A 136,663-nucleotide genomic window follows, 5' to 3' on the forward strand; every position below is an offset into this window, starting at 1 on the left:
AAACTTTCCTCCAAGACAACTTAACAACAGATGATCATATAACGACTTATGCTCGATATAAATATTACCACCCCCAAACAAGTCGGAAGGTGGGATTAATGATAAAACAAGAAGTACTTTCGAAAATAACCAGTTATATTAAAAAAATAAAATTTAAATGCAAACAACGTAAAAATAAACACATTACTATTTAAATTTAACTCTTGAATTAAAATCCAACTAATAAAATGAAATTAGGAAATAACAAATAAACTCCAACCGGGGTGAACACCTAGTTCTCGTGATGATGATGATGGCCCCGGGATGGAGATTGGCTTGAACCATCGTCCTTTGGCGACGACGCTGCATGCTGTCGGACTCGGCTGAAACAGAGTCCTCCATGGGTGGCATGCGTCAGAGCATCTCTATTCGAACAAGCTACTGGCTTCCATCTCGATCGAAGAATCGCATCTTGGGTTTGTTGATTACGGTGGATAGTCTCCATGTTAGACAAGATATCGTCGAGAACCCTTCGAGCATTTCAAATCTCCTCCGGGTTCCTTTGCTTCTTTTGAACTACAATCTGCCTATCTCGGATATTTCCACAAATACCATAAACGCACCGCAAGGCAGTTTGCAACACTTGCATGCGTTCTAAATTAGAATTACAATTATCTAATGCATCGTCATCCAGCCATGTCATATCCTCCCTTTCATCCTCCGACTCATCCATTTTTTCTTCAGACAACGGCCAAGTCTCTTGGATGCAATCCGTATAGATACTTGCATTAGAATGCAATTTGATCTTAATAAGAGTAGATCTTGCGATAGCTCTAAAGGAGAGCATGATCTTAGTGATCAATACGGGAAGAGGCGCCAAGCTCTTCCCCACTCCTCGAATCACATTAAACATTAAATCAATGATGCAGAAATTATACTTCTTTGTTTGCAAAATCCGGAGAGTCGCGGACATTGCGCAGGCCAATATCAATCGACTTTGTCTTTCCCGGGACGTTCCTACCAATCCACCGAGCTACTGCCAGTTGATTGGTTCTCGGAATGGATCATGGACGAATGAGATGTCGGATTGTATTCACCCTCCAGACAAGATCCTTCATCAAAGCGGGAACTCCAATTATCGATTCCCGAATTGTCGCTACGAGTTGCTTTCAAGCGTAATTCCTAACAGTTCGGCCAACAACTGTCTCGTTACTTCCCTCCTTGTTCCTCCTAACTTTATGAAAATCCTATCCCCTTCCAATTCTCGCTTTTTATAAAACTGTTCTACCAAATCATAGTGATAGAACTCCTCAGTCGAGTACCACAGTCCGTTCCAATGCCTCTTAATCATCTCCGCATCATAAAATGGCGCGAAACTGTCGTAAGCAAACGCGTGTTCCGGCAAAATTCTACGTCGTAGCGCCATTGAATTTTTGTTAGACAACTAATGGTTTTGTAGACTGTGGGGGAGGCGAGTTTGAAGAAAACAACTAAAAACAACGTTGGTGGCGGTGATGGCGGTGGTGGAGACTTTAATTGGTGGCTGTTTTTCGGAGTTGGGTTGGTTTGGATTATGGTTTAGAAGATTTTTTTAGTGGATTTGATTTTCTTCTCTATCTCTATTTTTATTTTGGTGTTCAAGGTTTGCCTTAAAATTGGTAACGGCGGGATTCAAAATGGAAACACTGTCGCGCGTCTTGGTTTGGGAAGGAAGGAGGAGACCTACGGTCGTGCGTCCGGTTTGGGCCAAAGCCCAATGTGAATTCCGAAATTTCCCAATTTTTCGCGCAACTTCAAATTCAATTTGCCGCTTCGTTACTGGCCCGATTTTGGCGAATGAGTTATGGAAATGATCAGTAGAGAATTTCCAATTCAATGATCCATAAAATATACAATTCCAACCATGGGTGACGTATAAGAGGGTGGAAGAATGCCTCGAAGTGCGTGTGTGACGTAAGTTATGCGAACGAAAAAAATCTAAGTTTAGATTATGTCAACCCAATTGAACTACAAGTAATGGGCCTAAGCAACACAAATGGAAAGTTTGAGCAATCCAGATGGAAAGATCGACTGCCCACCCCCAAACAAATTTTTAACAAAAAATTTGTTTAAAACGTGGGTCGTTTAAAGTCAGATTTCCAAGACTTGTTGGATTGCTATTTCTATGATTTTAGAATTTTTATTTTATTTATTTTTTATTAGTTTATTATAAGAAACACGAAAAACAATAAATACATAATTCACCCCATAGAGGAACATGACTCAAAAACCGAGAAAACATGCAAAGGTGGAAAACGTGAATTATGTTAACCGTGGACTTAGGATCCGGTACTTACAGCCACACACTCCATAGGGAGGGGCCGGTTACCTGAATGGTGCACTTACCACTATATGGGAGTGAAAGGAAGTACACCAAATGACAAGGTCGATCCTCATAGACGTGGGTCTGTAAAAGGACTTCTTCTACATCGGGGGACATAAGTTAAGTGAAAATGTTTTAACCGTTGACCATTAACTTGAAAGGTACTGTTGTCATTTGGATTACCAAGGTGATTGCCCCGTAAGGGGTGACTTCAGTAACCAGAAAAAGGCGGACCAATGGGTTTTTAGTTTGCCTGGGAAAACATGTAGACGGGAGTTGTAAAGCAAAACCTTTTGACCGACCACAAACTCTTTGCACAAGATATGCTTATCATGAACACGTTTCTTGTTAGCTTTATAATCCTTCGCGAGATTGTACGAATCGCTACGGATTTCTTCAAGCTCATTCAATTGCAACTTGCGTTTGACACCTGCCTCATCAATATTGAAGTTAAGGCTTTTTATAGCCCACAGAGCACGGTGCTCTAATTCAACGGGCAAATGACATGGTTTCCCAAATACAAGTCTAAAGGGAGACATACCTATAGGAGTTTTGAAAGCAGTTCTATCGCCCATAAGGCATCCGATAGACGCTTTGACCCGATCTTTCCTATCGGGGTTTAAAGTTGTTTCTAAAATCTTTTTGATTTCCTATTAGAAACTTCTACTTGTCCGCTGTTTGTGGATGATAAGGAGTTGCTACTTTGTGTGTAACTCCATACTTTTTCACTAGGGATGCAACAACTCTGTTGCAAAAATGTGTTCCACCATCACTAATAATGGCTTTAGGAATTCCAAACCGACAGAAAATATATTCTTTGATAAAAAATACAACGGTCTTATGGTCATTGCTACGGCAAGCTAGGGCCTCTATCCATTTAGACACGTAGTCCATGACAACTAGAATATAAATGAAACCATGGGAAATCGGGAAAGGACCTATGAAATCAATGCCCCAAACGTCAAAAATTTCTACTATCAAGATTGGATTTAATGGCATCATATTACGCTTCGTGATTCACCTAAGTTGTTGGCAACGAATACACGTCTTGCAATGCACTTGGGCATCCTTAAAAAGGGTAGGCCAATAAAATCCACATTGAAGAACTTTAGCAGCTGTTTTCATCCCACTAAAATGGCCACCACACTCTCTGTCATGGCAGAACGATAGAACTTCATTGTATTCCCACTGGGGAATACAACGACGAATAATCTGATCCGCACAATACTTAAAAAGATAGGGCTCATCCCAGTAGTATAACTTAACTCTGGCCAAGAACTTCTTACGTTCATTTCTTGACCAATTATAAGGCATAACATCAGCTGCTAAATAATTTACAATGTCAGCATACCATGGTGTTTGAAAAAAATGGCATCTGATGCTCATCGGGGAAAAGAGTCCCAGATGGACTCGAATCATCGATCGTCGTTTGTGAGTCTAGATAGGTGGTCGGCAACTATGTTTTCGACCCCTCTTTTGTCCTTTATTTCTAATGTGAACTCTTGCAGGAGAAGGATCCATCGGATTAATCTCTGCTTAGCATCCTTCTTCGCAAGAAGGTACTTAAGGGCTGCATGGTCTGTGTAAACTAAGGTTTTAGAACCAACCAAATAAGGACGAAACTTATCTAAAGCATAAATGACGGCTAAGAATTCTTTTTCGATAGTTGAATAATTCCGTTGAGCATCGTTTAATGTTTTACTAGCATAATAAATAACAGTGGACTTATTATCTAGTTTTTGTCCCAAGACTGCACCAACTGCATAGTCACTAGCATCACACATGAGTTCGAAGGTTTAGACCAATCGGAGGTTGTATAATTGGTGCAGAGGTTAGGGCGGCTTTTAAAGTTTCAAAAGCCCGCTTACGCTTAAAATTAAAATCAAAGATTGCATCTTTCAAAAGCGAGATTAGTTAAAGGCCTAGCTATTTTCGAGAAGTCTTTAATAAATCGCCTATAAAAACCTGCATGGCCTAGAAAGGCTCTAATATCACGGACAGTCCGTGGTTTAGGTAGAGTCGCTATCTTATCTAGTTTGGCCTTATCTACTTCGATGCCATCACTAGATACAATGTGACCTAGTACTATGCCCATTTTCACCATGAAATGACACTTTTCCCAATTTAAAACGAGGCTCTTTTCTTCACACCATGTCAAAACCTTAGACAGGTTAGACAAACAGTCTGTGAAGGAGTCTCCATAGATAGAAAAATCATCCATGAAAACTTCCATAAAGCGCTCTACCATGTCACTAAATATATGAAGCATACACCATTTGGAAGGTTCGGAGCATTACAAAGGCCAAAAGGCATTCGTTTATAGGCATACGTTCCAAAGGGACATATGAAGGTAGTCTTTTCTTGGTCATCAATATCAATAATAATCTAAAAATAGCCTGAGTAGCCATCCAGAAAATAATAAAAAGCGTGACCAGCTAGGCGTTCGAGCATTTGATCTATAAAAGGTAAGGAAAAGTGATCCTTTCGTGTCATAGCATTTAAACGTCTGTAATCAATACAGATCCTCCATTTCATAGGGCCTTGTGTGACAACATAGTCACCCTTCCCATTTCGTACCATAGTAACTCCCGATTTCTTAGGAACTACATGAATGGGGCTTACCCATTCGCTATCAGAGATGGGGTATATGATACCCGCATCGAGTAATCATAAGACTTCTTCCCTAACCACCTCTTTCATGGCTGGGTTCAAGCGACGCTGAGGTTCGCGAGAAGTCTTCGCGTTATCCTCCAAATGGATACGATGAGTACAAATATTAGGGTCAATTCCCTTAATGTCGGCTAGGGACCAACCAATCGCAGACCGATGTTCTTTAATCACTCGGATTAAACTTGTCTCTTCATTCTTAGATAACAGAGAAGATATAATTACCGGATGACTACCATCCGGATCGAGTTGAATATATTTTAACTCTGGGGGAAGGGGTTTAAGCACTGGGGTGGAAGGAAAATCAATAGATGTTTCGTCGGGGTCCTCATTTTGCATAATGAATACTTGCTTAGGTAGCACGTCTTCATACTCAATATGTGGAGCAACCGAAGTGTCTACAATTGGGGTGGACTCAAGGATGGTGTTGACTTCCTCTAAGTAGGAGTCATTTACAAAATCTGACTTTCCGAATTTGTACATATTGTTTTCAGGAAACGTGTTGTTAAAATAATCTTGAGCTAAGCTCTCGATCATGCTAACTTCCCCATCTATAGATGAATCTGGTAATTGTTTATTCATTTTAAAAACATTTACCTCAACTGTAAGATGGCCAAAAGATAAGGACATCTTACCATCGCGGCAATTTATAAGTGCGTTGGCAGTTGCTAAGAAGGGGCGTCCTAAGATGATCGGTATAGAGTCATTAGCGACTTCTGTATCGAGGATAACAAAATCAACAAGATAGTAGAAATCCTGAACCTTAACAAGCACGTTTTCCACTACACCCTTAGGATACTTAATTGACCTGTCCGCTAATTACAACGTTATTTTTGTAGGTTGCATTTCCTGTAGACCTATTTGTTTATACAAGTAATACGGGAGTAAGTTAACACTCGCCCCCAGGTCTAATAAAGCGGTCGTCGTGTAGGAATCTCCTAATGTGCATTTTATAGTAGGACGACCAGGGTCCTTGTACTTAATGATTCCATTATTTTCGATAAAGTTGGGAACCTGCTCGGTTAAAAGGCGCCTTTAGGTATGTTGGTCTTACGCCTAGTAGTGCACAACTCTTTAAGAAACTTAGCGTGGTTAGGGAGCTTTTTAATAGCTTCGAGAAAAGGAAGGTTTATCGTTAGATTCTTGAAAACGTTCCTAATCTCCTCAAAGTTTGTATCCCTAGTTAGCATGGCTAACTTCTGAGGGAATGGTGGTTTTGCTCTATATTTAGCGTATGGCTCGACTTGATGTGTTACCTTGGCTTTCTACTTCTTAGGTTGTGGTTTAACCGGTACCTCTACCGTGGTAGGCTCTTCAGTTTCTATTTCGCATCTAGTTCGATATCCGTGTAATGGAGTATCGATTGGGTAACTATAGGCATAGTTACTTTGTTATCAACCACTATTCCGAATCCAGAGTGGTGATGGCATTCAGTCACCTACTATTGTCGTTTCCGCACTAGTATTACCGCTTACCTCAAAGGTTGTGTTTGTTGTTTTAGGGTTTGGTATAGCTTGTCCGGAAACACGCCTTTTGTTGGGCTTTCTCTTGGGCTAACTGTTGTATGCCCCGATTTATGGATTGTAAGATCTGTTGGTTTGATTGAGTCATTGATTGGAAAAGTTGTTGGGTAACCCGTATAAAGGCATCGTCGGTCCCGGTTGTGTAGGTGTAGTAGTCACAGGTGGTGCGAATCGAACTATCTCACGCTGATTATTTATGGGTGGGTTTTGATAGTTACTATTATTAACCTGAACGATACCTCTATTGGTATTATAACTATTATAATTACTCTGACCTTGTGCTACACCTTGTCGTGGTTGCGCTTTGGTTGTTATAATTATTATAATTTCCTTGACCTTGTCCCTGTCCTTGCCTAGGTGGAGCTTGATTATAGTTGTTTGCTTGCCTAACATTTTGGTTATTAAACCCTGGAGGTGTAACTTGTTGATTGTTTCGCCAACTAAAGTTGGGATGTTGTCTCCATGGGGCATTAGGAATAGGATAGTTATTAATGGAGCAAACATTATCTTGCTCTAATTGTTGTTGTTCATAGGCTTAGAGGACAATAGAGTCGGGTGCTCGGACTCAAACAGAAATTACATGGGTTGGAGTTGACATTCATGATGGGAATAGGCTTGTGTTGAATAGAAATAGCCTCTACCTTTTTAGTTAGAGATTCGATTAAATTTTTAAGTTCTAGATCGGGTTTCATCTCAAACATACCGGCGGCCTTAACTGTTGAAGAAGAACTAGCGAGAGCGGGGATATCATCACTCCCCAATTGTTATTGCGTTTAGTTTGTTCTTCTAAAAAATTGTAAGCCTCGAGGCTCCTTTACTTAGGAAACTACCCCCATCATTATGTCAAGGACTTCTTTATGGTGATGTTGAAGTCCTTTGAAAAAGGCAATCTAACTAATGTGTCTTTTGCTAGATTATGGTGTGGACACTCTATAAGCGGATCGGTGAAATGATTCCAAGCCTCGAAAAACGATTCATGAGGATTTTGTCGGAAAAATGAATCTTGGAAAGCATCTCATCCGTCTTTTAGGGTGGGTAAAAATGTTCCATAAATAGCTGAACAAGTTTAGCCCACGAGTCCATTGAGAATTCGGGCGCTTTGGGCGTTAACCAAGACGCCCTTATCGACTAAGGTGAAGGGAAATACCCTCGGTTTAATTTGTTCCGCACCAACCGTAGGATGATGGAATGTTGTAAGAACTTGTTCAATCCTACGCGATGTGTTGGTAAGGTTTTTCATGGCCTAAACCATGGAAAACGGGTAACAAATTAAATATGTTTGGGGATTCAAAAATCCCCAATCGGGTCCGCTAGAACGATGCAAGATTTAGGGCTATCGCTCAAAGCTTTGTAGAAGTCGGAGAGAGGAGTCTCTCTTTCTTCAGCCATTATGTCAGGTATGGTTGGTGGGATAGTAGTTAGAGGTGTAGTGATTGGTATACTCGATATGTTTGTTTGTTGACGGTTAATTACGTTCGGTGTTTTTCTCCGACCAGACCTTAATCTCATGCAAGTCTAAGTCTAAACACGAAAACAATCCAAACAATCTTGATATATTACTATGAGCCTCTAACTGGAGATGCGAGGTATGGAAGAAAGGAATACCTGATAGCGTCCTTGCTTCGCTTATGAATAGCGTCTTGTTTACGCGTGTTCAATGTAAATAACAAGTTAGAACACTGAAAAACTTAAAAAAAATCGAAGTTCGAAACAAACCTGTAGAAATCTGGAAAATTTTGATGAGGGCGCAGTGCGCCGCATAGAAGCGTGGTCGCTCCTTTGTTCATCGACTTCGCGGACTTAGCGGTGTGGTGGCGGTCGCTTCGTGGTCCAAAGAAAATAGGGCGGTCAGTCACCGTGTTCACGCTGTGTTCCAGACTATAGAGCGCAGTTAAGCTCTCCTTTACAGCGCCGGGTCGCTACCAATGTAAATTTGTCGGAACTTTTTCAACGCTGAAACGGATAACCACAGTATGAATCAAACAAGGGTGGGTAGGTTTAATGGGACTTAAAAATGACTAATTCTACTATGAAAACAATGCTAAAGTGCAACTAAGATGGCAGCGGCGCCATTTGATAAATGATTAATTTGAATAATCTACCTACGAAATGAACGTTGAAACTCAAAACGTAAGTAAACTAAACTTATCTTATGATGCTTATCAACTTATCAAAGATTTCTCTACTCTCAATTCTATGAGATATAGTGGAGTAGGAAGTTCGTTCCACTCCTAGTGCTCTAGCATGGAATTGTTTTCTAATCTAATTAATCGGTCTTTAAGTCAATGAGAGCTTTACGAAGGTGTGTTATACTACGATACCTATATGAAATTTATTATGTTGAATCTAACTACGAATGCTATGGCAATATGATTGTTTTGAATCTAGATAAAAGATTAGAGGGGAATTGAATCCACCTCGAATCCAACTTAATAGCCTAGCATAGATTCTTGTATCTCGATTCTTACATTCTTATGGCAAGAAATTCGAGTTCTAATCCCTAGTGTTTATGGCATTTTTACCGAGTACTAACTAGCATGTGAGGTCGTCCACCCATTCTCATGGCGAATCACGACCTTCTAGATTGGAATAGACTCTACAATGCTTCTACACTATACCACTAAGTTTTCATCAAGGCTTCATCAACCCCTCTAATGGAGGTTTTAGCCTTGAATCATTCTGCAATCATTCCCATATGAATCTAAACTAAACATATTATCAAGATTCGAAATTTACTAATCTAATTAAACAATGATTAAATTCTAATTAACAACTAATAAATGGTAACCAACAATAATTAAAACTAGATCTAATAGATTGAAATAACACAATTCGAAATTGATAAAATAACTATTTTATTTATCTAATCAATCAAGAACAATGATTCAAAGACTTAATCTAAAACAAGAATTTAAAATGGAACTAAACTTAATTTTATTAATTAAACTAGATCTAGAATTATCTATATTGTTTTAGGTCTAATTAGCTACCATTACTTATCTACCATTAACAAAGAGCTAAGCTTTGGTTTTTATATCTCTAGATCCAAAAATCGTGCATGGGCTTGGAGCCATATTTTGGGCCAGAGAATCAGGCCCAAAACCCCATTCTTTCAGTCTAAAAAGGCATCTTCAGTTGCAGTTGGCTTCAACAGACTTTTTGTCCATTTTTGCTCCTCTGATTGGGTCAAGGCTTAGACCATTGGAAAGCTCTTTCCGAGCTGGTCGTTTTGACATAAGGTAGGCCCAATTCCGAGGTCTGAGTCCAAAGATACGGCTTTCGGAAGTTCTGCTGACTTGTGTGCTGTTTCAGCCCGCGTCGACTTTTCAGCTTTTGACCGGACTTTAGAAAGGCTTTGTCTTCTTGAATCTTGGCCTTAAATCACGGAACTCCTTAGTAACCGACCTTAGCTCCTTTATCTCGCTAAAGTGGCATATTTCTGCACATAATGGACTTTGAAACCTGAAATGCATAAAAACACGTAATCAATGTTAACTCTTAATTATTACTCACATAATTGGTCTAAAAGTATGACTGTTATAGGGTTAAAACTACAGTTTTGGGCTCTTATCAAGAGGGAAACACACTTTTGCAACTTAGATTGCCAAGAAACTGCTCCCCCTGCAAAAGTAAATAGATAACCGGATGTGAACTTCATCGAGTTAACATCACCTGCCACGTCTGCATCAGTGTAGCCTCCAAGTAAGGGCTTACTTCCACCAAAACACAAACATGATTTGGAAGTGCTCTTGAGATAACTCAATATCCACTTAACACCTTCCCAATGCTCCTTACCCGGATTTGACAGAAATCGGCTTACAACACCAACGGCGAAAGCAATATCCGGTCATGTACACACCATTGCATACATCAAGCTGCCCACTGCGGATGCATAAGGAATCTTTTCCATCTGACTCTGCTCATGCTCACCTTTTGGACACATCTCTTTTGTCATGTGGAACTGGCCACCAAGCGGACAACTAACTGGCTTCGCTTGATCCATGTTGAATCTGTTCAACACCTTCTCAATTTTCTCAATGTAGCTTTCTTGAGAAAGCCACAACTTCCCACTCTTTCTGTCACGAGTGATACGCATCCCAAGTATCTGCTTTGCTTGACCCAAATCCTTCATCTCAAAGGACTTACTCAGGTCTTTCTTCAGCTTGGATATTTTGTTGATGTTTGGGCTAACTATCAACAAATTATCCACATACAACAAGAGCACTATGAAATCCCCGTTTGGAAATTTCTGAACAAATACACAATGATCAGAAGCAGACTTCTTGTATCCTTGCTTAGCCATAAAGGAATAAAATTTTATGTACCACTGTCTCGGTGCTTACTTTAACCCATACAAGCTCTTTATCAGCTTGCATACTAGGTGCTCCTTGCCTTTGACCTCAAACCCCTCTGTCTGGTCCATGTAGACATCTTTTTCAAGGTCTCATTGAAGAAAAGCTGTCTTGACATCTAGTTGCTCAACCTCTAGGTTCATACTTGCGGTCATACCCAATACCACCCGGATAGAAGTCATCTTCACTACAGGAGAGAAAATATTATCAAAGTCAATACCTTTCCTTTGACCAAATCCCTTCACTATAAGGCGAGCTTTATACCTTGGGTATGGATTGTTCTCCTCATGCTTGACCTTGTAGATCTACTTATTCTTCAGGATTTTTCTTCCTTCTGATTTCTCAACTAACTCATAAGTGTGATTCTTAGGTAAAGAATCCATCTCATCATGCATGGCCTTCAACCACTTCTTTTTGTTTGTACCTTTAAGTGCCTCTTGATAGTACATAGGTTCTTCACCATCAGATAGTAAAACATATGTATGTGGTGGATACTTGGTTGAAGCTAGTCTCTCTCTGTCTGACCTCCTTGCCCCATCTGCTAGTGCCTCAGGAGGATACACTTCTGCTTGCTCTGGTGGTGGTTCATACACTTCATCTGCATCTTCTATATCAATAGGTTCTATCTCATCATGAGCAATAGGATTCTCATCATGAGCTTCAAGCCCATGGTTCTATACATTCTTAATGCCTTCTGCACGTTCCACAGTAGGAACTTCTAGTTCTGAATTAACAAGATAATTAGTGAAAACCTGTAGCTTCTCACCCTCCTCAAAGTCTACTATGGTTTGGTCTTCCAAGAACACAACATCTCAACTTCGGATTACCTTCTTGTTAATAGAATCATAGAGTTTGTAGCTAAACTTCTCATCCCCATAACCCAGAAAAATGCACTACTTGGCTTTGTCATCAAATTTGGATCTCTCATCCTTCGGAATATGCACAAATGTCATGCACCCAAATACCTTCAAGTATCTATAATCAACATCTCTGCCTGACCATACTCTCTCTAGATAATTACTATTCAGAGGTTTTGACGGCGATAGATTGATCACATGTATGGCTGTACACATTGCTTCTACCCAGTAGCTTCTAGGTAACTTAGAGTGAGACAGAATGCATCTCATCCTCTCTACAATGGTACAATTCATTCTCTCGGCTATTCCATTTTGTTGCGGTGTCTTGGAAACGGTGTGCTCATGACGAATCCCATGACTCTGGCAATACTCTTCAAACGGCCCAATGTACTCACCCCCATTATCTGAGCGAATACACTTCAAAAGCTTCCCTGTCTCTCTTTCCACCATGCTATGGAATTTCTCAAATACGCCAAGTACTTCATCCTTGGTCTTCAGACTATATGCCCATACCTTTCTTGACGCATCATCAATGAAGGTCACGAAGTACAAAGCTCCCCCGTGGGACTTTACTTTTATAGGACCACATAAATCTGTGTGCACTAGTTCAAGGACATTGTCCTTTCTGTGAGATGAAAATCTTTGGAAAGACACCCTGTGTTGCTTTCCTACCAAACAGTGAGTACATCTATTTAAATGTGTACCTTTGATATCTGGCAAGGCCTTTTGCTTGGCAAGAACTTCCATGCCTTTTTCGCCCATATGACACAGTCTCTTGTACCATAGTTTGGAGAAAGCTTCTTCTTCTGCAACATTTACTTCTGCTTTACACAAACTAGCCTGTGTTTTGTAAGGAGTACAAGTTTTCTTCCCACTGGCTGCTACAATGGAACCTCTGCTCAGTTTCCATACCCCGTTACCAAACGAGTTTACAAAGCCATCATCATTTAACTTCCCAGCGGAAATTAGGTTTAGTCGAATGTCAGGGACATGTCTTACATCCTTAAGTGTCAAGGTGTATCCGACATTAGTTTATATGTGAACATCCCAAATCCCTGCAATTTTCGAGACTCCACTGTTACCCATCTTCATTTCACCATATTCTCCACAGCTGTAGGTAATGAAGAATCCCCTGTGCGGTGTGACGTGATAGGATGTTCCGGTATCTATCACCCACTCTGTATCCTGGCATGAGGTACTAAGACAACACTCACAACAATCTAACACAATTCCCACTAGACCATCATCGACTAGTGCGCTAGTATCTCTACCTAAGTTTTCGTTTCTCTTTTCCATGTCTTCATGTACATAGTTATTCTTCTCATCTCTCTTCAGTGTTCTGCACTCATATCTGAAGTGGCCCTTGGTGGCACAATAGTAGCACTGTCTCTCTGCCTTAGGAGTTTTAGCTTCACCCCTAGATTTGATTATGTCATCACCTCTAGAATGAGATGGTCTTCTGCTTCTACCTCTCCCCCGTTTCTCTATGACAAGGATCTCTGGGTGAGAGGAACTACTTCTTGAACTCCTTCTAGTCTCCTCATTCAACAAAGACATGGTAGCCATCTCCATGGAAACGATTCCATCCTTGGCTAATCCGTGTAAAGAGACTACTAACGTCTCCCAACTTTCGGGTAGAGAGCCTAATAGAAACAAAGCCTTAACTTCGTCTCCCATATCAATCTTCATCAAATGCATCTGATTGATGGTATTCTGTACTTTGTTAAGATGCTCGAACATTGATTAACCTTCTTGGTACTTCGTGTTGGCAAACTTCTTAATGAGCAGCACTTTGTTTCCGCCCTACTTCCTCTCATAGAGGTCTTCGAGTTTCTTCCACAAGCCAAAAGCTGTAGTCTCTTGGAATACATGGTGAAAGACACTATCGTTAATCCACTGTCGAATATACCCAATTACTTTTTTGTCAAGCTTTCTCCACTCAGCCGCAGCAACCGATTCTGGTCTTTCTCCTCCATTCTCAATGGGTTGTGCCAAGTCCTTGCAATAGAGCAAGTCTTCCATCTTGGCTTTCCAAATGGTGTAGTTCTTTCTATTCAGACTCGTCATGTGAGTATTCATGGAATTGTCCATCTCTACAAGTTATTTAAACTCAAATCTTCTCTAAGGAGTTTTGTCAAACACCTTTCGACCAAGATTTGGATAACACCCTAGGTTAATCTAACCAAGGCTCTGATACCACTTGTTGGGGTTTAAACTGATATCAATCAATTCCCCACTACACAGATAACTTGTATTTGAACCAACAACAATCTCCAGACAATTCTAAATATTCACTACAACCAAACTAACATGCCCAACTCTCTAAACAACTATTAATAATATATAATAATATAAAAAAGTAAAATACATACCATAATACAAAGATATACCGTGGTTCGGCCAATGGTGCCTACTTCCACAAGAACTAATCCTTTTATAAAGTGGGTAAGAAGATTACAATAACTCCTTTCAGTCTCTCACCTTACTAGATCACTCCTCTCTCTTTACAGGCTTATGTCTCTGTAAAGATTATCTCTCAATCTTGATAGCGCGTTTTTCAAGATTGGGTTTTCTCTTTGTGTTATGTGTATTTTTGTGTCTCTTCTGAGTGTTAGGTTTTGCCAAAAACCCCAACCTATATTGCAAACTCGCGGTTCCACAAAAATAGAATTCTTCCGAATTTAGGCATAGGCGCGGGCGCGCCTTGGGCAAGGACAATGTCGAGAGCGCGCACCCTAAAAACACTAGAAGTCATCCAAGGCATGGGCACGTGCACACCTTGAGCAATCCTAATAGGAGCGCGTGTGCGCTCATGCTTCTCCATGCAAGCTGAACTTCTTTTCCTCCTCATGTGAGGGATAACTCCAATAGTCCACTCAAAGAAAGAGAGTATAAATAAGCAGTCAGAAACGCAAGCTTGGGGTATCCTTTTCACCTTTTGATTGATGTAGCAACAACACCAGGCCAACAATTACGACATAACATATACGCGCAATTAACTGTTCGTTCGTTTAAGTTTTAACTTTAGATGATCAGCTTCATTTCCTATATACATGTTATGTGAATTGTTTTTCATGGTTTCACCACTTTCTAGGGATAACTGTGTTGCATTTTAAGATCAATCTCTTTGGCAATGCTTTATGATTTTCGTGGAAATAATCAAAGGAAATAGCACTATATGTAATTGGGTAGGAACTTGCAGTGGCAATATATATTTTCATATTTTGTTTGCAAAATAAATACCAAAAGTATATGTATTAGTCGATGCAAATGTGTCCCAATTCATGAGTCTATTGTAGATCAAGAAAATAGTCCAGAGGACCAATTTGGGAAAAAAGTATCTGTAGAGGACACTATTTTTTGTGAGTAACTCATAAGGACAAATTTTGGGGAAAAATAACTCACGAACCGACTATTTCAAAATTAGGAACCCTCAAGGATAAAATAAGTTGGCTCGACCCTTTTACTTTTTTTAAATACCAGTTATACCTTTCCGTGAAAATAACCCTCAAGGACAAATGAACCGGATTTTAAATAAATATTTTCCAATTTTACCCTTTCTATCATTTTACTATGAACAATGAGTGTTCATACATTCTGCTGGTGTATGAACAATAATTGTTCATATCCAAATAGGTGAATGTACCTTATACAATATATTGATGTATGAACATTGAATGTTCATACCCAAAGGACTATGAACATCGAATGTTCATACCCAATCAATGTTCATACCTAAAGGACTATGAACATTGAATGTTCATACCCAATCAATGTTCATATCCAAAGGACTATGAACATCGAATGTTCATACCCAATCAATGTTCATACCTAAGAATTATGAACATCGAATGTTCATACGCTTCATACCCAATCAATGTTCATACCCAAAGGACTATGAATATTGAATGTTCATACCCAATCAATGTTCATACCCAAAGGACTATGAACATCGAATGTTCATACCCAATCAATGTTCATACCCAAAGGACTATGAACATTGGACTATGAACATTGAATGTTCATACCAAGGACTATGAGCATTCAATGTTCATACCTACCAATTGAAAAAAATTTAAAAGTAGTCATGAACAATGATTGTTCATGTATGATGTATAAATATTGTTGATGTATGAACAGTGATTTTTCATACTCCCAAATAGGTATGAACAATCCATGTTTATAACTGGATCAATGTTCATACCTATTGGATCATTGTTCATAGCTCCAATAGGTATGAACACTCATTGTTCATAGCTAATGTTTGTAATTGGGGGTATGAACAATGAGTGTTCATACCTGCTTAAAGGTATGAACAATGATTGTTCATACTAAATATACCGGGTCATTTCGTCTGGGTCGGGCCGTTAATTATTTTGCGTCAGGGGTATACTTAGCATTTCATCTACCCGATCCGTTTTTTATTTTGCGTCAAGGGTATACTTTACCTTTCATCTATCCGGTTCTTGTGAGTTGCGAAAAAAAATAGGTGTCCTTGAGAGTTACTTTTTTGGCAGTTTTGTCCTTGATAGTCACTCCCTCATTGTAGATTCTAACAAGGATGAATTAGAAATTCAATAGAAATAGAAAAACCTCGTTGGGTAATGGGCTTACGATTTAAAGATAGTACAAACAAATAGCATAAACAAGCCTTGTTAGTAATTCGCCGAATTATTCGTGAATCGAATTTTTGAAGGGCAAAACGTATAATACTTCTGAATGTTTGAAAGATTCGCAATAATTTGTGATTTTTTGCCTTGAAACGAATAATACGAATTTAAAAAAAAAAATGAATGAAAATTCGGTTGCGTTTTTGTTATTTTTTATATACTTTATGTTCTCACTCTTACTTTAAGTTCTTTACTCTTACATTTTTAGTGATAAATTAATCCAAAAACTTTGCTTTTATACTTTTTGGACAATATTTAAATTGTCATGTCATGGTGTGTGTGTGTGTATTTTGAAATTTGAACGGTAATTTCAATCCAAGAACAAATAAATTAAGGTACCTATGTGGACCATTCAATTGGTTTCAATGTTTATGTAGCTAAATTGTTTAGATATGTTTGTTATGTTGTAAATAATGACAACTATTATTAATATTTACTAACATAATATCACGAATTTTTGCAACCAAACGTTTAAAATGCGTATTAATTAAACACCGCATAATTGACGTATTGCGAATTTTTGACCGAATATTTATCCGTACAATTTTTTTGAATCATCGAATAATTCGCGAATTATTTTCGTACCGAATTTTTGCCGTATCCCGAATTGCTAACAAGATAAACAAGCTCTGTGAAATTGTTCCAAATAGTTCCATAGTTTGATCAATTCGCAAACAATGCACATGTTTTAATGGACAAACAAATTAAAAAGGGTTACCCCTTTACCTCGCATTAGGAAAATTCTCCGAGTGTTCATAGTTTTCCTACTTATTCCCGAACTTATAGACTGCTAACAGGTTTTTTATTATAAAACCAAGAAGCAAGGCTATTTGTAATACTCACAAAGGTGTTTAAAATTCACGAGCCATTGAACAAGAACATGCATGCTCGGTGACGGTTGGTTCGGTCGATAAGACTCACTGTTCACAAACTCGCGCACAAGAAGGTTGTGTTAGTGCACAAAACTCCCACCAAAGTCAGGTAACTTCTTCAGTACGTCAATTACAAATTTATTAATTAATTTTTTGGTTTTTGATTTATTACAAATTTTAATTTTATTTGAGTTTAGACTTTAGAATGTGTTTGAACTTTGGATTGTGGTAATTTTAGGAAAGTTTTTATACGTAGGGTTTAGGGGTGGGAAAAGTTTCCACTAAAGCAACTAATTAACCAATAGAATTTTGTCCTATAAATTAATGTGGGAATTTTTTCCACAAATCCAACACACCCTTAATATAGATCAATTACACTGCTTAGATTTGTGACAATAGTCTGATCATGATTCATGTTTTTACTTATCTTAATGTTTTTATTGTCGTTTATCTATCTGCTTTGACAGTAATTTGATAATAATAACGGATTAATTTCATGATCTAGAATAAGGATATGTTGGATTTAATAATGGAAGAGATTGTTGGAGTGGAGAGACAGATGAGGCTAACAAATTATGAAGAAAGACAAAGAAAATGTGCTACTCTTCCTACAGAGATTATTGGGTGGAATTTGCCCGATGACATTACCAACAACATACTAGCCAGACTACATCAGGTATCTAATGCGATGTAGATGTGTTTCCAGAAGTTGGCAGGTTTTAATATCCGATCCTATTTTCATCGATATGCATCTCAAGAACCAGCGCTTACTTCAACTTAACAATGTTGAAGACACTGATGTTGTTGTCTTTGATCCGTATGCTTTTTCAATAACAAATTATTATTATAGTATGGTACTAGAGCATGTTGGTTGCAGCAATGAGTCAGTAAAACCGTTCCCATTACCTCCCTTTCATTTTTCGAGAGACGATAAATTGGTGGATTCTTGTAATGGCTTGCTCTGTATTTGGGATTTGGGTGATAAAAATATTCATATTTGGAATCCTATCACTGGAGAGGTTTTGGATATTTCATCTCTAATTTAATGGCGACTGTATGGGTCGTATACATGACCTAGGAGGTTAGTGGTGACAATGGGACCGGATGCAGTATAGTATGGGGAAACAGGTTGTATAGGATCAGATCCGCCGTATCCCAACCGCCTCGAACTGCCAAGTGACGCGGGAGGAGAGAGAGAGCGGAATCATAACTGCAAGATAACTGCCGCGATACGTGGAGAGAGATGGGAGGATGGATGAAAGAGGATCGAGGGACAGGAGTAGAGAGGGACAGAGAAGAGAGGGATAAAAAGGAGCAGAGAGAGAGAGATAGAGAAAGAAAAGAAGAAAAAAAGAAAAGAGAAAGAGAGAGAGAGTGAGTTATGGTAAGTTGAGAGTTTTGGTTCATACATTTTGGCGCCGTCTGTGGGGAACGCATAGGAGAAAAATGACAACTATAGCAAAAAGAGTAGGAAGACCTAAGAAGGGAGCAGTCAGAGAAACCATTGAGGAAGTAGAGAGTGCTGAGATGGAAGGGGTAGGAGAGGAAGAAGTATCAGATGTGGCGGCAGACGCCACCAGACTTCTGCAGGAAGAGATAGTTAGGTTAAGAGATGAGAATGATGAGTTGAGAAAGGAGAAGGAGATTACACGGGGTGGAACGGAACAGGGGGATCCCAGGGGCAGTGAAGCGGAAGGGGAGAATGTAGAGTGCCCGCTACCGGACGTCGAACCAACAGTAGGCATTACTTTAGGGGTAGTTCAGGCTATGATCGAGAAAGATAGGGAAGTGAATCGCCAGAAAGCGTAAAAGAGCAAACCGAAAGCCGCACGTATGAGGTAGCGAGCCTCAATAAAAATCCGTTGGCAGATTCAATATGGAATTCCGAAGTACCTAAGAGGTTTTCCCAGCCGAGGTTTGAACGGTATGATGGGAAAGGAGACCCCACTGATCATTTGCACCATTTTCGGCACACTATAACAGAAAGGCTCAATTGCAACGCCATCTGGTGTCGCTATAAGTACGAAAAAGCGCTGCCAATGATCAATGGCAACGCCAATGTGGGCGTCACAAAGGCGCTGCAAAAAATTGGGTCACAAAAGCTAAATGAAGACGCAACAATTGGCGTCGCAAAAGCTTGAAGGTTATTGCAACGCTTTGTCCCATTGCTATTACTTTATTAGCATTGCTAAAGTATTTTGCCAAACTAAAATGATTTTTAAAATATTTAAACTATTTGCAGCGATTGGCGTTGCAAAATGTTCTTTTAGTCGCACCGCTAGCGTTGCAAAAAGGGTTACTTTTAGTTGCACCCTCCGCATCACAAAAGAAGCAAAGCATTAGCTACGTGTTTTGTCACAAAAGGTTTAAACCATTAGTCTGCGCCAATGCTTGCCAAAAGTGTGTTTTTAGCTACCCCTAGGTCTTTGTCGCAAAAAGGTTTAAACCATTAGTCGCGCCAAAAGGCGCTGCCAAAAGTGTGTTTTTAGCTACCCTGCTAGTGGTTTTAGTCGCACCAAATGTATGTGTTGGTAATTGTTTAAACACATTTGCAACACCCTAATTCTTTTACAACGAGCTCGGCGTTGCAAATGGGTTTACTCATATATATAATAGGTATTACGATTATTTTTTGAATCATTTCAATTTATATAAACCTGCCCAATACAATTTATGATTAAACTAAAAACACCGATCAAATGTATTCATTCACAATAAATTATAGCAAAATATATTTCATTAATTAAGATCATCCAAAATCATTATTTGAGCATCCATACAATTAGTCTCTTCGAATATACCGAATTACAAAATCTTCAAAGCCATCAACTAAATAATATTAGTTCTTCAAAAAAATAAGATTTTGGCCAAATTCCCATAATTTGCCGATTCGAACAACATCCACCCAAGTTTTCTTTATCAATATACCGCCAACCAATCTGCCAATCTGATACAAACAACAAATTGGAAAAGAAAAGAGACATTAGTAAGTATAATTATCCAAATTAAAATAAAATTGAAGCAAAAATGCAAGTAATCAATGCATGGGAAATATTTTTATGTGGTCAAACTAGGGTCCCATCGGATATAGGACATGCCTGTGAGACATACATTATCAGTTGTACTTTGTTGTTGCTTCCTTCCAAAGCAGCTGCAAGTACTACTTTTGGATATATATACGCAGAGAAACAAAAAAAAAAACATCACATAATGGAGCTACTATACCCACTTTGCAATATCTCTTGGCGTAAAACCCAAGTTGAATATAATATGGTCCACAAAACAATGCATTACATTTAATTAAAGAGCAATGCTTGATACCCTGGTAAATTACGGTAAGTGATGATGACAAAATGCAAAGGCTGATCAAAGCCGGTGGGCGCCTCAGGTTCCGCATTTCGCCATGTATCAAGCATTCGTGCGCTGGGTTTGTTTGTAATCTTGAACTTAAAAATCACAATAACTTAGACATATTCTCAAAAAAGAGCAAGGCATAGTAGGTAAATCCATAAGATTTTTTCCCAGAGTGGATAAAAGTGCATTTTCCTAGATCATTCTTCCTTAAATTGTACCGTAAGACCCAAAGATACATAGTATTCAACCATTAGACACTTGAGATATTACTTTCAAAGAACAAAGTAGCTTACTACTATTAATTTACCATATTTTGTTGGATTGGACATCGATACATCAAAGGAATAATTTCCACCAAGAAAGATGAGTTGTTTAGCATGTCGGCTTTAACTGAAATTCAACTTCCCCGAATCACTTATAAAGAACTCTCAAAGGATACTAGAGGGTTTTATGAAGGGAAACTTATCGGGTCAGGTAGCTTTGGGAAAGTCTACCAAGGGGTCTTAAGGGATGGGACAACAGTGGCCATCAAAGTTTTGCAGTTACAAACTTACTAGCTCCCTTAAGCCCAAGTATCTCTAGCAATAATATCTTTAACAAAATTAGGGCAAGACAACTACTAATGTTTCGTTCCCTTCTACGAAAATCTGCTACAAAAGAGAATGCATATGACAATTTGTGAAGACAGTCTAAAAAAAGAGAATGCATCAGTGCCTAGTCTGAAACTAGCTCTGAATGACTTGGACAAGGGATGGTACAAGGTCGTGTACAGAAAGCTGAGCATATGCAGGTCTAGAAGGGCGGCCAGGCAATCAAAATCACTGATCATTCTTTAAAGAAATATCATTCGTTAGGGATGCATGACATAGCTCTGAAACTAGGATCTAATAGTTAAACTGGTGCACTGCCCTGCCTCTAGGCTTTACTCTCTTCACAGTTGCTAGACCTGAAACTAGCTTAGTAAATATAGAAGTACATGACTCAGGTAGCTTCCGAGGATACTCCGGAACTCGGCTGTTTGGTTGTATTCGGTCTTCCGCACTCGACGGAATTTCATCCAAAGAAAATCCATCGAAAGCATTTTCTTATGTTCTTCGAAAGAGTGATCAAAAAAAAGTACCGCTCCATTTTAGTATACCAATACACATGCGGTACCATGGAAATATGATTCTCATATAGTAACGCATGGAACATCCAATCTACTCCCAAAGCCAAAGTACACATACCATTCCGACAAGCTACTATCAATGAGCCATCCCTTAGTCCAATAGCTAACTTGGTTGACAGATCGCCAGAGCGGAAGATGCTACATTTCGAGGAAGTAGAAAGAAAGAGGAAAGGCAGTTGTGGGTTACCTTAGGCAAAAAGAAAGACAAATGGGGCATTCCTCCCTTTTACACGTTAACCGAGACAAAGCAGAGCACATTCTAGAAGCGGAAATCCACAAACGAAGGAAAGAGAGCACTTTTGCTTCCAAACAAACATAGATCATCCCGGAAGTAGACCATGTAAAGCCCTTTTGTCTGCCCTAGAAGGAGCTGTAATCTCTTATGTTGGAGCTTAATGATAGAACTCACATCTCCCTATCACGGCCCCATGCCATTCCAAACCAGATGAAGCAATGCAATGTAGCGGTGGTCGGAGAAGGAACCTGAGAAAAATAAAGCAATCACTCCGCGGTGTAAGTAAAGCCCTCCGGTAGGTAGTTCTTCTTACGTTGCTACAAGCGTGAAATTTCCAAGGAACTCAAAAAATGGCTTAGTCCCCAGGAATGACAAAGAATTCCAAAGCGTTTGCGAAGAAAGAAGCATACTTGAAGAAGGCTGCCAAGAGGTCTCAATCTAAGACAAGGGCGCTTACCTCAATTGTGGCATCGCCTTCATCATCCCTCGGAAAGGTTGATGAGCTTTTGGACAATTCGATATGGATATGGCTGAACCACAGAAGCATCAGACCGTCTGTAATGGGTCGTCCCTAGTGTCTTTGAACGAACTTCAAGGCCTCTCTCCGCTTGAACTGCCAACCAACTCTTTCGATTGCGAGTCATCAAAAGAACGAATGACCACTAGAGGAGGAAAGGGATTCTTTTTAAACAAACTTTCACGGATGAGGGAAGTCTTAAGGAAGATAGGGCACCTAACTTCGGGGACGATGAGAAGTAGGTTAACAAGTTGGTTACACCGGTTTTTTGCCGCTTTGCTTGTTGGAAGGTGAAAGGGCAATGGTAAGAGCAAGGCAGGCCATATGCATGGTGTGAGAGCCTTTAAAGAGAAGTACATTCCGGTGCTTGCTCATGAAAGGTGAATTCATGAATTGTTAGCATGGGCTTTGACAAATTCTCCTAATACGCACCTTAGGGAGCAAAGATTCTCAACTTTGTTCAAGGTTTGGAACCCTTTGACTTTGACACATACCATGCGCCACGAGAGCTGAGAAGAGCAAGCTTGACGGTTGAGGAGCCCCAAATAACAAACAAGAGGCCTTTCCTACCCCTCAAATGAGATCCACAATCCTACCAGCTTCAACAACATCATTGGCCCCTAGATCGACAAATGTAGTACCCCAACTTCCCATAACGCTTTTCTAGCCCATTCTCGCAATGGAAGGCAGCAGGGATTGAAAGAATTAGTTCCTTCTCGGCATCACATACCGCTATTGCTATACTCCTAGCTTCCCAACTCTCTCACTCAGAACAAAGAGATCGCGGTGCCAATCCATCCACGAGACTCAATCAAGCAAACAAAGGTCCAGCTTCACGGCGGAAGCAAAGATCGACCTACTTCTCTCTCTCCTCGACTTAAATAAAGCAAAGAGGGAGCTATTGGGGTTAGACTAAAAATAGCTATCTCACTTAAAAAGCTTTCTTCCCGATATGCTACCCCTACTAAGCAAATTCGAAGTTTTCAAGGGAAGAAGTATGCTTTTGGACACTTCATAATGAGCTATTTAATACTTTTCCATCCTAATCCGCCTCGGCCTGTTCATTGATACTTAAAGCTTCCTCTGTAGTTGGTCGAGCTGAGCTTTCACTTCCTCTTTCGGAGGAGATCTATCATTAGCTAGTCTGAAACTAGCTCTAAATGACTGAAACTAGCATCTGACAGTTAAACTAGTGCACTGCCCTGCCTCTAGGCTTTACTTTATTTAGAGCAGCTAGACCTATAAGAATTTCATAGAGTCGCCATCTCTTGATACTGCCTAGTATAAATTACGAGGCAATACAGAAAAAGTTTGAGGAAAAAGGATACACGTATAGTTCTCGCAGACTAGTATAAATCACAAACACAAAATATCTCAAAAGGAGTTACTCGATCAGGCATGCAACCAATCAATTTAATGCAAACAGCTCATACGTACCATGAAGAACTAGCATTGACTTGCAACATCCAAGCCTCAAACCTAGCTTGACGGACCGCCATCTCCTCTATTTGACTTCTTTGAGATATCATTTCAGCAGTGAGCTCCTCGTTACGCTTTTCAGCTTCCTCAGCCCTCCTCATTTGCACTTCCTCCTCGTCCCTCCTCCTTTGCACTTCCTCCTCTAAATGAAGGGATGCCAGCCTTCTAGATGACTCTGGCAGGACCCCATGCCCAAGGCCATTGGAGTATCCAGACCTTACACCCAATAATATAATAAAAATTTCATCCTTAGTCTTTGGCTCATCACCTTCTACTTCAGACTCAGCTTTAAGTTGTCGCATTCGGTCCTATAAGTTTAAATTGGGCTTAAATATATCGAACTATAAGTACACCATGGTAAAGCTAGGTACAAGTAAATTTACTTACATAGTTTTGTTCAGCAATGAGACTAGTCCATCCCTTACTATTGCTAAAGTGGGTTCGACGATAGAATTCGATCTTTCCAATAGGTTCTTGAGTCTCAGAGTCACGCTGTAAAGATTTGAAAACATATCCCTTTATAATTTACTTCAAATAATATCAAACTGCGAAAAAGCAACCCAATGTATGTAAATAAAGAAAGTTACAGATTCCTCCAAGTATCCTAGGAATGACTTTGAACCACCACAATGGTTTGTTTCGAGCTTTTGCCGATTATTTGAATTTTGCTCGCTAATTTTCTGCAATAAAATGAATACAATATCAAAAGCAATGCCAACAAAAACATTAAATTGAACTCATTCAAAATCCAATAAATTAAGTACTCCCTACATCATCCAAATAGAAAGACAGACCAAGCTAAAACATAAAATTACAACGAGTATGTAGTTTTTCTTTAAGAAATCAACACAACCCTTAAGTATAATTCAATACATAGCAGTTTCCTAATTAGCACAATAAAGTATATTACCTTGAAATCTTCTTTTCTAAAGCAATCACAACACGCATTCCATTTTTCTTGTGCCAAGCCACTATAAGGGTGTGATCGTGCGACTCCATCATTTTCTGAAAACTCCTATAATGCTTGTGAAGATTACACCTAAATCCTCTTAAACGTGCCCCCTAATATTAAGGCCCACACAGACTTCACATGTGGAAGGTGCATATCCACATCCAATTTTTCCTAACAAGAAATGTAGTTTAAAGTTATATAAAATAATTATGGTATATCATATAGCTAAAACATAAAACTCCATTACCAGAATACGGTCACGTAATGGTTTTCTCACTTCCTCCAATCATGGCCAGTAAGAGGACCGTGTCGACGCGCAACTAGGCCAATCTCCTTGACAAATTGAGCACTCCACTTCCCCACAGGTCTAGTATTACCTGGTTGAATTTCTATCCTTGGTTTCTGACCAGTAACGTCTTTGTAGTCTATGACTTTCTAATTCACAGCCTTACCTCTTTTCTTCTTAAATGGAGCTATTAAACAAAAAAGTATGAGCTTCCACGACATTTTATTTGAACTAACTAACGAATTACACAAAACCATTAATTATAATCTTACCGACACTCGAACCATTCACCTCATTAACCACAGACTGAGGTTGTGAAATAGATTGTGCCCTCGAGGGTCGATTTAGACCAGGTACCATAACTATAGAAACAGATATAACATGAATATGAAAGAAAGAATTCATGAATGATAAAAATTAGCTTTAATATAGTATGCAACATATCCAAAAATGAAACACATGCTAGAAAAATCAGGTTTAATATAGTATTTCTACTCAATGGAAAAACAAGATAAAATATAAGATAAAGCTCTCCATTCAATAACAAAATGGATAATTAAGTTACTAAAAAATATTCAATCCACGCCCGTGTCATCATCACTGATATGACAAATTTCTTCCTCCTCAACAATAATCCATTAATGTATCATCATCCTCTTCTTCTGTTTCCTCATCAACAATGGTATTGTCATGAAGGCAAGTTTCCATAGCAGTCACGACCTCGTTGGCATCAACTTCATTTGGGTCCATATCGTCTCTATTTAGTTGTATGGGCGTTATAGGTTCATTTTGGATTCCGCTGCTACTAGCTTCATGTGTTTCATCATGTTGGACATTATCCAAATCCATCCCAAAGATGCTCCTCTTGTTGATATGCCTCATCGCCTCCCCGCCTCAATCTCTTCTTCCCTCTCTGAACATCAAACACATTTCTAGGCTTTGTCTTTTGCACAACTTGCCAACTACTACCCAATTTGGTATCATCGACGAAAAACTTGGCATGCTTGTGTGGCTAAGACAAAATGGTCATCTTTATACCACGTCTTGGAGGTATTAATACTAGTGAAAAAACCATCCGTTTGTATCCCTGTCCTTCTATTACCAACATCATACCAATCACATCTGAAAAGATAAACTCTCTTCCCGAATAGATAACTGACTTCAAAAACATCGGTCAAAATACCATAAAAGTCAGTCTTTTTTCCTTGGTGTTCTCCTTTTACAGTAACACCACTATTTTGGGTTCGAAGATTTTTCTCTCGATCTTTGGTGTGAAACCTAATCCCATTAACAATGTAACCACTATAACGTTTCACACGTGTATCAAGTCCACATGCCAATGAATACAATTCATCGGTAGCTTCAGGAGAGTTCTCATTACGTAATATTTGCATCTATTCATAAAAATGTACACCAAATCAGTAAAGCACAATTAGCATACTATTCCGGTCCATAACAATAACATTAAAATAAACAGTACAAACACTTACACGTTTTTCAAACCAACTAGGAAACAACATTTCTTGTCTCTCAGGCAAGTTGCGTGAGCTTTCCATTTGAAGCTCAGTCATGTGTTGACTACATGCATATCAAACACATAAACTTAACAACTTAAAGTGGCTTAAAATGTATAAAACAGAATTGATAAGTTAAATGCAGTAGAACTTACTCTAAATAAGTTGATAACTCCTCTGTATTATTCAACACATGGTAATGAGCCTTGTCTCGATCCTTTGGTTCGAGAATGATATTTGTATAAGCTCCAAATGGTCGAACATTCTGGGTGAAAACATCAAATCCTATCTTTTGATTCTCATTACCACCATCATAATTTCTTTCTTCACGATTAAACCGAGTTTCAATTCCTTGAAGATACATGGAGCAAAATGTGAGACATTCATTGTCAACGTATGCTTTAGCAATTGAACCTTCGGGGCGAGCCTTATTTCGAACGTATTGTTTTAGCGTGTGTAGATACCTGTTTACAAATCACACATATATAATTAATGTATAATAAAAAATTTAACTTTAAAATGTTAATTTCACGTTAAATGAATTGCAAGTCATATGCCTTACCTTTCAATAGGATACATCCACCTATACTGCACCGGTCCTCCAAGTATCGCCTCACGCGGCAAGTGGACAGCCAGATGAACCATTACATCGAAAAATGTAAGAGGAAATATTTGCTCGAGCTTACAAAGTATAACTGCAATGTCTTTTTCCATCTTCTCAAGTACTTCCAATTTTAGCGTCTTGCAACATAACTCTTTGAAGAATAAGCCCAACTCAACCAATGCAATGGCTACATCCTTTGACAAGAAACCACGTATTGCAATCGGGAGAAGTTGTTGCAAGAGCACATGATAGTCATGACTTTTCATTCCTGTTATCTTACCATCTTTAGCATTTGCACATCGAGAAATGTTAGACGCATAGCCATCAGGAAACTTCATCGACTTCAGCCACTCGCAAAAAGATTTTTTCTCTGAAGATGACAATGCGTAACATGCCGGGGGCATTACAAACTTATCACCTCTTGGGATTAGATGCAACTCTTTTCTTATACCCAATGCGGCCAAATCTAATCGAGCTTTTACTAAATCTTTTGTTTTGCTATCTAGGTCTAGCAATGTCCCCACAAAACATTGTCACAAATGTTCTTCTCAACATGCATAACATCAAGGTTGTGTCGCAGCTTAAGAGTGTCCCAATAGGGTAACTCAAAAAATATGCTCTTCTTTGTCCAGTTCAACTCCATCTCGGTACGCTTTCTCTTTTTTTTAGGCTTTCCAAATTTCTGAAGGGTTCTACATAGTTCACTTGTGATAACAATTCATCCCTAGACAACTCTTTTTAGGTGGCAACCTGCTCTCCTTATTTCCATCAAATAATTGTTTGCCACGAAGTTCTCCAAGCATGCCTTAGCGCAGAAAACGACGATTTGCCATATAACACAACTTTCGCCTATTCTTCAAATACATGGAAACTGTATCCTTGTTACAATTAGGGCAAGCTAGTTTGCCCTTGGTACTCCAAATGGATAAATTACCGTGATCGGGAAAATCATTTATAGTCCATAACACCGCAAAGATGCAACCGAAATGTTTTCTTTGCCACTTCATCATAAGTCTCTATCCCATCTTTCCACAACTCTTTAAGTTCATCAATCAAAGGTCGTAAATAGACATCGATATCATTCCCAGGTGATGAAGGTCCTGGAATAAGTAACGTCATGAAGGTGAACGGTTCTTTCATACACTTCCACGGTGGTAAATTATATGGTATCACCATTACAGGCCACATACTGTATTGGCTACTCATATTGCCAAATGGGTTAAATCCATCAGTTGCAAGACCCAAGCGAACATTGCGAGGATCATTGGCAAACCACTCATGTTCCTTATCAAAATCGCCCCAAGCTTGAGAATCTGCTGGGTGCCTGAGTACATTCTCCTCCCGATCATGTTTTTCTTTGTGCCATCTCATATCTGCAGCAGTAACCCTCGACATAAACAACCTCTTGAGCCTTGGTTTAAGTGGAAAGTAACGCAACACTTTTTGTGGTATTTTTTTAGTCTTGCCTTCACAAACGTTATACCTTGGCTCCTCACATTCGAGACAATTTTGAAGACCGTCATTTTCTTTCCAAAACAACATGCAATCATTCTTGCATGCATGTATTGCGATATAACCAAGTCCCAGGTTACGCATTAATGTCTTCGCCAGAATGAGACTTTGGCGTTGTCTCACCTTCAGTAATCCAATTTTAATCAACTGAGAATCATAGTGAACGATTTGTTACTCCAAATTGATTGATTCTCTTTAAGTGAAGCAATTTCACAAGATAATCTAACTTAGAAATCTTACAACCTGGATACAAAGGTTGGCGTGCTTCCCCTCAAAAGGTCAAAGATATGGATCTACATTTCCTCCATTGCTTTTAAAAGCCACCTTCACCTTCCCAAGCATTCAATGCATCATCATCTCCGATTCCCCATGTTCCACGTGAGGCTCCAAATTATCAACATGTGTTGAAGCTTGTAAATCTTCAATCATGTCATCTAACCCATCAAAATTTACCATTTGAACACCATTGCCATCATCATCGTCGTCATCATCATTATCACTTAATTCCTCATATTCTTCTCCATGAAACACCCAACGAGTGTACTTCTTGTCCATGCCTAACCTCTCTAGATCATCATTTACCTCATTGATGTGCTTGTAATTCCTATTTTTGCACTCTTTGCATGGACACCTAGTCCTGCCCGCACTGTCTACATGACCACGAGCAATATCAATAAAATCCCGAATTCCTTTTTTATACGCTGGCCAAAACCTATTTGGCAATTGTATCCAACTCTTATCTATTTCTATGTTTCCTACTATAAGATAATAATTGTACAATCAGTTTTGACATCACAAACGAAAATAGTACACATGCCACACCAACTTATCAGATTTGTTTATGAGAACTTAAACTTTCACTTATACAACAACTAATAAACTTTCAAACCCTTAAACTTAAAGTGAAAGTCACTTAATGAAGGTTACTTTTGACATTCACTTCAAGAAAAGACAAACTGCAATATAAGACATCTCACTTTTAACTTGTCAACTTGACCCCTAATCTTCTACATAGTTTAATTAGCTATTGTATGTGACGTCACAGAAAAACCTATAGACGTCGTTACCTTTAATTAGCTACCAACAACTAATAAACTTTCAAGGTTGTATTACATTGTCTTTACTAGTTGTACTCCCCATTCTACAAGGCAAGTTACGACTTATGACCCTAAGATTTGGTACGTTAGTTAATTAATTAGGTTTTATGCTTTTGGTCTTATTGAATGTCTTTTATTTACTAAATTTGGTTTATTGAACTGTTCAACTAATGCTCAATGCACAGAGATGCTCAGAATGACATTGACATTGAATACTTTTTACATAGTCCTACTATTTTACACCCTATAATTAGTGTGTGATCAGCTAGTGTGCATTTTTCGCAAAAGAAAAACAATAGCAATGCAAAATCATGAGGAGCGAGTCTGTATGAATAAGCAAGACCTATATATTCTTGTGGTAAGACAAAAACTATACAATCCAAGCATTAGTTCATTTTTTAACCGATACAATGAAACTGACCGATACAATGAAACTGAAACAACATACTAATCCAAGTATAAAACCATATCTAGGCAAGGTAAAACAAACTCCTCTAAACAAAAGAAGCAAACATTCAATCCATGTACGTATATATAGTGCTAATTAAGCCTGCAAGACAAATAAAAGAAACCAAGTTCTACCAATCCAAATAAGTCTCAAGTGACAAAATATCATGCAACTAATTATAAGTTTTCTCTTAAGTTTAGAAACTTAGTTTTGTAATATCGCTAAAGAAAGGCTACCACAAGCCTCCACCAGCCTCGAATGTTCGAAAAGCTTTACTAAAACTTATCTGGTGAGTTATTCCAAAGACAGGGAAATTGACGAAGCTGGATAAAAATATGAAGGATCAGTTTGCGTGAAACAAGTCTGTGAAGTATCTACATACAGTACATGACTTGAGATGACTCCAGGACTCCATGATAAGGTCAGATATTCCTAGCTTACTATTAGTTTGTGTCATCTTAAAATCTTGGAAGTGTGACCGAACCATCTTTGCAAATTAACTAGTGAAATCCATGCATAAATTAGTTTTTGCCGATTTCCTTAATTTGCTCTACTTCAGTGTAGTCTACATCAATCGAAGGTGCCATAAGTTTAAATCTTTGCGTATGCACATATTAAACCCAAATTTTCTTCTTTCCTATTTTTCTCCTGCACTGAAATTAAGGCATTGAATCAGACCCAAATCAAGTTCTGATGTAAATTGGAGTTACTGTTAAAGTTGAGATTTACTACCCAGTTGAGATAAAATATAATGTTTCATAGCATGCCACCACCTGCTATGAAAAGGGAATGAAGCTCCTGGAAATCTAATGGTATAAAGTACCAACAGAGAGAATCTTCTCAATTAATTTGTACTCACGCACCTTTTGGGTTCTCTTTAGCAAGGAACTAGATATATATTAATTTCCACCATTAGAATCTTTTGGTGAGCATGGCAGCAAGAAATATATCTAGTAGTCAATTCTCTCTTTTCTTTTGACAAAGCTTCAGAAGTGGGGGTGCCACCTCTTCTTTGTACATGCCACTACTTACTTTGGGAAGGTATGCTCACCATATATGGGGCAGGTAGATATTTCAAAGGAAAAGAAGGAAACATGAGAAAGGAAGGTTCAACCGTTCAAGAGATCTTGAAGAAGAAGGGGACTTTGTAAATAAAAAGTGCTATTGTTTTGTTTCTTTTCCCCCACTTTCAAAGAGCATATTAGTCATTATTTAATTATTGATTGTATGATCCCTTGCTAGTGTTTGAGTAGACTTGTATGAGTTTTTATTTTGGGTTGAACTTTTGGTTCTCCTTCCTTCAATGGGAGAATATTTAAAGTGCATGGGTGTGCTGGTAAACCCTTGGAACACCAATTTGAACAACACCAAAACAGTGGAGCACAACAATGATTTGATAAGGCTACATGGTCTTGCAATGAAGGACGTAGATGCTAAACTTGTCCAAATGCCATTGCACTTGGTGGTCATATTGCTTACGAATGAAGCACAAAAAGTCTGTACATGATAGGTATTGTTTCTTGGGCTCAAGGTCAGGTGTGATTTAGTTAAATATTTGTTATAGCTATCATCATTTGCGTAATTTGAATTGGTTTACATGTTTATAGATAAGAACACAATTTGGGGAATTAAATTTTACGGGTGAATTATCCTATAGCTAGTCTTAGATTTCCATCTAACTTTCATATAGCGAGGGTTACGGCTTTTAATTTGGATTATTCTCCAGTAATTTTAGTATGTTTGTATAGTTAATGATCAATTTGGGACAAAAATAAAGTGAAATAATATGTATCAGTAACAAGACTAATGGATTCTCAAAATATTTTGCGTGTTACGTGTTTCTTTTTTCATTGCATGCTAAGTTGGTTTGCATGTTGGTATGTTTGCTTTGTATTCAGTTTTGGCTTCTGTTGACCCTTTCTTATTTTTTTTCTCCCTGATAGGTTCTTCTGATCCATTCTTGTAGTTTAAGTTGATATAGGAAAGTCATTTAAAGCTTTATGTTCTTTAGTTAATTTATTAAGATGTGGAAGATTCAATATAATGGTAACTGCTTGATCATTTATTTTATTTTATTTTAAGTTGAGTTTGAACGAGGTGGATGGATTATCAAATTTGATAACGTCTTCCATGAAAGGCAGCTATACGTTCTGTCTTTGGTTTTTCATTGTACGCTTAATCAGTTTGCATGTTATATTAGGTGCTCTTTTGTATTCAGTTTTGGCTTCTGATCTTTTATTGTAGTTTAAGTTGGCATGGGAAAGTCATTTAAAGCTTTAGATGCGTTAGTTATTGAAATGTGGCAAAATCATTGGTATACTAACTTTTTGATCTTTTCTTCTCTTCTCTTCTATGTAGTTGAGTTTGAACGAGGGTGGATGGATTTTCAACTTAATTACGTCTTACGTGAAATGCAGCTATGTCTAATTAGGTACTCTTTTTTGTACACCTTGTGCCCTCGATTCTATAGACTACAAGAAAATGGACTTTTGCCCACAGATGCCCAGTTTTTTAATCTACGGACCTAATCATTAGACGCATTATGCGTGCTTAAATACAGGTTGCATAGTTGCATATTGTGAGTTTTATGTGCTGAATTTTAGTGGCTTGGTGATGGCCATGGCCTGCAACGGCCTGTCAATGTCTTGTAGCGACCTGGCAGTGTCCTGTAGCAGCTTGACAGTGTACTGTAGCTGCCTGTAATAGTAGTTTATAAAGAAATATCACCCGAAACCATAGAAACCTTGCAAGCTAGTTACACATACAGTTAGTTACGTGTGTTTTAGTAATCAAAACACAAGTTCTTAACGAATTCTTTAGCCGTAAGTTAGAAGAAATGATTAGTTCATTAGTTTTCTACAAATTATAATAATGAACTTACGCGTATATATGTGGTATCTATAGGAGTCGACGTTGGTTATAGTTCTTTGAGAACACATGATGATAAGGAAACGTGAATAAGTATGTGCTATTCTACTTCAAAATAACTACATCTCACTCTTTTTATATTTACAAGTTCACTAACTAAAGTTTGGTTGGCATCGAGGTGGTGGACCGGAAAGTATGACGAAAGAGTAAGCACTCGTCAGTTCGGTATTGGGGATTACTGGATGCTCTGTTGCAGAAAGCGGAAGCTATGGGAGGAAGCAGAAGCTATGGGTTACTAGTTACTTTGGTATAGTATCTTTGCATTATTCCCCTAATATCTCTCCCTCTCTCTTCTTACTCAAAATTGTTAATACCTTCTTCTTTTCTCACTCTCTTTGTATACTTTTTTTAGTCATTAAGAGGTCCTTGACACTGCCATATGCTTTCACTTGCTACTTAATGCCACATTCAATAGCATCATCTTCAGATCCTATCTCATGCATGTAGAGTCAGAAGTGTAATACCCACACTGCTGTTTCGAGCTCCTAGAAATGACAATAAGCTGAAAGGACTATGCTGGTCTCATGGAGGATATGGTGACTGGTGAGTATGTTTTATGTTTAAGTTCTCATTTAGGCTGTTTTCTGTCAACGAAAATAACCAATCAGGTGAGAGTAAATGTTGGAAACTCTGACTTGGGCCTGACAAAACACAGTTTGGTAGGCCAAGCCTTCTGTCTAACAATTTATTTCTTACACAATTACACATACCCAAATGGAAAACCATCTCTCTACTCCACGTGGTAAAAGGCCTTATGTGGGGTTGTGGTCTAGCACTTTAGTACCTAATAAGTTTTTAATGTTTTTCTCTAACTGTTTGTAAAATAAAATAAGTGAGTTGCACTGTTTCTTGAAAAAAAAAAAGTAAAAATAATTAAACTTAAGTAAATATAGAATAGCATACGCTCTGAAGACGCTTTGAATATGGGGAATTTTGAGGTTAAGGCGCTTTGAAGCCGCCTCCCTCCCCCCCACTACGCTTTGGTTGCTTAGGTTCAGACTTCACTTCCTAAGTTGGGGTTGTTAAATGGGGATGATGGTTATTGGTAATTTTAATGATGGTTATCGGACTTGTGTTCCAATGTCATATAGAGATGTGACTTGCATCATGTTTTTACTTGTGTGGAAATGCCATTAGTTGTTTTAGAGTATCTCTTATCACTTGTGTATTGATAGTCCTATTTTTATTATTTTGTAGGTCAGCGATGAACTCAAACAGAGATGTGAAGCCCTTTTTGTCAAGTGCAGCTAGTTAGGCTTAGTTGATTTTGGTGTCGGTATGACTATTGTGAATTTGATTTGGTTGGTATTATTAAAGAATGGCCATGTAAATTGTTTTAATGAACGAAACGAAAGTTACGTTATGTGAATGGTTATCGGTTATTCCAATTTAATGAAAGAGTTCTTATTGGATGTTGATGCCATTATTTTCTTGGAGAATTTTAGTGCATGTTTAGTGCTGGTATTATGATACATACAGGTTATTCAAGGTGGCGGTTTTAGGTCCAGGACAAATATAAACCATATTCAGCATTATTAATTTATTTTTTCTTAAAAAAAGGGTTGTTATCTCGTTTCTAGCCTAACTGTCTGGCCCGAAGACTATTTGTGTCGCTTTTCAAGCTAAAGCGAAGATTCGATATAGCTATCAATTGTTCAAAAGTTTAATTCTAAAATATAGCTATCAATTGTTCAAAAGTTCAATTCTAAAATATAGCTATCAATTGTTCAAAACTACTAAAATTGCATTACAGCAAACAAAAGTTCAATTTTAATCTAAAAAAATACAAGCTAGAGAACATGAAAAGGCTACCTGAAATAAGTTTATAGCTTCAACCTATTTTCCTTGTTGCAAGTGTTTAAGTTGAGGACCTGAACCAAGTTTTCAAACATACTATTACATTACCGTCACTCTATTACATTAAGTTGCAAAGATCGAGGAAACAACAAAATTAGCCAAAATAAAATAAGACATAAGGTTCTCACTTGTAAACTCAAAACCCAAATTCACACACACACACGTCATAAACAAGGCACCACTTACAATCGCTAAAATCGTACAAACCTTAATTGGCCTAGTTGTGCTTAATTCATATACGTTAAGGACTTTTCCTAAGGAAAAAGTGAAAGAAAGATTCATACCATACTTTTCTACTTTCAACGACACTATTCTATTCGCGCGATATCTAGATCCAAAAATTTACTCAATATTTTAAAAGTCGGTCATTTTTTTTAATATCTTCTTAGCAATAGGGCCATGGTTGGGAAACTAAGGTCTCCCTTCTGTTTCAATATGCTCCAGCAAAAGATAACAATATATAAAAGCTGACTCACGCATGGAATGAGCCACCACTCTTCTTCCTTGATATCATCCAAATAAACTTGACATGTATAGTCATGCAATTTGTTCTTTAACTGATAACACCAATATGTTTACAATAGTATGGCATGGTTCGTATATTGCATAACAAGAATATTAAAAGGCAACGCTATTCCCATAGAAAGATTGATATTGGAATAGAATACACGCCAAAATTCCTTCAAATTGAAATATAAAGATTTGTTCTTTATATCACAAATCAAAAAAAAAACAAAATACCCAAAATCAAAAGCAAAGCAATATATCTTACCCAATCAGAGAACCCCAATTCGAAAGCAGTTCTACACAGCTCCACAAATCACTGCAAAGAACACCAAAAATCCAACTTTAAAGCTAAAACAATCAATCAAGACAAGAAAAAAAAACAATTTCAACTAGGGCAGGGAACAAAAAAACGAAGCTTTTGATTTTGTTGTAGCTTCAATGGCTTTTCAATTCTTCTCACCTCAGTAAAGTTAGAAATAGTGGAGGTTGAGGGTGGAGGAGAGATAAGCTTTGAAGATGTGGAGAGAAAGAGGATGAGTTTTGGAGATGGAGGAAAGAAGTTTCGGTTTAGATGGAGAGAGACGACAATCTAGGGTTTTAATATGTGTTTTTTTTTTATGGTATTTCTAATTCTGTTATGACTTGCAGCGGGAACATGAAAACTAGTGCGCAAAAAATATTTACAGCCAAAAAGAATATATCTGCCCAAACCAAAGCGCATTGGCAACACCGAAAACGTCACAACAAGTCATACACATAGTCTATCCCAGAATTACCAGTGACGGCAAGGGGGTTGCAATAGATATTTAATCTATAGCAGCACCACACTCATTGCCAACAATAAACATTTTCAATTTAATTATTTTTCTTATTTATCGTAAATTTAAGCGAACACTTTTGCAACGCTCAAGGCGTCGCTCTAGGTATTTCTCAAAATAAAAATTCTATTAAGACGGATGACCTTTAGCAACGCCACACGGTGTTGTAAAAGATGACTTATTGCAACAAATTTTAGGCGTGGCGAAAGAGTGCGTTGCAACAGACCCCTTTTGTTGTAGTGGCAGCAGATGTCGTTATGGCAAGAGAGTAAGTATGATGGGCTCCGTTGTATGATGTTCCCGGCCAGCCTTAAGGGGGGAGCCTCGGACTGGTATTACCGGTTGGCTTCACGGAGCATTAAAGGGTTTGAAGAGCTGGAACGCGCATTTGTCGATCACTTCATTCACCAGAAGAGAAGGGTGGTTGACATCGTGGCTCTGTTCAACATTAAACAAAGGGCCGCAGAATCATTGAGGGAGTTTTTATGCAGATTCAAGGAGGAGACGCTGAGAGTGGAAAGTTTGGATGAACATACGGCGGTCATAGCCTTCCAGCATGGTTTAAGATTGAAACCAGAGTTCATGAGTCGGTATCAAAGATTGAAATTACTACGCTGCATACTATGTATCCGAAGGTAGAGAAATACATACGATATGAGGATATAATGCAGAGAACGGCAAAGGAAACGTAAGAGGTCGGGAAGGCAGGCAGAGGTCGGGGAGGGAGATGATGATCGAAAGGGTAAAGGTAGAATAGAGGACAGAGAGAGAGGATCTTATAGAGGGGAGAACCGAGGGCCAGAGAGGACACGAGATCGGGGCAGAAGAGAGGTGCGAGAGAGGAAGCCATATCGGGAAATGGAACAGACTCCTCTTAACCGACCATTAGAGGAAATCTTGTCTCTAATTAAGGAGCACCAATATTATGAGGGGCCGCGGAGTACCCCAAGGGAGATAGAAGGGAAACCATTTTGCGAGAATCATCAAACCAGAAACCATGCCACGAACGAATGTTATGCCTTGAAGTGGTTAGTAGAGAGGATGATTGAAAAAGAAATGCTCAGAGAGTTTGTCGCTGAAGTGCGTCAAGCCGAGAGAGTGCCAGCTCCGGCTAGGATTTTGGGTACGATCAATGTCATCTTTAGTGGAGAGACTCTTGGGAGGAATGCACATAGGGACAAGGTAAGAAAGACAGCAAGCCTACGACAGGTGAATGAGGTGGTGAGTGTACCGCGGTTAGTTAGTGGAGCCGCGACGGCCGACGGAATCATTATGTTCACCCCGAAAGATTTGGAGCCGATAATTTCACCGCATGAGGACGCCTTGGTGATTACCATAGCAATGGGAAATTATCTAGTTCGGAGGGTGTTGATAGACTGCGGCAGTTCAGTTGATTTGTTGTTTGAAGGGGCCATGGAGGAGATGAGCATCGACAGAAGCCAGTTGAGGGTTCCTCAAACCAATTTGTATGGGTTCAACGGCAGTATGACAGAGCCCATAGGGGAGGTAACGCTGTCGGTGACCGCAGGCCCAGCGACGGTATTCACTAGGTTCATGGTGGTGGATTCTGGCTCGCAGTATAACGCAATTTTAGGGAGAAAATGGATTCATGAAATGAAAGCCATTCCATCGACATATTACCAAGTGATCCGCTTCCCCACAAATGGGGGAACATATGAAATCAGGGGGAATCAAGTGGCAGCACAGAACATCCATCAGATCACGGTGAAGAGATTGGTCCGAGGAACCAAAGGGGAAGGGCCATCTCAGGAACAAGGATTCACGTAGCAACTACAGGAAGCGGCAGTGACAAAAGGGTACGAGCCGCCGTTGGGACCGAAGACGTTGGATGCGATTGAAGTAGTTAACCTGGGAATGGGAGTTGAAGAGAAATTTACATCCATAGGGACTGACTTGCTAGAAGAATGGAAAAAAAAAGCTAGTGCGATTCTTGACAGAAAATTCAAGTGTGTTCGCATGGGAGATTGAAGATATCGCGGGTTTAGACCCAAAGTTTGCATGTCATCATTTGCACATGAATGAAAGTGCTAAGCCGGTTAGACAAAAAATGAGAAGCTTACGTCCCAAATATGCTGAGGCTATTCGCGAGGAGGTTGTACGATTGAAAGGGGCGGGGATAATAAGGGAGGTAGAATACACAGAATGGTTGTCCAATGTAGTCGCGGTCACGAAAAAGAACTGCAAGGTCAGGATGTGTGTTGACTTCACGGACGTGAACAAGGAGTGCCCAAAAGATTGTTACCCAATGCCGCGGGTGGATGAGTTAGTGGACAGAACCGCAGGATTCAAAGTGTTCTCTTTCATGGACGCGTCCATGGGGTATAATCAGGTTGCTATGCACGGCCCAAATCAGGAAAAGACTACGTTCGTGGTGGAGGGTGGCACATACTGTTACACCAGGATGCCCTTTGGTTTGAAAAATGTTGGAGCGACATTCCAACGATTAGGAGAAAAAATGTTTCAAGGGAAGATTCGAAAGGGGATGGAGATATATATTGATGATATGGTGGAAAAGAGCATGTCGGAGGAGGAACACTTTGAAGGTCTTCAGGAGACTTTTCATATACTGCAGGCACATAAACTGAAACTCAACCCCGAGAAATGTACTTTTGGGGTAACTTCTGGAAAGTTATTGGGTTACATAGTTACACACCGCGATATAGAGGCGAATCCTGAACAAATCAGATCGCTGATAGAAATGTCGTCCCCTTAAAATGTGAAGGAGGTGCAAAGTTTGGTAGGGAGAGTCGCGGCACTTAATTGTTTTATTTCAAAGTCATCGGATAAATGTCGACCACTGTATCGATTATTGAGGAAAACACAAGACTTCAAATGGACCGTGGAATGTGAAGAAGCCTTCCAAGAATTGAAGAATTATCTAGGGAAGGCGCCTCTATTGTCGCGACCAGAACAGGGGGAGAAACTGTATTTGTATTTGGGGGTTTCGGAGTATGCGGTGAGTTCGGTCTTGGTGCGAGTTGTTGACAAAGTAGAAAAGCCAGTGTACTTTCAAAGCAAGACCATGTTAGAAGCAGAGACCCGATACAGCCGAATTGAGAAATACGCTTTGGCTTTGGTATTTTCTGCCCTAAAGTTGAAACCTTATTTCGAGGCGCATTCAGTGGTAGTAATAACAAATCTGCCTCTCAAGCAGGCGTTGAGGGCAGAAAAGTCAGGAAGAATGCTAAAATGGGCGGTAATGCTCAGTTGCTATGAAATTCAGTACCAAATCAGAACCGCAGAAAAAGCACAAGCAATGGCGGAGGTATTGGCAAAGTTCCCAGCCGATGACCCAACGTGGGGAGAGGAGATGGTAATGGACCACGAAGGAGAGCCTAACCGTGACCCACTGGACCCATGGGATGCACAGAACGGTTGGAGAGTTTTCGCGGATGGTTTTGCTACAGATACAGGGAACGGAATAGGCGTAGTCCTGGTAACTCCTGAGAATACTAGGCTGGAGTTATCAATGAAACTGGGATTCGCGGCTTCAAATAATGAATCAGAGTATGAAGCAGTAATAGCGGGTTTAGATTTGGCACAAGATCTGGGCGTGAGCGAATTATCTATTTATTCTGATTCTAACCTGGTGGTGTGCCAAGTGAATGGGAGATTTGTGGCTCGCTGCCCAAGGATGGCAAGATACTTGGAGGTCCTACAAAGGAAAGCAAGCAAATTCAGTAAGATTAAGTTTACCCATTTGAATCGCGGAGAAAATAGACATGCCGACGCATTGGCTTATGTCGCGGCGGTATTACCAGGGGCGGAGGGGTGATCTATTGAAATAAGGGTGTTGGACAAGCCTAGTACCACGGAAGTAGAGAATGTTTGTCTTACCACGGAGATTGATCCTGGTTGGATAGCGCCCATCAAGACTTTCCTGATGGGGGTAGAGATTGAAAACACACAGGAGAGGCATAGAATGGAACAGGTGAGCCAAATATACACTTTACTAAACGGGAATCTATATAGAAGAAGTTTCGGCAGACCAATGTTAAAATGCATAGGGCCGCCGCATGTTCAGGAAGTGTTGGCCGAAGTGCACGAAGGGGATTGTGGAAGTCATTCAGCGGGGCGAACAACCACACACCGTTTGATTTCGCAGGGGTACTTTTGGCCACACATGAAGAGAGATGTCATAGAATATGCCAAAAGATGCGAAAAATGGCAGAGGTTTGCACCGGCGATACATCGCCGAGAGCCGTTACCGCATGTGCTTTCGGCCCGTGGCCGTTCGCCATGTGGGCAATGGATATAGTTGGACCGCTGCCCATGGCAAGCGGTAAAAGGAGGTTTATGTTAGCGGCAACAGATTACTTTACCAAGTGGGTGGAGGGAGTGGCGCTGTAACAAGTCAAGGAAGAGAATGTGAACAAATTTCTATGGGAGAATATCATTTGCAGGTTTGGATTGCCACATACAATAGTCGCGGATAATGGGACACAGTTTACTGGGAAAAAAGTCCGAAATTTCCTTCAAGCGTTCAAAGTGAAGCAAGGGTTCTCAGCCCCCTACAATCCGGAGGGGAATGGACAGGCCGAGGCTTCAAACAAAGTCATTATGGATAACCTTAAGAAAAAACTGGAGGAGCGGAAGGGGGCATGGGCTGAACAGTTACATCATGTGCTGTGGGCATATCAAACTACACCAAGAACATCCACTAATGAATCACTGTTCGCAATGGCGTACAGGGTAGAGGCCGTCATTCCAGTAGAAATGATATAATCCATGACCAGAACGCAGGCTGTGGAAAGTGGACTGAATGAGAAAATATTAGCCGCGGATTTGAATCTTGTTGAAGAGAGAAGAGAGATAGCCCGTATTCGGTTGGAGGAATACCATTGGACTCTGCAGAGATAGTATGATAAACGAGTGAAGCCACGAAGTTTCAAGGTGGGGGACTATGTGCTGCGACGAGTTACTCCTGCCACCAAGAAAGAAAACGACGGGAAGTTAGGGCCAAACTGGGAAGGTCCATATGTCATCAGTAAGAAGGGTACATCTGGAACTTATGGATTACAGACTACGATAGGAGAAAAGATAGAGAGGCCGTGGAATATCAGAATGTTGAAAAAGTTCCATGTCTAGGACCTTTGTTTAGTCTTTTTTTCAGATTTGGTAAATAAGACTCTTTGTATTGTTTATTATTATGACTATGAAATAAACAGGCACTTCTTCCAATCGAAGTAGCGAGATAATAGAAATCAAATAAAAAGGGACAGATATATTTGCCCCAAGCAAGCTTCAAAGAGAGTTCAAAGATCCCTTCGGGGAGGGAAGATCCCTTCGTGGATGGAAGAGTTCTTCGATGTTCCGAATCAAACTGGGGGCAACCCTGACTAGTTTCACAACTATACAAAGAGAGAGAGCGGGGGGGGAGCCCTTCGATTGAAAGTCCAAATCAAACTGGGGGCAACCCTGACTAGCTTCACAGCTATACAAAGAGAGAGAGGGGGGGGGGTGGGAGAAGAGCCCTTCTCGGACTATATGTCCGAATCAAACTGGGGCAACCCGGACTAGCTTCACAGCAATTAAAGTGAGTGGGGGGGAAGAGCCCTTCGCCGACTAAACGTCCGAATCAACATGGGGGCTACCCTAGCTAGTGTCACAGCTAACTAAGTTTGCAAATGAAAGGGATGCAAACAACTTGGTTAAAATCAAGGTAGCTCCTGGAAAGATGATGAAAAAGATATTGAATCAAAGTTCCATATAGATCAATGGCTTCAATGCATAACGAATCAGAAGAAAGCCGAAATCGAAAAGTATGACAGATAGTAAATTACAGTGCAAAAAGAGTACAACACAAGTTGATTGACACCTACTACGCAAATGTAGTGTGTCGATGAAGCATTTGTCCAAACACATACAAAAGATAATTGTTCAACACCGAAATTACAATCACAAAGAAATCTGCAAAGAAAGAAATCCGACATGTGTTACTGCTGAGGATCAGTATTCAATTCTTCATGAGAAATATTTTCCTCTTCACCGACAGCGATGCTGGTGTCTACGTTCATTTCCACTGGAGAAGGGTCAGCATTAGTAATGGGAGTAGTCACATCAGGGGTAGTGGTCTCAGCAGCTTCAAGATGCACGGTCGATGATACCACGGATGTTGTATCTGCAACGGGAGGAGGCGATGGAAGAAGTCGACCTGCAGCGCTAAGCTGATCGAGTTGTTGTTGTAATTCACGAGCAATCTTTTTCGCAGCTAGACTCCGGAATCGCTCCGCGGCTTCTTTTACGGCCTTGTCTACAGCAGCTTGAGTGGTAAGTTTCTCCGTCTCTTTGAGGCTTTCCAGTTTAGAATTGAACCCCGCTACATAGTCACGGTGCTTGTCCTCAACCACCTGGAGCTCCTTGTGGGCCTTAACTGCCGTGATCCGCAAATCGTCCTTATCCTTCTCCAGCTTGGCATACTTTGCTTTCCAGCCATCAGGGCCATGTATTTCTTGCTTCGCCGCCTCCAAATTCTCCACGGTGCTAGTAAGGCCGCGCAACACATAGCCAATATCTAGACTCAGCTGCAGAGACATATTGGGTATAAAGGGTAGTACAAAGGATAATGAGTAAGTAAAGTTAATAACACACACCTTTTCCCATCCAGTGTAAATGGAGGCCCTATGGGAAGCGATGGTACCAGAATCTCCATAGGCTTGATCCCGAGGGAGATGAGAGCTGAAAAACAAAGAGGCGGCAACAGCTGGATTTTCCAAAGCTGAGTCTCGCGTAGTGACATCGCGATCCCTAGCCCTGAACTTGGGATGCCAAACTTCGACAGGGCCAAATGTTAAAGGACCAGCTGAAAAGGAATCCTGTTTGGGGTGACGCTAAGATATAACAGACCGCGAAGGTTCATTACGGCCAGTAGTATGAGGAGGAGCAGTAGAAGTAAGTTTGGCCTTTTTGGTGGGAGGGCTCTTGTTTGAAACTTCGACAGGCGCATCTCCATCAGAGTCACTGTCCCATAGCTTGTACTTGTTCACATCCATAGCGGTAGCAGAAGGGTGAGTGGAAGTATGGGCAAAATCGTCTTCCCACTCAGCAACACGAGAGTACGAAGGAGGAAGGGTGTCCGCAGTAGTGGTCTTAGTTTTAGCAGCAGCGGCACGTTGGGCAACAGCTCGTGAATGAGAGATTTTGGTGGTATAGTTGAATGACTTGTGAGCCGTATGTTTTCTTTTTTGAGGTGGGGATGGTTTGGGCTTTCTTTCTTTGGGGGGCGGCAGACGATAGAGGGGGGCCTTGGTATTTGCCAATGTCTTTTAGAGAAGGGTCAAGTAAGAGAGGAGTGGCTTTTTTCGGATCAATGCCGAGGACTTCGCACTGTGCACTCCCTAGTTCGCGAAGGGATTGGAAAATTTCTGAGTAAACACCATTGTATATCTGGGATCGCGAGTCGGGTCTCCAACCTACATCACCAACAATAAAGACAAATTAAAGACAAGTGACACATAAATACTGCGACTCAAAATGACTTACTTATCACTTGTTAGGAAATGGAGATGCCTCAGAGAAACTTCCGAAGGGAGGTCCGCGGATAAAAAACTCCCGAACACATACAACGGATACTGGTGCCACACCTTGTTAGAAGTGGTGATGTGAAGAATAAAAGACTTCTTTTGTGGACGAGTGCAGAAGGATTGATATCCCACACTCCCAAGTTTAGTGCTTTTCTTTATATAGAAGTGAGCAAGGATATCGCGGAGTTGGATTTTGGGAGAGTGAGTCTCATTGTAGTGGTTGGCAGCATACATAACACGCCAGAAGTTACCTATGCCTTGGCACGGAGGAATGTTGAAATGGTTACAGACCTCGATGTCAAGAAGATTCAAGGGAAAACGCAAACCAGACGCTATCTGTCCTACAGTAGCGACGAGATAACCAGGGCGCGGTGTTACCAAGTGAGGAAAGTGGGTGACACCAGACACGTGTTCTAGAATAATGTCACTAGGTATGCCATAAGCGGCTTTAACAACATCTAGGTTGGGTCTGCGATAGTAGGATGGCGGGGGAGGCAGAGAAGGTTTCCTCCCAGAAGTAGATGGAACAACGATGGGCTCAGTAGAATCAGAAGCCGGGGACTCAGATCGGTCCACGGAGTGATGGCTAGATCTAGGGGTAGAGGATCCAGATTTATCGGATTTGGTGGCGGAGGATTGGGTGGCTGAGGTAGCCTCCGATTCGATCTGAACATGATGGAATCCCGCTCGAGGGGAGTTTACAAAAAGATAGATATGCAATCTTAGAAAGGAAGAAAGTGAGGAAGCAGCACCCTCAAAAGCGAATAAAACAAATAATGAGAGGAAAGGTCAACAGATTAAGGGGGAAGACAAACCTGTAACGAGAGAGAGCCAAGGCAACATAGGTCGTAGAACACGAACCGTTTGGAGAGCTACCAGAGGAAATAACAGGGGGAAGAAGTGGGAAGAGTTTGAAGAAAAGGAAGTTGAAAAGATGGTGAGGGTTTGCTATTTTGGGGGTTTTGAGAGAAGAGAGAGGTTTGAGCGGGATTTGAAGGGGCAGGGGCAGGGACAAAAGGGTATTAACCAACAAAGGAACCAAGGAAAGGGAGACACGTAGAGTCTCGATTTTTGAAGAGGCAAAGTACGAGGCGCGTGCGTCGTATTTCCAGGTGGCAATACAGAGGGAGCACGTGGGACACGTGCTGGGAGAAAGAAGATAGGGGGACAGAGTGGCAGGGTCGAAAAGAGAAGTATACCGCGAAATGTGCATGAGATGAGAAATGTTAGTTCTCGGCCCATTTGTTGTTCGCGGACCATCAATAAGACCGAGAGAGGGCATCTGTATGGGTCGTATACATGACCTAGGAGGTTAGTGGTGACAATGGGACCGGATGCGGTATAGTATGGGGAAACAAGTTGCATAGGATCAGATCCGCGGTATCCCAACCGCTCTGAACTGCTGCGAGACGTGGAGAGAGGGAGAGCGGAATCATAACTGCAAGATAACTGCCGCGATACGTGGAGAGAGATGGGAGGATGGATGAAAGAGGATCGAGGGACAGGAGTAGAGAGGGACAGAGAAGAGAGGGATAAAAAGGAGCAGAGAGAGAGAGAGAGAGAGAATAGAAAGAAAAGAAGAAAAAAAGAAAAGAGAAAGAGAGAGAGAGTGAGTTATGGTAAGTTGAGAGTTTTGGTTCATACAGCGACTCGATTTGAAAGTGATGCCACAGATCCTGATTCTAAATTCATAATAGTAGCTGAGGTATGGACGCTTGGTTTGGGTTCGTGGCGAAATATTAGCGATTTCCCATTTCTACCAACGACTGAATATTTTTCCATGGATGGAAGTTTGCACTGGCAGTCGAATATGTATATGAATCGTGAAATAGGTGTGTTAGGAATTGGTTCTTTTGATGTTCGAATGAGAAATTTCAATTTGTTTTGTTACCTCCACACCTCAATTCCAACCCGGATCTTGATTCTGTAGACCTTGGTGCACCGGGCGGTTGTATCTCTCAAGGTTGACTATTCTTAACCTGGACGTGCTTTGAGATATGGATAATGAAGCATTTCGGACTCCAGGAATCTTGGACTAAACAATATGTGCTAACAACGACTGGGAAATTTTGACATATCAAGTTGTTATGCCTTTTGAAGAGGGGGGAAGTTCTATTTGCGTTTGATGGCGATAAGTTGATTTCTTGTGACCCGAAAACTGGCTAGGTTAAGGAAGTTGGTCTCTCCAGCTATTTTCGTGTTGATTGGCTTCCTTTTGTTGGAACCCTTGTTTCACCTATGATAGGAGGTGGAGCTTAATAAAGAGGTTTAATTTTCATGATATATACATTAATTTGATTTGTTTATCTTTATATCTGACTACCATTTTGACAACCAAATTTATAATGTTTTTTTTTTTTTTCCGCTAACAACATTTCTTATATTAGAACATCAAAGGTACAATACTCCTATCTAGTAGGTATTGTGGTAGTAGACTTACGTCCTGACCATGGTAAGCCCATTGTGTCAGTTCATGCGCCTCGCCATTATACCTCCTGTTGATCCAACAATATTTACAAAACTTAAGAGGTCTGCATAGATCCTCTATTAACAACTTAATAGGTTCTAGTTTCCAGCTGTGAGAGTTATGTTCCAAGGGAGATACAACATTTTGAATTGCTAACAGACTATCCCCCTCAAACAAAATGGAGTTCTCTCCTGTGCTGCGAGCCAGCTTCGTAGCCACCTCCAAGGCCACCATCTCAGCCTCCTCCGCATCTACTGCTTTGAACCTTCTTGTTGCTGCTCTTTTGAGGATGCCTTCATTATCCCAAGCCAGAGCTCCAGCTGCCCCATCTCCTGTCCCCCTATCAAAAGCAGCATCAAACCTTATTAGTATAGTATCAAGTTCAATAACAGGGAATGAATCTCTATAAGGACAACTGCTATGAATCCTAGATTGTCCTAAATGGGAACTATTGTTCCCTACTCCCTGAGAATATCCAAGGGTTTCAAGGCATCTCCTCCATTGAGCTGCTGTTCTTCTGAGCAAACCCTCTCTACTAGCGACTAGGCCTTCAAACTTGGCCTTATTTCTAGTCTCCCATATGCCTTGTAGCATAATAATAGCCAGACTCCCTTTTTCAGCAATACCCGGATCTGCCCCTTTAGTCCACTGTACAAAGAGATCAACCCTATCTCTTATAGTGTCATTTCCCAGCTCATCCAGTTTACCCCCCAAGTTAGAGGCAAACCAAACAGACTTGGACCATTCACACTTGAAGAAGATATGCATAGGGTCCTCTAGCTCCATCCAACACAAAAGACAAGAAAACTCTCCTTTGATCCCTCTGCTCCTTAACAAGTCCCCCGTGGGAAGGGTACCCATATACAACTTCCACAAGAAGAGAACAATGTTGGCTGAGACAGGAGCTTTCCAAATAGCTTTAATAGTATTTATATTAAAAGAAGATGATTGTTCCATGTCACCATTCCCTACCATTCTTTGATAGACAGATTTAACATACATAATACCATTTATGGTATCCATCCATCTAATAGCATCTTTCCCGGCAACGAGAGGTCTAATCATGACTTGCTTAATAAGGTTCCCAATAGTGGATGGGAATAGGTGATCAATCCTATTTGTGTCCCATCCACTACCATCAGTCAACATAATATCCTTCACTTTGATATTTTGAAGGTCTTGTCGCAAAGGCATGAGGTCATTTATAAGGACAGGATGTTTGTTAATACTGAGCCAAGGCTGGCTCATAACCAACACATCCTCACCCTTACTAATGCTCCAGATGCATCCCTCCAGGACTTTCTTCCCAACTCTATGAACCCCTTTCCAAAACCAAGAGGCATCTGGAGGGGGGTTCTGTTTAACATCAAACCAACTCTTACCATATATGACCTTGAAAGTTCTAGCCCATATAGATTTTTTGTTAGTGAGAGCTTTCCAAGAAAGCTTAGCTAGCATAGCTTGATTCATATCTTTTGCTCTTCTCAAGCCCAAGCCACCACTAGCTTTAGTTTTGCATATGCTATCCCACCCAATGGTGTGGATGCTTTTACTATCTTCTGTACCATGCCACCAGAAGTTCCTGCATGCCTTATCAATCTTCTCACAAGTGGAACTTGGGAGAAGAAAAGTTGACATAGCAAAGAGAAGGGTAGCTTAAACAACGGCCTGAATCAGAGTAGTTCTGCCAACAAGGGACAAAAGTTTAGCCCTCCACCCTTTAATCTTACCATGAACTTTATCCACCAGGTAATCAAAATCCTCACTTTTTTTCCTAGATAAAACTATAGGCACACCTAGATATTTATCCCGATAGTAAAAAAACCTCATTTTCCAAAAAAAATTTAAAATCTTTTTGTGTCTTTTATGCACATTTTTACTATAAAAAAATACTAGACTTATCATAATTAATCATTTGACCAGAGATATTGTAGTACTCATCTAAAATATTTTTTAACTTACCACTTTATACTAAATCCGCTTTAGTAAACAAAATCAAATCATCCGCATAAAGTAAATGAGTAATAGCTGGTGCATCCCTTCTAATCTTGATACCATGAGAGTGTTCCGCATAAGCTATCATCCTAAATAAGGCCTCAGAAACAAGAATAAAAAAATAGGGGGAGAGAGGATCTCCCTGTCTAAGGCCTCGACTAGGAGTAACAGACTCTAGAGGGGCACCATTAAGCAAAACTTTAAAAGAAACCGTAGATAAATATTGAGATATAAGCAATCTCCATTTTTCATTAAACCCTAGTTTTTGAAAAATATTATCAATAAATGACCATTCCACCCTATCATACACTTTAGACATATCCATCTTCAAAGCAACAAACCCTTTTTTTGTTTTCATCTTTTTCATCGTGTTAAAAATCTCACAAGCCAAACCAATATTATCCCATATTCTTCTCCCTTTTATAAAAGCCCCTTGAAAAGGAAAAACAATCTTATTTATATGAGCCTTAAGCCTAATAGCAAGGATCTTTTCTATAATCTTGTAACCAAAATTGCATAAGCTTATAGGTCTAAACTTAGAGACATGGTTAGGATTGGAAATCTTAGGAATGAGGGTAAGAAAAGTTTCATTTAATCTAGGGTTCATCTTACCATTAGTAAAGAAATCCTTAACACAAGCTATAATACTATTTCCTACCACATCCCAACATTGTTGATAAAAGATACCTTGGAACCCATCAGGTCCCGAAGATTTCAGAGACTTGAGCTTTTTAACAACATGCCAAATATCATCATCAGATGGACAAGCAGTAAGAATCTGATTCTCCCTATCCGTAATACAAGGTTTAAATAAATCTAGAATATGCTCATTATCCTGAGGATGCACAGAATCAAAAACATTATCAAAATAAGCATTAACAGCAGTTCCTACTTTATTCCTACCTTCTTGCCATACACCATTATCATCCTTAATCTTATCAATATTATTCTTCCTCCTACGATAAACAGTAGATAGATGAAAAAACTTTGTGTTCTTACCATCTTCTTTAATCTAGTGTTGACTAGATTTCTGTTTCCAAAAAGCCTCTTCTTTCTCATAACAATCAAACATCACGTTTTTTAACATTTTAGCTTTTTCATGATTAACTGGATTAAAAGGCTTTTGAAGCACCCTATCTAGACCTTTTTTATGTTTGTTTGATATTAGAGAAGATGTTTCCAAAAACTTTCTTATTCCAGGTCTTAAGACTTTGAGCGGTCTTATTTAACTTAAGAATCACATTCCAATCAAGTAAATCATGGGTTATAGAGTTCCAAGCTTTATCTATCTCAAGTTTACAGGATGCATCTTTCAACCACATATTATAGAATCTAAAAGGTCTATCCGCATGTTCCTCAGATACTTTAAGACTTATCATCAAAGATAAATGATCAGAAGTAGCATTGACAACATTTTTAACAAACATATTAGGGAAAAGATAAATCCAATCATGTGAAGCCATAGCATGATCAAGTCTTTCTAAAATATTATCTTTTATTCTCCTGTTGTTATTCCAAGTGAACTTTGGGCCTATATAGCCTAAGTCCACTAAACCAAGATCATCTATCACAGAGTTAAATTCCATCATGCATTTAGAGAAGTTTGACCTCCCCCCTATTTTCTCATCCAAAGATCTAATAGCAATAAAATCTCCAAAAACCAACCACGACACAGGTATATAGGGGGTACATTCTCTCAACTCAGTCCAAAACCTATGTCTCATACTAGCATTTGGTTCGCCATAAACAAAAGTAAAGTACCATGGATTTGAACTATGATAATTAATAAGTTTACCTGAGATTTGGTTAGCTGTGGCTCCTAGCACTTCCAGGTTAACTCCAGCCCTCCACGAAGACCCGCAGCAGGAACACAAAACACATTATCATACTTAAGAGATTTTCCTAACTTACTTATCTTATCCTCCTTTACTTTAGTTTCCGACAAACATATAATGTCTGATTGGTGTTGACGGACTATATTTTGAACTGCCGTGGAGGAACCCATTCCCTGGCAATTCTAGGCGTGAATCATTTTTGTCGAGGCAGCTGTTTGGGGACAGCCACCGCGAACCCTGGAGGAGGACCACACAGACATCCACTGCTTCCTGACCCAGCACTGACACTTGTACTCTTATCTCCACAATACCCACTATTAGAACCCCTAGGTCTTTTGAACTGTTACCTTTGTTTTTAAGATTGGACTTGAAGTGGCCACAACCCTTCACAGACGAGCCATCCATAGCCAGAGGCAGCGGTTGAGAGATGCTATCCTCTGAGTCATATCCTGTCCCTGCTTGACTGCCTTGAAACAAATCCCCCGGCACATTCCCAACCGACACCTCCTCATGACAATTATACAACACCGCATCTTGTTCAGAATCTTCAAAAGGTTCTTCTTCTTCAGAAAACGCATCTGATGGTATCTCTTCTTCAGAATATCACCCCCCCCCCCCCCCTGAAACCTCAGATGGAACACTGGAATCCATAGAGTGATTTGAGAAAGATGGTTGACTTGACTCCATAGTATCACTAGACACCGAGATGAAGGGGGCATCCTCAGGGATCAGTAAATGTCCTAAACCCTAGCTCGCATATCATCCGCCTCTCTTTTAGCCTTCTTAGAATTTTTTTCAGCCTTTCTTATACTCTTACTTTCCCCATCATTATCTATATCTACTTCTACTAATAGAGGACTTGTATATAACTTCCTCTTAAAACCCACACAAAGCTCTTGCAACCTCCTATATCCTATTTTTACCCCACTCTTTCTCATAACCCAAGAAGCCAGAGTCTTAAACCCCCTTCCACGCGTAGGCAGACCTAAGAACCGGAAGCTAGTATGAGCTGGACTTGGGGGGAGAAAGGGAGTAACTGACCCCTCAACTACTATATTCTCAAGAAAAGGAGTAAATACCTTGGAACTCGAAGAAACCAGCAGCCTGGGATTCTCTACCATAATATTCTCACTCGTTCCCAAGAAGGAATCCTCAGAAGCTACAAAGCCTACCTCCCCAGGTTCACTGCCCCAAACTATCGCATCCCTTAACTCTCCAGATACAGTTGTGAAAGCTTGGTCAAGACTACCACCTTCCTTCCCATTTGCTACCTCCAAATCCAAACCCAATTCCATACAAGGCTTGAGCCCCCACACAACTATAGCCTGATCAAGGGAGCCAGAATCTATTATGGGCGTATCATCATAAACTTGATACCCTTGAGCTTGAATTTGGATAACCGTTCGACGGCTCGACCCACCTTGCCAATCCATCTCCATATCCTTAGGGCCCAGGGGATATACCACCTAAGCTGGATTGCCTTGTCGAGCCTCTCCCTCAAGCCCAACAAGACCAAAGGCACTACTTCCCCCCTCTACTTGAGTCCGCAAGAGCTAGATCAGGCCCAGAAGGCCTCGAGCCCGAGCACCTACTCTTATCCACTCTATTACCCTCCAAGCTATCCACACCAACCTTTTCAACAGACCCTGACCCAGGCCCATCCAAACCCATATGCACTGGCGAAAGGAGGTCCTTAGTAGACCTTGATCCAACCGGACTGACTGCTTTGTCCCTAGACTCGTACCTCTGCTTAGGGGGTGTATCCAAGATCCCCCCCCCCCCCCAGATCAGAACCTTCTTCTCTGAGCAGCTTTATCCCTGGCCAGAATTTGATCAAATCTAGGTTTCTGAGGTGTTCCAGAGAAAGTGACCGATGTAGGGTTCGAATTCACCACTCCATTAAAGAAAATAGTAGCCCTCATCATAAAGGAGAAGGTGTGTTTGACATCTCGAGGGGAACCCCCCGCACCTCAGCATACTAGCTCGATACTTCTCCTTTTGCTAACAGAAGTGCACATCGTGACCAATCCTTCCACAGAAATAACAGAAAATATCTAATTTCTCATACTTGAAGGTCACAGGAAAAACTTCCTCTTCTTCTGTTCTCAAATCTATACCTTTAAGCAGTCTCTCTTTTATATCTAGCTTTATCCTGACTCTAGCCACCGGTACTTTGAATTTAGCCAAGCATGTCCAGTCTGTGTACTTAACCTTGCCCAAACTTTGCCCCACCCTTTCTACATTTTCCTTATTCAACCTATCAGCAGGGATCCCATAGATTTGTACCCAAAACTTTATGAAATCGAAAGCTGGATTTGTTTCCAGTTCTTTTGGTCTCACCCATTTTCTCAAAACAATAACAAGCCCCTGGACTAACCAAGGTTCATTCTTTCTGACATGGTTATATTCCTCCAGGTCTTCAAAAATGAACTTATAGAACCCCATAGTGAGTATCTATCTCCAATAAGTTTCCCCACTAAAGTATTCGACCCTTCTTCAACTTCCACTGGAATTTTTTGTTTGATATCCATTACCCTTTTCTCTTTAGAGCAGAAGAGTTGTTGCATCTCTATTTGAAGCTGTTCAATCTTAGATAAAGATCTTGGTTCAGAAGTTTCACCTCTAACCAGCACACTAGTACCATTTTCTATACCTTTCCAACCAATGCAAACTTAACCTATATTAGAGAAAGAAAGAAGGGGGGTTGGGAGGGGGAGGATGGGAGAGAGGGTGGAAGAGGGGAGAGCGTTACAAAGGAGATAGGTTCGTTGAAGTGAAGAAAGGAAAAAAGACTCGAGAAGTAAGTCCACCTACAGATCCTCAGAACCAGCAAGATGTTAAGAGGAAAAAAAAAAACTATTCAAAGAACTCAGCACTTTACAGCTTCTAAAAATTAGCCCCACTCTATAACTGAGGCCAGATACCCGTAAACTCTTAGCATAAAGGTTTGAATTTGGTATTGAAAACGAGATTCAAAATTGAAATTCAAAACATTTGGGGGAAGAAGAAACAGAGCTGCTTTTGGCCGCAGTATAGCCGTTTGACCTGCACTTGGGTTTTATGGAATCCGTCTACTAATTTATTTAGCTCATGTCATCCAAATTTATAATGTTAACTCAATTGTTCTTTGTTAACCATTTCGACTAGTTTCTCGCTTTTGACTGCAACATTTTATTTTTTTTTTTATTTTTGTGTACTTCACTAATTGCGCGCTTTCATTGTGACTGATTAAAAAAAAAGGTTAATTTGTGGCTTGAGAGATTTGAGATAGAGGTTTGGGTATGATTGGAGAGGAAAACGAGAGAGAAAGGAATGTGATCTCCATGGAAGTAGGACTAAAACAGGAAACTGAGTTTCCCTCATTCTAGAAAGGAATCTGTTTTCCTCTTATACACTATACCCCCATATTATTGAGTTTGCACTTATTTCCCCCTCTTTTTTCCTCCAATAATTATGTGCCAACTCCCATCTCCCACTCCCATGCCGGCTCCCTACATTCTACACTCTGTCTTTAATCTGTTTTGTTCCCGTGAATCTGGGATCGGTGATTTGGGATTATTTAGTTTGAGACTGCTGAGAAAATGCAAAAGATTTAGGCATCGAGTAAATTTGGTTTCGTACTCGATGCTAATTCCTTGGCTACCTGAACGTAGTATTACGTTACTAGGCCAGAATATTGTACTGTGAATTCATAGAAAGCCAGATCTTAGGTATATATAGATAAAGTTCTCGGTAGGCTCTCTTTGCGCCTTAAACTCTGTTGCCTTCTCTGCGTAAAAGTATCGGAATGGTGACTCTATAGCCATATCAAGTTACAATGTCTTTCCAAATAGCCATTACTTAATATTAGTAAATGGGTACGTGTGTGTTGCACGTGTAAGTCATATAGTTGATTTATTTATATAGAATTTAATATGACAAAATAATAAGATAATTGTAAGTACAATAATTCGCAGCATTATTGTTTTGGATATGAATTTGGATATGCTAATTGTTTTTCTCAAAAGTAGCTTCATCTTTAGTCATCCGCATTTTTCCTTTTCACGTGTTGAAAAAAAATATTTGAAAGGTATCTAGTTGCTTGTTTTTAATTAGCAAGCTTTTAGTACTTGTGCAAGGAACTATTTAATTAAAAAAAACTTAATATATAAAATAAGGAAAAAAAATGAGAATAAATTACTCAAATTTACCTTGATGCTGTTGCTGCTGTTATAACTTGGTTCTTGAAGTTGCGCATTGAACTGAGCAAATTCATTAGACTCTAGTGAATCAAAGTCCTGAAAAACCGTTAATAGTTGTTTGTTTGTAATAAACTCATTTTTTTTCGATGTACATTGTAAAAGATGTATACGATGAATCATAAGCACCACTTTTACCTTATTGTATTTGAAATGATCAATCGAATCCATTGGTTTTATGATTAAGAATGCGGGAGAATATTTTAAAGAATGAGTGTCAAGTGTTCAAAGAATGTTGAAGCCATAGACAAAGGGCCACTACTAAAAAAGTGACTTTTTGCAGCGGCCAATGGTTTGGTGGCTATTTCCTACTTGTTGCCACGACTAACAGAATTGGTGACAATAAGTTACCTTTTGCCTCGCCTATGTCTTTCCGTGACAACAAGTTTATTTCTTGCAACTATTTCAAACTGGCTGTGGCTTTAAGTCATTCTTATTGTCACGAGTAGGTTTTGGCCGCCGGCGTGAAGTGGGTATTTTGCAACGATTGTGGCAAGAAGGTTCTTAATTATTTCCTGAAAAAAAAAATTCTGATGAAAACACATGTGGCCTGCGTCTGTTTTATTCTTTCCCTCCATTTGTTTTGGTGAAAAAATTGAACCCGCAAAACTTCTCAGATAAGAATTGGAAATATTTGCAAAAAAAAAAAATATAAGAATTGGAAAAATAAGAACGTCCGCCTTCCACCACTCGTTCCACCAAAATCAAAACTTCCGCCTTTCACCACTCCTTCCACGAGTAGGTTTTGGAGCTGTTACTTCCACCACTCCTTCACTGCTTCCGCCGCCTTCTTCGTTGCTTCCGCCTCCTTCTTCACTTCTGCTTCCTTCTTCCCTGGTTCTCAGGTAATATAGTTTTTTTCACAATTCTTCGCCCATGTTTTGGGTCTTCAATATAATAGTTTAATTTTTTTCACAATACTTTGTGATTCACTATTTCGAATCTAAATTATGTAGAAAAAATAGTGGAGTTGCAATCTTATATCGATCCCTTTTCTTACTGTGTCTGTACATCTGTAACAACCTTCAATCCTTTCTATATTATTTTTTGGTTAAAAAATGCTACTTTTTAAGTTTAAAGCTTTAGCTTTCTTCGTATAAAAGGGTAAAGTTCATAACTTGTTGCTTTATAAAAGGCTCGAATGTTGAATTGTTTTTATCTTTAATTTCTTTACTATTAGTACTAACGTCAATTGTTCCGGTTAGATAGAGATGGTGCATTCTGAACTTCTATCACCTCTAGAATATCTTAGTCTTTTTTGCTCTTGTATATTATGATTATTATCCTTAAATAGAGCATCTATGTTAAACTAGCTTGTCTGGTAAGCTTCCTATTATCAAACTTCATAGACGTTCAATCCTTTTTTGGGGCCTCAATTGGTTTTGAGTCCAACTGAAATTCTATTATCCAAATGTTGTGTGTTTGGGCACTGAACAATAGAGAGGAATCCAGCTAGTTTCTTTGTTAGAGTAAGTTACATAACTAATTTATATCATTGTGTTATTTGTGTAGCTTGTTGTCTAGCATAATTTTTATACTATACCATCTAGGCGTCTAGGTGTTGATGGCATATTTAGAAAATTTCAGTAGCATAATGTCATTTTGTCCTAAATGGAATGATTGTGGACTGATTTCTTTTATGGTTGTTGGTTTGGTGGTGTGAAATCTAGCTTCTTGGGTTATGATAGTTAAATCTACTTTCTCGTTACTTCTAGTGCTCACTCACTTTAGTTGAGTATTGGTTAGGTACTTAGGTATGTTTATGGTTATCACATGCTTAACTGATGTCATTTGTTAGTTTGTTAGAAAATGACGTATGTACCGGGATTTTAGATATTAGTTCACCCCCGATCTCACTTCGCCATGAATGCGAGCGCTTGAGAAAGAAAAATAGCAAGTACCAAGCCTTTACATAATTGAATTTGTGAGGCTTTTTCAGTTCATTGAATAGATTTTTGAGTATATTCTTTATTCAAATCGATTATTAGTAGAAACCAACTTTTCAATAGGTTTTGGGATTTGGTTAAAGAGATGAGGATATAAAGAATTAGAACAGGTAATAATAAGAACCTTTTCTAGTGTTTTGGTTTGCTGATTAGGTAGTGGTCCTGTTCTTGCCATCTTTATGAGTTCTTGTGTTTGATCATTTTCCTGTGCCTAAGTATTTTTTTTGTTGTTACTTAATGTATGTAAGATATGATATTCTTGGTGAACAAGCTATTGCCTTATTTATTTTTTTTCATGTAGTTGTTGTTCGGTACTTGCTACTTAATGGATAAAAGTTTGATGGATCCGACTGTGGGAAAATGTAGTCGTAGGTATATACTTGGTTGTGAGAAATTTATTGAGTTTGCTTGGAATAATCGAGTTGAGGAACTCAGTGGTGAGATTTACTGCCCATGTGTTAGATGCCTTAATCTTTTGCTATGGCCTAAAAATGTAGTGGAACATCATATAAAGAATCGGGGTATACTACGGAGTTATGTGCATTGGACAAAGCATGGGGAGAGTGGGCAGGTGAATACCGAGTCCAATGAGGGTGATGATATGCATGCAATGTTGCAAGATGCATTAGGATTTCAGAACATGGTTGGTATAGACAATGACATACCACCTGGTCTGAATTCAAATGAGTCTAGTTCCAGTGACACTCGTACGGATGAGCCAAATGAAGAAGCACAAAAGTTTTACAAGTTGTTGAAGGAAGCAGATACACCCTTGTATCCGGGTTGTACTAAGAGTTCAAAATTGTCTTTCCTAGTACGATTGCTTCATGTAAAGTGTCTTAATGGCTGGAGTAATCATTCGTTCGACGTGTTGCTTGAGGTATTGAATGATTCACTTCCAGATGACATCAATATGCCCAAGAATCATTATAAATCAAAAAACCAACTTCGAGATCTTGGGATGGAGTGCATTAAGATAGATGCATGTCCAAATGATTGTATGTTGTATTGGAAGGATAATAAACCGATCATGGACAAGGATAATTGTGACATATGTGGTGAGTCAAGATGGATCATGACTTCATTGGAGTGTACAGAGAACGGAGTTAGTTCATCTGCAAAACCTAAGAAAAAGGCTGCTAAGGTTTTGCGATACTTTCCCATAAGGCCAAGACTTCAAAGATTATTTATGTGCTCAAAAACTTCTAAAGATATGAGATGGCATGCAGATGATCGTACGAAAGATGGTGCTTTGAGGCATCCAGCTGATTCCGAGGAATGGAAAAGTCTAGACATAAGATATCCTTCATTTGGTTTAGAATCTCGCAATGTTAGACTCGATATCGCTAGTGATGGTTTCAATCCTTTCGGTAGTCTTAGTTTTATTCATAGCACTTGGCCTGTTGTATGCATTCCGTATAATATGCCACCATGGATGTGTATGAAGCAGCCTTTTCTTATCATGGCATTGCTAATTCCTGGCCCTAGTAGTCGTAGAAATAACATTGACATGTACTTGCAACCATTAATTGATGAGTTAAAAGAGTTGTGGGAAAAGGGAGTTGAGACGTATGATGCCTCTTCAAAACAAAATTTTAAAATGCATGCAGCTATCTTGTGGACTATTAATGACTTCCCAGCATTTGCTAATTTGTCTAGATGGAGCACTAAAGGAAAACTTGCATGTCCCTCATGCCATGAGGAGACTTGCTCAAAATGGTTGCAAAATGGGAAAAAGTTTTGTTATATGGGAAGCCGTAAATTCTTGCCACTTGATCATAGGTATCAAAAGAATAAAAGTTCTTTTGATAACAATACTGAAATGGGAGTTGCCCCAAGTCCCTTTACTGGAAGTAATGTTCTTGCTCAATTAGATGGGTACGACCAAATCACATTTGGTAAGGCAGAGTGTGATAAGGTTGGGCAGAAGAGAAGTCGAGATGATAATTATCTGCCACATAATTGGAAGAAGATCAGTGCATTTTTTGATCTCCCTTATTGGAAACACCTTCGTGTACTTCATAATCTAGATGTCATGCACATTGAAAAGAACAATGGTGAGAGTTGGCTTGGGACATTGCTGAATTTAGAGAAGAAATCAAAGGATAACTTGAAGTCAAGGCAAGATTTGGTGTTAATGGGTATGCGAAAGTCACTTTATCCAATAGCTAAAGAGGGTAACAAATACTATATCCCCCCTGCGCCCTATACCTTGTCCTTGACTGAGAAGAGAAAGCTTTGTCAATTCTTGAAAGGTATTAAAGTTCCAGATAATTTTTCATCAAATATCTCACGTCGTGTTCAGGTGAAAGAATGCAAAGTACCTGGCCTAAAAAGCCATGATTGGCATGTTCTAATGTAGCAACTTCTTCCAGTTGCAATACGTGGAATCTTACCTAAGGAAGTTACATTAGTTCTTGTTGAGCTCTCTAATTTCTACAAGCAATTATGTTCGAAAGTATTATGGGTTGCAGAGTTGGAACGTCTTGAGCATCAGATTGCTATCACACTATGTAAAATGGAAACGATCTTTCCTCCATCATTTTTTGATGTTATGGTGCACTTGCCTATTCATGTAGCTGGTCAAGCTAAGCTCGCTGGACCCGTGTATTATCGTTGGATGTACCCAATCGAAAGGTTAGTATATAAGATAATAGTAATGGTTACTCACTTGTATGTATTTTGTTAAAATTTTGTTTATATTTTATATTTATTCAGGTACTTATACACCTTGAAGAAGTATGTTCGTAATAAAAGTAGACCAGAGGGATCTATTGCTGAAGGGTATCTTGCTGATGAATGTTTAACTTTCTGCTCAAGATACTTAAATGATAGGATTGAGACTAAGTTCAACCGGACAGGGAGGAATGAAGAGATCCAAGTTGTTGGACCCAGATGGAAAGTTTTCTATATTTTTAGGAAACAGCCATGCTTTAGGGAAGGGACCGTTTCGGACTCTAACAGACGATAAGTGGGAACAAGCTCGTTTGTATGTGCTAATCAATTGTGAGGAAGTGGTACCGTTTGTTGAGTAAGTCCACCTTATTGAAATCGTTCATTTATTAAAAGAAATATTATTTATAAAATGTCATATATACTCGTTATAAATGAAACAATATTTTGTATAGGAAGCACAAACAAGTGATTAGGGATGAGCTCGGGCAGCGGTCAAGTGCTAGGAATATGGACCGTATTCATAATGAACAATTTGGTAAATGGTTTGAAAATCAAGTAAGTGTTAGTTATATGTACGTAGTTAGATTGTGTACGTATATCAGTTTATGTATATTTCTGTAAATTATTAGTAAAACAGATGTTGTTAACGTAGTTTTTATTTATTTATTAATAAATATCAATCATTAATTCAAGATGCTGTTAATGTCTGCCTCGCTAAAGCTCAGTCTGCTAGCTCAAGTCGCAAGTCAAGTAGTGTAGATCAGGGACAGACAGAAAGGAGAGTTAGACTGATAAGGATAAGCCTGAGGTAGGTGCCGTCGGTAAGTCGCTTCTCCTACCCCTATGCCCTCTATTCATCCTATAGCTTTCCCTGTGGTCCTTTAGATTCCCAAGGGGAATTCCCTGCTCTCCGGTTTTGCAGTGAACGGCCTAACGTCAACGAATGAGCTTGTGGTTCACCGGGACGCTAAACCGGTCTGTCATAAGTGCCCAAAAGGGCCCTTGATTTTCTGCTTTCCTAGGGAGCATCGCATTCAGGTCATCATTTGGCAATAAACTGCCGTTCAGGCGGGACGACGGACAGTTTATTGTCTCCCTCGTACCCATAAAAATAGGAAGATTGTCAGCATCGGACCTTCTTGCAGTTCTACTACTAGATGATTCATCACCATTGAATTTAGATTTAGTAGTGGGTTCCTCAATGGATCACATACTGTGAGGAGGCTAATGGACTCACTGTTAGCTCAGCGTGGCTGCTGATGCTAGACCATCTTATGTTCGCCGTCAAGCATTATAGGGAGGAAGAAAGGGGAGCAGTATGTTGGTTTCGATACCGGCAGTGCAGTGATTACACTTGTCTTCTGACAAGCGGGAGTTGGTTAGGAGCCAACCGTTTGCATGGGGTCTCTCTATGTAACCTATAGGCTGTATAGCGTAGCGGGCTGCTATTGCTAGGTAGTCTGTTTGTCTACGTAGCTTTTGCAGAGTTATTTGTACACTGCAGCCCCTGACGTTAGGAATGAATACGAAAGACGCGGTTCGTTACCAACAATCTAAGTTTTTAAGTTGAGATCCTCCCGCTTCTAGCTGATCACCCCCTGTTATGCCTGTATAGGTTGAAACTTCCATCAAATGTAGATTCACAGAATTTTCAAACTTCCCCTTAAGTTATGTTATACACATCACATCAGCCAGCTGAAAATTTAATGTCCTTATCTGTTTATGCAAGAGAGTGTGTTCAAGTGCAAAGAGAACCCCGCCAACCGGAGACACGGCGGTACCGCTACACCGGCCGCACTGCACCACAAGTGATCAAGTCCCGTAGATCACGGTCATTTTAAAGTATCGAGCCATTTCCATGTCAAATGGTACTTGCGTGATCCACCACGACCAAGTAAATTGGCTATACAAGCTCCTGTATGTACCATAAGCCCCTCTTTTCCCACAACAAACCCGCCAGCAACTCCAAAAATGGAGCCAAAAATCTGCAAGTGACCATAACATAGGCGGATACGAGTGACCATAAGACTTTAGGTGCAACTGAGCACTCAAGTCAGCGACTTAAACCGGCCCTAGGTCGGGGGGATGTCGTCGCACTAGAATCGTTAGTACGGATTCGCAACCCCATTGGTCAATATGCGTTCAATAAAATGGGAAATCCTACTATAGTAATGCCAATAAATCACATCCTTGTCTCTAGTGCTCCCTGCATTCAAAAAAGCCTGGTAGCTGATGGAATGAACGAGCACAAGCGTGCCCAGTTAAAGGAGCTCGCTAAACTGAATGACAACTAGTGCACTACATGTGGAGAAGAGGGGCACCACCTGTCTTTTTTCTCTTAGGCGTACTGCTTAGCAAAGCAAACGGTAGGTCATAGACTGGAGCAGACAGACCTTGCTACATCGTGATCAACTATCTTCACTGCACCACCTCTCACCAGTGACAGGGCATCCTATATATTTCTGTAAATTATTGGTAAAACATATGTTGTAAATTTTCTGCCCCCCTCCCTCCCTGTTAGGATTTTTAGTTGGACTGCTCCTCTTCTTATTTTGCTTTATTCTTTCAAGTTGATGTACCATCTAGCAGTTCAACATTCTTTTAATTCAAAGTTAAATATGTATAGGTATTAAACTAATAAGATGTATCCATGCGTATATTAACTTTATTTCTTCTTATTTGAATAGGTCCAACAAATGAAAAAGGATGGGGAGTTGGTCAGCGAGCAACTTCTTAGTTTAGCATATGGTCCCAGTCGATTTGCTTCCTGTTTCATGGGCTGTATTGCAAGTGGGTATAGATTTCACACAAAAGTTCGTGAGTCTCGAAGAAAAACTCAGAATAGTGGAGTTTTTTTGTATCGGCAGAAAACATCGAGAGCTTTGCAAGCCGAAAAAGACATGAATCCGGGACCGGTGTTGTTGGTTATTATGGTGTCTTTGAATGACATAGTTGAGTTAGCGTTATTGCAATGAGAATAGAGTTCTTATGTTCAAATGTGATTGGTGGGATGTTATGACTCGCGCAGGAATAAAAGTAGATGAATATGGTTTCATTACTCTGAACTTTACACGAACCTTAGCTACAAATGAACCATTTATTCTAGCATCTCAAGCTAAACAGGTTTTTTATCTCCAGGATAATTTGGATGATAATTGGCGAGTTGTGTTGAAGACTCTTCCAAGGGACTTGTATGATATGGGTTCAGTAGTTGAGCCGACTCAAGATAATATGTCTTGCATGCAGCAAGATGTAGATAACATAGTTGACAACACACACAACATTAACGGTTGGACTAGGAGTGAGATTGATGGAGTAGAAGTTGTTGCGAATATTGTTGATGAAGATGTCGTTGATGTTGATGAAGACTTCATCAATGATAGTGATTGTGATGAAGACATCATTGAATACAGTGACGAAGATTATATGTAGTTTGCATTTTTTATGTTGTTTTTTGTTTTGGGAGTGGTTATTATGTGATTTTAGTTTGCTCTGTTTCTCGTCACCTATGATGTCATATATATACAAATATTTTTCAGTAGTGACCTTTTTTTGTAACTTTTTACTAACAATTCAAGATGGTATCACTAAACAATGTCATATATATCAGTTTCTACTGTCTTCCTTGATGGATTTAATTTGATGAATTGCTTTCCGTGACGATTTAGACATGCAATGGTAAAACGACTACTAGAAGATCCCAGTGGTGGCGGTAAGTTTAAATTTACGTGGACCTTCGATCAATTTCATTACTGTTTGACGTGTAATTAATGTGGGTCATATGTGGACAGCTGGAACGTGGGTTAGAGGCACGTCTACCCTTCCTAAGGTATTTGACCAACCAAATGGCTCAAAGTTGGAATTGCTATGGAAAGACAAACAACCAGTGGGGCCTCTGAAACATCCAAGCTTGTTCTCTGAATCTATTGGAGTATTAATGGCAATGTCACGTCGATTTAACTAGACAAATAATTGGGAGCTCCAAGATGTAGGCCACAAACAGTGGTTATGGGATAACATTAATGTAACGCCCGTATTTAAAATACGTTTTTTTTTCTATTTATTAATTAATTAAATTATTTATTTAAAAATCGGCTGGATTGGATTCGGGATACGTGGGCCTGGTTTCTGGGCCCGAGTCTGTATTGGGCTTGGGTTTCAAACCCAAGTATATATTCGTATTGTTTTGGAGAATAGGGTTCTAAGAATAAAAATGGAGGCAGAGCTAGAAACCCGTTTGCTAGAGTGTGGAGTGCGACGACTCGGACTCGGAGGAATTTCATCGAGCTGTTCATTATTGTGAGTAGATATTTTATAAATTTTTTTTTATTAAAGTCTCGTTACTGTCGGTTTCTTTTCGGTTGAAATATGTGTGTTATTAAACTTGGAACTCTGGAAATTTTATTTGAACTGTTGAACTGTGATACTTTGCCTTAAACTGTCGAAGCTTCGAGAAGCTGTTAATGGCGGCAAGCCAAAACCAAACGGTTGTCCTGTGTACGGTTTGATACTATTAGTATACTATTTGAAACTGTTTGTGTATTCCTCTTGTTGTATTGATTGGGGTTGGACTGTGGAAGCTCTGGACAGGGGTTAATGGAGGCGCAAGCTCATATGGTTTTCTTTAATTCATCTTTGTTGTTGTGTTGTTGGGTTTGGTGTTGATTAAATCGTGATTAGGGAAGGGGCTGTAATGCCGTTGAGATTAATTGGTGTGGAGATCAGTTGGAGAGGAGTAGGGTAGTTCATGCTCTGCTTAAGCTCTGTAAAAAGTGCTAATGGCGGTTAGAGGAAATCGCGCAGTCGATTAGAGTAGGTGAAGTGTTATTGTTGGGAAGTGTCGGGTCGTGTAGTGTGTGTGAGGGTGGTAGATGGGAGCTGTCGAAGCTCCATTAATGGCGGCGGGAAGTATTTCAGATCTGGATTTAGGAAGAGTTTTGATGTTATGATTTTCGGTTTTTGCTTTAATTAAAGGCGTTTGGTTTTTGATAAGGAGTAAAATCGGTTTGATGAAGTGAGGAGTGGGTGGCCAGCGCGATTTGGTGGCTGGTGGTGGAGGAAGAGAAGCCTGGAGAAGATGAACAGTAGCCGATTTGGGCTTGGGCCTTAGGTGATTGTTGGGCCATATTCATTTCTATTTTCTGTTTTGGGCCAATTTTAAATCTTTTGAGTTTGGGCCGATCCAAATCTTTTAAGTTGGGCCGGTTCTATTTTTTGGATGGGGCCAGTTCTAGTTTTTGGTATACATGGGTCGATTTTCTTTTATTTTGGGGCCGGGTTCTAAGGTTTGGGCTTGGCCAGTTGGGTCCGAACCATTACCTTAGTCATGAGCCCATGAGCCATGCACATTGACCTTAGCAACGAACCATGGCTATGACCCTGAACCTGTTGAACATGGAACGATAGTTTGACTTTGACAATGACGTGTTGACTTTGACCGTTGACCATTGACTATTGACTTTGACCGTTGACCGTTGACTTTGACCTTTGACCGTTGACTGTGGAATGTTGACTTTTTCCAGTTTTTCACATATTTGATTTTATGGACTATTGTAATAATAAAATATTGTCAAACATTGTATAACCTTGTTTGTCATTATCTAATTAAGTTTTGACGTGAGTAGTGCAATATAATATTGGCACGTAACTAGAGGGGAATTCTGATAATAAGAATTTGATATATATGTTTTTATGAGTATTAAATTATATACGGACTTAGATTCATGGACTTTGATTGTGGACTGTTGACTGTTTAATTGTGTTACGTTTTTATATATTAAATTGTATGGACAAATCAAATGCTAAAATGCTGTGGAAGTTTGTATAAATTTGGTTGTCATTATCTAATTAAGATTTGACGTTGATATTGTGACATTATATAATATATTGGGATATATATATTAAATGCAATAGTTTGGAGATATAGCTTTATATAAACGCTTCATTATTATATATGTGAGATGCTACTATGAGGTAGTATAGTATTGGTGAATATTTTTCCACGGGATTGTGGCTTAGTGCAATAACATATTGGCACGTGAAAGAATGAAAGTGGTTATGAGATATAATTAAGATATTTCTAAATATTGTGGCTTAGTGCAATAAGGTATTTGACCTGCACGTGATATAGTGGAATTATTATGAGTCATAAATGTATGACACCTGAATAAATTATGTAACGAAAATCCTAGAACCTGACTACCATAACTCATGTGATTTGCCCTGTGTGGGCGTATGTGATATGATTGGCCCTTCTGGCGTTTCAGTGAATCTGAATGGCCTTCGGGCGTAAGTAATGTGATTGGCCCTTCTGGCATTTCAGTGAATCTGAATGGCCTTCGGGCGTAAGTAATGTGATTGGCCCTCCTGGCGTTTCAGTGAATCTGAATGGCCTTCGGGCGTAAGTAATGTGATTGGCCCTTCTGGGGTTTCAGTGAATCTGAATAGCCCTTCTGGCGTAGCCGAATAGTGGCTTGATTATTCCGTTCGCAAAATAGAACGAGACGCGCGATATTTTATGCCGAATAGTGGCAGTACTTGCATAATGACTTCCGTGTGAGGGTTACCTGGTGTGCGGCATCCCACTCAGGGTAGTTACGCACGGAGTGGTTCATTATGTAAGGGGAGGCATGTGGATGTACATGTTCGGCGTTGGGAAGCGATTGTGGTAGCCAGGAAAACTAGGTAAGACATAGATACGATGTGATTTTAGGGACACGCAAAGAAAGCCTTAAATAATATAATTATGGTAATATGTTGGTTATTTGTTTAGTTAGAACCTAAGGCGCCTCGATGGAGGAACTACATGCCTTATTTATTATACATATAGTTTGTTGTGTGGTTAGTGGGAAGTTAAGGCGCCTCAGTGGAGGAACTATTTGCCTTAATTATTGTACTTAAGGATGTTGTATTAGTCGTTGAAAGTTAAGGCGCCTCGATAGAGGAACTAACTGCCGTATGGATTGTGTATATATATGTATAATTATATGTTGTATTTTAGAGCTACTCACACCAGTATTTTTATAATGCTGAATCTGACCCGATTTGCATGTTTGCTTATCGGGTGTGTTCATTAAATAAACATAGTTGATAAGTCTTGACAGGTTTAGTGTTGAAGAAGATTGGTTGCTGCTTGTGGTTTGCGTTAGCGTCGCATTTCAAGATAGGCTTTGTTTTCCTTTGAGGTGATATATATTTTCAGTTGAGATAAAGTTATTTGTATTTTCATTTGTTAATTTTTGTAATGAAGAGGACTTTGGTTTAAGATTAAAATTTTTATTGGTTTTTAAATTATCCGCATATTTAAACTGTTTATGGGTTTTTGGAAGTGGAGAGTGCGTCACACCTCAGAGATCGAAGAGTCGGGAACAAATAATGTTTTTCCGAATTCTGTCGAAATTCGGGATGTGACAATTAAGGTATGGACTTTTGGAGTTGCTGCACATATACTTGTTAATAGAAAAACATTGTCTAATTCATTTCTTAGTAGAAATATGATTCCTCATAGTATAGACATAAATGCAGCATTGCTTAAGCTTTTTGTCTCTCATTTTAGGATTCATGGGAACTTGATGAGACTCGGAAGGAGCCCACTTTGGGTCCAATTTCCTCGGACGAATTCAGAAACAAAAAAAGTAAATGGAAAAGGAAATTTTATACCCCCTACACCACATATGAAGAGCGTGTAAGCCATAGGCCACACCAACTATCACAACAAGAGTGGGTTCAGCTTGTGGAGTTTTGGGATACTCCGGAGCAGCAAGTAAGAGAAAGTGTAATATTTAACTTATATATTTTTACATAGTACAATACTAACTAAGTTCAATTCGTATGCATTATGTATTATGTGTAGGCCATTTCTGAACGTAACAAGGCTAATCGTGTTAAGCAAATAGCGAAGCACGCTGCTGGAAGAATAAGTTTTCCTCAATTTGAAGAGATAATGGTACATATGCTTATTATTTTTATATTCCTAATATGGTATTGAATTATATTAGTAACAATTAGTAAATTTCTTTATGTTTGGTTAGAGTAAGGAGCACGGAGCACCCCCTTCCCTAGGAGATCTTTTTGTGAGGACTCACACAAGTTCAAAAACGCATGACGCTCTTGATGATCAATCAAGAGATTACATTGTATGTATCAGTTTGATCCTTAGTAATGGCTTCAACTTGAATATCCTACTCGGTTGTATTTAATATAGTATGTGTATCTTTTTCCTGGAATATGTAGGAGAAAATGAATCACCTAGCAAGTAGAGATGAACATGGGGCACAACTACCTCTCACAAATGAGATTTATATGGAAGTGATGCCTCCAGAGCGGCATGGACGTGTGAGGTTGAGGGGACGAGGTGTAACACCAACCAGCTACTTTGGCTCCCGATTATCTTCGAACAATTGGGTGAATGACCTGGAAAACCAGGTGGTTGAAATGAAAAGAGTAGGGGAAGAGAAGGAGGAGGAAAGGCAGCGTGAGATTGAAGAGATGAGGAGGCAAGCAAGCACAGGATAAAGATGAGCAAAGGCAACGTGAAATGGATGAGATGAAGAGACAATTCGATGCCCGAGATCACGGACATGGAAGCCGCGACTAATGCAAAAGCTCTTGGAGATGACTACAACTTCGTTCAAGGCTCTTTCTTCCAATTAAGTAAGTCAATCCTTAACTTGTCATCTGTCCTGTCCTCTGTCATATGTCCCTTGCTTGTTTCCTGTTTATATGTCTAATCCTATTTTAAGTTTTATCAATTCCCCCTCTTTCATATTTATCCCTTTTGTTAAGAAGTATGCATTGAATATATGATTACAGGCCAGGTCTTACTTCAATAGAGCCCAATAACACGATTGAATTTCCTCCAGCTAGTTTACCTAACATGTTTTCACTACTTGGGAAGGCAGATAGAGACATATTAGATGCCATATGCTTCTCTTTAAACATGAGAAGTTCAGCATTCACAGGAATACTTGATAATGTGCCCCTTAAAGTTCGGGAAATTTCTTCTTTAGTCCTGTTAGTTTCCTGTCATTTGAGACCATCACCATATCAGGGAGCACAGCACCATAGTCTAGCAGCACAAGAAGATGGACATTTGGCTATGTTTTCTAACCATGAACATCAAGCTGATAAAAACTTGATAACTATTGTCAAGTCAGATAGACCAGGTCTACACATAAGTTAAATAATAATAACTTACAAGCCAAAAAAAAATTTGAATTTATAGAGAGAACTAAAACCATTCCAAATTTCGTAAAAGAATTCTCGGAAAACCGAGCTTTAAAGAAGACCTAAAGTTACTTACTCACTTGGGTGTTTCTTCTTGGAAATCTGTAAGTGATAGTGAAGTGTGTTTTTGTTTTTTTTTTTTTTTCAGTTCGGTGGTAGATTTGATTCATTCACTTAGATTTTCCTCTTTTTTCTTTTTTGAATCAATCTGATTCTGATGAGTTTATTCTCAAGGGTAAGAGGGGGAATCAAATTTACTTTATTGACTGCCTTTTTTTTTTTTTTACAGACTGATTGTTTTATGACTTTGATCTGAAAGTGGGTCACATCAGCAGGTGGGTTGTAGGGTATACAAGCCTAGGGGCTATACTGTAGGGGGTTGTAGGGGTTTCAAGGGTAATTTTTTCTTTCTTTTGCTTTCTTCTTTAGGAGTTGTGTGTCACTCAGTTAATCACTGCTTCGTTTTCTTTCTTTGTTTTTCACCTTCATATTTCTCTCTCCTCCACCTCTAGTTTTCTGCTTCTTATCTTTTCGTCTAAGTTGAGAAAGTACTTGGTTTTCTTCTTCCTTGTTTTTCAAGTTGGTGGTGATGATGATGAAAATGGGTGGATATAATGTTTGTGAAACTTTTACTATGGTCATGTCTGTCTACTTTGACAACTTTTTCTGTTCACTTACTTGGTGATTCGGTTTGGAATCTTGTGAGAGCTGAAAAGCTTCAGGTGGGGTTCTTTCCTTATTAGTTTTAGTGCTCTTGGTAGGTTTTCTTTTTATTCGTATTTTTTTTTACTGTTTCAACTCATAGGTCTTAATTCCCATTGATGTACGTATTCATTAATTTGGTATAAAACTTGTTTTGCTGGGTTTAGATGACATGGATTGACTATTGTACTCATTCTCCTTTTTGGTGCTGCATTTGCTCGCTCTTTAATATCATTGGCTCTGAATTACCTTCCCGTTCAATTTTTGGTCTTATTTTGTCGGACGACTTGGACTGTTTAGAGACGTTAGAATAATCCTCTTATGTCTCGACTTAATTATTGGTAATTCAAATTCTTTTTTCATATGTGATGCCTATGTTCTTTTGCCTTCTAGTGGATGCATTTTTGAAATTTGAATATATAGAAGTTAAACTGGGGCATTATTTTTTTGGGCAGCATATCTGAATTTTGAGAAATTCATTTCTTCATTTTGCACCTGATATCACCCTATTGATTATCATTCAGAATATGTGTGTTGGTTCTAATGTAAGCTTTGTACAGGGGACCAAATGCTCTCGAACAAAGAAAAGGTAATATGAGCTAAAGCCACTAGCTAGTTTATATATCTTATTATTATTTTTTTCTGTTCATGGCTTGATACATGTTGGACATGGCTACAATCTAATCATTGATTGGTATGTGTAGGCTCAGAAGATCGATATATGGTAACAAATGGCCAATTTTGCGAAGGCGGTATCAGTCAGGTATGTAAACATGCTTTCTTGTCATGGATGTTTCTTTTCTACTTGTGCCTTCTAAACCACTAATCTACATAACTTTGTTTCATAGACATTTCGAAAGTTAATTTTCTTCTTCCATTTAATTGTCTAACAGATGGCTAATTCCCCCTCTTTCATGTGTATCCCTTTTGTTTTTGCAGAATTGATGATCGAGGAGGCTGGGCTAAATATTGTAGGGCTGCATATGCACGATCAGTTTCGACATCACAAGGATTTTTTTTATTTTGGTCCATACGTACTATTGGTTGGATATATAGTAGCTAGGGTTGTACTTGGTTGACTTTTGTACTTCATGATGGATTTTTAGTGAAGTTATTTTGTGGTTTTTTATGTTTTTTGCTAGACTAATTACTCTTAAGAATATAAGGAAAAAATTGTTGGTTTATATTATATAGTATATTTCATAATTACTTGTTTCAATGTGGAATGAAATTTAACTTTGTATTCACTATCGTAATTTTATGTTGGTATAGTCTGGTTTGTTTATGCTAAATTTTGTTTCAAAATAAAAATAAAAATAAAAAGCTAATTGCTGCAAAAAAAATGCGGAAAGAAAGTGAAGCAACACTTCTTGCCGCGGTCAGTTGCTACAAAACAAATTTAGTGAGTAATTGAAGCAAAATTTCTTGCCGCCACCGTCGTGGGCAATTAGGCATCCTTTTGTAGCGGCCACCACTCAAGGCAAATGTATTTTGATATTTAAAAAGCGAAATAATTAATTCAAATTTAATAAACATTTAGCATGGCATGATCGGCAACATGTCTACTCTTTTGCCGCGGTGGCACAATGTCGTGGCAAAAAACTTCTTTCCACACCTTGTACTGCCTCGGGCATGGCTAAATGTTTTCCTGTGGCAAAACGCTTCTTGCCACGAAATTTATACTTTTAGCCACCGGTTCTGACCGTGGCGAAAACCTGTTTTTTTAGTAGTGGGCTTAAGGATGGGAGCTTGCAGTTCTCTGAAGAAAATGAGTGTCAGTGCTAAATTTCCAACATGTGAAAACGATTTGATTAAAATTATCACTGCATGAATTCATGTGAAGGAACAAAGTCCAGTGTGTTATGTATGTCAGAATGAAGTCCCAGTATCATACATCAATAATGACGACAACAATATAGTTTTGTATAGAGTTTAATTCCTAATTCCTAATCTATTAGAGCATCTTTAGGAGAGCTACCAAAAAAACACCAAAATTTTGAACCAAAAAAACACCAAACAACTTTAGGAGCAACATCAAAATTTCACCAAGCAACTACGCGGTTTTGCCAAAACCGCGCCATATAGCCCACGCGGTTTTGCCAAAACCGTGCCACTAAAGCCCAACTAAAAGGCCCAAGCCTACGCGGTTTTCAGAAAACCGAGCGGTGTTCAGAACACCGCGTGCTACTTCTATATAAACAGCTCCAAAATTGCGCGGTTCAGTCACTTTCACCTCTTCTCACAATTATAAAACCCTCTCCTTAGTTAAAAAAAAACAAAAACCTACCTAAACTCTTGAAATTTTATATGGATCCTTTTGAACATTTCGACGGTGATGATTGGCAGTACACACATGACATTGGCGATGGGGGAGAAACACCCGAGGAAGTACAATACGGTGGGGGAGAAGAACCCAAGGATGTCGCGCCGACTGATAGACATCTGTATGTACTAGAGTATCAGATGAACGACTTCGATTGGCAATTTGCACCTGGAGAAGCACTTGATATGGAAGTTGTGTTTTCTACACGTGATACAAAACACGTGTCGAGAGCAGTGCCTAATACTCAGGTAATTAATTAGTTTTGATTAAATATTTTGAATATTAATTAGTTGAGTTGGACCAATTAATTATTTATCTTATACGCATTATTTTTTTTCATAATATCAGCATATTATTGACTACCGAGTTAGATCGGCTTTACATGGTGTTAGAGAGTGGTGGAAGGTTATTAAGAGTTTGGATGAGTTTGTACATATTAGAGATAGTATTTTGTATACACCTTTGGGTCTTTTGGTTGATGTAGATTATGAGAAGGCTGATTAGGCAGTGGTCATAGCTTTAGTAGAAAGATGGTGGAGTAGAACTCATACATTTCATTTCCCTTGTGCGGAGTTAGGGTTCACACCACTAGACTTCACTATGATTTCTGGGTTGAGTATCGGTATAGGTCAACCGATACCTTTTCATACAAATTATGAGAATATGGATAGTATGCTTATGAGTTTTCCTCCTTTGGGTGCGGATGCTTATGATTCTTCTGGTATTAAGCTAGCGGAGTTAGCTTTGACTGTTCTACCTGGTAGTGAGGGTGCTGATGTATTTGGGTGCTGATGTATATGTTAGGGCTTTCTTGATGTTTTTTATTGGGCATGTTCCGCTTCCCAATGGTCATTCTACAATACGACTAGGATATTATGCTTATGTATCTGATTTGCATGCTATGAGAGATTATGACCTGGATAGCTCAGTATATGCCACATTGATAGCGGCGTTAGATAAAGCTTCACAGACATTCGGAAGTAGAAGTCCTCAAATTGCAGGATTCACAGGACTTTTAGAGATTTGGTTTTATGAGTACTTTCGAACTCTTTGTCCTAACATAGACATGATTGCTGATACTCGCACTAGATTTGGTAGTTAGTCAGGGCCTCACTTGACTTGTAACAGGGGGCAGATTAGAAATAATGTCTGTATGGCTCGTACTCAGATTGATATTAGATCATTGTCATCTATTGAGTGGAGACCTTGGCGTTTGACTACTGCCTTTAACGATCCAGTTGTGCAACATGCTTGTGTGTTGTCCGTCCGCGAGTTAATGTTTGCCGCCGCGTGACGCGTATGGTTTGGTCTTTGTGGCGACAGATGTTGGAGGCAGATGACTAGACGTTATGGAGTTCCATGTGCTCCCATGCCAGATGTTAGTGATGTGAAGTCGTGGGGTAGAATTCAAGTTCATGAAGTTCATGCCAGTGGTGGTCCTAGGCCAGATGCGTCTTCTTTTGTTGTTGAGCAGACTGCTGATCAGTATTATAGATGGTGGAACCATGTCTCCATGGGTCCGTTGTTGCCCCCTGTTAGTCGGGCTAGCAACTTCGAGTTTGTGGGCCTGGAAGGGATGAGATGTGAGCTACGTATTCCTCATCCACCACAGCCTGTTTACAACCCACAACCTCTGAATGCATATCATCCAGCTCCTGTGTCTACCAGTAATCCTCAGATGTTTGCTGTGTGTGGACCTGATGGGGAGGCTAATTACATTTCCATTCCTGAGGTGCCTCGTGCTTGTTTCCATGAGTTAGAGCCGCAGATTGATCAGTATACCACGGTGAGTTTAGTTATTTTATTTTTCTTATTAATTATATATATAATATGTACTCACAATGTATTTTCTTGGATTTTTAGGCTGAGATTCGGAAAAGATATGAGAACCAGATTTGTATGTTTGATGGGATGAGGACTGTCGTGTATCATTATAGCCAAGAAAGGGAGAAGGCATATTCTCAGACATATCAGCAATCCCAACGTGCATATGACGAGACTCGAAAAGTGTACGAAGATATTCAGGAGGTGTACACGCAACAACATCAGGGATATGAGGAACTTCAGGCTGAGGTAGTTAACCTTCGTGCAGACAGAGAAGATCTTGATTCTCAGGTTAGGAACTTAAAGGAGTAGCTTAGGAATATCCAAATAGATAGAGGAGAGAGATCGAGTGGTAAGGGGCGTAAGAAGATAGCTAAATAAATTTGATGTAATATGATAGGTTTTGGATCATTTTGGATATTATATGATTGATAAAATGTTCATAATTCACGTCTATTGTTTTCAGTTACTTATTTTCTTAAGTCCGAGGTCCACAGTCCAAAGACCCAAGTCCAAAGTCCAAAGTCCAATGTCCGTATAGTCGTACGTTTTAATCAAGTTACCTTACTCACGTGGGTTTGGTAAGATAGGTCGAGTAAGGGATCGTCCAGACCTTAGGGCTCAGAAAAGGTTCACAACTGGCCCGGAATTACAACTTTTGGTTAGTAGGATTTTAGGTTTTTTAGTTGGTTTTAATTAAATTAACGGTAATGCAAATAATGTAAATTACTACGACGATTATATATAGGTAAACAAAAATAGAGAAACAGGGAGAGAGTTAATCATACTCATGCAAGAATCATTTTTTAACAGTTTATATTACCACATCACTACATCTCTAATTCGTCTCGTGTTCGGAGACGATGTCGAGTATTGATCCCTAGCGCATGCCCACATCTCTGAGCCGCATCACACTAGCATAAGGAGTTGAACTAATATTTCATCTCTGGAATATCATTTCAGCTCCTGACTCGATTCCACATCAGCTGGACAAATTGGAGAGCTGACTGACACCATAGAGTCATGCGCGAGACATTTTGGGTCGCACCCGAGACTGTTCTGGAGCATCAGCACTCTAAATTTGTACAGTCTCAGTCATTTTGGGACCGGATGTCTAATCTATGCCTAAATCCTAAACAGCGATTCTAGAATATTAACGAGTCAATCCGGATTCTCACACGAGCAGCATAACCCTCCCCCTGAGGGGGGGAATTAGCTCATGGTCATTGAAGGAATAATAAAACTTGTTGTAGACATTAAGTAAATAAATGCAGGACAAGAATTAAACTAGAAAAGAAATGACTGTTATTAAGGGTAAAATGACTTACAGTATTTAAGCTGCTGGAAAGTAAATGACGGAATGTAAGTGCTGAATTAAAACTAACTACTGCTAAGCGGAAGCTAGAGCATAAAATGCTGAAGGAAAATATATGAAGGCCACCCCTCATATATATATAGGCTGATATATGAAGGCTACCCGTGAATGATTTAATTGAGTTTTGGCCTTATGCTAATTGAAACATTCAAAACTTTGATTTTTTATCCGTTTTAATTTTGTCTTTTACCTTATTAAGGTTTCGTCCTTTAGCTAATTTCAATTCAAACCACCGGGTTTGAATTGGTGCGATAATCTTCTATATATTGAGGTGGCACCAAATTAAAACCATCACTTGCCACCTGCCTATGCTAACTCATCATGCTTTCTGGGCCTGCAGAGTGGGTCCACTTAGTTTGTCCAGTGGTGGCGCCAATTTTGGCGTTTTTACAACTTTCTGTCTTTGCGTAGAGTTTGTCGCTCTGGCAGTTCACTAGCCAACGTCGACACCCCGATTTATCCGATTTGAGCTTCGGAAGTTTGCTGCTTCTTTATATGTGGACCCGTTCTGCACTGGTCCTGTTCTTTTGGAAACTTCAGCTCTAGTCAGGCTTTGTTGGGCTTCACTAGGGTTGAGTGGGAAACTTCAAATATTCCAGTATTCCCGTGCTTCGATGCCGCGTTTATCATTATATTTATTTTAAATGCGGAAACCTGCAAAAGTACAAAAATATAATTATTACATGATTATTAAACACATAATCGACCAAAATGCTATGTCTCTCGGGGTTTAATATTACAGTTTTGGGTGCTTATCAATGATTATATCATAATCATAGATTTTGGACTGCATAATCATAATCATAATCATAGGTTTTTAATTTCTTTATTTTTTTCGATTTTAAATCACAATTCTTAATTTCTTCAATTGCACAATTATTAATTTCTTAACTTCTATGCAAAACTCATAATTTTTCAAGTTTTATGCACCACAGTTCTAATTTTCATAAAAAGCGCACACGGTTTTGCCAACACTGCGCCCATAAAAGCCCAAGCCCACGCGGTTTTGCCAAAACCGCGACATAGAAGCCCATTTAGCAGCCCAAACCCACGCGGTGTTGAAAAAACCGCGCGGTTTTGGGAAAACCGCGTGAGTGATTTGCTACAACATCAAACCTGGAACCAAATATTGGCCGATTTGGTGTTTTTTTTGGTGTTTTCATCAACATGTAACTCTCCTGAAGTTGAAAAAACACCAAATTTTTGAAAATTTGATGTTTTGTGCTAGGTTGATATCACTCTTAAAGATGCTCTTAGATGCCAATTAGAGCAGTAAAATAGATGAAACATAATTTTCTGAACCCCAATCCGGCAGCTTTCATCTGCAGCAACGGATATCCTATATTTTCCTTTTGCAACATAAGTCACATGGCCAAGACCTTCCCAATCATCTCTGTGTATTTGTTGCTCAAAGAGAACAGGAGTCACTCCCATTTCTGCAAGATCGTAGTAACAAAGGGAAACTTCATTATTATACGACTGTTAAGTACTCAATAGCAAATCAAGCAAAGATATATAGCAGGACGCTCCACTTCTCAAGACTTTTCAATGTTGAACTGCAGCATGTTCTGACCAGGAAGTCTCTGCTGCACCAGCTGGAATGGATTGAAGAAAGTACAGTGGCCTCCTATATGCCCCGATAACATCTCTGTAACGACCTTTCCGATCTTTGTCTCTGAACGCTTCTTCTGCGCGCAAGTAAGGCCTCATCATAATCTAGCAACCTCAGATCCTATCTAAATTGAAAGAGAATCAGAATAATGCTAAACACCTGCTAAAATCAGTGAACATCTACAATGAGCCTGGAGCTAAACCGGCAATTCTGCGATGAACCAAGTGGCGGCCACTATCTGACCAACCTGGATCAAAATGCTGCAGGTACGTGGAGATTAATTTCAGTGACGTCCATATTTAATCTTTTTTTAAACTGCCTTCCATTAAATTTCTTGATGTTCCTTTTGCATATGTGAAATGTGCTGCAGTGATTACATAGTTACAGGCAGCTGTTGAGGATGTGTGCGTTCCATGGCCTCCAAAGTCTCTTGGCGAGTCATAATCGAAGTCCTTTGGCTGAAGGATCGAGCCCCTATGAGCTTGAAGTTGCAATTGGAAGGCATGAATGATGTTTCATTTTCACAGGTACCTTTCCATCTCTCTGGCATTGGTGTCATTCCTCTGTCATTGAAACTACTGCCCCCTGGCCAAATGCCAGTGTCAAGTATACCGATAATCAAATCTTTACCATATGAAACTGCAGGCCATACCAGACTTGGCATTCAGGGTGAACCTGCAGTCATTTTTAATCACATCATACCATGGCCTAGTAGTTCCTGTAACTCAGATAGCTGAGATGGTGTTAGCCTCTTGTAACTGCAATGGGTCCACAAAGATTGGTATGAATTCGTCGCAATGGGGGAAGAAACTAATCCTGTTCCTCCTACCGAGAGAAATCAGAACCTACCAAACTGGCGTACTCCGAACTCCAATGATCCTGAATCTTAATAAATTAATTCACTTCATAAAGCAAACAAGTGACCCATTTCAGTTCATGGCAATAGTGATGTCTAACGAATTCAAACCTGATTATGAGAGGATTGAAGGTTTCAGCCAGGGCAGGGCAGGGTCCCAGACAGAAAATAATAAGATAATTGTAAAAGTGGACAAAACAGACTCACATTTCCCAGCGTAGAAAGCGCAAGAGTAATGTTTCTTCGTTGTAGGTATCTTGCATTGATGAGAGCGATGCCAATATGTATCGATGCCATGATGCATTTGTTGAGAAGGATGTTGGCTTTCCAATGACTTCTTTCGAGTGATTACATATTCAACATCATTTAAAGTTTAATCACAATGGCAGCAACACCTATCTTTGCATTTTGTTCAGTCTAAAAGGATAGTCCGTATCCCATACTCCGCGACACCATTGACTCTATTGGCCTCTTCAGAGTCACAATCCATTGTTAATGTAACAAAAATCAGACTTTGAAAACATAGAAGACTTACACATTCCCATTAGAACATCCTCTTGGACCAGTGCCTTCCCATGTGAAATTGTTATAAGAAACATCCATGTAAGACAGTCACCATGTAAGGTCATTTTGTTCTAAATCAACATAAGAAACTCCTAAAAACATAAGAGGAAAGTATACTTGTTCAAGCATGCACCTTCTACCTTTTGCTGGACACCATAACATCCAAGGATAGAAAATGAAAAAAAAAAAAATAATAGATTAAAGGGGATTGCTCAAGTGGTTGGAAGAGCTGATAGAAACTAAAAGTACCCTAAGTATAGAAACTCAGATAGGCACTTTAAGTTAAATAACTACAGAGGTAAACTAAGCTGGGGAACTTAACCGAGTCTACAGTTTAGAGTAGCTCTTAAAGAGTGATAATTAGTTTGCCTAAGTCGACCGACCTCTGTACCAATCAACAATCAATCCAAATAATCCTGAAATCATTTCAAGTGCCATGCAAAGTAACAAATAAAATAAAGACATGAATATTAAGGATATATACGTACACATTTCTATTTCTTCCCAAGACCCATGCAGGTATAGCTCCAGTAAGCATGTTCCGGGTCAGATATCTAATTAGGAAAAACAAAAAGTGCAACACTGACGTTAATGAGGATAAGGTGCCAGTAACAATTTTTTAGAAAATCAACTTACATGAAGTCCACTTTTACTAAATTTGCGAAAGATGTTGGAATTTCACCAATCAAGTTGTTGAAGCTTAAGTCTCTGCATTAAACAAAACACACACACACACGAAAATGCATGTGAGATAAAGCTACAGTTCGTACTAAAAGAAATTTGGTTATATCAAATGTTACAGGTGCACAAAGCTGATATACCATTTGGTTTGGCTATGGTAATAGAAAAAAAATTGGTTCTTTATAACAGAAGTTAATATAAAAATTTTAGAGATTAATATTTTCATTTAAAGTAGATTGAAACTTGTAACAGGGATGTGGATTTACTGTGTAACCATGGCTTACTTTAGATTCTCAGGATAGGGACTAAGGATTTTGGGATATGGATTTCCACATTAATATTTAACATATTATAAGTTTTCTAGTAGAAGTTCAACCCTCCTATATAGTGGGATCGATAACTGGTTGAAGTAGTACATATACATATTTCCTTGCAACCTCCAACTCAGACCCTTTAATGATTGAATAATAGCCAAAAATCTACATAGCAACAGACAAGCAAACCAAAATTTATTCGGATAATAAAGTAAAAAGACTTACAGGTTTTTCAGTTTTTTCAGTTCCCGATATATTCAGGAATGTTTCCATGAATCATACAATTCCTCAGTATCCTACATTTTAGAAGCAGAGCTTAGGATATAATCAAAGCAAAGATATGGCAGTAGAGAATATCTTAAAAATGAAAAAAATGGAGTGTTTATCTTAAGAAGTTTAACTTACAATGTTTTCATGGATTTCATTGTACTCAACTGTGGGAAATCAAATCCCGTCCCCTTTAAATCACTAATCCTCCTGCACATTATATAAAAGTAAATCGTTTGACCATATAGACATCCGAAAGTAGTATCTAAAAGTACTTGCGGATAAAAAGCAACTCCTGTGGTCTCCATAAATTCCTGCTTTTGGGGACATAGAATGGAAACTACAACTTCAGACAAGAGTGTTATTTGCAAATTTCTTTGGAATTTTAACATCCTAAATTTGCAATAAAAGTTGCACAATTATGGTGTTGCAACTTTTGGGTAGAAGTCACAGCTTAGATTCTTTATGTACTCATCGAGGTTAGCGATTTGCTATCAGTAAAATGAATTAGAAAGACATACTTACATATCACTCAAGCTAGTCAATGCAGAAATTCCTGCAGGTATAGGCCCCTCAAGAGAGCTTCCTTGTAAATGTCTGGAACATACAGAGCCAATTATCAGTCAGTAAAGCCACTATTTTTTTTGGGGTGGGGGGGCAACAAGCAATCCAAGTAGTGCACCCCTGCAAGTTGAGTTGGATGCTACCACTGGTTAACTAAGCGAGTCAGTCTTGCCAAAAATGTAGTGTTTTTTTCTTATTCAACTGAAGCGGCTCACTAACCAGCATTCATAACCATAACAAATACACCCTAAGTCAAAATTAATAAAGTTGTGGTGTTTGGGGTTTTCATGTATTTTCCAATTTTCATGTTAAAACAAATTACGAAATTGAATATATATGTAGTCTAAAAGAAAACACAAACAAATACATAAAAAAATATTAAAATTAAATAAAATAGTATACCTCAATTGAGGTAATGAGCAACGTCTCGTCTGGCCTCTAGAAACACTTCTGTTTTATGAGCCACATCTCTTCTTATCCAATCAACATGTAATTACTCTAAGTCCCTGGAGTTAGACAGAGATGCATGCGTATAAGAAAATGAAAAAAATGATACGTAAATGTAACGAAACATATAGAACTAATGAAATAAGTAAACGAAAGAAAAAGTAGTATGGTGTGTCTCTATATTAGAGCTAAAAAATTGTGTTTGTGATTACTTGTAAAAACAAACCAACTAAAAAACAATGATGAATATGTACTATAAAGAAAAACATAACAACAACAATTACTTCGTTGTTGTAGAGAATAACAAAGGTAATTAAAGGACACCTACTTGGAACGATTTCATGTCCAAATTGCACCAAGCTTGGCTTTGGTAAAGGACTAAATGATACCATTAAACATATTCAAAATGTTCGTGTATGCTTTCCTAAAATATTCAAAATCAATTTTTCATTAACCACCACTAAGATTAAATGGTGAAATAAAGTATTTTGTAGAGAAGGTATTGGTGTATAATCAAAATATAGATAAGAAAGAATACATTACTAAGTCAAATAGATTAAAAATTGCATAATGGTTCTTCAATACTCACGGAAAAAGATGATAAGTTTATGGAAGGCACAAAAAAAGAGTACACAAAGATCACTCTCATTTGGTGTTTAGGACTTTAGGAGAAACTGGTTAACGCACAACCAATTACATATCTAGAGACAAATATAAGCAAAATGCCTATACATAATTAAAACTATTTCCTTTTTATTTTATTTTTTAAATATGAAGAAGATTTGAAAACATTGTAATAAAGATGATACTTAAAGCCTACACGAGAATAAAACAATATATAATTGGAAGTCAGACAACATAAAAGGGAAACTAAAATAAAATTCATATGAACGTACCAAGTAAAGTAAAGTCAATGGCAGCAACCAATGTTCTAAAAAACACTAGGCGGTAGTCGGGCGGTGGGAGTGCCTAGACGGGCTAGGCACTAGGCGGTTTTTTTTTTCCTAATATATATAGTAATACACAAATATACTACAAGAAATGAAGAAAATCATTTACCATAACTCAAAAAATAAACACAAACAAAGATACTTATTACAAAAATGCGTAATAGTTGAGAAATATTGACTTCATATAAAAACATATTCTTTGTTATAGTGGCATATAATTTACATTAGACTTAAGTCTTTTAAACTCATTCAAATCTTAAGCCTACACGGGCCTTTATTTTTCGACATTTAATCATTCAAAAAAAAAAAAAAAAAAAAAACTTGACTGGGCCGCCTAGACCCGCCTAGCCCGCCTAATAGGTCCGCCTAGTCAGTCCACCGATTTTTTAAACAACTAGGGCCTAGGCAAGTCGGTTGGGCACCCCTAGCGCCTAGACCGAGACCGATTTTTTAAACCAGTGGCAGCAACATATACAATGCACTTTCTTATGCAAAGGATGATATAACTCTGGTCACTGCAAGAGGGAAAAAGTACATGCATCACCTATTAGGTGCCTACCACACCTTGGAAACAAAAGGAGTAGCAAAACCGTAAAACCCGAATTGTGAAGTGTCAAATAGTCAACTCTCACCCACTTAAACTTTGTGTTGTTTTAAGGTGAACCAAAACTTCACAGTGCCTCCAAAGAAAAATCACAGACCTCAAGCAATAAAAAATGAAGAAGCAAGCGTTTTACAGGATTGAAAAGAAATAGACCAAAAATTGTGTAGTTAATTAAGCAATGGTGTCAAATAACTCATTCATAGACATGCATCTAAAAACAGAAAAATAAATAAAATAAGAAAAATTATTGGTCAATTATACATGATATAGTTCCTAAAAAGTAAAAAACATTTAAAGGAAACAAACACAATCATAACTCATAAGGGGGTAATTAGGATCAAGAATTAGACTGTCGAACTCCTAACCTGATAAAATCAACGCTGATGGGGGTGAACTATGCTAATAAAAACTAAAAATGGAAAAAATATTAGGAAATAGAAACTCAAACATAAATTAAAATCAAACAATAAAAGGATGAGAAATGCATACCATACCACTTGATCGTTAAAGTACAATTGGTCGTAAGCGGAAATTGCAGAGAAAGATGGAAGGGCAATTGATATTGGAAGTTCAAAGGTGGAGTTTTTGAGTTTGACAAAAAAGTGAAAACGCACTGATCGATTTTTCTTTCAAGAGACCAAGAAAAAAAAAATAAATAAAAAAAGGTGTGTTGAAGATAATACCCAGCAAATAAAAAACAGGCGTCGAAGATAAAGAAGGAGACGAACATTTTATTTTTATTTTCAGAAACTTTAGTCAAAAAGATTATCTAGGATACATAAGTAGGCAATCCAAAATGAACAGGTTCAATTTTGAAGTTGAAAAATTACCTGATTTTGAAGTTTCAATTTCCATGCGGTGTCTTTTCCAAGTCATTGCCTAAAGTTGGGGTGACATTTTTCCACAAATTAACAAACAAAAAATAAGACACATCATAATGAAAAAGACAGAGAAAGAAGAAAAAGAAGAAGAAGAAGGAAAAACTAAAGAAGGGGAGAAATAGAGATTTACCCGTTGATGAAAGTTTGAGGAGTCCGGGGTGAGAAGGAGAAAAGGAGACATGGAGTTTTTTGTCTCTGTGATGGTGTGAAGAAACAAGGCGGCAGTTCTGTTAGAAGATGAAATTTTGTTTGCTTAAATTTGGGAACGGTGCGTACATTCGTTGAGTTTTAGGAAAGGAATAGAAGGGAGAGACCAAAACTCTTTTTTCCCCTTCTAAACTCTTTGGATTTAAAACTTTGGTCTAAAACCGAGAATACGGGAACTAATGGGAAAATCCGGTATCCGCTTTATATATAATATAAGATTAGCGATGAAAGCACCATGGAATCTTCCACTGCACCAGAGGAACCTGGTTATATTCCCCGAGCCCCAGACCAATCTCATTATACTTCCCCATCGCCCAATTTTCATGGAGTGTGCCTGCTGAGGTAGTTTACATAATCTTATGAAAAATGGAGAAGTTATACTTCCGTATAATGGCGACAAGTTGTTTTCTTGTGACAGGTTTCATAATTTGCTTATGCTCTGAATATCTTTAAGACCGCACATAATTCTTCTTTTACTGTTTGACTTGTATGTATGTATCTCTGATCGAAATAAGTACAAGTTCCTTAATCTTGCCTATATTGCGCGCATTTCTTAGTCTTATGTTTACAGAATGCATAATGTTCTATATAGCTGTTGTTAAGTAATGTCAATTCCATTCCAATCATAGTGGTAGGATGTGTTGCAAGTACAGTTGGATGATGGTTTCACATGTCAGACTCAGAATTTCCATTTTTTAAAGTCATTGATATGAAAACAGAATTTGGAATCATAAACTCCATGGTCCCATGGATATCATTGGACCTTTTTTATGTGTTCTCAAAATGTTAGATCTGCCAATGGAGTTAGTAAGGCCTAAGGAGTGTCTTATCTATTTGGAAGCCGGTGAATCTTCCCCTAAAGTTTTGTTATTTTCAGCTGGTAGTGGTATAGCATAGTTGTTTACAGGTGGATGACTTCTTCATGTTATAATTTCTACATTATTGTTCAGTCCTGCGTATGGATTTCTTGAGGTACTTGTTCGTAGCCTTACTTGCTTGGAAAGTTGCTGAGCATGGGATATATTGAATGATGAATCTTCAATTAGCATTGCCGTGATCTAGATCTATACACACAAAGTTTCCTACTTTCTGTGAATCGATCTGTTAGTCTTCAAGCATGGAATATGTGCATTCAGTCAAAACCTTCTCAAAGTCAAACTCTGGCGCGCCCAAATGATTCCTTAAAAACCCTGTTCCTATATATCTTGTATAGGACATGACTGACTATCCATCATCAGAAATGCTCTTGCAATTAACAAATAGTCGGGCTCTACATCTAAGTGGGCATACGAAATTGTAACATAAACAGCCTGGAAGTTTGTCGCTGAAATGATTGTGCTTTGTGCAATTGTGCCAGTTAGTATTATAGTTGGCACTTCACAAAATTCTGAATAATTAACGAATAGTACACAATACTAAACTGTTAATATCGACAAACGAATTAGAATTGGCCGCACCATTGAGTTATATGGAAAAACACTGAATTGTCATGCTAAAAGACAGCATATCGACGTGGTTAATTGAATTTTGGCACAAAATGTTATCAAGTTGTAGAATGGTGGTCGCTAAATTAATGCATTTCAAACATGGCTAGTAATCAGGCAAGTAGTATTAACACCGCAACAACATCGTGGAGCTCTCTTTTCAGTGGTGCATGTACGAATCGAACAACAAGTGCCTTAAAGAGTTTTTCTCCATTACTGCAAGATGGAGTGACTGAAGTTCCTAGCAATATTGTGGAACAAGGTAAGCAACAATGGGATGAGTACTTGGCTGGGTATTTTCTAGATAAAAGACTCTCATTTCCCTTTGTAAAGGATTACCTAACCAAAACGTGGAAGCTAAAAGCCGGATTTGAGATTACCACACAAGAAGTTGTTCTACATCAACTTCACTAACAATGAGGATAGAAAGATGGTGCTTGATGGTCCTGTCTTCATTGCAGGTATAGTTTTTATTCTTAAACCTTGGTCAATTGAAGTTGAGTTACAAAGAAACAAGGAATCTACTGTTCCTATATGGGTAAAATTAAGTGATGTTTCTAAAGTTTTATAGACCTTAGATGGCCTTTCTTATGTGGCTAGCCTGGTAGGGGATCCATTGTTTATGGACGACGCTACAGTGCAAAGGAAAATACTCTTTTGCTCGTGCATGTCTTGTGATCACTGTTAACCACAAATTCCAAAGTACTGTTAATCTTAAGGTTGAGGGAAGAGAGGTTACAGTTGGGGTGGAGTACTCATGGAAACCTACTTCTTGTGTAAAATGCAATAAATTTGAGCATGCTACAACAAAATGTACATATAAAACAAACTCAAATACAGTAAACCCATCTTAGGCTAGAAGCTAGGGTTACTGCAGAGAGAGGGAAAGCCAGTGGCACACCTAATGAACTCCCAGTGGATGTTCAAGGACAGGTTGTTTCTCCCGCTGTTGTGGCTACGGAGATAAATTTAAGCCCAGTGGGGGGTTCATAGACAAGAAAGAAACTCCGATGAAGGTACTCCTGGTGGTGTGGATACAGAGACAAATAATCGTGTGAGTGAAGAAGAAGTAGTTTCAACTGCTATGGTGATTCACAGTAGTCATATTCAAACCCCAATCTCTCAGGGTTTGCCTCAAACTCCAAAGTACAATGAACCAATTAGATTGAGTGGAGTACAATCTAACATAAGGGTGAACTCTCCTCCCCATTTGCAGAGAGCAATTGCGAGTAACTTTTATTTGATCTCACCAGGTATAGTGGTATGTACACATACGGAAACCGATATTGCACAGGTGCAAGGTGGTGTTATTGGGGACCAAAGAGTTCTTGAGGCAAGCATTATGGTTACACCTATCCATAGTCACCAAGATAGGATTACTCATCTTCCCTAACTACCCAATAGAAGAGAAAGAAATATGTATGAAGGGTTAGTTGCTGAAAATGATGAGGTAGATGATATGGATGACCTATCATATTATGAGGAAGAAATATTTAATGACCACTTGCCTAAAAGCAGGTCGAAGCATGAAACGTCTTCAGAGGATTGGTCCACTGTAAAGCCAAAAAGAAGCAAAAGAATCCAAGAGCGTTCTTCTGGAGAAATTGAGCCTACTCTTGCAATTATGAAAAAGGTAAAGTCACTAGCCAAAAACAAAAAAGAAATATTTTGAGGATTATACGAAAGAGTTTTGGGATGACATTTTGGGACTCATATATGTGGGTTGTGCTTGCGGGTGTTTTTTCTGTGACTACGAGAAAACACAACTTCATCTTAGGAAAGATCATCCTAAGATAGTGAAGCAATTCAAGTCTAGAAAGTAGGAGATCAAATGAGAGGATTCCTATGAATACTTGCTAGTGGTATGTGTAATGATTAATCTCATATATTATCATGAGGGCATGCCTATTGTAGTCTTTGTATGCTCCCTTTAATGATCTGGGTCGAACGGGTGCAATACCGTCGTGGATTATGTATTGGCCTTGCTATGATGTTTAGGATATCTTTGGGTTTCATGGTTCACTCTTCATGTCAGAACTATGGTCCATGTTGATTTTTTACACTTAAACGTGAGTTTCAATCGGTCGCCTCAGTGGTATTTGCTCTCTGTCTTTGTTTGGGGCTTGTGGATTGAAGGCAGACGAAGAGTTCATGCTATGGTTGAAGGGGTTGTTGATTGTGGTTTTTCTAACCAGTGTTTGTTCCTTCGGGAATATACGTGTAAGGAGAAATCCCAAGTGTTTTTGGCTTGATGTCTTGTGTTATGTGTACCTCCCTCTAATGATCATACTCTTAGGGAGGGTATGTAATGTTTTTCTATGTGCAATAAACAGGTGGGGGTCTGCCTTAACCCCAGCAAACTTTTCAAACAAAAAAGTTTGAAATTAGAGGTTGTCAAAAGTGTCGCGTGGGCTAACAGCATACCAATGACGTGGTAGCAGCTTCACTGCCTATGTCTAGCTACATCTAATGTCACACCCACAGAGGCCAAAGAAGATGTCAGTCCACGAGGAAGAGGCATAGCGAGTTCTCTTGCGAGGGAAGAAAACATTATCCTGTTCGGAGTCCTATTTCCCTAAGACGAAATGTGAATTTCTTTTGACTTTCCATGGCGCCATTTGAATTGTGTTTTGTGTTTGACTTTCATGCACATTTGAAATAGGCGTTGTGTACTGTTTTCCTGTATATTTGCACAGATTTTGAAATAAAGAGTTTGATCCTTGTTAGTAATTCGCCAAATTATTCGCGATTAAAACGCGAATCGAATTCTATAACCCCATAACGTTCTATACGTCCGAACCTTTCAATGATTCAGAATAGTTCACGAATTTTGAGAGTAAAACGTTTAATTCACGAATTCCAGTATTCTTTAAAAATTCGTTTGAAAAAAACGTCAATTTTGAACTAAAAGAAGAAAGATAGCCCGCTAGATCTTGTGTTCTTTCGATTTCATCATATTATGGATGAAGGAAAAACATTAAAAAGTAAAAAGATTTGATTTTTAGGAGTTAAAGTGAAACAAAAGAGATTTAGCATAAGAAAAAAATAAATAAATTGAGAGCTTACGGGTTGAAGGAGCTTCTCCTCCATTTTCAGTTGCCTTGTTTACATACAGAAGTTGGGATATTTTGGAAGTGATGTTTGAAGCAAACCGACGCTTTAGATCTAAAGGTCACGGGACTTGTTTCTCAATATATGGTTTTGTTTCCATACTCCCACTCTCAAACTGCTTTTTTTTTTTTGCTAAAAGGTAATTGATTAATAAAGAATAAAGATTACAAAAGTGAAGGTTGCATATTAAGAATTGCTTAGAGAAGGTTACATCATATGTGTACCTTTCCTAAAACATCAATGATCTAGTGGACAAATCGAAAATAAGTGGTGTAGTGATTCTCTAGATTTTTCATGAAAAGAGGTCTACTGTCCCACCATTTTCTTTCACCTTGAACCAAGTTTGCCCCATGTTTAGGTTTGTTCTACATGTCAATGGCAGTTATGACACATACGTATGGGTTTGTTGTTGTACTCCTAGTCTTTCAAAAGTGTTGACTAAAATCCAATGGAATACACCCAAATACCCAATTAGCTTTGTAGACTAGTAAAATGTACTTAAAATACATTGAATCTTTTGATAATCACCAAAACTCATTGGTATTTTCATATGAGAATTACCGAATTTTTGTAGGAAAACGTTTAATACCCGTATTATACATATACCGGATATTTAACGAATTGTGAATATTTGACCGTACCATTTTTTTGGCTCACCGAATAATTCTTGAATTATTCATGTATCGTATATTTTCCATATCCCGAATTGCTTACAAGGAGTTTGATAATAAAAAATTTAACAATCACATATTCCACGAAAATTCCATTCAGGTAACTTCTTCTTTATCGTTTTTCAGTAATATATTTTCAAATTTGTAAAAGAAAATGTAAGGTGTTCAGCAATAAGAATTTCAGTTCACTATTAATATGTTCCAAATTTCTCTACCGCCCAAAGCCCGTTCCTTTCTCCACCAAATACCCAAAAGCAAACCATTAATCCAAATCTCTTCAAACCCCCATCATCAGCACCCCCCTAAATTTCTAGTTACTCCTAGGATGAGTGTTTGGTGGGAAATCACCCCTATTGCGTGCACACTAGACATGGGTCACACTGAAGTTGTGGGTAGTGCAAGTCGATATGCTCATCTTTCACCCATTGTGAGGCGCCGTCTTGAGATCGTAGACACACCAAATAATTTACTTGGCTTGGCAGAACCACCGGAGGAGCAAATGGACCTTGCAAACGCAGTGGCAGTAGGAGAGAAAAGGGACTTTGAGCACCTTCTACTCGGTCATCAGGTTTGCAATTTATATATCTTTTTATGTTCAACTTTAAAAGCTTGGCATTTATATGATAATCACTGGATCCTTATCATAGTAATACCTACTTTTACATATTGTTATTTCATAAGCACCGTCACATGCATGTATGTTCTTCTTAACTCAAATGCTCTTTTTAGTAAGGTCATAATAGTAACTAAGAAAAATCTTTTAAAGAACCTAACTACTTGTTTGAATATATCTTTGCTTGTGTCAACATGTTTTTATCCTTTATGTTTTAAGTTCAAATGTATACCATATTGTACCATGATGACATTTTGCTGCGTACTTCTCTTTGTTGTTACTCTATACTGGTAGCTCTTCCCATTTTCAATTATATCTTTCATTTTATTAGTACTTTTGTATATTTGTTTGCAATCCGCACTTTTAGAATTTGCTATGATCCTTTTGGATATAATTATGGTTGGTATAACTTAAACCATCCTGTTATCCTCTATCATAGTTATCTTTGGGGTTTTACGCCCAATAAATCCATCTTTCCTCTCCCTTAACAATTCTATGTTTTCTTCTCTGTTCTTTTGTCTGGCTTGACGGTTTGGTATTCTCGCCATTCCTCCCAAACTTGCTCTCATGTTTTGGCGGCAGGCCCAAGCGAGGCCTCCTACCGACAACAATGAGTATCTTAGCTTGGAATTGTCGTGGAAGCAGGGTTTCTGCGACAATTCGTGAACTGCAAACACATATGAACTCTATTAAATCCGATATATGTTTTCTCTATGAGATGAAAGTAGATGCATCTACTAGTCTCAATCGTTTCTCCTCCCTTGGTTTCCAACATCTGCAAACATCCCATCGAACGGTCGCAGTGGAGGCCTCTAGCTTGGCTGGAATGACAACTTCAATCTCAAAATTCTCCATTGTTGCGAAAGATACATTGCAGCTCTTGTTAAAAACAATCCTCTTGGAACTGAATGGTTATGCACCTTTGTTTACAGCCATCCGAACCACTCTCATCGATCAGAACCTTGGAACAGCTTCACTGACCTTGCCGTAAATCACTCCTCCCCCTGGCTCATTGTCGGGGATCTAAACGAAACCACTAGTAAAGAAGAACAATCTGGGGGTAACCCTTTCTGTGTCACTCAAGCTTCCCACTTCCTTGATTTCATGTTTACAGTAGATTTTGTTGATTTGGGATATGAAGGAGTTCCTTTCACTTGGAGTAATAAAAGATTTAAATGTAACGGAGCCGATCTCATAAAAATACGCTTAGATAGAGCCATTGTGAACTCAAATTGGAGAACACTTTTTCCGAATGCTAGAACAATGAACTTGCCAATCATCATATCTGACCATGTACCTATAGTGGTTTATGTAACACCGCCTTAAGCCCGTACACCGAAACTGTCACACCCCAAATTTCCAGACAATATTTAAAACCATTATATTCAATTATCTGTAAACCCGGGGTGAAACAAAACCCAAAACCCTGTTATCAAACACGATATATACAAAACTAAAATCAAAAGAAAACTAAAAGGAACAATCCTTAAATCACATTATTAAACTACAAAGAAACTAACCAACTCTATTACATTTGTCTCAAAACAAAATCGTACCCTTCAGAAAATCTTAAACCAGGAGACTCCAATAGCAACTCCAAATCACGTGTCTTTATCCACTGCACTCCACAATCTATGTTCCCAAGAAACACACCCACGTTGCAAAACAAAGCAAACATGGGTCAGCAAATTGAATTTGCTGGTATGAGTAGACTAACAACAAAATATATATAATAATCTTTCAAATTAATAAATATAATATTACCAACCATTTCAACTTGGAAGACAATATAATTCCGTTTTCCAAAACAGTGTGTAGTTTCTTCCCAAGTAAGATTTCACCCCCAATATACAAATTCCAAGAATCTCATATAACAGACTCATCATTCCCACTTTCCAAAATAACTCACAACATAAATACCACTTACATTCCATTTATTAAATGCACATATGATAACCTAATTAAATATGAGTTTGGTACACCTTACCTTTAAGCTAACACGTCGTCTTAGGGTAGGATATTTACGTCCCTGCAGAAAAGATTAATAGATCTTACCCTCCTGCAAAACAGAGTTAGACCTCACAATAAAATGATTTATCTTAGCCAGTTAAATTTCCATTCATAGCCAAACCTCATTTAAGACATTTAAGTCTAATTGATATAACCTGGTTCGTCCCGCATATTTGGAGAATACCACTTATCATAATACCTATATCAAGGGTAGTCATTCATATGTCATCATTACGTCATAAAGTTTCTACGTGCATAACCATAGATCTCAGACTATCACAAGTCATTAATATTTTCGTAATAACATATCAAGTTATAGTCATTTCGCAATCACATAGAAATCAAAATCATTTACTATTATTATTCACAGTCACACTTCACATCCATAATATCACACAATTCATATACTTTTACTTAAAAACCACTCATCTACTTATGAGAACGGGGAAATATCACACCCAAGAAGTACATTCATCCCTTGTGAGTATCAACTCATACAAACCACGTATATATTTCTCATAAGAAATCATATACATCATAACATATAACTCCATCACACGTAAAATCAATATTTTTACTTTGCTTATTAATTATCTTGTTGACTCATTTATTCAAAGACACGGCCCAACCTTTAGTTCCTACTCCACGATTTGCACTACACACATTTGCCAAATCACACATATCCGTGTGCCTCACTCACACCGAGTACCACTACAAGACATATGTCCCAAGCGGGATATCGCCTCAAGGAAACATACTTTCATCTTGTAAACTCGTAACTTGTGAGTCACAGCCATCTCTGAGCTTTCCATACACATAATCACAAAGCCTCATTTGGGCATAACAAAATATCAGGTCATTCATAGCACATTCAATGAATACCTTGGGTCATTCCCGCCACATTCAAGGAATGCCCATCATAATACTAACAGGTCATTCATGGCATATTCAATGAATATCTTAGGTCATTCCTGCCACATTCAAGGAATACCTATCATAACACTAACAGGTCATTCATGGCATATTCAATGAATACCTTGGGTCATTCCCGCCACATTCAAGGAATATCCACCTACATTCCCGTACATTCAAGGAATACAGCCCACCCGCAAGGCGAATGCCTTAGTTCCTTTCTAAGGCGGCTTTTCACATGACATCTTTAGTCATAAACATTTCTTTTCATCACAGAGGCGTGGAGAGATCTAAAGATGTGGACGACACGTTAAATTTTCACCGGACATTTTTACACCGGATTTTAACACTAAAAAGTTATCATTTATTATAATATTTTCATTATATTATAAAATAAACACCATCTAAAGCAATAGAATCATTAATAAAGATTCTAAACACAATAACCAATCAACTCACCTCATTATCCATTATATAAATCATAAATATCAAAAGGTTCAATCAGGAATAACGCATTAGTTAAATGTCTCGTGAATACATTTTAAGCAATCACGATCACGTACACAATTAAGTACTAATATTGTACACATTTAGTTATCATAAAAACTAATATATAATATATAATATAGTGTAGTGGCTGCACTTTTGCTCAAAGTTGCCTACGTATCCAAATCTTTCAAGATTGGAATCAAGCCTTCGTAGTTCTTATCAGCCACATAGTCAAAATCAAAATCAATGCCAATATATATAATTGCATAAAACCACGTCAAATCTTTATTAGATAATTACAAACATGTTTATACAAGTTTCGACAACATCCTATTATTGGATTTGTCCACAAAATTCAATATGTCAAAGTCTGAAAAGTCAACATTCAAAAAGTCAACGGTCAAAAGTCAAAGTCGACAGTCAACACATCATTTTCATGGTCAACAGAATCATGGTCAGCCATGGTTCATAGTTAAGGTCATGGCAACATTATTGAATTGTATTTCTTATATTCTTTCCACATAAAGAGAAGTATCTTGTTCGTATTTCATTATTCACTCGTTATTAATTTTTATAATGTCTAATTGTCATAATGTCGTATATCATAAAAGACTGAAATATCACATAGTAATTAATACACGTACACATGTATATATAAAAATGTCTTAGCCTAAAGCCAAGCATGCTAATAGCCCTAGACCTATCCTAATAGACCAAATCATCATCCGAGTTAAAAGTCAACTCTGGTCAACTAGTCAAAGTCAACTCTGGTCAAGGGTCAAGCCCGATACTCAGCAGTCAAAGGGTTATTTCCTAAAATGGTGTTTGTCCAACAAGTCTTGATGCAAACCAGTATGCAAAACACTTCAACCCATGGTCCTAATCCTACTAAACAAAACAAAGCCCAAAAACCAAAACACAAGCCTTTATAACCTAACCCAACAATCTAAAATAACTTAAACCCACAAGTCTGTTTCAGCCCAGAAGTCCACAAAACACTTAAGCCCACAATCTAAACAAAACACTCAAGCCCACAACAAAAATTAGAAACCAGCCCAACAAACAAACTAATGTTTAGGCCCAAGCCCAACCGACCAACAGGTTGTCTTCCTCTCTTCTTCTTCCTCAACAGCAACTCCCTTCCACCACCAGCTCGAGTTGCCGGACACCTCTCCTCACTTCCTCCTTCCAGCGGTTTTGCTCCTTGCGAAAAACCCCATCTTCCAATACCAACAAATCTCGATTCCCCTCACATCCAAAACTCGACCCCGACCGCCATTAACGAGTCTTCAAGCTCCCAACAACCCTCATCCAAACGTCAAAACACATACCCAACATTTCCCAACAACAACCAAACTTAAATCAATCTTAACCACGACAATAAGAGTTCAACCCACATCAATTAGGGCAAGCGACGCCATGAAAAAACTTGTTTCACAGCTTCGACAGCCCCCACCAAATTTCAACAACCAATAACCAACCAACAAATTCTAAATCACAACCACAAGAATTCAAATAACCAGAAAAATAATCATAACGATTTCTTTGTTTTAGTTTTAGCCGCTATTAACGACTTCCGGAGTTCGAGCAGTCCAACAGTTCCAGCGAACCCTACTTCCAAAGTTTTAGTAATTAAGCAAAACAACACCTAGCGTTCAACAAGTTAACCATTTAACAGGACGAGAGAAAAACAACATAGAAAAACAGTACAAAAACTGAACAGAAGAAAACAGATCAAACACATATATAGCTTCCTTTTTTTTCTTCCCGTAGCTTCGACGAAAACAAAAAAAACTATAACTACTCACCTCTGTTGTGTTTACGAGTGGCGTGAAGAAATAAAAACTTGAGAATGAAAAACGCCACGTAACAATCGTCAGAAAACAATCATAATAATCTTTGTCATTCTCTCCTTTTTCCACTCTGTGTAAAACTCTCTCTCTCCCTGTTTAAAACTCTCCGTGTAAACTCCTGTGTAAACACCCTTTTTGTTTTTTTTTTTCAAAAACCCCCTTCAAATAGGGAATGGGGTTTATCCTCTTTAACTTATCTCTTTCTAATATTTATCCTTTTATTTTATTTTATCTTTTATTATTATTATTATTATTATTTATTGTACTAGGAAAATATTAAATAAAAACACGGGGTGTTATATATAGAAACATTTTTATTTGCAGTCTATGTGGACAAACGAGCCGGAGTGCAAGAATGTGATATCCAAAGCTTGGAATACCAATTCCTAAGGCTCACAACCTTACCGTTTCTGCAGTAAACTAAAAAGAGTTAAAAGATATCTAAACAAATGGAATAGGGATGTTTTTGGGAATATCCATTTTAGAATCAAAAGCATCCGCGAGGGATCAGAAAGTGCCAACTGAACCCTAATTCGGATCCTACAGATTAGCGAAACCTGATGGAAGACCTTAACCAAGCCATCCAACTCGAAGAAAAAACTCTTGAGGGATAAATCTAGAGATACAATGCTACACTGTGATGGGACAAACTCACGTTATTTTCACCTATCGACTGTTGTCAGAAGGAATCGCATTGAGATTAGCAAGATCAGAAAAGTTGATGGCACATGGGTAGAGGAGCGCAACGCAATTGGTAAAACCATTGAGTAGCACTTCAAAAATCTTTTCACTTCATCTAACCCGGCTACCAAAATCAGTGATCTAAATGTCTTTGAATCTGTTGTCACAACCGAAGAAAATCAAGAGCTCACTAAAGAAGTTACTCTGGATGAGATAAAATAAGCGATTTTCTCCATGTACCCACACAAAGCCCCTGGCCCTGATGGTTTCACCCCACTCTTTTACCAAAAGTATTGGGACATAATACACCTCGGTCTCCTAAACACTATTAAGAACTTCATGAACTCTGACCACCTTTTGACTGAGTTGAATCATACAAATATCACCCTCATTCCAAAGTGCCAAAAACCTGAAACTCTAGACCATTTCTGTTCAATCAGCCTGTGCAATGTTAGCTTAAGAATACTTACAAAAGTTCTCACAAACCGCATTAAACCGCTTTTGGAGAAATTCATCTCGCCATCCCAAAGTGCTTTTGTAAAAGGAAGACAGATTTTCGACAACATTGTCATTGCCCATGAAATTATTCGCACTATGAAAAGGAAAAAAGGCACAGCTGGATGCATGGCTATTAAGCTAGATCTAAGCAAAGCCTTCAACAGAGTTGAATGGGATTTTCTTCTGGAAACTATGGAAGCACTTGGTTTTTGTGAAAAGTGGAGGAAATGGATAAAACAGTGTATCTCCACCACTTCTCTCTCTTTCAAGCTTAATGGATCACCCAGGTATCAGACAAGGAGACCCCCTATCACCTTTTCTGTTCATAATCTGCATGGAAGTTCTCTCACGACTACTCACCAATGCCGAAAAGGATAATCGTCTTCACGGAGTAAAAATTAGCAGAAGTGATACCCCTATATCTCACCTACTCTTTGTCGATGATAACTTTATTTTCAACAGAGTAAATATAGCTGAAACAGACGTCTTAAAAGATATCCTCGAAACTTTTAAAAATATATTGGGACAGGAGATCAATTTTCAAAAGTCAAGTATCTTCTTCAGCCATAATACTCATCATCGACATCAACGTATTGTCAAAAGAATCCTCAAGATTGGGAAGACCATTACCCATGCCAAATATTTGGGAGTTCCTCTAGTTCTGAGAAGGAAAAACAAAATTGATTTTGAAGAATTTTTAGAGAGAGTTACCTAAAGAATGGAAGGGAGGAGAGCAAAACTTCTTTCTCAAGCTAGAAAACTTACGCTCATAAAAGCCGTAACCTCGGCAATTCCCTCGTACATCATGTCGATTTCCCCCCTGCCAGTTTCAATCCAAAATAATTTGGATTCCGTAAACTTGAACTTCTTTTGGGGACAAACAGACAACAACACAAATAAGGTGCATTATACTTCTTGGAACAAGATTTGTTAGCCAAAGTCGTGCGGTGGACTGGGAGTTCGACTTGCTTCACATCACAACCCTGCTCTACAAGCAAAATTACTCTAGAAAGAGCCTGACAAACCATGGGCCACTAGTCTCTTGAAGAAGTATGCACGTGGACAGTCAATGGTTAGAGCTACATGCCTAAAAGGCGCCTCGAAGATATGGAAAGGCATTATCAAAGCAAGGGATGATATCATTTCCCAACTTTGCTGGCATATCGGAACAAGAAGAAACATTGACATATGGCTGGATCCTTGGATGCCAACCTTACCAAGTAGAAAACCAATAGGGCCTCCACCATGCGCAAGCCCATACCAGCGAGTGGAAGACCTCATTGACAATGGAACTCAAACTTGAAAAATAGTTGCTCTCCACAACATCTTTCTCCCAGATATTGTGACAGAAATTATGAAAATACTGCTCAGTCACAACGAGCATGTTGACTCCATAAGATGGATGGGGGAAAAAGACGGTGAACTAACAGTGAAGTTTGTGTACAAGTATCTAAGCAAAAGCACAGAAGACAACAACAACCACAATCCAAATTTTTGGAATCACTCATGGAACCTGGACACAGCAGAAAGAGTAAAGTTCTTTTTTTGGATAGCCATTTGCAACAACCTTCCCACAAGGGAAAACCTATGGAATAGAAATATAATCCATTCTGTAATTTGTCCGCGCTGCAATAACCAGGTGGAATCTACTACTCATGCACTCTTTCACTGCAATTTACTCAGACATGTCTGGTATGCTTCTAACCTTTCCATTAGGACAGACCACTGGAATCAAGATACTACCCTTACCTCTATTATCACCACCATAATCGCTAGAATACAAAATAAGACTGAGATAAGAGACACTCTAAGTACTCTTGGTTCTATCATGTTCTCAATATGGACCAGTAGAAATGATCTAATTTTTAACAACAGGCACACAGATGCAATTAATATAATCCATAGAGCTTCAACCTTCATAACTAACAAGAAAGAACCTTATGCTAAAAGCAATTACATAGATAGTTTGCCCGAGATAAAAAATGACTGTCACTACCTCACTACAGATGCCTCTTGGAATAGTAATACTAACCAGGCAGGCCTTGGTTTTTCTATATGGAATAATTTTGGATATTGTATTGGTGCAGGACATGACAGAACCAGTGCTGCTGACCCAGAAGAGGCAGAGGCACGAGCCATCAGAGGAGGAGTAGACTTGTGTCGACGTTTACAGCTCCGACGTGTCAACATTTTGACGGACTACAAACACCTAGCTGAAGTCCTTGAGCAAAAAGGAACCAATTTATCTTGGGGAGCTAGATTAGTCGCATATGATATTTACTATAATATCTCTTTGTTTGATCATTGTAATTTCTTTTAAATTTGTAGAGACTCGAACATTATTGCTCATGTACTCGCGGCTAGGGGACAACAAGTCCCTCCGCATTTTACTTTGAACCTTTCTACGGCAAGGTCCCTGATTACTTTATGTATGGATGTAAAGAATGTAGGAAGCTCTTCCTAGTTTTGGAAGTGTATTCCTTGTAGGAAACTTATTTCACAAATATACTTATTGTTAAGTAAACAAGAAATCAAATTAATATAACAAATATATCATGAACAAACATTTAATTTCAACAAACAAACAAACCTTTTAATTCAACTAATAAACTTAATTTACTAATGATTAAATCCGAGCCTAGTGAAGATTCACTATGTCCTTAAGACAGATTTTCCCCCTCACGGTGCTTGAAGGTTGATGGGAAACTGTCTCTCAAGATAGAACGAATTTCCTTCTATAGAAAGCTAGCACTTTAATTCTATAGAATCAGGGAATACAACATAGCATTTGACTAAGAACCAGGGGAGAAGATAAAGATCAGAACTCTGTATGATCTAGTGTGTCTTTCTCTCCAAATTCATCCACTATTTATAGGTGAGTGGTGCATCTTCGAAACAACACAGTGACTCTTGAAAAAAAGTAAGCAACTTTTTGAAAAGTCACATGTTTCGAAAGGACACACCATTTCGGCATAAAGCACTGTTTCGAACCAATACCTATTACGAAAGGTCACACTTTTTCGGCATGATACACTATTTCGAACCAGTGCATATTTTGAAAGGTCGCACCTTTTAGGCATAATGCATTGTTTCGAACCAGTGCATCCTTTCGAAAAGGTTTTTCTATCTTTACGTACTGTTTCAAGATAAACCCATTTCATCTCAATGTGGGATAACTTGGGAGACAAATTACTTATTCATATCTCAATGGATTTGTGCAAATCCATTTTTCTAACAATCCCCCATATGAATGAAAATTTAGCTTCTTTTATCATAAACATCGGATTTCTATTCTTTTACAAATGAAAAGATACCGCATCAGATCAAGTAGCATGGGAGGCCTTGAACTTGCCTTAGTGAAAGACGATCGGATTTAATTGGACGATCAGTAGACTTCAATTAATGTCCTTAAATTGTCAGCCATTTGTATAAACCTAGACAATCATATTCACGCAGTACCTTCTCGAATACTGTTGGCTCTCACGTTTGTGTTCATTTTGGCCTTAAACACTTCTTGGTTTCAGATAGTGCTTTTGAGACATTTGCCTTTAAAATTCTCATAGAAGCGGCTCCACTTCGCACTAACATAGGTGATTTCTATAAAGAGTATCCTGCAATACTCAACTTGGATAACATGACTTTCCAAGATATAGTAAATCATTAAAAGCTTAACTTATCCTGGTTCTCGTGGCAGATATGCACTGTCTTATATAGGAATGGGTTATAGTATAATATTACTCTCCAGTGCTAACTGAGTCACAGACATAATTCAGTTGACCTATTGAACCTAGATCTTGGGATCTCCAATCAACTAGGTTGGTTTTTCCATTATGAGGACTCTTAGTTGATTATCTCATAGGCTTTAAGCCCATTCCCCTTGATAATCTTTCCACTTGCTCTCTTGTTAAACCTTTTGTAAGCGGATCCGCAATATTATCTTTTGACCTTACATAGTCGATTGAGATAACTCCATTTGAGAGTAATTGTCTAACGGTGTTATGTCTACGACGTATGTGTCGAGACTTCCCGTTATACATGCTACTCTGTACTCTACCAATAGCATATTGGCTGTCACAGTGTGTATACACTGTTGGCACAGGTTTAGCCCAATTTAGAATATCCTCTAAGAAATTTTGAAGCCACTCTGCTTCTTCTCTAGCCTTGTCCAATGCTATGAATTATGATTCCATAGTAGACCTCGCTATGCACGTTTGTTTTTAGGATTTTCTTGAAATTTATGCATCTCTCCTAGAGTAAAACACCACATTTGATGTCTTTTGAGTAATGTTTCAACAAATTTCCAATTTTAAATTGATTAATTCAAGGAGATACATAATCCCCCACATTTTTCAATTTCTCATGACAAAGTCAATAAATTGGAAAACCATTTAGATATGATATATGTTTTTCAAGTGAGACGTCTTGTTAAAAAATGTCACATATCATTCATATAGTTTCTAAACACTTCTAAGACCTCAATTTGCTTACAAGTATGTTGACACTCATAAGACTGAATAGTCGACCATTTAGTACTTCTGTTGGTTATTGGTTACGTACATAAAAAGTCACAAAAACTCCAAGTTTTGAACCTTATCTTACCAACAGGCCAATGTCTTATTCGAAATATCTTGGTTCCCCTTTCCAAGTGTTTGCCTTTTCAAACAGTCGCATATTTTTGTCAAGTTCACTTTAATACCACCCATGTTCAATGAACCATCTTTGTTTAAACCCAAACCATATGGCGCCAAGACTATTACAAAGACCATGGTGATTATTTAAGTTATTGGACGGGCGTCCATTAAATTGGATACAAACTAGTGTGCTTCAAGCACTTCATCAACGCAAATCGACTTTCCATTCAATTAGTACGTGAACCATTCCCTTCTTTCACATCCCTTCAACCGGATTGAAGGAATTTCGAAGGTCACTTAGCGTTCACTACTAAAGAACTGTCAAAATATATAATTTCTGAGTGTGTAATTAACTAGAAATACATACCTGTCTCAGTGCATGGAAAATCATAGTGATAAACTATGGCAAGAAAACGTTTCTGCCATATATCAATCTTTTGACCACCGCTTCTCAACGACATGTTAACAAAACCCACTTCAAGATTGTTAGTGCATTTACAATAAGTATAACCAAAATTAATTCAAAAAATTAATTCAAGGCAAGAAATATGTCTTAAGTTTGTAGGAAACTTATTTCACAAATATACTTATTGTTAAGTAAACAAGAAATCAAATTAATATAACAAATATATCATGAACAAACCTTTAATTTCAACAAACAAACAAACCTTTTAGTTCAACTAATGAACTTAATTTACCAATAATTAAATCCGAGCCTAGTGAAGATTCACTATGTCCTCAAGACAGATTTTCCCCCTCACGGTGCTTGAAGGTTGATGGAAAACTGTCTCCCAAGATAGAACGGATTTCCTTCTATAGAAAGCTAGCACTTCAATTCTATAGAATCAGCAAATACAACATAGTATTTGACTAAGAACAGGGGGGAGAAGATAAATATCATAACTCTGTATTATCTGGTGTGTCTTTCTCTCCAAATTCATCCACTATGTATAGGTGAGTGGTGCTTCTTCAAAACAACACAGTGACTCTTGGGAAAAAGTAAGCAACTCTTTGAAAAGTCATATGTTTCGAAAGGATACACCATTTCGGCATAAAACACTATTTCGAACCAACGCCTATTACGAAATGTCACACCTTTTCGACATGATGCACTGTTTCGAACCAGTCTACAGTTCGAAAGGTCACGCCTTTTCGGCATAATGCATTGTTTCAAACCACTGCATCATTTCGAAAAGGTTTTTCTCACTTTACTTACTGTTTCAAGATAAACCCATTTCATCTCAATGTGGGATAATTTGGGAGACAAATTACTCATTCATATCTCAATGGATTTGTACAAATCCATTTTTCTAACATTCCTTTTATCTAAAAAAAAAATGTGTTTGCTCATTGTGGGTGGATTGTTGATTGTATCTATTCTATGGTCGCTGTACTGTGTTGGTGTCATTTCAAAGATGATCAAAAGTTTGAGTGAAGACCGAAGAGATATTGCAATGGTTTGATACTAAAGGAAATAAATCAAAAGATTTTGAATTGCCTATATACATGGAAAATAATTGACAGAATTCATTTATGTAATTATGTTATTGCGGGGGAAGATTTTATCCTCTCTGTATATGGAAGGACATTCTTCTCCTTTTGACTGGTATTAACAATGTGTTGCTATTTCTATGGGATTTGAAGTTTTGGAAGATTCTTCTCTAATCTTAAATCATATTTTAGCTTAAATGGAATAAATGCTAATACAAATTTATGGAATTTGTGTCTTGAGTCACATGACATTTAAATTACATAACAATAATATTATGTTTACATTGGCTTTTTCAATGAATTATTGGGAATATAATTATTTGGTTAGTTATCTCTTTGCCATATATTACTCCTATTATTTGTGAATTTTAGTTTTGTTGTTTGGGTATTGAAATGGGGTTTGGTCTTTGACATATTTTCTTTAATTTAAACTTTAAAGAAGATACAGTACAAATTTTTTCAACATTTCATTTCAAAACCGATTCAAGGAAGCATTCAAATGGAAGAAACCGCTGGGGTGGAGGCACATAAAAGAGTAAAAACTTACTACGAAAGGCGAAGCGAATGTGCCCTGTGGAATGTCCCTGAAGACATTACCGCCAACATACTCGCCAGATTACACATCAGGTATCTAATGCTATGTAGATGCGTCTGCAGAGCATGGCGCATTTTAATTTCTGATCCTATATCCATCCTTATGCACCTCACTCATCGACGGACCCTTCAACTTAACAACATTGAAGATACAGATCTTGTTTTTGGGGTTAGGGATAGTTTTGCAAAAACGAACTTCTACATGGTAGAGAATGTTGGTAGCAGCAATGAGTCAGTAAAACTGTTCCCAGCACTCCCCTCACATTTGAGTAAATATAAATTGGTGGCTTCCTGTAATGGCTTGCTTTGTTTACGCAATTTAACGTTGCGTGATAGAGTCATTATCATTTGGAATCCTTTCACTGGGGAGATTTTGGATATTCCATCTCCTAATTTAGTGACAGCTAAAAGTGTAACACACTTTGGCTTTGGTTATGATTCTATTGTTAAGAAGTACAAGGTGTTAGCGATTTCTTATCCAGAAACCTTGGATGATACTAAATTAGTAGTAGCTGAGGTGTGGACACTTGGTTTGGGTTCATGGAGACATATTGGAATTGTCCCATTTCAACCAGTGGATCCACAGTTTTCCCTAGAAGGAAGTCTACATTGGATGTCATATGAGAGGGAGTCAAATTTATTAGGCATTGGTTCTTTTGATGTTAGAAATGAAGAGTTTCACTTTGTTTTGATACCTCAGAATTTCAATTCCAAATCGAGTCGTTTCGTTGTAGACACTGGTGCACTGGGAGGTTATATTTCTGCAGTTAACTATCCTTCACCTGGACTTGGTGAAATCTGGATAATGAAGCATTTTGAGTCTTGGACTAAACAATACGTGATATCGATGGAGGAGGGATTTCAATATTTTAAGCCTTTGTGCCTTTTGAAGAGTGGGGAAATTCTACTTGTCTACAATGGTGCTAAGTTGGTTTCTTGTGACCCACAAACTAGCCAGATTAGGGAAGTTGGTCTCTCCCGCAATTCACACAACCCGAATTTCGTCATTGATAGATTTGATTTCGTTGGAACTTTTGCTTCACCTATGAGGGGAGGTGGAGTTGAATAGAGAGGTAAAGAATGTATCCATTTGCTTACATTGACTACCGTATTTATAATGTTGTCTCATTTCTTCTTTGCTAATTATTCAACTGGTTTCAACAAACTATAGTTGCCAGTCATTCTTTTCATTGCATTTTTTCGCTACTTGTTGTTTTGTCTGTTCAGCATTATGTAGGGGTGGAATTCGAGTCGAGCTTCACTGTACGTGCTCAAGCTCAGCTCGTTTATTAAAAGCTTTAAAATATATAAGCTCAAGCTTTAGCTCCTGTTATATGAATATGAACGATCCCGAGTAGCTCGGTTATATATTTTACTCTATGGGGATGGTATTTGAGATTGAGCTTATCAAACCGAGTTTTATGTCATGCTCCTTTATTTAGTTTTTGAATAAAGCTTGAGGTTACAGACCTACTGTTCGTTAGTTTAAAATCTGAAATACATATGACTTGCTTTGTCCTCACCCACAATAGCTTGAAGTCTAGCTTCAAGGGAGGTACAAAGTAGTTACAGCCATTAGAGCATTCCCAATACAAGTGAGAGGGAAATTGAGAGTTTTCACCGCTTTGGAGCAAAAAACCCTTGTCCACTGCAAAGGTGACAATGACAGTGACTTGTCACTAAGTCAAAACGAGAGTAGCAATTGCTACCGAGATAGTACCTGAGTTGTGAACTTCGGACAGGATGTTTGATTCCATCTCATGTGTTTTTTTATATTTTTTCGGGTTTTTTTTTTTTTTTTTTTTCAGACGGGATGTTTCATTCCGTCCAGCCGTTTTTTCGATTTTTACATTCAGACTGAATCAAACATTCCGTCCGAGGTTTAAAGTCACCTCTGCATTGAGCAACATTTTCTTATTTTTCACCACAAAGGTAGCAAAGAGGGGAAATAGTCCTACGTGGAGGTGAAAAAAAGTGATTTGCATTGGGAATGCTCTTATAAGCATTGTAGAGCTGCCAAATAATTAGCAACCCTATTACATTCTCGAAATACATGTGTGAATTCAACATGAAACATCCTAGAAACTACATCTTTAATGGCAGCGTGAAGACCCCAACAACACCAAGGAGCCATTTTCTTGTCAATAAAATATGAATCACATTCAAGGAGTCGGAAGCAACTAAGATCTGCCTTTTTTGCAATAACTCTCAGCCAAGTAACCCATCAGAGATGGCTTCCAGTTCTTAATATAAAACTGACCTAGTACCTCCTGAACCTGAGTAAGCAAGAAGAACATCTCCATTGCAATCTTGAATGGTGCCTCCAGTTCCAACATGATCATCTGTCACAGAGGCATCAGAATTGAGCTTGATTGTGTCTCCATCAAGCTTGGTCTAGATACAACTGGTAAGAGTACTTTGTCTATAGATAGCCATGATACCTTAAGTCTATCCATAAGGAGTTTAGCATCCTGATTTAGAATCACATTTGCAAAAAGCCCCTGGAGATAAACTTTCATGGAGTTCATGAGAGAAGTACAGACCACTTGCCATGGTTGTGACTTATGTTCAAATGTTCGCTGGTTACGCTGATTCCAAATGAAACTAACCGTGGCACAAGCAAATGCTTTGAGAATCTCAGTTGATGATGTGTTGGATCTGCAGATTCTCATAATTTCATGCCACTCACTATTCAAGGTCGTAGTGAAAGCATTGAGAGCTATATAGGATTTGACTCGACTCCAGATGGAGGAGGAGTAATGGCAATCAAAGAATAAATGATTTGAGTTCTCTCTGCCTGTATTGCACAAACAACAATTTGATGTATGAAGAACCTTCTTTTTAACCAACCTATCTTATATGGGCAAACCATTCGCAAATAGTTGCCAAACAGTGAATGAATGTTTGGGCATGACATGCTTGCCCCAAACAAGGTTATACCATATCACTTTCTCTCTTGGAATTTGCAAGGCTTCATAAGCTGACTTGGATGAGAAAATACCATTAGAACTAGGAGTCCAAATAATCTTATCAACCTATAAGAACCTGTTGATAGTGGTTCCTAAGATCATGTTCTTTAGAGGCCCTTGAGGAAGGTTTAAAACAATATCATTCCAAGATTCTGTTGTTAGAAGAGAACTAACTTTTGCATCCAAAGGAACTATCATGCTCGTTTATTACACAAGGCTTTAAATTAAGTTAAGTTTGGCTCATTTGTTAAATGAACAAGCTGCCTCCGCTCAAATTTCCCTGAGCATTAGAGCATCTTCAATGCTACTCTATAGTCCTACGTGTTGAGTGTGCAACTCAAATTTTCCACACCAATTAATACTCTATATCAAGTAAACAACTCACCACACTCCATTTTGGGGGTCAAATAAAGAGTTTGATTTGTTTTATCAAGTGACACTCCATACTAGTTGCCCATGCTGCCCAAGCTGTCCCAACGCACATGTGCAAACAACCAATTTTATTACTTTTGTATCACTACACTCCATTTTAGGGGTCAAATATGGAAGAAAGATGTGGGGTGTTCGTAGGTTGAGAGTGGTCAAAATATTTTAGTATAAGTCTCCAATGGGTCTATAAGATAAGTTTCATTATAAAAAACAATAATATAGAGTGTGTGGGTTAGTGTGGATAATTTTCAAGACTTCAACTAACATCATCTTTTAACTTGATGACATCACTTTGGACTCTAAATGAAGCGTATGCATTGAAGATGCTCTTATGGAATATTGATAACCGTAAAAACACAACTAGATTACTCAAATTTCATTCTTACGGTATCAATCATTTATTTCCTACTCTCACATATATATTCATGCAATATATAGAGTACGGAATCGTTCCACTCTTAAACTATCAAGACATAAATGGAATTCAACTAATCAAACACAAAGAACAATGGTGAGAGTAATGAGATGTGAAATTTCTATTCTAAATAACAACTATTCTAACAAACAATCATCCTCACATGACTTCTTTAACCTCCTTTAATGGAGGTTTTAGCCTAATATCATTATATTATCATTCCCAACACAAGAACAATAATAACACGTCATGATTTAATAACTAATTTAAACTTTATAAATCTAATTTTAACAATAGTCTAAGAATCAAAATGAAGATAACCTAATTTATGAATTTAAAACAACTAAAACTAAATAAGAATTTAATCAATAACTAAATTGAAATGAAAACTAATACTTTATTATAAAACTAATAGTGATTCTAAATAATAATATATTTTGTTCTAACACTAATTAATTGAAGGTAAAAACTAGATCTAAAACAAGCTATTCTAACTAATTAATGGAGTCTGACCTAATTTTCTAATCTAGATCTAGGTTATCTTAAGAGTTAAGTCTTCTCCATACAAATGGAAGAAACCAGATCCACTTTTTTGTGCATGGGATGAGGAGCCATGTTTTGGGCTGAAAATCGAGCCCAAAACCTAATTTCTTCAGTCTACAGAGGCCTTTCCAGCTGAATTTGATTTCTACAGACTTTTCGCCCACTTATACTCCTCTGATTAGTTCAAGGCTTAGATTATTGGAAATCTCTTTCCGAGCCGGTCGTTTTGACATAAGGTAGGCCCAATTCCGAGGTCTGAGTCCAAAGATACGTCCTTCGAAAGTTCACGACTTTTATCTTGCTTTTACCCGCGTTGACTTTTGACTTTTCAACTTTGGCCGAGCTTCAAAAAAGGTTTTTTCTCTTTAAATCTTGGCCTTTTATCATGTAAACTTCTTAAGAACCAACCCTTGCTTCTTTTATCTCAAAAAGGGCATTTTTTTCACATATTCGACTCCAATGCCTGAAATACACAAAAGTACGATAACAATACTAACTCTTACTTATTAATCACATAATTGGTCTAAAACAATATTATTAAAGGGGTTAAAACTACAGTTTTGGGCTCTTATCAAATATATAAGGTGACCATGATCATATGATGCTAATTTTACAACTGCGGTCGTTATTTTTGTTGATTAGCAAAATAAGAATCTTATCAAAGTGGTTAGGTTAATTCTTAGTGTCAAATACTCAAAGTAATGTTTAAATGATTTCCACTATCAACTCCTAATATTGTTGAGGGAGATGCAAATCATAGTACAAAATATCGAAATTTCAGCAAGGGATACGTAAATATCGTAATATGTTTAGAGATATATAAGACTGCAAATATTAGTGATATTTTGACGGTATTTACGATATTGATGATATTTAGTCATAATTTGTTTAGGTAAAAATTTTATTTAATATTTATTATTATATTTTAAATAAATATAAATGATATATCAAGAAATATCTACGATATTTATCAATATTTTGGATATATCCACAATATTTGCATAATAAACAATGTAAAATATCCCAAAATTATGAAGGGATATATCCACTATACACATCAAGAAATTGAGTATCGATAAATACCCATATCCCGACATTTTATAATATGATGGAAGCTGCTGTTAAAGAAAACGTTCTGATCATAGTACAAAATATCAATATATCGCGATTTGTATCAAGATCTCTACAAAAGATATGAATTTGATATTTTCTAATGGCAAAACTGCAAATATCCTCGATATTTTCTTAAATATCATGATATTTTAGCGATATTTTGATATATTGAAAATATCGTGATATGTTTATCTTCCCTTTCACTTTCTCTCTCATTTTAACTTTTCTTTATGATGACAATGGGTTATCTTCTTCATCAGACTCCAAGAGTCAAATTTTTTACTAATCTTTTACAACTTTTAGAGGAGAGAGAACAAAAAAGATGGATTGAAGTTTTTGTTTAGTGAATAAGGTAAATGATGTTGAACTCCCTCTTCTAATTAAACTTCTTTTTTCCTTTTATTTTTCAAATCAATCTTTTTATTGTTATTTAATTTTTTATTTTGATTTGTTTATTTATAGAAAATATAAATTTTGCTTCCCCAAAAATCCAATTATCAATTACGATTCATTCTTTTTAGTTTTTTCCTTTCTCCATTCAATTTCCTTTTATGAATAAATATAAAGAAAATTAAATAAGGAATCAAGAATATTTTGTTTCACCTTATAACATATCCAAATTAAGAAATATAAAATATAAATCATGGGTACCCATAAATCATTCCAAAGAAATTAAGAATCATTGGGTGTTGATCTGAAATTAAGAAATTAAGTTTCTATTAATGGGTTATATGTCGCCAATATATTAAGAAATATCGTGATACTAATGGGTTATATGCCTCTGCCTCCATGTATAATGTCGATAGAGAGCAATATTTCGATGATGTATATCGAGTTTTTGGTGGTCGATATATTCGCCTATGGCGATACTTTGGTATGGTTATGAATGATGAGAATCATTGACATGGACTTCCAATTTCAAACGAGCCCAAAAAGATAAGACTCGTTAATGCCCAACAAGGTTGTCTCACAAACAAACAAACAAAATAAAAACATAACACGACAAAAAAAGCCCCACGACCACACCAACAACAACAAGAGTCTTGAGTTTGGGTTTTGTTTTTGAGAATCTCACACTTGTTTTTATTTTATTTTATTTTTCTTTTCCTACATGATAATATTTTATATATAATTATTAATTAGTAATGTATCAACAATCATATTTACATCAATCTATGAACATATATCAATCATACACGTTAAAACATTTACCATTCATGTGATAATTTCAAGCTTTGATATAGAAATTAAAATAATAAAATATCTAACCCCAAAAATTTGATTTTTTTTATGTGCATACACATATATTTGTTTTCTTATATTAACTCGATCGTGTACACATGCAATTACATATATTTGTTATATTAATATATTTTACGTGCATACACATATATTTGAACACCGTGTATTAACTCGCATTTTAAATCGAACATGCGAGTACATGCGTCTCAATTACATCTCATCACTAATTTTTAACATGAACACTACATATTAGTTTATAATAAGTGTGTGTACCATAATATATCAAACATGTGTATCATATTTAAATATACACGTGCATAAGTTAATAAATATAAAATGTATTAGTTAATTCATAATATACACGTTAACATTATTATTAATATTTATGATACACTTGTTCAATGTATTATTATAAAATATACATTTAACAATACACATTCACTATTATGCTATATATATTTAATAGACTTTTACACGTAAAAAAACATATTTTATATTATAATGTATAAGTTTGATTATCATAAATGTAATATAATACTAAATTTCATATATGGAAATCATAATAATCGGTTCCGGTTTCGGTTCGGATACCCACGGTTACTATTCGGGTTTTTATCGGTTCGGTTCTTAATGACCCATTTTATATGGGTCTAACTTTTTAAGACCCAGAACTGGAACATTCTGTTTCGGTTCCGGATAATCAGGTACCCATTGGCACCCCTAGTTGATATATTCACCTATCGCGATACTTTGTTAGTTTTTTTTTTTTTTTTTTTTAATCATATCACATCACTTTCATTAGCATATAGCGAAAAGTTGATACAATTCAGACTGGACCTGCTTAAAATTGGACTTAACAGACATAGGCACCTGCCCATTACAAGCTAACTGAATACTAGACTTGGCTGCATCAGCCAAAAGGTGGGCATGGTGAAGCAGCCTTCTATGACAAAAAACACATTTACAAAAACTGAAAGTTGCCTTTAGAGCCACAGTTTCTAGCAAAAGACTCAATAAACTCCAAGAGATATCAGAAGACACTCCATTAACCACATTATTGACAATAGCCTGGTTGTCAGAGCAAAGCACCACCTTGCATAGATTAAGCTGAGAGGCCTGAAGCAATCCAAGTCTTAGAGCCTGCAACTCTACATCCTCTGCTGAATCTGCTGCGACAGGGCTTGCTTCCTACAATGAGAATTTCACTATTCCAACTATTAATAGTGTAGCCGACACCTGCTTTTTTTCAAATATGATCAAAACCACCATCAGTAGCAAGCATGAAAAGAAGTGGAATGTGAAACTTAGGAATAAGATATCTTAGAATGATAGGAGGCTTAACAGGTAAAATAGACCTACATACAGGCCTGATTAAGAATGTGGTTAGGATTAAGATTCTTCTTATTCGAGACAAAAACCATGTTATTTCTATCTATCCATATAGTATAAGCTATGGTAACAAGAATCGTAAGATTCTCTATAGTACAAGCCTTAGATAAACTATGAGTTATAATACGGTTGAACACATCATATATAGTGAAGTTCCTAGGCCAATTACTGAAGTTAAGAGCCAGAGAAGAAGCAAACCAGATTCTTTTAAGGCATGAGCAACTAAAGGGAGCATGCTCAAGCGTTTCAGAATCAGATAAACACCTCGGGCAAACATCTGAGTCACAACTGTGCCTATCAAACAAGACTTTTTTTGTTGGCAAAATACCCCACACATTTTGTACATTTGTACATGACTCAAAATCGTTATGAGTCATTTGTACATTTGAGTCACTACAAGATAGAAGAGGATTTACTAAAATTCACAGATTGCCCGGAAAGATCACAATACATGCATATTAAGGCACTTAAGAACATTATGAGTTTCAACTAGGTTAGCCCTCATGAAAATAAAGCAATCGTTAGCAAACATTAAATGAGTGATAGGTATAGCAGAGTGAGAAATCTTGATGCCATGAATCTGCTTAGTAACTAACAAATGCGAAATTTTGTCAAGACCTTAAATGGAGAATGGTGTGACCTCATTAACTTGTGTAGAAAAAAGACTCCCAAGGCAGAAGTTTATAAGGTCTATGCATGTGCAACTGTTGGCTATATATGGATGGAGAAAAATGGTAGAAGATTTCAAAACAAATCAAAATCTTGGGATCAACTAGCTTACTCTATTATTAAGGACACGAAGATCTATTTGGGCATTAAAATAGTCTCGATACCTGATGTTGGAGATATAAAAGCCCTTTTGATTAGACTTGACATAGATGTTCAATACAAGAACAAGACTCCCCGCCCCTCTACTGCAAATGGAAGTTACCCCCCACTGGATACATCAAGTTAAATACCGACGGTTCCATGACTGATCAATATGTTGGCTATGGTGGTATAACAGTAGACCATAATGGAATTGTGATATTCACATTCACTGGAGGTGGAAACAAAATATCGGTATTATACCAAGAGCTCAAGGTAATCGCAGTCGGTCTACAACTATGTCAACAACACGGCTTTAACAAGATTTCGGTGTGTTCATATTCACAAGGGTCTATCCATATCTTAACAGGTCAGGAGAATGCCCCATGGTACTGTAGCAACTTTCAGGCAGCCATTAAACACACATCAGATCAGTTGCAGGAGGCAACTTACACACATGTGTATCGAGAAGTGAACAAGAGTGATGATCATTTAGCGAGGCTTTCTTTACATGTTGATGAGAGTTTTATCTGTAATGGTCCTCCTCTCACTAGTGTGTTAACTGAGATAAACACAAATGATGTATGAAGATAAGTTTATGTAAGATTATAATCTTCTAATACAGGGTCTGCCTAACCCTATTAATTATTTTTTTAAAAACAAATGCGAAATATGCCTAGAAAAGAATTCAGTGCAAATGTTGAATATAAAAGGGGATAAGGGGTCATATGTAAGACAGATTTTAATCCAGTTAATCCATTTAAAACAAAAACGAATTGTTTTAAAATTTGAAAAAAGAAAACCCATTCAACTTAGATCAAAAGGTTTGTTAGTTTGTTCTACTTATGAGAATCATTCACATTGACTTCCAATTTCAAACGAGTCCAAAAAGATAAAGACTCGTTAAGGCCCAACAACGTTGTCACAAACAAACAAAAAAAAAACCATAACACGGACAAAACATTCCCACGACCCCACCACCAACAACAATAGTCTGGAGTTTGGGTTTTGTTTTTGAGAATCTCACACAGACTAATCCATTTCAGGTAAAACTTGTTTAATAACACTTTAACCATTTCGGTTCTTCTTAGACTCTTATAAATATATATTCCTGTTATTGTATGTACTTACAAATTTTATTGATTTTTCAGCGCCAGTATCGCCTGTGACGCTAAATTAATGGAAAAAAGCGTTGGAGTTACTGGGTGGAATTTCCCTGACGAAATTAGCATTAGCATACTCTCTTGGCTACACATCAGGTATCTAATGCGATGCAGGTGCGTTTCCAGAAATTGGCGCCTGTTAATATCAGATCCTATTTTCGTCGATATGCACCTTAATAACCAACGCCTACTTCAACTTAACGACATGGTAGACACTGATCTTGTCGTCATTGTTAGGGAAACTTTTTTACCAGTCAATTTCTATATGCTAGAGAATGTTGGTTGCACCAATGAGTCAGTAAAACCATTTCCAGTGCCTCCCTCACATTTGACTAAATGTAAAGTGGTGAATTCTTGTAATGGATTGCTTTGTCTACGCGGTATAACTATGCTTAACCAACTTATTTACATTTGGAATCCTTTCACTGGGGAGATTTTGGATATTCCATTGTCTCCTGATTTAATGGAAGTTCGAATTTTTTGTTTTGGCTATGATTCTACGAGTAATGTGTACAAGGTGGTAGTGATTTCTTATCCAGGCATACCCCTCCTTGATGATGATACTGAATTTTTAGTAGTAGCTGAGGTGTGGACGCTTGGTTCGGGTTCTTGGAGAAAAATTGAAAAGGTCCCATTTCTACCAGTCAATCAACAGTTTTCTATGGAAGGAAGTCTGTATTGGAAGTCATATGAGAGTTATGAGTCAGATGTGGTGGGGATTGGTTCTTTTCATGTTAGGACTGAGGAGTTTCAATTTGTTTCACTTCCTCCTAGTTTCAATTCCGTGTTGAATACTGGATATGTAGATATTGGTGCACTGGGAGGTTGTATTGCTTTGGTGGACTATTATGCTTCACCTGGACATGCTGAAATATGGATTATGAAGCATTTAGGAGTGCAGGAGTCTTGGACTAAACAATATGTGCTATTGATGGAAGACTTTAAATATATTAATCTGTTGTGCCTTTTGAAGAGCGGGGAAATTTTATTTCTGTACAATGGCGCTAAGCTGGTTTCTTATGACCCGAGAAATGGACAGATTAGGGAAGTTGGTGTCAGCAGCGTCTCACATAATGCAGATTATCTCATTGAGAGATTTGTTTTTGTTGGAACCCTTGTTTCACCTATGATAGGAGGTGGAGTTGAATAGAGAGGTAAGGAATATTTCCATTTGCTTATGTATATGCATTTATCTGTTTCATTTTTCTTTATTTGTGACTATTATTTTGACTACCGATTTCGTAATGTTAGGTCAATACTTATTTGTTAATTGTTTGATGGGTTTCTGTTACCGATCAAATAAAATGTAGATAGCAGTTTCGCTTATGAGTCTATTTTTTTTAGGGTTTTTTACATTTTGGTCATAGTAATAATAGTGATATTAAGGTTTGGTACACAATTAATCGTTTATTGCACTTTGGTCAAAAATTTATGTTACCTCGTCAAAAATTTCATAATGCCACATTTACCCTTAAAATCATCAGCCATAACTTAACTGGTATTTTGCAGTTTGGTCCTAGTGTTAATAATGATATTAGGGTTTGGTCCACAATTAATCGTTTATTGCACTTTGGCCTCGTCAGCCCATCTAAAATTTCATAATACCATATTTACCCTCAAAATCATTGGCCATCATTTAGTCATCTGCTTTAAATTAACCACTCGTTTTACACCATGTGTATCTTAACTAACCGAGTCCCAAACTTACATTTTATCTTCTTCCTATCTTACCATCACCACCACATTCTCCTCCACCACTCAATTATCACCTCATTCATCACCATTCAACAATCACCCTAATCTCTCTCAACTTTATACAAAAATCAAAATCATTTGTCCTATGGAACTTAAAACAATAGAGGACTACAAAAAATTCAATTTAAACTCCCTAATAAATGAGACAAAAATCTTAACAACTCTTATCTTAACCCGAAATCTAAAAAAAAAAATGAAGTGTAAAAGACCAACAACAAACTTGAATGTTTAAAGATCGCCAACAAACTTGGAAATAGTCTTAAAGTGAAAATGTGAGAAATGGGTTTTTGATTGGTAGTTGATTGTGTTAATGGTAGACATTACTTTTGGATGGTGGTGGTGGTGGTGGTGATGTTTAAGAAAAAAAATATTAACTGGCTCAGCTCCACCGTTGGATTGAATGAATGAGATGATGTTATGTGTAGTTTTTAGTAATGGGTTTTGGAGTGCGTTGGAGGAGTTGGGTGAGAAGGTGCGTCTCGTCGGCTTCCTTTTCTATTCTCATTAATGGGTACCCGACTGGTTTTTTCAGGAGATCCATTATCTCCTCTCCTGTTCCTTCTGATTGTGGAAGTTTTTGGTAGGATGATTGACAAAGCGAATCAATTGGGGGCTATTGAGGGTTTTAGAGTGGGTCAAGGGCAGGTTTTAGTGTCTCATCTCCAGTTTGTGGATGATACAATGGTTTTTCTGGGGCACAATTTGGATCAGCTTAGATTTCTTAGGGGTCTCTTGTATTGTTTTGAAGCTGTGTTGGGTCTTAAGGTTAACATGGATAAGAGTACAATTTATGGCGTTGGTCGGAGGGACAATCTGAATCATCTTGCTTCCTCTGTAGATTGTGTGGTGGGCACCTTGCCTATGAGGTACTTGGGTCTTCCTTTGGGAGCGGAGTATAGGTCTAAAGCTATTTGGGATAATGTGATTGAGAGATTTAGTAATAAACTAGCGGGGTGGACGGGGCGCTTCTTGTCTTATGGTGATAGGATCATTCTGATCAAGAGCACGTTGTCTAGTCTTCCTGTTTATTATATGTCTCTCTTTCACCTGCCTCTCAGTATATCACATAGAATAGAGGCGATCATTAGAGATTTTCTATGGGATGATACTGAAGAGAGGCATAGATATCATCTTGTGGCTTGGAATTTAGTGTGCCAATCTAAAAGAAATGGTGGCCTAGGTATTAGGAGCTTACATGAGTTTAACGTGGCGCTGCTAGGTAAGTGGTTGTGGAGATTCGGGGAAGAGAGGGATAGCCTTTGGAGAAAGGTTATTGTATCGAGGTTTGGGGAGAGCCATCTTGGGTGGCTTAGTGGCCCAGTTACAAGTCCTTATGGGTGTGGGGTTTGGAAAGGCATTTTAAAAGTTTGGGATGAGTTTCATAAGAACATTAGATATGTCTTAGGTAACGGTGAGAGTTTCACGTTTTGGGAGGATGTTTGGATCAGTGATAGGCCCTTATTTAGGATTTTCCCGAAATTATATGCCTTGTCTGTTTTGAAAAATCAGCCAGTTCGCTCGTTCATGAGGATTGATAATGGTAATACGGCTTGGAACATGGGAATTGACACAGCTCTCTTTGATAGGGATATAGTGAGTGTGGTAGCTCTTGCAGACATGCTGGAGTCCATCCCACCTGTGAGACCGGACAAAGATAAACGTCTTTGGTCAATCAATAAAAAGGGGAAATTTTCCATCAGATCTTGGTATTATGCCTTGAGTTCTCATAACAGACCTCAAGCTCTCAGACACACCCTGTTTCCTAGTCGTGTTATTTGGGGGTCCAAAGTTCCTTTAAAGGTCACTTTCTTTGTATGGTGTGCAACCTTGGGTAAAATCTTAACAGTTAACAATCTTAGAAAGAGACATTTCAAGGGAGCCTTAGTCAGCTTCTGTCTTTTGTGTTTGAAAGATGGTGAGTCAGTGAATCATATCCTCCTTCGGTGTCATTTTTTTTGGCAAGTTTGGTGTTTTCTCATTCAGGGGTCTGGTAGTTCATGGGTCAGTCCAGGTTCGGTGAAAGGTGTGTTAGCCTCATGGTCTTCAGATTTGCAATCTCAAAGGGGAAGACGTATATGGAAAATGATTTCTTTTGCGGTTTTGTGGGGTCTATAGATGGAACGGAATAGAAGAACTTTTGAGGGTGTTGTGACTTCTTTGGAGGAAGTAATCATGTCAATAAAAGGTCTCTTATTCTTCTGGGCCAAAGCTCATGAGGAAACTAGTAACATTCCTTTTGAGCACTTTGTGTGTAGATGGGAAGATATTTTGACTTGAGAACGGTGTTTTCTGTTTCTTGTGTACATTTGTTGTTGTTCTTTCATTCAGTTGGTTATTGATGTAAGAATACATCATCCTACTAGTCCTATGTTTTTATATTTTTATATCAATGAAATATCTATTTACCAAAAAAAAAAAAAAAATATATATATATATATATATATATATATATATATATATATATTTGCAGTTTGGTCCTCAAGTAGGTCACGTGTACAATACGTGCAAGGCATTTTAGAAAAATATGAACGGAATAGACGTGGGCCATTCGATCAACTCACTTTAACGACAATGTTGGACCAAAGTGTAATAAACAATCAATTGTGGGCCAAACCCTAATATTACTATTATCACTAGGACCAAAATGCAAAAAACCCTTTTTTTTATTGTTTGCTTTTTTGTGTACTGAATAAATTGGTTCTGTTGGATGTTTTTCTGTAGTGGACAATCACTAGAGAGGTTTAGTTGCTTTCCGTAGGTTTGTTTAACATCTGTAGTCGTTTTATGCAATGCTCATGGTGCGGTTATTGCGATACGTTTCTTCTCTTTGTCATTTCTTAGGGGACTCGTTCCTAGCTTTATCTTCTCAAAAATTTAGCGACCATGAAATAATGTTTAAGCAATCTTCCATTTGCAATACTTGGTTGATTTACGAATTAAGAGTTAATGTGTTGGTCTTTATCATAAATATATATCATCTGTTAGTTTTCAAGAAGTGAGTATTAGCTATCGTTCCAAGCCTCCTGAAAATCTGAGTCTTGTGCTTTGGAAAAGGCCAACGAGGGTATATGTGCCTATGATTAAATAATTCTAGTCAGGTTGGTAGTGGTGATTTGTGAAAAAATTATGCAATAGGATTCGTGCATATTCCTTACCATAGTACAAAATATCAGGATATGGGTATTTATCGATATTCAATTTCTAGATATGTATCGTGGATATATCCCCCTCTTTGAGGATATTTGACATTGTTTCACATGCAAATATTTTGGATATATCCAAAATATCGACAAATATCATAGATATTGTGGATATTTCTTGATATATCATGATACATTATTTATATTTATTTGAAATATAATGGTAAATATTAAATAAAATTGTTATATACACAAAATATCGTAAATATCGCCAATATTTACAGTCGTATATATCTCCGAACATATCGTGATATTTATATATCTTTCTCTGAAATCTGGATAAATATCCCCAAATATCGCGATATATCAGAATATTTTGTACTATGTTCCTTACTACTGTTGATTACAGTATTAATAGGATTATATCATTGACCTTTTGACACTTCTATGAGGACTTAAAGTTGTGGTCAAAGGCATTGTTTTTGTTTTTGTGTTTTGTTGGTTTCCCGAGCTAGTAAAATGTTGGATGTTTTTTCCATGATTCTAAGTGGAGCTTTGAAAGAAATAACAAACTCCGGTTTGTTTTTACATCCTATATCAAAGATCTTCCTTCAAATAGGAATGATTGCTGATTCTTACCTTGCTTAAGAGCGGTGGAAAATGTGTCAAACATAATGACATGTCTTAGACTGTGTTTGGATCATGGAACTTAATTTCCTGCAAACAAGAGATTCGTGCGATAGAATCATTTATGCTTGTAGGGGAAAAGGCCTGAGAGTTGGCTCCTATTTCCACAGGAAACAGAATTCCCCTCTTTGCAGAAAGGATTTGTTTTTGTTCTTTTATATTACTACAGTGTGTTTAGAAAGTGGAATTGAAAATTAGTTTGGAAAATAATGGAATTGGAATCCAGTAGAATGGAATTCATTGGAGTGGATTTTGGTTTCAACTTAAAACGTGTTTGTTTGGCAAATTTTATTTCACCGTATCCAGCTCCAAGTTAAAGTATGTTACTTTGGTTTTCATATTTAATCGTCCTGCATATTCAAAATTTTGATTTCTTTCTTTTCTTTTGTTACTGTCACTTGAACAGGGGTCACCTCATGAATGCGAATAAGGAAATGGCTTCTCTTTAGAATTCAATTGTTTCTTATTCCAAGCCTTCCAAACAGTCCATTTTAGTGTGGTCCACCACAGATTCAGCCAAATTCTTATTCTTAAGTCGGGTTCTCGTTCCCTCTCTTTTTTCCTCCAACAAGAATGCGCTAACTCCCATGCCTGCGTTGTCTTAAATCTGTCTCGTTTATACAAATCTGTGTTCCATGATCAAGGGCAGCCTTAGTTCAAGACTGGCTGAGAAGTGTAAAAGAATTAGGTGTTGGACAAAGTTGGTCTAGGTTATAATCGGAGCGTATGCTGATTTTATATCTATATCTTCTTGTCAATGTTCTTTTATTTCATAATTGGTGTGTAAGTTGCATGCATGTTGCATACTAGTGTTGCACTTGTCTTACATTTTTGGGAATATTGTACTGAGCTCTCATGAAACCAGATCTTAGGAATATATAGATAAAGTTCTGGGTATGCTTGTTTCGGGCCTTCAACTCTGTTGCCTTTCCTTCCTAGAAGTTGTATCCTAACTATATGAAGTTAAAATGTCTTTCCCAAGAGGCAAAAACTGATTATGTCCCCAGCATCCAGGATGATCCTAGATACCCTTTTACTGCGCCATCTGTACTCATCTCATACCGTGTGGGTGGTGGGCTCCAATGCTCCATTTTACGTTTTTTTTTTAGTTACACTGAAGGTGGTGTATTGCGCAATTGTGAAGTAATTAATAGGTTTTCTGTTGATGCTTCTCTTGTCATGCCACAGATATGGACTGAACAGTTTTCTGCAACATGTTTATTGTCGTTAGTTTGGTTTAGTATGTATGACTGTATGAGATGCTTTGAATTCTTTTTCTTTGGTTTATCTTTTTGTACCGCAGGTTGTAAATTCATACTTTTTGTTGTTTTTAATTTCTTTTTTCCTTTTGGTTTTCATCTGTGTATTTTTATTTTATTTTTGTATAATGTCTCTACAGCCATGGAACGATCACATGATGTTACTTTGAGCTTTTTCTTACTGAAATTCTTCTTACTGTGAAATTTAACTGTGCAGGGGTTTCCCTTTTACGAGCATATGTAGTGCCAATCCTCCTCTTATATCATTTGTCGTAAGGAGCATAGTTCGTTGCGACAGATCTGTTGGATGACCTATGTTTGACGCCGTACATTGATGTGTGTCGTATTTAAAAAGTGTGGTTTAAGTGTGTAATATGTGTTAAAATAGTACACATTCTGCCAACCTGTTTGCCAAAGCTTTTGGCTAATCGTTGCAAATTTTCTGCTTATGGTGCTTTTTATTCGCTGTTGTTACTGCTTCCGTTGAGGTGGTCAGCCAGTTTGCCAAAGCTCTATTATATATCCTGTAGAAATGATCAGACAAAATAGCATTTTAAGTAACTGGCTGGGGACTTGCACGGTAGAGGTGGAAAAACGAATAGCATTAAGGAAGCAACTATAGTTTGTGTGGAAATACCAAAAGTATTTATGTATCTTTCCATGCAGATGAGTCCCAGGACGTGATTCTAGTACAGATACTAACACAGATGAAATCTAAAACGCAATTGATACATAAACACCAGCTCAAATTGTTCCCTGTATAATTTCTCTATTTAGGCCTTTCGGAAAGGAGAAGTGGTGCGTGAATGATACGGATTTAGAACTTTAGGAATTCAATTGAAGATGGGGTTTTTTAATTTTCTCAGTGTGTCAGGGGAGTGGGCAACAGGGCATAACACCTCTTTTCCTAGGCTGTATGGGACATGAACCGATGACCCTGACCATAGATGTCTCTTACAATTTACAAAGAGTGCAAAATGTAGCCAACCAGGACGTTTTGTTTGTAGCTGAAATGGTTGTGCTAGTAAGTCGTTAAAGAACGGAAATGGGAACAGTGGAATTTTATGGTTGGCCTACTTATTTGTAGTGACTATAAGATAGCAGAAAACCATGTCAAAGTAGCTGCAATGGAGCCCAATGAATATCCAATTTCTTTGGATCATGTGCTGAAAATCTGGACAAAAAAATGTCTACAAATGACGTTTGGTTTCTGGGGCAATAAGCATTAAGGCTCAGCAAGGTGTTAGTCCATGGCTGTCACACAGTCACGAAAGCTATTGAACAAAAACATATGGACAAAATTCCCACCAACGATAACAAAAACCTGTTCGAGCCTTAAAGGTGAAATAGGATTCTGCAGTTTGTGTTTTCAGTTCACCCTCTCAAATTTGTTTTGAGAATTTGGCAGAGGCTAATGATTTTCACGTAATTCTTCTACTCCTTTCTGTAAATATTTTCAGTTTGTAGGAGAAAATGTAGGAATTGAAGTTCACTTTTTAATTAAGTTCAATTTTGGGTTTGTTCATTGTGGTTGGGTTGGTGGTGGTTTTATATATGATCTTGAATCATATTTATTGGTCATTACTAAGCTAATATAATGTATAGATTTTGTGTCATAATTCATATGTATCACAAATTGTTTCCATATAATGTATGGACTTTTTGTGTTCCACTGATCTTCTCATATTGTTTGTGCAGATCAATTTTTTTTCTTGGGTAATGAAAAGATCGATTACGTTTATTTTTGTTTCTTTTCTTCAGTGAAGATCAATGACAACTATTTTCAATGCTTCATTTCAGAGCCGATAACACCCCTTGACGCTAAGAGCTCTCTCGATTTATTAATGGAAAAATCTGTTGGAGTGGAGACAATGCAGAGAGTAACACGTTATGAAGAAAGCCAAAGAAAACGTACTCAAGAAATTACTGGGTGGAATTTCCCCGAAGAAATTACCAGCAACATACTTTCCAAGCTACACATCAGGTTTCTAATGCAATGCAGGTGTGTCTCCAGAAGCTGGCGCACTTTAATTTCCGATCCAATTTTTATCCATATGCACCTCACTCACAGACGTACACTTCACCTTAACAACATTGAAGACAATGATCTTGTCATCTTCGTTAGGGATGGTTATTTACCGAGGAACATCTATATGGTAGAACATGTTGATTGCAGCAAGGAATCAGTAAAATCGTTACCAGTACTTCCCTCACATTTGAGTAAATATCAAGTGGTGGATTCTTGTAATGGTTTGCTTTGTTTACGCAATCTTACTTTGCTTAACAGACTTATTCACATTTGGAATCCTTTCACTGGGGAAATTTTGGATATTCCATTGTCTCCTAATTTAATGACGTCTCGGATTATAGCACATTTTGGTTTTGGCTACGATTCTACGCATAATGAGTACAAGGTGTTAGCGATTTCTAATCTAGACCTTCTTGATGAAGACAATGATAATACATTATTAGTAGTAGCTGAGGTGTGGACACTTGGTTCGGGTTCATGGAGAAGTATCGGAAAGGTCCCATTTCTACCAGTTGATCAACATTTTTCCACTGAAGGGAGCCTGCATTGGATGTCATATGAGAGCTATGAGTCAGATGCAGTGGGGATTGGTTCTTTTGATATTAGGAATGAGGAATTTCAATTTGTTTCGTTACCTCTGCATATGGATTCCGCGTTGAATCATGGATTTGTAGACACTGGTCCACTGGGAGGTTGTATTTCTGTGGTTGACTATTATTCTTCACCTGGACGTGCTGAGATATGGCTAATGAAGCATTTAGGAAGGCAGGAGTCTTGGACTAAACAATTTGTGATACCGATGACGGAAGACTTTCAATATATTAAGCTGTTATGCCTTTTGAAGGGCGGAGACATTCTATTTGTGTACAATGGCGCTAAGTTGGTTTCATGTGACCCTAGAAATGGCCAGATTAGGGAAGTTGGTCGCAGCTGCGATTCACAGGATGTGGAACTCTTCATTGATAGATTTGTTTTTGTTGGAACCCTCGTTTCACCTATTATGATAGGAGGTGGAGTTGAATAATAAGGTAGCGAGTGCATCCATCTGCGTATATATAAATTGTTCTATTGCCTTTTTCTATATCTATGGCGGTCGTTTTGACTACCGAATGTATATTGTTATTAGCTCAATACTTCTTTGTTAACCATTTGACTGGTTTCTGCCTCTGATAAAATAAAATGTAGATATCAGTCTTACTTAGGAGTGCATCTTTTTAGTGTGTGTTATTGTGTACAATGCTTTCTTTGGGATATTTTTTCTGTAGTGGGCAACTCGCTAAGGAGGTTTAATTGTTTCCGTGTGTTTTGTTCAGCGTCTGTAGTCGTTATTTGCAAACTCATGCTCTGCTTTTCACTAGGCCATTCTTCGCTTTGTCGTTTCTTTGAGACTTGTTCTTAGATTTATTAGGTGTAGTGTTTACAGACAGTAACAACAACATTCTTTCTAGCACATGAACTTGGAGTTGCGACAAATTATGAAGCAGAGTATTGGGCTATTCTACTTGCAGTGGAGAGTGCTGTGCAGAGAATTTGGAGATTGATTTGGATTGAAAGCGACTCGATAGCAGTGGTTCAAAGCCTAAATGGAGCATGGAGGCCGGATCAGAGCAATATGGATAAGAGCAACCTCTATGCTAAGCAGCTGGAGACTAACCCACACCTACCGTGAAGCCAACTTCTGCGCGGATGCTGCAGCAAGGAACGGCTCAACAATGGCAAATGGACGAGCTGTTCGGAGTGACACTAAACCCAGTTTTGTAACTAGAGTGCAGTGTCCTTTCAGATCATAATTTAGATTATGTTGAGTCAGATGCAATGTAAAATGTTCTCCCTCTGTAACACATTCTTTTACTTTTAACACAAATCCTTGAGTGCAAAAAAAAAAGTTCGTTTAAAACACGAAACATTCCCTTCCCAAACTAAGATTCACAAAACTATTCTTCACCTAGATATACTGAAACTTGGGTAATGAAGCAATTTGGAGAGAATCAGTGTTGGATTAAATAATTTGAACTGGCTGCCGCAGTGCCTGTCGAGATAGTGTATGTAAAGCTTTGTGCTTTTGAAAAGTGGAGAAGTTCTACTTCTGTATAATGGCACAAGTGGAAAGGTTAGGGAAATAAGACTCCACAGGATTTCAGAGACCATTTGTATAATTTCATTGGAAGCCTTGTTTCGCCTATAGTAGGCAGTAACGATTAAGGAGAGGTAATGCTTATGGATGTGTTTATTCATTTCCTTTTTGTGTGCTTTACAGTAGTTCCTTAATCTTGACAACTATGATTGCGTTAATGCGTTTCTTAATCTTATGTTATCTGATGGTGCCTTTGAATTGGTAAACAAAGGACTGAATATGCTAAGATCGAATAAATTGAGATGGAACGTAACCAAATTATCCTAACACCCTTCTTTGAGCTAATATGCATACATGTCCAATCAATGACACTACCTGGCCGGCAAAGCAACTGAACCATCCAACTTTGCGAAGCCTGCTTTGAAACACACACACACACTTAGTGATTGGTTTTCTAGATAGATTATGCTTCAGAAATATTAAGTTTTTAATGACTAGGAATCTTCAGTTTTATAGCAATTGTTCAGATGCAGTATCTATAAAGGGATCTAGGACCACAATCATATGGTTAGAATTTTACAAAAGAATTTCAAGCAACAAGATTTAGAAGGTGATGTTGAACTAAGTATATTCCTTTAAGATAACTATTAAAAGCACTCAACTCCCAAATTCCCATAATTATATTGCTACACTTTCTTCCAGCTTCCAGTGGCCACACCAATATCTCCTTAAATTTAAATTACTCAAATGAATCCAAATCGTAAACTCAGCAGAACGTACGATTTTAGTGCATAAGGTATCACTTGAGTTGACACTTTCAGCCGACGTCTCGTGTGCATGATTTGCACAGTACCTACCAAAAAGTGAAATAAATCAAGTGTTTGTTCTACTTAATTAACAGAGAGTAACTCTCAACGGGACGTATCAGTTTTTTTAATATGCTCTATCAGTTGTATGGTGCACTCGCGGGGGGAGGGGGGGCTACAAGTCTACAACTAACATACACTACATATATTTTTTTACGGATGAAGTTGTCTTTTTTCACATGAAGAAGCATTACCGTTGGATCTAATGAGGGATATCACTAATATTTTTGAAAATAGAGTATTCCTAATTTATCCCTAATTGCAACTAATAATGAGGGGTACCCTAACTAACCTTTATTATTATTTCCAAAGCTCGGCATTAATTATTGTTATTATGGTTCACCATCTCATGTATATATGTAGTAAAGCTATTCAGTCCTATCATTATGTTTCATGGCAATTAATGGCAGATACTAAAGAAAGAGACAATGACATGCTTGAAAATAAAAAGGGCAAATGTGTGGTTAGCTTACGTGATGTAGATGGAAGGCGCGAGCCCTATAACTACATGCATTATTCATGGAAGGACTGAACTAGAATGGATTTAGATGTAATTGAATTACATAAAAGTGAATCCTCAGTCACGAACTTGAAGGTTAAGCAGGTCGAGGAGTGGATTAACACTATTGATCTTGAAAGTATTTCTGTGCAGGACATGAGTGAACCAGATCACTCATTTGATAAGTTAAAGAAAGGTTCCTATAAATATATATGTCAAGAACTAGTACATCTACAGCAAAGTTGGATTCAAAGAGCACGCGTGCAATGGAAGCTGCTACAAATTTTGTTCCTAAATGGCCTACCAAAACAGCATCAGCACAGCTAGCAAACCGCGGTTTGGTTGTAATCCCACTTCTTGGTGCTTTCGTTAATCTAAAGACGCTTAACTTATCCGGAAATGCCATAGTGAGGATAACTTGTGGTGCTCTTCCTCGAGGTCTTCATGTGTTAAATTTGGCCAAAAATCGTATGTCTGCTATTGAAGGGCTTCGTGAGCTATCACATCTTCGTGTGCTGGACCTGAGCTACAACAGGATATCACAAATCGGTCGTGGAGTAGCTTCGAGTTCATCTCTAAAGGAACTATATCTTGCTGGTAATAGGATAAGTGGGGGAAGGGCTTCATCGACTTCGTAAACTCAACGTTCTGGACTTGCGATTCAACAAAATCTCAACGGAAAAATGTCTCGGCCAACTTGCACCAAACTACAAATCATTACAAGCCATTTACTTGGAAGGCAATCCAGCACAGAGGAACGTGGGAGATGAACAATTGCAAAAATATTTACGAAGCATTTTGCCTAGCCTTGTTTACTTCAGCAAGGAAACCATCACAGCAAACTGCTCGCACGAGAATGCCAGTAGCTCATCAGCTCAATCATTAACTATTTCCCGTCAGTTGGATCTTCGCCTGAGATCAGAACAAAAGCCCATCCAAAAGGAAATGCTTGCTGATGCTTCAACTGCCAATACATCATCTTTTTCAAGCCTGCAGCTGGACCACAGCATTCAATCAACTGTAAGCTCGCCTAAGCAGTCCAAGCAGGATCAGCGTAGATCTCACGGTAACTACAAAACATGGTTCACCTTGATATGTGTGTGAGTCTGTCAGATGTAACAAGATCAGCAACCCTGCATGTCTTCTTCAGGAGCACTACACTATGATATGGCATTTGCATGATATATAGTAGACTTGTTACAGTTCCTGGAAGTCTGGAACTCCGATACTGAAGTTAAAGACGTGCAGAATAGTAGCACAAAACCTATCGCAGTTACATATGTGATTGTTAATAAGTAAATAATTAGGAGCGATATACTTTGATTTAATTTGGATCTTGGAATACCGGTCTCAAGTCTTGACATGCAACTTTTGATTACCTAAATGAAACACCAGATCGAATAAATGGCGCGGGCATCACATGAAAATACTCGAAGTCCAATATATCAAGCTTTTTCATATGATCTAATGCAAGATCTCACAAGCACCTTAAAGCTGTTTTCAATTTTCATGGAACAAAGATGACATGCAGGAGTAGTACGTATGAGGTTCACGTACATAGTTACTCCATTTTTTATACTATCAGTGAAGAACAATAGTGGCTAAAATTGCGGGTACAATGTATCAAAATTACTATACATGATCGGGAGTGTGAAGGTGTGTTTTATTTGTCCTTTACAAATAAGGAGATGGAGGGGAAAGGATTTGGGAATTGGTTTAGACCGAGTTCGTTGTTGAGCGAACTGCCTACGTATCTTCTTTTAATTCTGGAGTAAGAGAAGAATCAGGTCTCACGTAGTTCATGTAGGTGGTATTTATAGACATAGGGAGGTGTAGATCCACGAGACCCGTGCACTGACATGTACATATGTAGGTTGGAGATTGAGAATGAGTGTTAGGCTGGTTTTGGTAGGAATTGAGTGATGATTGGGAGTGGGTGCAGTAGTTCATATATCACGGTGATTGGAAGTACAGGTATGGCTCTGGTGATGATTACATCTGGATAAGGGATGGTGTCATCATTCAAAGCGTTCTGCTTGAGGTCGTCTATTCGACTTGAGGTATTCTGGAGCGAGCTGAAGTGTACCACCTACATGAAGCGAGTTGCTTACAAATCGATCTTGGAGGTCGATGATATGAGTTCGTTACGATCTCTGCTTATGCTAATTAATGAGTGCTTAATATTCCTCAATGAGAATATTACTCCCTTACACAGCCCCCTCTCAGTAGATTGTGTTGTACATTGAAGCGATCTACTGAGAGAAAACGATGGTACGTGTTGAGCATGAGTGGAGGAGCGGGCTGGTGTGAACGGAACTGACTGTCGTACCGTAAGGGTCGATTCATGTTGTATGACGACTTGATGTGATGTGAAAGTTGGCACGTGGTTGGCACGTGACAGAATCATAGCAATTGGTGAGGAAACTTGTTGCCGCATTTTTTGAAATCTTGAAAAGACAGGTCCTAGAGACACGTGTGCGGGCTAGGGTGTAGGTTGTAATCATAACGCCTTGGGAACTGAATGGGCGGTTGCACAAAATCAAATTTGAGAGAACTGAAAAACTATTTTCTATTTTCTTCTTCAGCAAAATCGCAGGCTAGGGTTTCTCAGGTGAGTACTTTCGCTGCCGCTGCTTTTCCATTTTCAGCTTTCTTTCTGCTTGTGCAAGTGTTGTGTGTCTAATAGGTAGGTTGGTGTCAGGTTTTGTTGCTTAGGTTTGGGTATTTGATAAGAAGAAAACACAAAAATGTCTGACTCTGACGATACACGATCGGAAGAGGTTCAGGAAGTATCTTTAAGTTGTGGGGAATATGAAGAAGATAATGAAGAGTCGGTGGGTTTTGTAAGTCGTTCTGAGTATGATGAGGGTGTAGTTAGGGAAGATGAAGGTAGGACCCGATCTGGCTTTGTGGGTGTTGTAGCTAGCACTTTGGGTCGTGATGAGGGATCGTCCTCGAGTGGGTTGCCCCCTAGGATGGTGGATCGACTTGCAGCGAGCGCGTTCCCCGAATTGAGGGCAGCTTATGGGATAGAGGTGGACGACCTGGAGATATACGAGCTAGGGTCGAGCGAAAATGTGCAGAGTGAGGAATACAACCCGCCGAACGATGGGATAATAATCTGTGAGGGTCATCTGAGAGCGCATATGCTAATACCATTCTCGAAGTTGGTTTGTGACTTTTTAGCTCACTGTTGGAAATCCCCCTGTTAGTTTGTTGGTAACACTTGGTGGCTGTTCAAGGTGTTCGACCTACTGAATGCTAGTGGTGAATACCACATAGGGGTATCTGACATTACTGAGCACTTCGTTGTAAAGGGATCTCGTAATTTCAATTTTAGCTTACAAACTTTGACGAAGCGTTCCAGTGTGATGGATGGTGTAAGCAATGAGGCTTGGAAAAAGAGGTCGTTGTTGTTAGTTGGAAACTACTGTGCTAGAGGATGTATGTTGCAAACTAGGATTTGTAATATCTCCGGTGAGTGGGAGTGTCTTGCTCATGTTGTTTTGATGGTTGAGTTACTGTTATTTTAACTGACTCGTGTTTTTGTTCTGCTTGCAGAGTTCACTATAAGGACACGAACTAATCGGAAAGAGATAGAGAGGTTCGCAAGGTTGACTCGGGCCCAGAAACAAGCAAAATTGCTTGAAGTAGCTCATTTCTTTGTGGAAAAAGGAGGTCCAGTGATCAGGGAGAAAAGGAGAGATCAAAAGAAAAGGGCTTGGGGTCAAGCTAGTGAAAAAGTGATGGAGAAACGACAGAGCGATATGATTACGAGGGAGAATAGGAATCAAGGTCGCACTGGTCCGAAGCGATCTTCTGGAGGTGCTGGTGCGTCTGGGGTAGGTGAGTCTAGTGGTTCGCCTGTGGAGCTGGTGGAGGTAGTCTTCAAGCCTCGCGATCGGAGCAGCTCGTTGAAGAGGAAGGCTGATGCGCTTGAGCAGGACGCTGCCAAGGCTATCAAGGTTGCGAGGCATGTGCTTGGGGATAGCTCCGGTGCTGGGAGCGTGTCTGGTGGGGGAACGAGCTAGTAGTAAGGCTCCGCACAGTTCCAGGTCGAGGCCTGCAGTACTCATGGACCTGGCGAACTTTGTGGTCGCTTAGAGTCCGCCGGCAGCACCCCAAGTGCCCAACCCGCCAGCGAAGTTGAAGGGCCCTAGCAAGGTGAGTGGGAAATCTATTGTGGCTAGTGAAGATTTGGAGTCCCAAGTGGTGTATTTGGATGATCAGGGGGTACATCGGACTGTGAAGCGAACTGACTGCAGCTTCAGGTTGAGTAAGGTTTCAGCGAGTCTGCTTGAGCACATAACTTTGGATGGAAACCGCAAGGAACTGGATGCCAAGGGGCTTGCTGATAACCTGAGGCGAATGGGCATAGCGCAGTATTTGGTTGTTCTGTTATGATAATGTTGCGAACTGATTGTTGTTGTATGTGTGTTAATGCAGCTTGTGAGCGGGCACCAGAAGCTGAAGGAGATCGCCCAGTTCACTGAATCGAACAGAGAAACTATGATGAAGTTGAAAGACGAGCTGAAGGATATTCAGGACGCATCTGGCATGGAACGCAAGGAGCTTGAGGACTTGAAGAAAGCGCATCAGGCTCTTAATTTGGCGAAGATACTGAGGCGGAGGAGGCCAAGATAAAATTGCATGCTGCTGAGGAGAGACTTGCTGCATCGGATGCAGAAATTGTGATGCTAACTCGCTACGCTGAGCACTGCCGGGACGTTGCTCAAGATGCTACCAAGCAATATGACATTCTGGACCATGACTTCCTCGAGCTAGAACCAGATTATAAAGCTTACAGAGAGGAGCATGAACGCGGGGCTCCCAATACATCAACAGTAACTGTACTGAGAGATGCATATGAGGCTCCTCCTTCTTCGGTCGTAACTACTCAAGAGGTCGTTGAATCCCGAACTGAAGATGTTGCATCAGACGTGTTTGTGAATATGGGTGCAGATGGTCTCTCAATTGTGGTGGAGGGTGGTGATGCGGAGGTTGAAGTAGATCCCTTAGCTGCTGAAAATGTTTCTGGTCTTCCTGGAATTGGAGAGTTGTGAGGGTATTATTTGGTTCTGATGTATGTAAGTTGTGATACAATAGAGCTGGTTTCCCGGAGTGACCTGGGTAGTTCGCATTTCTTGTTTATGTATGTCAACACACTGAATGACCTGGTGCCCCGTATCGGTCTGGGGTGCCAATGTAATGATGAATGGTGGTTAGCGAAATTGGATTTCTGAGTAGACTCGGCCCATTTCGGCTAAGATCGCGATGGGTCCGGGTTTGTCCGACCAGTTTGTCTTTTTGCTTATATGCCATGTTTGTTATTTGCTTCTCCGTTCTGTTTGTCTTCCGCATGATTGAATGTGTGAGTCTTGATATTGTTGTATTTGTTTGGTTGCGTAGGCAACTCCTTATAAGAGTGGGTGAGGCTAAGTCCTGAGTGAGCGTCTTGTCCTTTATTTATCCTTAGCGTTGTAGGTCGCATTTAACGATAATTAGTGACTCTGTACGAACTGCATAGATAGTAGGACGTATGTCGTGCTCTTCATTTTGGAGAGCTGAAGTACTTCCGCACGTGCGTGACACATGTGGGAATATGAGCGGTTGGAGATGTGCAATGATGGCTGCTAGGTGACCTGACATTTGGCGTCTCGATGTCATTATGACGTGCCTAGGGAAGGGGCATTACATGAACATAAGAGAACTGTTACTAGAATTCGAAGAGCATTTGCTCGTCTTCATCTGCAAGCTTCTCGGTTCTTTTTCAAAGTTCTTGCACTCCTTCCTTTGTTAATCAGCTTAGGTATGTGTTCTTCCTTGTTGGGTTTCGAACCAGAAGGTTTTGTTCTTTTGTTAGTTCATTGATTGTTAGTTGCGTTTGCAAAGTTTGCTATGGCAGCTCGGAAACGTGAAACTGCTGCTAGTGATGAAGGTGTGAGGGAAGCCTCTCCCCTTGTGATGGAAGAGATGGAATTCCACCCTCATCGCCATAGTGACCGTGGCAAGAGGAAAGTTGTTGCTTCAGAAGCTAAGTGCTTGTCCTAGAAGTGCAAGTCGCCCGACTGGTGGCATTGTGTTCAGGTCTCCCCATCAAAGGGATGAGGCCGATCTGGCTGCTGAGGAACGTAGCGGCCAGGGTCAATGCCACAATGTCGCTGGTGAGAGTTCGACCCAGCGTCCCAGGGATGTAGGGAGCGAATTCTTCTATGTGGGGAAGACGGGGAAGAAGCGTGCTGTGAAACGTTCTGGCTGCAGCTTCCACTCAGCACCCATAGCGACCAACCTTCTGAAAGGGATCATACTGGATAGTGATAAGGCGGAGGTTGAAGACGAAGATATGGGGACACTGTTGGGGACCATGGACATGGCTTGTTGTTTGGTGAGTTTTTCATCTGCTATGTTTTCCTTTTGTTTAATGGGCGACTCTAATTTTGGTACTTCACTTGTAGTTTCTTGCGGGGTACGACAAGCTGAAGAACGTTGTGCAACATGCTGGTACTGATGTCAATACGCAAGTCGAGCTGGGATGTATGCGAGCTGCATGAGGAATTGACAAGAAGAAACTGGAAATAATGACCAAAAAATACCGGACGCTGCTGATGAGAAGTCTGTGCTAGTTAATGTGATAAAGGATCTATAGGGAAAGTTGGCTAAAGTTACGGAGTATGCCAAGCAATGTCAGGGGGTTGCGCGCAAAGCGCAAAATGTGTATGACGTGGCCTGTATCCAATATGTCGAACTGGATAAGAAGTATTTCCAGTTAAAAGAGGTATCTGATTGTGGGGCTTAGGGTACGGGTATGCGCGTGGTGCTGAGAGAGGCACACTCCCTCGACCAGTGCTTCCCCGAAGGATAAACATGTTGTTGCTGCTCCTTGATGGTGATTTCCAATCTTATCATTGTAAGTGATGAAAATCTGTGAGTACTTTGTCTGTTCTCTTCTCTGTACGAGAGTTAAACAATAGATTTGGTTTCCTAGGCTTATTGCCTAGGCAGCTCGGCTTTTTGCTATAGATACATAACGAAATGGTTTCCATGCGAGTGGCAGTTCGATATTTGTGAAAATTGTATTGGTACCAATCTGGATTTTCTGGGTAGTCCCAGTAGATCGGTAGATTTGCGAACTGGTGTCTGAGTTTATTCAGGCAGTTCTATTGATGCATGTTTATGGAATGCATGTTATTGCTTATGCTTGATTGCTTGTAGCTAATGTTCCCTTGAAAATGCTTATGGCGCATAGTAGCTAAGAAGTATGAGGTTTAGCTTAAGGAAGCGTTTTGCTCATAGCTAACGTTCGCATATGTGAGTTGTCGACTAATGATAACCGTGTAGGCTGTGGACCCTGTTAATTCGGGTGATCATGCTGGCCTACTATGGCGTACGGCTTGCTGAGAGCGTTCTCTTTGAGCTGATCCTAGAGTTAAAGGTAGTCAACTGATCGAGAATTTGAGAGGCTATGAAGCCTGTGAGCTCAAGAGAGCGTTCTGCTCATGGGGAGCGTGTTAGCTTATGAAAGTGTATTGCTCGCTGAGAGCGGTCGTACTGAGTTGATCCTAGAAGTATAGGTCCTCAACTAGTGAGAATTGGAGAGGCTATGGAGCCTGTAAGCTCAAGAGAGCGTGCTGCTCGCGGAGAGCTTGTTAGCTTATGAAAGCGTATTGCTCACTGAGAGCGTTCTCACTGAGTTGATCCTAGAAATATAGGTCCTCAACTGGCGAGACTCGGAGAGGCTATGGAGCCTGTAAGCTCAAGAGAGCGTGTTGCTCGCGGAGAGCGTGTTAGCTTATGAAAGCGTATGACTCACGGAGAGCGTTCGCACTGAGTTGATCCTAGAAGTATAGGTCCTCAACTAGTGAGAATTCGAGAGGCTATGGAACCTGTAAGCTCAAGAGAGCATTCTGTTCGCGGAGAGCGTGTTAGCTTATGAAAGTGTATTGCTCACTGAGAGCATTTTCACTGAGTTGATCCTAGAAATATAGGTCCTCAACTAGCGAGACTCGGAGAGGCTATGGAACCTGTAAGCTCAAGAGAGCGTGTTAGCTTATGAAAGTATATGGCTCGTTGAGAGCATTGAAACTTCAGAAAGTGTTGACAGTGCACGTATACTGGTGGTGCCTTCAGTGCGAGTTCGGTGTTTTGTTAATGAGATTGAACGGAGTAGGTTGTAAAACAAACATAAGTAGACTAAACCTAAATTTACAGTAAATAAAAACATAGAATGTATAATAAAGTATTTTTATTGATAAAATTTCTTTAACAAATAAGTGTTCCATGGTCGTGGTAACGGTTTCCTCTCTTTGGTCTTGATCTAGTACGCTCCATTGCCAACGACTCGTTCCACTATGTATGGTCCTTCCCATGTTGGTGCTAGCTTAGAGTCATCTTGAGTCTTTTTCAGAACTAGATCACCTGGTTGAAAAGATCGAGAATGTACTCGCTTGTTATAGGACCTTTTCAGAGTCTGCTGGTAAGATGCCACTATGATGGCTGCTAGGTCGCAGCGTTCTTCCAGCAAGTCGACCTCTCGAGCTAGGACAGAGTCGTTGTGTCCTGACTAGACGAGTTTGGATCGAGTCATAGTGACTGTTAGTTCGGTGGGAATCACGGCTTCGGTGCCATAGCATAAGGAGAATGGTAACTCGCCTGTGCTGGAGCGAGCTGTGGTGCGATGAGCCCACAGAATGTTCTCCAACTGATTTGGCCATTGGCTCTTGTTCTTTTCAATCTTTTTTTTCAAATGTTCTAAGATTGCTTTGTTGCTAGCCTCTGCTTGACCATTTCTTTGGGCATACTGGGGAGTGGAAAATGTATGAACGATCTTCCACTTGGCCAGAAACTCTTTGACAGTTTTGCCCTTGAACTGGGAGCCATTGTCCATCACCAGTGTGTGTGGCAAACCAAATCTGGTGATGATGTGAGTCCAGATAAAGTTTCTGACATATGACTCTTTGACATGTGCTAAAGGAATTGCTTCGACCCACTTTGTGAAATAATCAGTTGCAGCTAAAACGAAGCAGAAACCGGTGCTTTTCTATAGGATGTACGGTCCCATGATGTCCATGTCCCACATGTGAAATGGCCATGGGCTCGCAATGTTGATCAACTCGCGAGCTGGTTGGATGATGTTATGGCCAAATGTTTGGCATTTGATGCACTTGAGGACATATGCTTTGGCATCAATCTGCATGCGAGGCCAAAAATATTCTTGGGAAATCGCTTTGTGGGCCAAAGAGCGACCTCCAGCATGGTTTCCACACTCTTCCTCATGAATCTCAGCAAAAATCAATTGACCTTGTTCTGGGCTTATGCACCTCAAGTGAGGTCCGCCAACAGATTTTATGAATAACTTGTTATTGACTAAGCAGTAACGGCGTGCCTGATATGGGATTTGCCTGGCTTTGGTATGCTCATCTGGGAGTGTGCCGTGTTGGATGTATTCTATGATGGGCTGTATCCATATTTGACTCATCTGATTGTCAGAGAGTGGGCACAGGTCGCTGATTTCTAAGACGTGCTCCACTTGGTAAGCAGGTCGGTCAACTACCTCAATGAGTAATTGTTGAGGGGCGCAGCTTGGTGTTTGAGTAGCCAGGTAAGCTAAACTGTCTGTGTAACGGTTCTCGTCACGCAAAAAGTGGTGTACGGTGGCTTTCTTAAAAGAAGGCAGTAACTGATAAATATCTTGGAGGTATTTAGAAAGGTTACCTTCGTAGGTAGTGTACTCTTTTGCAATCTGGCGAACAACCAGTTGCGAGTTACTAAAGACTTGAAGTTCCTGTACACCAAGCTGTAGCGCCATTAGAAGCCCCATGATTAGTGTCTCGTACTCCGCCTCGTTGTTGGAGGTCGCAAAGTTGATGCGAACTGATTTCTCTACCATGGCTCCATCTGGGGACACTAAGACGACTTCGATGCCACTCCCGCCGGGGTTACTCGAACCATCGACGAAGAGAGACCAGACTGATCGACTTGGCACTTTCCTTTGTGGGTGCGATCTCTAATTTTGGTTCTCAATTTGGGTCATCGACAGGGAAATCTGCCAGAAAATCTGCAATGACCTAACCTTTCTGAGAGGTTCAAGGGACGAACTCCAAGTGGTGTTCTTCAAGTTCTTCGGCCCATACTGCCATGTGAGTTGTCTTGTTCTCTTTGTGAAGGATTTTCTTCAATGGGAGGTCGGTGAGTACCTTGATTGGATGCGCTTGAAAGTATGGCCTGAACTTCCTTACAGAATATAACAATGCAAGTACTGCTCTTTCAATGTAAGAGTAGTTCTTTTCAGCTAGCGTTAGCATCTTACTTGTAAAGTAGATCGGACTCTCCGAGTTGTTGTCTTCCTTAAAGAGAACCGAACTGATAGCAAAGTCTGATATTGCGAGATAAAGCCCTAGCGTTTCCCCATCAGTTGGCTTCGCTAGGATGGGAGGTGTTGTCAGATATTCTTTGAGGGTGGAGAACATTTGGTGACACTGGTCGTTCCATGAGAATTGCTCACCTTTTTTAAGAAGTTGTAAGAACAGTCGGCATTTGTCTGATGCCCTTGAGATGAATCGGTTGAGTGCTGCCACCATTCTTGATAGCTTCTGTATTTGCTTCTTTGTCTGAGGGTCTGGCATATCTAAGAACGCTCGGATCTGGTCTGGGTTAGCCTCGATCCCACACTGTGATATTTGGTACCCAAGGAACTTCCCGGAGGATGCTCCAAAAAGGCACTTTTCTGGATTTAGCTTCATTCGAGTTTGGCATAACCTGGAGAATGCTTGCTCAAGATGAGTGAGGTGGTCTTCTATTTTCTTACTTTTAACGACCATGTCGTCGATGTAGACTTCCATGGTGTCACCCAACATGTCCTGGAACATGTCAGTAACGAGCCGCTGATAAGTTGCTCCAGTGTTCTTAAGACCGAATGGGAGAACATTGTAATAATAGATTCCTTGCTCGGTGATGAATGATGTTTTCTCTTGATCTTCTTCAACGAGTGGGATTTGGTTGTACCCACTGTATGCATCCATGAAGGAGAGGAGCTTGTGGCCACAAGTCTGGTCCACAAGTCGGTCAATGCGAGGTAAAGAGAAGCTATCCTTTGGTGTTTCTTGATTGACATTCGTGAAGTCGACCCAGAGATGAACTGTGCGGTTCTTCTTTGGAACTGCTACGATGTTAGCGATCCAGTCTGGATAGTCTACTTTTCTGATGAAACCGACTTGCTTGAGTTTGTCGACCTCATTATTGATAGCTTTCTGAAATCGCAAGGATAATCGTCGAGGTCGTTGACGAACTGGTCTAGCATTAGGGTTTACATTTAATCTGTGACATGCAACATTAGGATCTATTCCAGGAACATTGACATACGACCTAGCGAAAACATCTTTATTCATGGATAAAAAGTTTACAAGCTGGGCCTTAAGTGTAGGGTCAAGGTTAGCCCCTACATAAACGAATTTAGGGTTGTCTTCTGTTCCTAAGTTCACTCGCTCTTTTTCTGCAGGTGGGGGTGCTGCTTTTGACGATGATGCATCCTCAAGTGGATTGATCTCTGGAGATGCTTTGTAGACCTGAGGGGGAGTGGAGTTTGCAGCAGGAGTTGGAGCGACCTCTGTGGTTACGACAACAGGGGCTGATGTGGCCTCTGTGGTTATGACAACAAGGGCTGGAGTAATCTCTGGAATCAGAGTTGGTTGTGTGATACCTGATGGGGCGACCTCTGGAGTCTTGACAAGTGGAGCAACAAATGACGGAGCGACCTCTAGGGTCGTGACTGGTAGAGCAACAACTAATGGAGCGACCTCTGGTGTACTGATTGGTGGAGTCACAATGGCTTGAGTGACTTCTGGGGTCTGAACAGACGAATATACCTTCTTGCTAGAGCCCCCAGTGTTCTGTTTTGGTGCTTTGGCTCTGACCTCAGCGACCAAGTCTTTGGCCATTGTTAGGGGTGCAAGTGGATATCCAAATATTCAAATCCGATTCGAATTTGTATTCGAAAAATCGGATATTATCCGAAAATTTCGGATTCGGATTCAGATTCGAATATTTTTTTTATGTCCGAACTGGTTTTGGATATGGATTCGGATACTGACATATCCGCATCCGATAATATCCGATCCGATTTAAAAAATTAATAGTTATTATATATAATTTATTTATTTATTTTTTATTGTACAAAATATTATATAAAATCATAAACTAATAATATAAAACTATAATAACAAAATAATAATAATAAATGACAAATATAATATTTATACTAGTTTTTATAGTGGTAAAATGAATTATTCAAAACAAATAAAATTTTAATTAATTTTAATTTTTGGATCGGATATTATCCGATATTCGTTTCGGATATCTGAAATCGGATTCGGATAATTTTTTTAATATCCGTCGGATTCGGATTCGGATTCGGATATCGGGTTAAATTTTCGGATTCGGATTCGGATACAGCCATATCCGCATCCAAACCTATCCGTTTGCACCCCTAGCCATTGTGTAGCTGGTAGGCTCGTTCCTTGTGCTGATAGGTGGATCGGCGGTCTTATTCGTTGAGAGGATTTGGTTACAATGATAAGCCTCGAGCTGATTGCTGCA

The 136,663-nt window shown here is 38.8% G+C and overlaps 5 protein-coding genes, 2 long non-coding RNA genes and 1 pseudogene across 17 annotated transcripts; 5 read left to right on the forward strand and 3 right to left on the reverse strand.

The window, feature by feature from the left end:
- Window positions 1-24,421: 24,421 nt before the first annotated feature.
- On the reverse strand, window positions 24,422-25,036 carry LOC147476559 (uncharacterized). The gene is made up of 3 exons (XR_015208047.1): window positions 24,946-25,036; window positions 24,623-24,715; window positions 24,422-24,527 (listed from the first exon to the last, which is right to left on the reverse strand). It is a non-coding gene; the product is annotated as an uncharacterized LOC147476559 (long non-coding RNA).
- Window positions 25,037-26,108: 1,072 nt separating this feature from the next.
- Window positions 26,109-29,458, reverse strand: LOC147476560 (uncharacterized; annotated as a pseudogene).
- Window positions 29,459-37,416: 7,958 nt separating this feature from the next.
- LOC147476561 (uncharacterized) lies at window positions 37,417-38,346 on the forward strand. The gene has a single exon (XM_086585765.1). The coding sequence runs from the start codon at window positions 37,417-37,419 to the stop codon at window positions 38,344-38,346; it is 930 nt and encodes a 309-aa protein (XP_086441891.1).
- An 8,152-nt stretch (window positions 38,347-46,498) lies between these two features.
- LOC147476562 (uncharacterized) lies at window positions 46,499-83,193 on the reverse strand. Of its 4 annotated transcripts, none has more exons than XR_015209091.1 (9): window positions 82,579-83,193; window positions 82,398-82,446; window positions 79,969-80,072; window positions 79,528-79,599; window positions 79,141-79,212; window positions 78,961-79,031; window positions 78,377-78,448; window positions 78,229-78,294; window positions 46,499-46,909 (listed from the first exon to the last, which is right to left on the reverse strand). It is a non-coding gene; the product is annotated as an uncharacterized LOC147476562 (long non-coding RNA). The 4 variants fall into 4 exon arrangements; XR_015209092.1 differs by lacking the exon at window positions 46,499-46,909 and adding an exon at window positions 70,791-70,945; XR_015209089.1 differs by lacking the exon at window positions 46,499-46,909 and adding an exon at window positions 75,527-77,287 and having other exon boundaries at window positions 77,384-78,294.
- A 27,569-nt stretch (window positions 83,194-110,762) lies between these two features.
- LOC147476563 (uncharacterized) lies at window positions 110,763-111,188 on the forward strand. Its single transcript, XM_086585766.1, has one exon. It carries the CDS (start codon window positions 110,763-110,765, stop codon window positions 111,186-111,188), a length of 426 nt encoding a protein of 141 aa, XP_086441892.1.
- Window positions 111,189-111,356: 168 nt separating this feature from the next.
- Window positions 111,357-122,469, forward strand: LOC147476564 (F-box protein At3g07870-like). 8 transcript variants are annotated; one of them, XM_086583062.1, is made up of 5 exons: window positions 111,361-111,646; window positions 111,752-111,971; window positions 118,822-119,945; window positions 120,405-121,661; window positions 122,142-122,469. In XM_086583062.1, exons 3-4 carry the CDS (start codon window positions 119,855-119,857, stop codon window positions 121,655-121,657), a joined length of 1,344 nt encoding a protein of 447 aa, XP_086439188.1. In that variant the 5' UTR covers window positions 111,361-111,646; window positions 111,752-111,971; window positions 118,822-119,854; the 3' UTR covers window positions 121,658-121,661; window positions 122,142-122,469. The 8 variants fall into 8 exon arrangements, 7 of the variants coding, with proteins under 7 accessions (XP_086439192.1, XP_086439191.1, XP_086439188.1 ...); XM_086583064.1 differs by lacking the exon at window positions 122,142-122,469 and adding an exon at window positions 112,303-112,917 and having other exon boundaries at window positions 111,376-111,646; window positions 111,752-111,859; window positions 120,405-121,830; XM_086583063.1 differs by lacking the exon at window positions 122,142-122,469 and adding an exon at window positions 112,303-112,917 and having other exon boundaries at window positions 111,377-111,646; window positions 111,752-111,877; window positions 120,405-121,830.
- Window positions 112,425-112,913, forward strand: LOC147476565 (F-box protein At3g07870-like). The gene has a single exon (XM_086585767.1). The coding sequence runs from the start codon at window positions 112,425-112,427 to the stop codon at window positions 112,911-112,913; it is 489 nt and encodes a 162-aa protein (XP_086441893.1).
- A 1,583-nt stretch (window positions 122,470-124,052) lies between the features above and the next one.
- On the forward strand, window positions 124,053-125,387 carry LOC147476566 (Outer arm dynein light chain 1 protein). The gene is given in 3 exon segments (XM_086583544.1): window positions 124,053-124,273; window positions 124,276-124,685; window positions 124,687-125,387. Coding segments are annotated over 3 exon segments (1,062 nt in total). The 5' UTR covers window positions 124,053-124,111; the 3' UTR covers window positions 125,177-125,387.
- The last annotated feature ends 11,276 nt before the right edge of the window (window positions 125,388-136,663 follow it).

This window comes from Coptis chinensis, chromosome 9 (assembly GCF_015680905.1).
Source record: "Coptis chinensis isolate HL-2020 chromosome 9, ASM1568090v1, whole genome shotgun sequence".
Taxonomy (NCBI): domain Eukaryota; kingdom Viridiplantae; phylum Streptophyta; class Magnoliopsida; order Ranunculales; family Ranunculaceae; genus Coptis; species Coptis chinensis.

What these genes read in the sequence shown, in the direction of transcription:
- LOC147476565 (XM_086585767.1), top strand. Translation starts at nt 112,425, where the DNA reads ATGGAAGGAAGTCTGTATTGGAAGTCATATGAGAGTTATGAGTCAGAT.
- LOC147476563 (XM_086585766.1), top strand. Translation starts at nt 110,763, where the DNA reads ATGACTGATCAATATGTTGGCTATGGTGGTATAACAGTAGACCATAAT.
- LOC147476564 (XM_086583066.1), top strand. Translation starts at nt 119,855, where the DNA reads ATGGCTGTCACACAGTCACGAAAGCTATTGAACAAAAACATATGGACA. An exon ending in AACCTGTTCGAGCCTTAAAG is followed by an intron (nt 119,946 to 120,404) that starts GTGAAATAGGAT and finishes GCTTCATTTCAG; the next exon opens with AGCCGATAACACCCCTTGAC.
- LOC147476561 (XM_086585765.1), top strand. Translation starts at nt 37,417, where the DNA reads ATGGAACAGACTCCTCTTAACCGACCATTAGAGGAAATCTTGTCTCTA.